Source organism: Coregonus lavaretus (genome assembly GCF_964263955.1).
Source record: "Coregonus lavaretus genome assembly, chromosome: 11".
NCBI lineage: Eukaryota > Metazoa > Chordata > Actinopteri > Salmoniformes > Salmonidae > Coregonus > Coregonus lavaretus.
This window is the reverse complement of record NC_139998.1, coordinates 28,370,284-28,507,385: the sequence shown is the minus strand read 5'-3', so window position 1 is coordinate 28,507,385 and position 137,102 is coordinate 28,370,284. Positions and strand designations below refer to the sequence as shown.

At 44.2% G+C, this 137,102-nt stretch overlaps 1 pseudogene across 1 annotated transcript; it reads left to right on the top strand.

The window, feature by feature from the left end:
- Positions 1 to 29,861: 29,861 nt before the first annotated feature.
- LOC311136763 (semaphorin-3E-like) lies at positions 29,862 to 98,922 on the top strand (annotated as a pseudogene). The gene is made up of 17 exons: positions 29,862 to 29,964; positions 74,110 to 74,266; positions 82,687 to 82,746; positions 83,377 to 83,496; positions 84,343 to 84,436; positions 84,709 to 84,825; positions 93,957 to 94,099; positions 94,258 to 94,372; positions 94,495 to 94,564; positions 94,676 to 94,820; positions 95,380 to 95,605; positions 95,829 to 95,920; positions 96,046 to 96,087; positions 96,331 to 96,497; positions 96,764 to 96,834; positions 97,108 to 97,241; positions 98,332 to 98,922. The product of its transcript is annotated as a semaphorin-3E-like (transcript).
- The last annotated feature ends 38,180 nt before the right edge of the window (positions 98,923 to 137,102 follow it).

The window sequence follows — 137,102 nt, the reverse complement described above, 5'->3', positions numbered from 1 at the left end:
CACTGGCTTCATTAATAAGTGCATCGACGATGTCATCCCAACAGTGACCATACGTACATATCCCAACCAGAAGCCACAGATTACGGGCAACATCTGCACTGAGCTAAAGGCTAGAGCTGCCGCTTTCAAGGAGCGGGACAATAATCCGGACGCTTATAAGAAATCCTGCTACGACCTCCGACGAGCCATCAAACAATCAAAACGTCAATTCAGGACTAAGATCGAATCCTAATACGCTGGTTCTGATTCTCAGGACTTTCAAACTTTAATGGATTACAAAGGGAAACCCAGCCACAAGCTGCCCAGTAACACAAGCCTACCAGACGAGCTAAATCACTTCTATGCTCGCTTCGAGACAAGCAACACTGAACCATGCATGACAGCACCAGCTGTTTAGGACGACTGTGTGATCTCACTCTCCGTAGCTAATGTGAGTAAGACCTTTAAACAGGTTAACAATTCACAAGGCCTTGTGGCCAGACAGATTACTAGGATGCATACACAGAGCATGCGCTGACCAGCTGGCAAGTGTCTTCACTGACATTTTCAACCTCTCCCTGACCCAGTCTGTAATACCTACATGTTTCAAGTCCACCATAGTCCCTGTGCCCAAGAATGCCAAGGTAACTTGTCTAAATGACTATCTCCCCGTAGCACTCACATCTTTAGCCATGAAATTCGTTGAAAGGCTGGTCATTGCACACATCAACACCATTGTCCAGACACCCTGGACCCACTCCAATTTGCATACCACCCCAAAAGATCCACAGATGACGCAATCTCTATTGCATTCCACACTGCCCTCTCCTACCTGGACAAGAGGAACACCTTCGTGAGAATGCTGTTCATTGACTATATCTCAGCGTTCAACACCATAGTGCCCTCCCAGCTCATAACTAAGCTCAGGACCCTCTGAAACTGGATCCTGTACTTCCTGACGGCCTCTACCAGGTGGTGAGGGTAGGCAACAACACATCCGCCATGCTGACACTCAACACGGGAGCCAATCAGGGGTGTGTGCTTAGTCTCCTCCTTTACTCCCTGTTCACCCACGACTGCGTGGCCGCGCACGATAGTGGTTGGCCTGATCACCGACTACCTATTGACCCAGAGGTCTTCATCTATATTCCTAAACCCTTTGGTGGGCCATTACACATGCAGATGCCAGCTGCAGTTGACTTCAGATTCCATGCATAGTCCATATGCATAGTCATAAGGGTTTCTTACAACCAAAGGTTAGAAAAGTTAGAAGGATGTCATGCCTACTTTCTCACACACCCTCCCCTGAACCTCAACATGTCTGCCATTTATCCACCTGGGGAATGACCCCTCAGCACATTCATCACATTACTAAAACTACGCTTTGTCGTTATTTCACATAGATCTTACATGTGGATCTTACTTTCTTTCTTTCTTTCTTTCTTTCTTTCTTTCTTTCTTTCTTTCTTTCTTTCTTTCTTTCTTTCTTTCTTTCTTTCTTTCTTTCTTTCTTTCTGATCTGTCACTCATCAAATACTTTTAGGGTTATGCATCTGCCCTGACTGTTCTCATTTAGTCAATACTGGCAGAATTGATGTGATTTTCTGGAAAATCAAATTCTGCAGACCAGTGTATTGACTTGATCATGAGTAATGCCTCGGACTGGAGCAATCCTAATGCTCTCCAAATGGGCAGGCTGTGTACTCTGTTATTTTGAACCCCCTGAGTTGGCAGTGTGCTCAGAGTGTCAGCACATCACAAGTCTGGGTATTAGTATTAGCACTAACAGTGATGTTGTGTTTTAGCCTTGGCAGTAGCAGTGACACTGTATAAATGTGCTCTAACATTGGGAGAAAACCACTAGGGCTGGACAGAGTGACAGAATGACAGAGGAGGTATAATTGTTGGAGTCGTTTTCTGCGTCGGTCTGTCCACAAATTATTGATCAGCGCCCTAGTCACCAGACAAACACAGAGAAAAACAATGCCTGGAGTTTTACAGACTTAAAGAAAACACAAGGGAAAAAAACTAGCGAACAGTCCCATAGTCAAAGCTATGCTAGACCCTACTGTAAACTGGTCAGACACTGGTGTCTTTCTTAAACCTAGTTGAACACTTTATTTGAAACAACAACAATCCTAATGAAGAGGTGTGGGTATAAAGGACCCAATTATGTTAGAGGTCTCATTGATGCTGGCACCCTTTAGTCCATACAGGAGTAATTATCTGTAGACTACATTAACTGCAGCAGCTCCAACAGTTCAAGACATTGGGACTATAATGTCTATCTGACATTTTGGTCAAAAATGAGTTATTCACATAGAGTTGCTTAATATACAATGAAAATAATAATAATGGAAAGTTCTATCTGCGCAAACACTTTCAACATGGTGCTATAAGGTTATATCTGCAATCAAATCACATAATGCTGGGTTGTCAAGAAAACATAATGGTATGTAAGGTGATGTATTTATTGAGTCATGAAAGAGGAAGACATCACAAAACAGTTCTGAGATATGAACTTGAACAATTCGAAGTATCTCAAAACGATACATTTTGCAGGTAGAACCTCATAGTCCCAAGTCCTTGATTATTCATATAATAGGTTCTGGTCCTCTTTCACAATTACTTAGATTTTTTTTACACTTTATCAGAAGAATGGCCATAATTTAAGTTCTTTATGGTAAAAACAAATAAATATAGGTGCCTTAGATCATGTTTAAGGCCCATTGGAGAGGCATTGCTATTGTTGTCTTGTTCTATATCAATTCGAAAACCTCCATGGAAGGGTATTTCACTAAATTACAAACTTTTCACATTTGATTGATAATTAGCAAGTAGTTTACTGACTTTGGGTGTCAGAGACCAGATAAATATATATGTTTACTCATCGAGAGCTAAGCAATGTTACTAGCTCTCCATAGGATATAGTATATTTTTTATTTTAGTTAACTATTGTCAACAAATGTGTGATGAACATGAATTAATATTTTTGATGATGTGATACAAAAGAGGCTAGGTATTCTCTTTATTGAATCATTAAATGTCTTTACTTTTCTATTGAATTTATGCCAGATAGAACCTTATTACTAAACTCAGATTGACATTTCAGAACTATTAGGTTCCATTTGCGATTGCACCCCCTACAAAAGTCTTAGGATTATGATACTCTGTACTTTAGGTACTTTAAGGAGAGGATCTTAATGGGTTATGAAAGAAGAATTTACTACAAAACAGTTCTGAGATGTGGGATGTGAAAAAGTTGATTCCCAATAACTCACAAGTATGCTTTGCACAGATATAACCTTATACTGTAGTCCCAAGGTCACGAGTTGTAAAGGTTATCAATGTGTGATTAATCTCTGTCCAGTGTCCTGTGGTGTCTGTGGTTCTGTTTAGAGGTGACTCAGGTCAGTCATGCTGCAGTTAGTCAAAAGGTCAAGGGTTATCAAATAGAGTTAAAGGAAATGTAAACTGAACAAAGGCGTTTAGCAAGGTAATGAGAAGGTAATCGAACACACATACACACACACACAGCACCAAAATCCAGTCTACAGGGTGATGTTAAACAGTCTTACAGGGTGTCACATATTATCTCTAAAGGTAGGTGGCAACATTTCCAGACCATATCACATACTAACAGACACTCAACGTCTGGGAGCGATTCAGACATCAGAATGGCTTATACTGAGGTGATGCTTCCCACCTCTCTGACACACCCTCTCACTTTCCTCTCCTATACTTTCAACACCTCATACAGGATTGTTAAGCTCAGGTCCTGGTGGACCACAGTTTTAGCTGAGCCTGAGGATTCTCTGGAGCTGATGACTAAACTGAGTTAAACAGGACCCTAACCCAACTCCTGCTCCTCCACACAGGAACCAGTTGACATTATCAAAAGATGTTGATGGGGAGCATGTCTGAGATTTGTAGCAGAGACACATCCAGGAGCAGCCTGGATACAATTACTCACAAATCACTGCTGAAGGGGATACTGTGTGTGTGTGTGTTTATGTTTTCAAATGGTTTTTCAATCCCACTCCTCCTTTCTGTTCTCATCCACACCAACTTTACACCCATAAATACACGTCACCAGGCCTAGCATAATGGATGACAATACACAGGATGCTGGATGGGCACTTCAACATGTCTCACACATACACACAAACACATGCACACACCTACAGATTAATATATGTCAGAGTTGTCAGTATGATGAATGACAATACACAGCAGATTTGACAGTCCCTTACACAGATCACTCCAACCCAGCCTTCCACTGAACCATCTGTGACTGGGCCTGGGTTTCCCATTAGGGAAACTGTCTGTCCAGGGAGCCCGAGCACACGGACAGGCTCTGAGCCAACATGGTGGCTACATAGCTTCCATAGCTTCATCTAATGTCTGACCAGGTTAGCTGCTCAGAAGTTATCTCTGTTGTCTGAAAATGTGGTGGGGGAAGAGAGGAGAAGGGATGAAAGGGGTAAGAAAGAGGGGAAAGGGGGGTTTAATTTTTACTTGTTACAGCATGTGTGTATGTGGAGTGTGTTCAATGACTCAGATTTTTCACATAAAATGTATGCCAAACAAAAAACGTTTGACTTCAAAGTTTAACAAACCATACAACTCTAAGCACAAGGACTACTTTACAAAAACACATTTACTGGATGAACTGTGCAGATGCAAAGTTTGGTAAACGAATTTAGGTAAAATCTCCCACAGTTTTTTGTGTCCACGTTTTGTGACTGCGCCTAAAAACCAACTAATCCCTTTGAAAATGGCCAATGTGGCATTGATATGAGACAGAAACATTATTTGTATTGTCAAAATTGACTGCAAAGTTTAAATAGGATCATTTTTGTGATAAAGTCAGTCTTGTCTAAAACAGAGTTTGGAACCTCAGTGCGTCACAACGAGTAAATTAATGTTGGGTTTGGATTACAAGTCTGTCAACAAATTATGCCCACATTGCCAAACATTGCCAAACTCCACGTGCAAATCGCCCCTCCGCCTACTTCGCTTCCCTTCAATGGGGCTTCATTGTTTCATCGCCACCAACCAATGCATTTAAAGGATCACAGCCTTTTGAGACTGAAAAGCCCTATACGGATTGACCATACAATGCATGTTCCAGCAGGATGCACAGCCAACCACTATGGTTTGCATGCCCTTCCGAAGGACCCTATCGCATGTAATAGGTGGTTGGAGTTCGTTGGTCCCCAGTGGTGGTGAGTATACTACAGTGGCAGTCAGTGACATTTAAGATGAGGGAGGACGATTTTTTTGCATGAGCATGGCCTTATTTCTATTACAGCATATTGGATGACTGTCATTCAAATTCCATTCATCCAGTTCAATGTAACAGCGATAGGTTTAGGCTACATGATACTCAAATGTTCCCTATACCCGTCATAAGGTTGCTACAACCTAGTCTATGAATGAAAGTTTACAACGTAGGTGCACACAGGTCGAGAGACAAATTTGAGGTGACAGTTCACTTTCATAGCAGTCCCGTGTAGCTCAGTTGGTAGAGCATGGCGTTTGCAATGCTAGATTAATTATCTGATCCTTTGATTGGGTGGACAACATGTTCGTTCATGCTGCAAGAGCTCTGATAGGTTGGAGGACATCCTTCGGAAGTTGTCATAATGACTGTGTAAGTCTATGGAAAGGGGTGAGAACCATGAGCCTCCTAGGTTTTGTATTGAAGTCAATGTACCCAGAGGAGGACGGAAGCTAGCTGTCCTCTGGCTACACCCTGATGCTACCCTACAGAGTGCTGTCGAAGCTACTGTAGACCTTCTTTGAAAAATAGTGTGTTTTAATCAATTATTTTGTGAAATTATTTAGTATAGTTTATCAAAAAAGGATAACATCTAAAATAAATATATATCTATATATTTTTTTATTTTTTTATGAAATTCACTGAGGAGGATGGTCCTCCCCTTCCTCCTCTGAGGAGCCTCCACTGGTATACTGGTAGCTAGACCATAGACTGCTGGTTATGTATTTGGTTAGGTATATTTTGATAATCATTATTACTATCATCGCTAGAATAGCTGACGTTAGCTAGCCAGCTACCAAATAGCTAGCTAGCTAAAATAAATCTAATAGTTAGTTGGAAAACATTTTGTTATGATTATGATGTCACCAGATTTACTTTAGATGCAGTATAACTTTATCCAGCTAACTAAGATTGAGGGGACCACCGTATTTTAGCTAGCTAACATTAGCATTGCTAGCTATTTTTGACAAACTTTGCCAGTAACAGTAATGGCAACATTGCCTTCTCTCTAATGTAAATTTCACGACATCATAATATGGCAAAGTTGTTTCCTACTAACTATTTGCCTACTTTAGCAATGTCATCATATTCCCATGCCACTCTAAGTTACTGTAATTTAGATGAAACAGTCACATTAGCCTGCAAGGTGCAACACATGTCTCTCACAAATAAATATTGGATGCAGCTATGGTGGTAATAGCTAACTCATGTCTGACTACAACAGTGCACTAACTAGCAGCAACAAACTCAAACCAACCCAGGGCCATAGCAAAACATATCACAGTTGGTTGCATAGTGTAACGACGTCACCGGCCTGAATCTAATCCAATCTGGAGCCAGTCAGTCTACATCTGTAAAGCATAGGATTAGTTTCCAAACGAGAATACGTTATTTCTCAAGCTATGTTTATAATTGAGGGATAATGACAATCGTTGACCCTGTTTTTCTGTTAGACAAAGTGCACAGTTGGGTGCCAGACTGATCCCCTGGTCATGATTGGATGCCCGGGACCTACAGAAGGGGCAAAGTTGGGTATCATAACATGTCCAGCAATGTGATTGTAATGGTTTAGCAACCTCTAAAAATAATTTCATTCACTGTTCACTTGCTCTTTTCACAGTTTGTCAGGCAAGACCGCCGAATAAAAGTGTGTCATGTGACACAAGTATCGTTGTGACACCTCCTCCATTGTTGCCAGAGTCTCCCTCGACTCCTATGAAAAAGACACACCATCATGAGGCCTCTGATAGTGACCTGAGTCACTATCAGGCTTCATCAACAACGAAATGTGAAAAGTTGTATTGAAAAATACCCGGCTTGATAAAATAGTACATAAATTCCCCAGCCAAGCAGATACAACTAGTAAAGTCATTTTGGTTGTGAAGTGCATTAGCAAAAAGCTTTGTCCTTTCTTTAGAACATAATGTATTTTTACCACTTGGCTGTCTATTTTATCACCCTGTCACATGCCTTCCCAGTCAACCACCTCATAAGATTGCCTGCTACAGTTGGAGAGATGTCCAGTTTGCAGCCAAACATGCAGCATAGAAAAGACCAGCAAAGGGGCCCTCATCAGCACCTCGCTGTGAGCATTCCTATGAATGGCAAGTATCCGGCCAGCAACCTTTACCTGTCAGCGGCAACAGCTTTCACAGGCTAATTATGTGTACAAATACAAAGGTAACCCACATCCTTACTTTGATACACTTGATAAACCCATCATGAAAGATAATCTATATATACTGACATTATTCACTCAACACATCAACTCAACACATCCACAATGAGGTGATTACTAATAATACAGTACAGCACAAATGTCCAGTAATAGCAACACCCGTTCCATTCCTTGTGTCACTGATGAACTCTGCTTCAACTATTTCTACAGGTGGATTGGAGATGCTTTTGCCAGACAGCAGCCTCAGGTAGGGTTCATCTGACCTGGACAAACTTCAACATAGTACTTGTTTGTTTGTAAGATATTATCCTAACTTCCATTGGTAATAGAACAGTGACTATGTGTGTATGTGTTCACAGAAACATGTATGGAGCCAGCACACATGGAGACTTGCAAGATGACGTGATGAAGTCCAGACTGACAGACGGGCATGATAGTGATGTCCTTGAATGGAGAGAGACCTGGCACTCGCCGTAAATTTTGTTACTAGATACAACTTGTATTGTCTTTTTTTATTATTGAATTGAATGGTATCAGTCAATATGGGGAGGTAGAAACCCTGTGTATTCTACACCAGGATCAGGGAACTCCTGTTGAATACGGGACACCACACAGGAAGGTATGACCTCTCTAACATGTTTGCCAAGGTAGCCCCATTACCACCAGACAAAATGTGACTTGTTTCAGGAAACTAGGCATATGTCACACATCACTACATCACAGTCATTTGAACGTAAACATTTATTTTTTATAAAAATGCGTTTTTTGGTAGAAATGGCTTTTGGAACATGAACTTTCATGTGCCATAATAATTGTAGTTCATCCGTAAATGTAAATAAAATTGTTAAATTACGAGCCTAGTTGGTTCAGCCACGAAAAAAGACAGGAACCTTCCCGCTAGACATGATTGGCTGAGATAATAGATGGGCTGGACATGCCGGGAGACTTGTTTTGATTGGTCTGCAATGTAGATCAGTTGGAAAAAGTGATGGGCTACTTTCTGCACATGCCACAGTCAGTGTGAACCGGAGTGACTTGACACAACGCTGGCCAAACAAGATGTAGCTACAAACAAAACAGAGTTAAATAGTTCCAGTCTGCCGCGAAGCATTCATCCATGTATACGGGCAAGAGTCTAGCTACATTTAAGCAATAATGCATGAGGAGGTGTGGTATATGGCCAATATACCACGGCTAAGGGCTGTTCTTAGGCATGACGCAAACTTCAATATTATTTGATATAGTGTGTGTTTACCATATGGCCTCACATGCAAATCCTTAAAGAGATGGGTGGGGCTAAGGATTAAGAGGGTGTGAACGATGCTGAATGGGTGTGGACAAAGAAGAGCTCTCCAGTAGGTGTACCAGAACATTCAAGGGTCATTTTCTCAAAAGTGGGGTTACAAGTTTATCAATTTCAAAGCAGAATTACTTTCCCATTGTTCCTTAACTGCAGTGTATGATATACCATTTTCTAGCTCTGAGTCTCTACTTTTATCCAATGTAAAAAAAAATATATGCCAATAGCCACAGTACCTGTATGACAATGAAATGACAATGAAAGAGGAAAGGTGCACATTGTTATGTTAGCAGAACATTGCTTCTATGGTATTATGTTATGGGTTGTTTATTCTACCTGTAAATTTGAAAGTTAGAAAAACACTTACTATCTACATAAATTCAGCAGTTGCATTCTTCTCATATTACTCTGCAGGCTATTGACCTATTCAAAGCTTCCTCCGGCCTCTCAACATACATCTGCCTGTAGTTATTGAACTCAACCTTTGTTTGTTGTGAATGAGTGGTAGGAAACAGCTGCAGGCAAGGTTCTGACAGATGGGTGTTTCTTGGTGGTGGCAAGGACACACCCAAGAAACACCCACATCAAACCACACCCCCAAGCCAACTCGCGTTTGGCTTCTTCAGCATTTCTTGATGAGCAAGCCAAAAAAAGAGGCCAAATCAGCGGGTGCGGTTCCCCTTTAAGATTCAATGATGTCTGCAGAAATAATGGGGTGTCAGCTATGACATGACACATTGACTTTGAAAAAATTTGTTTTGGTTATTGAACTATAGTAAGTGAAGTGTATTTACACCTGGTAAAGGATTTGTGGTAATTCAATTTCATCATGGGTCCTGGTTCTGTCCTACACATAAATGCATAATGATGGATATGAATGTCATTCTCTTCATGGTGATGTATCCTAAAAACTTACACAAAGGTATAAATATGCAGTATCCTCCTTTGCATATTTGGGTATTATTCCCATTGTAGCCAATTCAATTGCAGAAATTCTGTTACCAATGTTTGGGACATTTCGTTAGCGATTTGGTAACAGAATTTCGATAATTTATATCGGTAAAAACACTATAACTAATTGATAGGTCTACCTTTACTTGTTACTTCTTTTGAATTTCATTTTCTTCCCTCCGCATGAGGGAGAGAAATCAGAAAATATCTTAAAGATATGTGGGTTTTTGGTAATGGAATTTCAAGGCAAAAGGCAATGTTCTTAAACTTACAGAATGCATATTTTTTTTTCCTAAACTAAATATAAGTGTTGATATTACTGTATTTGGCAGGGGTTTTTACTTTAACATTATTGTGTTTTGATGTATTTCTAATACTTTTGAATATTTTTCTGGTATATGTTTTCTAAGACCCCTTTTCCATCTTTTTGACCAGAAATCAAAGCTTTTGCTAATTCCACATTTCTAAGATGGAAAATGGTTGAAGAATGTACATATGCCATAAAATATAGGCTCTTAGCTTTCATTTGACATGCTCCTATGAACTTCACATGTTGGTGTCACGGGTCCTTTTACATGGCAATGGATTCTCAGTCAGAATGCCATAGCTCTCTCTCTCTCTCTCTCTCTCTCTCTCTCTCTCTCTCTCTCTCTCTCTCTCTCTCTCTCTCTCTCTCTCTCTCTCTCTCTCTCTCTCTCTCTCTCTCTCTCTCTCTCTCTCCTTCTCTCCCTCTCCCAGAGCTACTGAACTGATGGTTTCAGAGTTCCAGAACAGGCCAAATACTGAATGGGAGCACGGACGGACACAAACACAATTCTAAGAAATCACACGGTGCATGTGTGCCCAGCCGTTTTATTTATCCCTTATTTTACCAGGTAAGTTGACTGAGAACACATTCTCATTTACAGCAACAACCTGGGGAATAGTTAAAGGGGGATGAATGAGCCAATTGGAAGCTGGGATGATTAGGTGGCCATGATGGTATGAGGGACAGATTGGGAACTTAGCCAAGACACAGGTGTTAACACACCTACTCTTACAATAAGTGCCATGGGATCTTCAGTGACCACAGAGAGTCAGGACACCCATTTAACATCCCATCCGAAAAATAGCACCTTACACAGGGCAATGTCCCCAGGGATATTTTTTTGGACCAGAGGAAAGAGTGCTTCTTACTGGCCCTCCAACATCACTTCCAGCAGCATCTGGCCTCCCATCCAGGGACCGACCAGGATCAACCTTGCTTAGCTTTAGATGCAAACCATCAGCGGGATGCAGGGTGGTATGCTGCTGGCATATGACATGCACCTGTGTAAACAGGCCTGGTATCTGGTGGCTCTGTAGAACAGTTGGTCCTCTCTGCTTCTGAACACTGCTAGAGGAGAGTAGTGGTCATCCCCGATCCCTGCCTGACCTCTGAGCATGGAGTCTGGTCCATACACACTACACACTCTCTGCTCCTGCTGTGCACTGTGATGTGTGTGCGTGTGTGTGTGTACATCCGTGCGTGCCTGTGGGCATGTGTGCGTGTCTGTGTGCGTTTCAACATTTGCATGTGTGTGTGCAGGAAAAGTCGCTGAACAGAGGCGGATATTGACACAGCATTAACATGAGTGAAAATAAATGGACTGTGTGGAGACCTTGGGAGGAACTCCTGGACATGGCATAGTAAAACAAACCTCCGACATCAACACTCAATCACACTATCGCTGACCCTCCCAGACATTTTGCTAAGGGTTAGGTGTTTGTCTAAGAAGAAGCATAGTGGGGCTTCTTTGTTACAGGCCATGTGGGTAACAGTGAAATGTTTGGTCATGAATGTGAAACAGTCAGATATGTCAAGATCAGATGTTTTAAATATTTCCATCGAAATATGTCCAACAGTATAATCACATTGACTCCTCACTCCCCCTAGTTCTCCTCGTGAGAAAGAGAAACGGAAAGAGAGAGGGGTGGAATGGGGTGAGATAATGAAGATAAAAAAAGATCATTCATGAGCGATCGAGGGCAGACAGCTGGTAGAGAAAGAGGGAGGAAGAAAAGGGGTGTATACTATGAATGCCAATGTTAGATATCTGAATGGCAGATATCTGAATGATCACTAAATAATAATAAGCCATTTAGCAGACGCTTTTATCCAAAGCGACTTACAGTCATGCGTGCATACATTTTTGTGTGTGGGTGGTCCCGGGGATCGAACCCACTACCTTGGCGTTACAAGCGCCGTGCTCTACCAGCTGAGCTACAGAGGACCACACACAAAACCACTACTATTACACTGAGGAGTGTAATAAGAAGGAGATTCACAGCAAAGTGATTTCAAATGTGGACAATAATCTGGTAGCCATTCCACTCAACTCCACAACAGATGATGATTTATAACATTTGTACATTTACATTTTAGTAATTTAGCAGGCACTCTTATCCAGAGCAATTTACAGGAGCAAGTAGGGTTAACTGTCTTGCTCAAGGGCACATCAGCGGATTTTTCACTTAGTCGGCTCTGGGATTCATGTGTGGGTGTGTGTTTGTGTGTGTGTTCATGTTTGAGTGTGTGCGTGTGTGTGTGTGTGTGTGTGTGTGTGTGTGTAATGAGAGCTCTATTGTGTTCTGCCAGTTAACAGGTGCAGCGTTGGAGTTAGAGTCAACAGACCTCTGCGAGGACAAATGCCTCTATCGATCAAATCAAATCAAATCACATTTTATTTGCCACATGTAGACATTACAGTGAAATGCTTACTAACAAGCCCTTAACCAACAATGCAAAGTAAAACAAATAAAAAAAGTGTTAAGCAAAAAAAAATTAAAGCAAATAACTAAAGAGCAGCAGTAAAATAAAATAACAGTAGGGAGGCAATATACAGGGGGAAACCGGTGCAGAGTCAATGTGCGGGGGCACCGGCTAGTCGAGGTAATTGAGGTAATATGTACATGTGGGTAGAGTTAAAGTAACTATGCGTAAATAATAAACAGAGTAGCAGCAGAGTAAAAAAGGGGGACGGGGTGGGGGTGGGGTAGGCAGTGCAAATTGTCCGGGTAGCCATGATTAGCTATTCAGGAGTCTTATGGCTTGGGGGTAGAAGCTGTTGAGAAGCCTTTTGGACTAGACTTGGCACTCTGCTTTCCGTGCGGTAGCAGAGAGAACAGTCTATGACTAGGGTGGCTGGAGTCTTTGACAATTTTGAGGGCCTTCCTCTGACACCGCCTGGTATAGAGGTCCTGGATGGCAGGAAGCTTGGCCCCAGTGATGTACTGGGGGTGCCTTACCCTCTGTAGTGCCTTGCGGTCGGAGGCCGAGCAGTTGCCATACCAGGCAGTGATGCAACCAATCAGGATGCTCTCGATGGTGCAGCTGTAGAACTTTTTGAGGATCTGAGGACCCATGCCAAATCGTTTCAGTCTCCTGAGGGGGAATAGGCTTTGTCGTGCCCTCTTCACGACTGTCTTGGTGTGTTTGGACCATGATAGTTCATTGGTGATGTGGACACCAAGGAACTTGAAGCTCTCAACCTGTTCCACCACAGCCCGTCGATGAGAATGGGGGCGTGCTCAGTCCTCTTTTTTTCCCTGTAGTCCACAATCATCTCCTTTGTCTTGATCACGTTGAGGGAGAGGTTGTTATCCTGGCACGACACGGACAGGTCTCTGACCTCCTCCCTATAGGCTGTCTCATTGTTGTTGGTGATCAGGCCTACCACTGTTGTGTCGTCGGCAAACTTAATGATGGTGTTGGAGTCGTGCCTGGTCATGCAGTCATGGGTGAACAGGGAGTACATGAGGGGACTGAGCACGCACCCCTGAGGGGCCCCCATGTTGAGGATCAGTGTGGCAGATGTGTTTTTACCTACCCTTACCACCTGGGGGCTTCCCGTCAGGAAATCCAGGATCCAGTTGCAGAGGGAGGTGTTTAATCCCAGGGTCCTTAGCTTATTGATGAGCTTTAAGGGCACTATGGTGTTGAACGCTGAACTGTAGTCAATGAATAGCATTCTCACGTAGATGTTCCTCTTGTCCAGGTGGGAAAGGGCAGTGTGGAGTGCAATAGAGATTGCATCATCTGTGGATCTGTTGGGGCGGTATGCAAATTGGAGTGGGTCTAGGGTTTCTGGGATAATGGTGTTGATGTAAGCCATGACCAGCCTTTCAAAGCACTTCATGGCTACAGACATGAGTGCTACGGGTCGGTAGTCATTTAGGCAGGTTATCTTAGTGTCCTTGGGCACAGGGGCTATGGTGGTCTGCTTGAAACATGTTGCTATTACAGACTCAGTCAGGGACATGTTGAAAATGTCAGTGAAGACACTTGCCAGTTGGTTGACCTGGTGTCACTGGGCAGCTCGCAGCTGTGCTTCCCTTTGTAGTCTGTAATAGTTTTCGATGAGCGATGAGCGTCAGAGTAGTACGATTCAATCTTAGTCCTGTATTGACTCTTTGCCTGTTTGATGGTTCGTCGGAGGGCAGAGCGGGATTTCTTATAAGCGTCCGGGTTAGAGTCCCCCTCCTTGAAAGCGGCAGCTCTAGCCTTTAGCTCAGTGCGGATGTTGCCTGTAATCCATTGCTTCTGGTTGCGGTATGTACGTACGGTCACTGTGGGGACGACGTCATCGATGCACTTATTGATGAAGCCAGTGACTGATGTGGCGTACTCCTCAATGCTATCTGAAGAATCCCGGAACATATTCCAGTCTGTTCTAGCAAAACAGTCCTGTAGCTTAGCATCTGCGTCATCTGACCACTTTTTTATTAACGGAGTCACTGGTGCTTCCTGCTTTAGTTTTTGCTTATAAGCAGGAATCAGGAGGATAGAGTTATGGTCAGATTTGCCAAATGGAGTGCGAGGGAGAGCTTTGAATGTGTCTCTGTGTGTCACACCCTGGCTATGGGACTCTTGTTGTTGAGCCAGGGTGTGTTTTGTTCTATGTGGTGTATTTCTATGTTGGGGGTTCTAGTTCGTCTATTTCTATGTTTTGCCTGAGTGACTCCCAATCAGAGGCAACGAGTGTCAGCTGTTGGCTGGTTGTCTCTGATTGGGAGCCATATTTAAACTGTCTGTGTTTCACTTTGTGTTTGTGGGTTTTTGTTCCGTGTTCGGTCATTGTCACCGTGGACTTCACGAGTCGTTTATTGTTTTTGTTCGTGCTTTAATATAATAAAGTAACATGTTCATTCATCACGCTGCGCATTGGTCTACTTCTCTCCCTGACGATCGTGACAGAAAAACCCACCATACCAGGACCAAGCAGCGTGTCCAGGAGCAGGCAGCCTGGACATGGGAGGAGATATTGGACGGGAAAGGGTCCTGGACCTGGGAGGAGATCCTGGCCGGGATGGATCGCCGGCCATGGAGTGAGACAGTTGAGAGGCGACGGAGAGAGGAGCAACGGCGTAAGCAGTGTCAGTGTCGGACGGTCGAGAGGCAACCCCAAAAATTTTTTAGGGGGGGGCACACGGCAGGGGCGACTGGGCAGCAGGAGGCTGCCACAGGGCGATTAGGTGAGGAGGCCACCAGGTTAAGGGGGCTACTGGCCCAGAGGGAGCAGGAGTTAGTGTTGCAGAGGATGGAGCTATTGGAGGTGTCGTGTCGCGTCGGCTGCTGGTGGCTATTGCTGTCAAACAAAGAAGTCCGCTTAAGCTGTACCTTGATTAGAAGTCTTTATTCATTATCACAAGCTTACAGCATAAGTTTACAGACTCGCGAGGTCTGGAGAGCAGTGTCCTCCAATTCTAATGGCTGCTCTGCCCTTTCATCGTTTAACCCCTACTTATAAACAATGCAAAAAGATGGGCTCCCTCTTCTGGCCAATCACCAGTCTCCCCTGTCCACAACACACTTCCTGTCTGTTGTATGTGGCGTTACACTAAAACATTCCCTCTTGATACTAAAATTAACGTCCTCTCTGGTTCCACTTAAAAACATTTAACACCATCATAATCTCAATACACTACATTCCCCCCTTCGAGACGAACTAAAAGTCTCGAAAACAAACAGAATAGGATTATGACAAGTAACAATTTATCCTATTGAGTATCTTTAACATTAAACCAAAAACATTCTCCTCTAGAGTGTAAATACCTTTCTATGAAATATGAATAACTGTTTATGAAGTGTGAATACATTACTATCTTTATGAAGTGTGAATACATTACTATCTTTATGAAGTGTGAATACATTACTATGAAATATGAACAAATCTCTATGGAGTGTAAGAGCGAAAAACTGTTTGGCAACCTTCCATCCATCAATCAAGACAGTAAAATTCTCTCACGGTCCCTCTGCCCCAGGCAACCACCTCGGTACTCCAGATAACCTCATAAACAATGTAAATGCATTTGAAACTATGATGCACTTAAAAAACACATGTAAGCCCCTGCAAACAAAATCCTATCCAAAAACATCCACTCTAAGGCTGGTCAACCCATTGGACCCTAAAGTGGAACTCTCCCTGCCTAAATTCCCTGTCCCTAAACATCACCGAAATAAACAAAAACATCTAAGATCCTCACATGTATTCAATAACATCAAATATCATTCTACAAAAATTAATACCTAAGAATATGACACAATTATGTATTACATATTTCATTGCAGACACTGGAATGTAGTCCACTACACTTCATCTCCCCGTAGTCTCCTCTTCCAATGGACTGTTGATGATGGAATCGGCCACACCCTCCTTGTTTCATCTCCTCCAGTCATATTGTCCCTTCATATTGTCCCTGTTTGAGTATTTCAATCTCCACATGTCCCCCAAATGCTTCTGGAAGAAAATAAAAAACCAAACAGTATCTTTTGCAAAACAACACTTTCAAATTAAACATCAATATCAACTAAGAATATAAAAATGATATATAAATGATGTATGAATCACATTAACCCATTCCCCCCTTTGATTCATAAAATCATACCAAAATCACCCTAATATTGAAAAAAAAAATAATGAAAAATGATCAAAACATTTAAAATGATATTTATCCATTCAGTTCCACTTGTCCATCTTCATCCAGATCAGGAACAGTCAACACCGGCATCTGAGTGTTGTCTCCAGGCATCACTCTCCAACCTATCTCAATATCATAGCTTTCTCAAAGGTCAGTAACAAATTACAAACATCACACAGTGCTATCAAAGCTGCCATTAAATGTAACCCATCACTGCCCCTACTGGCCTACCTGATCTTGCAACCAAGTCTTCTCAGATCTCCCAAACGCATCCCTTATATTCTTCAATGCATATATAACTATCTGAACTATCTGGACTCAAAGTATAACTATTATCATCAATAGGATCTTCCCAAATGTTACACCATACCATGGAAAAAATCCCCCCTTCTCCCTTAGATTCATCCTTCAATGATAGGCTTGAAGACTATAACATGTAGCCATGTCTCTTTTCATCCAATTTCAAACCTAGCTTCAGATTTCTGTGTCCGGTGCTACCCCTCTTATAATGGTAGAAACCTCATATGGAAGCTTCAACGTTGACATGTAACAACATCCTGTCCATCCATAGGGTAAGAATATATACTTTATCACCACAAACCCTCCAAATATCTCTAAAATTCTCCATAGTCACATTGTCAGGCAAAAGCTAATCTTTTAACCATCATAGTCCTGCTGTTCTTACTACCTGGTACATAAAAAGTAACATATTTCTCATTACTACCCTTAAGGTCATGCATACCCAAAGTTATCATATAACATCACAATCTGATATTCCCATAAACATACCCCTTACCTCATGTTTTAGTAGAACAAAAACAACTTTTAGCCCTCAATGGTTACACCTCAAATGCTTCAGGGTTCGCTGTTACCTGATTTTACTTCCCATCTAACAAATGCACCCAAGTTAATTCACTTAACCCAATAACACCTAACCCTAGGCTTAAACAAATGTTTTGACAATGACATTATTTTATCTGTTACTGATTGTTGTTGCTGATACCACAGTCATGACAAAGCATAAAATTGACACATACTTGATAGAGGTCGAACGACCGTCTCTAAAATGTTTGGTGCTGGAATTCTCACCAGACATGGACCCTCAAGATTCCTCACTGATCTTACAGAATGAGCTAACCGCTGGAACCAAAGATTCCTACCTGCCCATTTATCTTTAACTTTCACAACAGAAGAATCAAACCACTCCATTTAGTTTCTCTCTTCCCTAACGAGCGGTACTGATCAGATACCTCTCCTTGTCTGTCATTAAAATCAAAGACCTCATCCTGTACTTCCATGATGAATCTATATTCTCTCTACTACTATCTGTTCTCCTATTTTAATCCTATTCGTACTATCATTGATAGCACTCTCCATCCATAACATAAACCCATGAGTCCTTCTTGCTACCCCTTTAATTTCAGAAAAGTTGTTGTCGGTGTCATACTTCCTACATTTGCTATTGCCATCGTATCATTAATCCCTTCCAAAGTTACCATTAAAGTAGTTGATGTAGTTGATGTATTAACCTTAATTACTTCTAGTGCGAAAGTTCCCGTTATCCTCTGTGTATTATTTACTGTTGGAGTGACTACTGTAATCTACTCCTCCTGAACTCCCTTAATGACTGTGGAGGCTACAACAGACCTCAACTCTTCCATTATAAGCGTTACTTTATGAATTACATAGCCTTTTAACCAATAATTCTTAACCGGAACAAATTTTAATGCTTGCACTAGATAAGTACACATATACTCTCCCTGACCTTTCTCTGTAACATTACGCCAAATAAGTGAACAGTCACTCCTAACCTCTTCCACTTCATATCGTTGTACAAACTATCCCTCCTTTGACTAGGGGACACCGCTTCTACATCTGGTCCTGATAACAATACTTATTCTCCATAATTATCTCTCCATATGGGAGGAACGTCCCCATCCTAACCCTAATAAGTATTTTTCCCCCTAAAATTGGTGTGCTGGAGCTATTGGTTCCCTTATAATCAAATGCGATATATTTATGGCTTTAATAACTATCAATGTTGAAAGAGTTAAATTGCTTCTCACTGTTGTTTTAATAGACTGAAGTGTTAATGTCATTATTGTTAATTCATCCATTTTCCCCAAAGAAAAGTTGTCTTTGCTTGTACTTCCATCTATCACCACTAGTGTCACTTTTTCCCAACTCTCAGTCCTATCTCTAATCCCTAACTTTCAAACTTTTGATTATAAAAAATACACCTATAATTACCTTGATCTCCCTGCTGGGAACTGTAACTATAGATACTCAATCACCCTCAATCTTCTCTTATCATTCAGCAACACATACTTTCTCAATGCATCTGCTCCTAACAGATCTAAACTCCTACCATATCTTCCCACTAAACTTTAACATGTCCTTCACTACTGTTCTCTCTCTCTTACTACTAACTTTGAAACTTAGCTTACTGTCTTAGAGTTCCTTCAACCTAGTTCTCCTAACTTATTTTAATCTAATCTTTTCTCTCATAACCTTTAAAACTTTTTCCCACTGATTTATTCACAAAATCCCTTTACCACCAAATTTTTAGAATATGTGATTGGGAAAGTCCCCACCTGCTACTGACTTTACACACACAGACTTGGCAAACGACTAAACACCTTTTAGCCTAGCCTGAAATCTCTTGGTGTAAGAATGTAACCCAGAATAACAGTCACCCCTTTTAACTTTATTCAGACAGATTGTCTAATAGGCAGTCTAATAGATTATCATCCTTCCTATGATATTATCTTTTTAAGCAAATATGATTCCCAAAAACCCTACTTTTTAAAATCCTCTACCAGACAGCCGTTTAGTGTACATCTTATTGTACAATTCAATTTACACCATGCATCTCTTCCCAACACTGCCATAACAGTATCTTCTAATATTAGTATGTCTATTTTAATTTATCCTTGATTTTTTATAGCATAGCTCAATTGGTTCCCTAAGAGTAATTAACTGTTTTACTACCTCCAATCCCTATCCTAATTAGTTAATTTTACATAGTGATATGTTTAACCTCTTTAGGCTGAACACAGATAAGTTTTTCCACTATTCACCATCACTTCTAATGGTCGGTTGTTTTTACTTCAATTGTTGGATATCTTGTCTTCTTCTCTAATCGGTGCTATCAGCTGGCACCCCCCTTTGTATCTTCTAGGCACTAACAGGTGATCTTCACTTACTCCTTTATCTTCCTCTGTTGTTTTCTCCTGGCGCATTTCCATCACAGGTAAAGTGACCAACCTGTCCATAATTATAACAGTCTTCTGAAAGTTGCTGGAAGTGTAGCTGAAATCTTCCTCCTCCTTCTAAGCCTTCTCGTCCTCTTCCTCTCCAATTCTGTGTCTGTCCAGAAACTGGCTGTGGATATGGAACATTTGGTACCCCCCTTGGCTGGTACAATTGCATTTGATATTGTTCAGTTGAAGCTGTAACAGTGATTGTTGATTTGGTTCACTCTGATTCTTCATAACCAAAGCTTCTCTTCTCCACCAGTTGTATGATTGAGTTTTCTCAGAGTTTCTTCGTCCTGTTCTTTGTTGTTGACATATCAGGATTCTTCAACAGCTTATATTCTAAGTTCTGTCCTCGAAATATCATCTTCCATCATCTTCTTACTTTTCTACTTTTCTTCTGTGCCAGTCCTTGTAGGACAAACTCCTTTTGAATACACAGCACCTTCAGTCTCCTCTTTATCGCTATCTTCATCTGAACTCGAACCTCATTCTTCTCTTAGTTTCCAGACATCTCGGTTTTTCTTCCTTCTGGAGTTTTGGATTCATCTTCATTGTCGTTTCTGCTTGTCCTCTATCTATTATTCATCTTCATCTCTGATGCAACAATCACCCTCCTGGATGATCACCGGAAGCTGAGGATAAACATCCCTAAGCTCTACTCCCTTCTCGTAAGGTGGGTGTCATTTTGCTGAATCCGTGCGTGAGAAAGGTGTACTAACTTCTGCCATTAGTTTTCCTAACACTACTTTAGTTAAAGGATCACTATTTTTCCCCTATATCAACCGGTGTACTGACTTTTTATAGCCTTGATGTCGTTTTTCCCCATTGTAACAACCCTTTTATATTCCTTTATCGTGAATTATTTTATTTTAGACTATATAGCCTATGGCTTCCCCCCTCTAATTATTAATATAACCCAAACAACCCAAAAAAAAAAAAAAAAAATTTTTTTTATTTTTTTTATTTTTATAAATCAATTAAAAATCATGAATAATTAAAACCAATTTTTATTCCTATATCCTATGTCACCAATTTATCAATTAGTGGTGGCTATCTTACCACAACCCATCAAATGCAAATGTAAATGTAAGTTAGTCAACTTCAAAGCAATCCCAAAAACAAAGCCTATAACCCCTTGCTCTATAACCCCTAATTATCTTAAATTTACAGAATAATGTCAGTCCTTGATTCCCAACACAATTCCAATCAAACCCCAGTGATGCACAGAGCCTCCAAAATGCAATTTTTAATGAAATAGTATTTGCCAAGCCTATGTGAAATGGTCATAACATCAAATATTTTGTAAGGGATGATTTTGTGAACTAGCCTGATATCTGATCCTCTGCCTCTGCCGCGTCACGTGATGTCACGTCATCACTTCCTGTATCTCCTCTCTCCCCTCGCTTATCGTTCCTCTCATATGACAGAAGAACAGAGACACAGAATAACATTTTAGTAGTTAATGCAATCACTGAGTTATTTCAAGCATATTCAATATTCCTTCGTTCATATTTGCTTCAAGACTTAATTTAATTCATTACGTATTTTATTTCAATCCGTCATTTAACTCAGGACTAAATAGATCGCTCAAAACATTTTATTTAATTTTAATCGTCTCTTAATTATTTAATTCAATTTATTATAATCCGTTACCATATATCTAATTTATAAATTCAATAGGTCACAAAACAAGTTTCATCTTTAACCATCCGCCGATGTAACAACTAGAAGATTCGTGTTAAAATCTCTCCTCTGTCTGTCTATTTCTCCCCCTGCAGGGTAACCCCAGATGGGACCTATGACACGTTACCCACAATGCCGTTTTGTAGTTTTACTATACCCTCGTGTTGTAGTTTAGTGCCGTAAAACAAAACGTGTCCTAATCTCGTGCCATAAACTCCCCCTTTCTGTAGTGTAGTGTCGCAAAATTAAACGCATGCGCATACATTTCTAAAATACTTTTTCACCGTGGAAGGGAGATTCTTAGACCTCTCCCCCCAAACAGACAGTTAACAGTCCGGCTGTACCTCCCGTTTCCCCCTCATAGTCAAACAACATTTAACAGCGCTCACAAAACATATAACCTGACTTACACACACAGAGACAAGTTTAAGAGACTTTAATCCATCGCAATGGGGTCTCTAAGGATATCCGTTAGCATGTAGCACGCAACACAATTAGCATTTAGCCTTAGCATTTAGCATTAGCCGCTATGTACCATGTAGCATGACTCACACTCCAGCATTTAGCATTAGCCTTAGCCGCTATGTACCATGTGGCCTGAAACACAATCAAGCATTTAGAATTAGCCTTTAGCTAACTGCGGCCTACCACGCAAATAAATATCCTGCATTGTGCCCAAATCATTATCCATATATCTCCGTCTAACTTTATGCTGCCTTGAGCCATGAATATCATATCGAGCGGTTACCCCCAACATATCTCCCGTCGGCTATAAGAGGAGTATAACATAGAATATAATCATTCACGTCATAGTTCCCAGAACCAACCTGACAAAGTCTAATACGTCGCCCAGGATTTGTAGCCCACTCCTGCGAGTCGCCTCGTTTCGAGGTCTTTAACAGATTCACAATGCTCTAAATATGTATACGTATTCCAGCTTTTATTCACTACCAATCCATTGTTCTAGACTTCCTATTATTTACCGTTTACCCATCAACCAAATTTAGAATATTTATTTCAGCCTCCTAGTCAACAGCAATCACACCACACCAGCCCAAAATTCACACTGTACATACTATCCCATTCCCCCTATGAGCAATCGACACAACTAATGCCCAAATTGGGAGAAATCTCACCTTAGCCGGCTTGAGCAGTAGTCAACTCGACACTCAGAAAAGGAACAAAGAACGATGCAATCAGTACCCGTACTGGCCAACATTTGTCGTGTCGCGTCGGCTGCTGGTGGCTATTGCTGTCAAACAAAGAAGTCCGCTTAAGCTGTACCTTGATTAGAAGTCTTTATTCATTATCACAAGCTTACAGCATAAGTTTACAGACTCGCGAGGTCTGGAGAGCAGTGTCCTCCAATTCTAATGGCTGCTCTGCCCTTTCATCGTTTAACCCCTACTTATAAACAATGCAAAAAGATGGGCTCCCTCTTCTGGCCAATCACCAGTCTCCCCTGTCCACAACACACTTCCTGTCTGTTGTATGTGGCGTTACACTAAAACATTCCCTCTTGATACTAAAATTAACGTCCTCTCTGGTTCCACTTAAAAACATTTAACACCATCATAATCTCAATACACTACAGAGGCGATAAGGGAAAGGGTGAGAAATGAGGCACGGCGAGAGGAACTCGGTAGGCAGCTGAGGGAGCGGAGGGTTATGATGAAACCCAGTCCCGCTCCTCACACCAAGCAAGTGGTGTGCGTCACCAGTCCGGTCCGGCCCGTTCCTGCTTCCCGCACTAAGTGTACGGTGCACGTCGCCAGCCCAGCCCGGCCTGTTCCTGCCCCTCGCACCAAGCCTACGGTGTGCGTCGCCAGCCCAGCTCGGCCTGTCCCTGCTCCACGCACCAAGCCTACGGTGTACGTCGCCAGCCCAGTCCGGCCTGTCCCTGCTCCACGCACCAAGCCTACGGTGTGCGTCGCCAACCCAGCCCGGCCTGTCCCTGCTCCACGCACTAAGCCTACGGGGTGCGTCGCCAGCCCAGCCCGGCCTGTCCCTGCTCCACGCACCAAGCCTACGGTGTGCGTCGCCAGCCCAGTCCGGCCTGTCCCTGCTCCATGCACCAAGCCTACGGTGTGCGTCGCCAGCCCAGCCCGGCCTGTCCCTGCTCCACGCACTAAGCCTACGGGGTGCGTCGCCAGCCCAGCCCGGCCTGTCCCTGCTCCACGCACCAAGCCTACGGTGTGCGTCGCCAGCCCAGCCCGGCCTGTCCCTGCTCCACGCACCAAGCCTACGGTGTGCGTCGCCAGCCCAGCCCGGCCGGTCCCTGCTCCACGCACCAAGCCTACGGTGTGCGTCGCCAGCCCGGCCCGGCCTGTTCCTGCCACTCGCACCAAGTCTACGGTGCGCGTCGCCAGCCCGGCCGGCCTGTTCCTGCCACTCGCACCAAGTATACGGTGCGCGTCGCCAGCCCGGCCCGGCCTGTTCCTGCCACTCGCACCAAGCCAGGGGTGCGAGTCGTCAGCCTGGTCCAGCCTGTTCCTGCCACTCGCACCAAGCCAGTGGTGCGGGTCGTCAGCCTGGTCCAGCCCGTTCCTGCCACTCGCACCAAGCCAGAGGTGCGAGTCGTCAGCCTGGCAAGGCCCGTCGCTGCTCCACGCACCAAGCCAGGGGTGCGAGTCATCAGTCCGGTGAGGCCCGTTCCGGCTCCACGCACCAAGCCAGGGGTGCGCATCGTCAGCCCGGTCCGGCCCGTTGCTGCTCCACGCACCAAGCCAGGGGTGCGAGTCGTCAGTTCGGGGAGGCCCGTTCCGGCTCCACGCACCAAGCCAGGGGTGCGTATCGTCTGCCCGGTCCGGCCCGTCGCTGCTCCACGCACCAAGCCAGGGGTGCGCATCGTCAGCCCGGTCCGGCCCGTTGCTGCTCCACGCACCAAGCCAGGGGTGCGAGTCATCAGTCCGGTGAGGCCCGTTCCGGCTCCACGCACCAAGCCAGGGGTGCGTATCGTCAGCCCGGTCCGGCCCGTTGCTGCTCCACGCACCAAGCCAGGGGTGCGCATCGACAGCCAGGTCCGGTCCTTTCCTGCCTCACGCACCAAGCCTGGGGTGCGCGTCGTCAGTCCGGCACAACCCGTGCCTTGGTCATCGGTGCCAAATCAGGTACCGCTTTATTGCTCCCCAACGGAGCTGAAGCTAGCCGCTCCTGCTACGTCCAAGTCAGCTCCAGCCAGCGGGGCCAGACCGGACCAGGGGCGCTATGGGGGGTTTATTGGAGGGTGGTGGGCAAGCCCGGAGCCAGAACCGCCGCCGAGGAGGTATGCCCACCCTGCCCTCCCCTGTTTTGCTCTTTTTGAGGCGCGGTCGCAGTCCGCGCCTTTAGGGGGGGGTACTGTCACACCCTGGCTATGGGACTCTTGTTGTTGAGCCAGGGTGTGTTTTGTTCTATGTGGTGTATTTCTATGTTGGGGGTTCTAGTTCGTCTATTTCTATGTTTTGCCTGAGTGACTCCCAATCAGAGGCAACGAGTGTCAGCTGTTGGCTGGTTGTCTCTGATTGGGAGCCATATTTAAACTGTCTGTGTTTCACTTTGTGTTTGTGGGTTTTTGTTCCGTGTTCGGTCATTGTCACCGTGGACTTCACGAGTCGTTTATTGTTTTTGTTCGTGCTTTAATATAATAAAGTAACATGTTCATTCATCACGCTGCGCATTGGTCTACTTCTCTCCCTGACGATCGTGACACTGTGTGTGGAGTAAAGGTGGTCTAGAGTTATTTTTCCCTCTGGTTGCACATTTAACATGCTGGTAGAAATGAGGTAGAACGGATTTAAGTTTCCCTACATTAAAATCCCCGGCCACTAGGAGCGCTGCCTCTGGATGAGCATTTTCCTGTTCACTAATGGCCTTATACAGCTCATTGAGTGCAGTCTTAGTGCCAGCATTGGTTTGTGGTGGTATATAGACGGCTACGAAAAATATAGAAGAAAACTCTCTTGGTAAATAGTGTGGTCGACAGCTTATCATGAGATACTCTACCTAAGGCGAGCAAAACCTTGAGACTTCCTTAGTATTAGATTTTTTGCACCAGCTGTTGTTTACAAATATAAACAGACCAGCACCCCTTGAATTACCGGAGTCAGCCGTTCTATCCTGACGATGTAGCGTATATCCCGCCAGCTGTATGTTATCAATGTCGTCGTTCAGCCACGACTCGGTGAAACATAAGATATTACAGTTTTTAATGTCCCGTTGGTAGGATAACCGTAATCTTAGGTCGTCTACCTTATTTTCAAATTATTGAACATTGGCTAATAGGATTGATGGAAGAGGCAGTTTACTCGCTCGCCGTGAGATTCTTACAAGGCACCCCGACCTACGTCCACGATATCTCTGTCTCTTTCTCATGCAAATGACGGGGATTTGGGCCTTGTTGGGTGTCTGTAGGATATCCTTCGCGTCCGACTCATTTAAGAAAAAATCTTCGTCCATTACGAGGTGAGTAATCGCTGTCCTGATATCCAGAAGCTCTTTTTGGTCATAACAGACGGTGGCAGAAACATTATGTACAGACAAAATTACAAATAACGCCAAAAAACACACATAATAGTAGAATTGGTTAGACGGCTGTAAAACGGCAGCCATCCTCTCCAGCGCCATTTCATGATCCTCTCTGTCTGATGGATACTCAATATCTGTCAACCGCTTTCTCTCCTTCAATCTTTCTTTCTCTATCTATCTGTCTCCCTCTCTCTCTCCCTCTCTCTCTCTCTTTCACTCTCTCTCTATCTATCTATCTATCTATCTATCTATCTATCTATCTATCTATCTATCTATCTATCTATCTATCTATCTATCTATCTATCTATCTATCTATCTATCTATCTATCTATCTATCTATCTATCTATCTATCTATCTATCGGTCTCTCTCGCGCTTGTTCTCTCTCTCTTGTTCTATCTATCTATCTATCTATCTATCTATCTATCTATCTATCTATCTATCTATCTATCTATCTATCTATCTATCTATCTATCTATCTATCTATCTATCTATCTATCTATCTATCTATCTATCTATCTATCTATCTATCTATCTATCTATCTATCTATCTATCTATCTATCTATCTATCTATCTATCTGTCTCTCTCTCTTTCACTCTCTCTCTCTATATATCTATCTGTCTCTCTCGCTCTTGTTCTCTCTCTCTTGTTCTCTCTCTCTCGTTCTCTCTCTCTCTTGTTCTCTCTCTCTTTCTCTATCGCCCTCTTTCTCTATGAACTTATGAAGCAAGTGATTGGTCTCTTTTGAGATGCGGTCCTATTTCCTGCCTTTTACGCTTATCCTGCACATAATGTGTAATAAAATCAACATTCCTATATGCGAAGGGCTGAAATTAGAGGACTATGACATCAATGACATCAAACATATTTCAAAAATCAGAGAAACATCATATTACAACTTTATACTCTGCTAAGCCTGAGCAGTATCAGATGTCTTCTAAATTGCATACCAATCACACAGCTAGAGAATAATAATAATGTTGTCAAGGTGACATTTTCATCACATACACACACACACACCCCACCCATACACACACTGCAGCTAGAGACTGGAACAATCTACAAAAAACACTTAAACTGGAAGGTTTTTCTCTGTCTCAGCTTTTAAGGACTCATGGACAAGTTCACTGACAGTTGTAGCTGTTATTTTGTAGCTGTTATGCGAACCAATAACGTAGGCTTCTGACTGTGGTGTCTGTTTGCTATTATTGTTGCCTCGTTGTTTATTTGTCTATTCAGTAGAGCTATGATTTTTTTATTGTGGTCTGCCATGTTTTGCATTGTTGCCGTGGGTCTCCCATTATGTAGCGTTGTGATATACCTTCTTGTCATGATGTGCTTTGTTTCTGCCTACTTTGTCCCTTGTGCTGTTGTCTGCCCTCATTAATGCTTGTGCCTTGTTGTGTTGTTGTCATAGGTCTCCCTTCATGTAGTGTGGTGGTGTCTCTCTTGTCTTGTTGTGCTTTGTTTCCAATGTCTGTCTGCTGAACAGCTTCTACCCCCAAGCCATAAGACTGCTAAATAGTTAGTTAAATAGTTAACCAAATAGATACCTGGACTATCTGTACTGACCCTTTTTGCACTCACTTTTTTGACTCATCACATACGCTGCTGCTACTGTTTATTATCTATCCTGTTGCCTAGTCACTTTATCCCTACATACTGTCTATTTACAATTAGCCGAGTTATTGTTACTCATTGTGTATTTATTATTACTTTTATTATTGTGTGTTATTACTTTTCTATTATTTCTCTTTCTTTCTCGTCTGTAGCATTTTGCCTCTTGCCGTCATTGTAAATAAGAATGTGTTCTTAACACACACACACACACAACACGTTCATCACATGCACAAAATGCAGTGAGTAAAATAACCGGAACGTTTCAAATAGATAGGAATTCTATCCCGTCCATGTGACTGGAGATAATCAGAATCAGAGAAATGAATGTCTCTTTGAAGAAAATGGAAAAAGAGAAAAAAACTGAAGGAAAGGGGACTCCAAAGAGCTATAGCTTTGTTCACTGTTATAATTTTATAAACATACTAAGGAGTGTTGACAATATCTGTTACGGGCTACAGAAACACACACACACACACACAAACACACACACACACACACACAATGGAGAAAGAACAGACCGTAACAGCAGGATCTTCTGGAGAAGAGTACACACTAATAACAAGGCCTCAGACAGATGAGAGAGAAGAGGGGGAGAAGGGAGAGAGAGCGATAGAGGGAGGGAATGAGAGAGGAAGGGAAAATACAAGAGATACAAGGGAGATAATAGGAGAGAAGGAAAGTGGCAAGTGAGAGTACCATTTTTTATAAAAAGCAAATGAAGAGTGAGAAATAGGGGACATAGAGGGAAAAAGAAAGAGAGAGAGGGAGAGAAAATAAAAGGGAGAAAGTAAAGAGGCTGGATAAACTTTGTCTCTGGTACATGTTAATGCTGCAGGAGAAGGGTGGTAGAGGATTGAGTAAGGAGTGGAGGAGGACAGGGAGAGAGGAAGGAGAGGAAGAGAGAGGTGACCGGCTGTGATGTGTGGTGCACTGCAGCGCGGTGAAGGGCAGTATTTCTTGGAGTGAGCGGGGGAGAGGCTGAGCCTTAGAGACACACAGCAGACTGCACTTCAGCTGTCAGAGAGAGAGAGAGAGAGAGAGAGAGAGAGAGAGAGAGAGAGAGAGAGAGAGGGAGGGGGGGTAGCTAATGGTAGAGAGATATTTATTCTCATTAGCCGGGATCAAAAGCCAGCCATGAGCAGGCGAAGGAATTAATGACACACACACACATTCTGGTATGTATCCTCTGTTCTGAGCAGTGGAAGCAGTTCACACTAGTAAGCACAGTTGTTTAGATCATCCCTGCCTGTTCAGCGAGGAGAGAGAGATTGCGAAAGAGAGAACACAAGAGAGAGAGAGAGAGAGAACGTGAGAGACAATCTCCTCCCTCTCAGAGCAGAGATCACACGCCCGGCACGAGTCTCCCTTTCCTCTCTGCCTCTCCTGCTTCTCATGGGCTAGCAGCCAGAAAGACACTGCCTCTGTTGGATCCTGAAAGAAGACAAGCAGACGATACCGCAGTGCTGCCTTAGACAGAAGGACAGAACATACAGCAACACTTTGGAAAGACTAGCAACAGTATAATTTTTCCTTCATTTGCTCAGGCAGAAAGAAGATACAACATCCCTACCACAAGAAGGACAGACATACTGTAGAGACAAATAGAGTCGGACAGACGGATGGAGAGCAGCAGTGGTCATGCAGCCATCACTGTAACAGCTGGAGTGCTCTCTCTCTCACCTGAAACAGTTGGTTTTAAGAGCTGCATTCCTCACACCCTCTCATTCAGAAAATAGTAGTCGTATAGGATCTCCCCTCATAAAGAGTGACACAAGACTGCAGATGTCCCTACAGACTGACACAGAACAGTAGAAGCTTTAGGAGTGCAGTTGAAGGACACAGTGGATTGTGAGTTACTTGTGGTCAGAGACTGGATTACTGCCTTTTCCTACAGAGGGTAGTTGGATGATGATACTGCATATCTGATTCAATATAACAGACCCTGGTCATAGAACCTGGACTCTCCCTGTTGGATATTTCCTACTCTTCCCTTGGACTTAAGTGGTGATTCACTCTGGATTGGCTTACTCCCTGCTTAGTGACCGTGTGTAGTGTGTGTGTGTGTGTGTGTGTGTGTGTGTGTGTGTGTGTGTGTGTGTGTGTGTGTGTGTGTGTGTGTGTGTGTGTGTGTGTGTGAGTGAGTGTGAGTGTGTGTCAGGATGGAGTGTGTGAGGAGTGTGTTTCTGATGATGTGTGTTTTCCTGTGGAGCTCAGCACACTCAGCCCAGAGTGTCTACCCCAGGATACGACTTTCCCATAAAGGTAGGCATCAGGCACTGGAGTGTGTGCACACATTGGCTAAGCATCAGCATTAATTACATATTCATGCAATGTACACTAAAGTCCTATCTAGTCAAAGCATGCTTTATGGAAACTACCATTCTTGTTCCAGCTATGTCACAGTACATTGAGAATCAGACAGGTGTGTCAGTGAAAATATGACATGTATACACTTCTACACAACCCCTGAACTTTCCATGACATCCATTTGCCGTGCGGACAAGCTGATCAATAGTGTATGTTGATAGGAACAAATTAGATATGGTGGGAAAACATGATGCAACCTGCTGAAATAAGTTATTGCTCTCCTCAATTGCTTGTGTTTGCCCCTATACGTTCAGTATTGTTATCCATTGTTATCTAAGACCCACACAGTCTATGCTGTGAGAAACTGTCAATGAGTATAAAGATGACTCAATGTGAGAGGGTTTAACCTCAGATATGACATAGTGAAGTGTGTGTAGTGAAGTGTGTGTTTTCTCACTGACTGTCCTGGGTTCATGTTAAAGAGTGTTTTCTTTTTCTTGTTGTTATCTAAAGGATTGCTTTCTTCCTCAGGCCACAGTGGTTGACATTCCACAATCTGGCTTTCTCTACTGTTATACTGGTGGGTTGAGAGAGGGGAACACTGCTGAGGGCATAGTGGTGTGTATGCACTGGTGTGTGTGTCTGCATGCGTGCGTCCATTGTGTGTGAGTGTGTGTGTGTTATCTCGTCTGCTTATTTAAAGAGTATATTTTAGGGATTATGAGGCTCTGACTTTGTAGATAACAATCTGTAGTAAACACAACATCTCTTCTCTCTCCACTGTTACTTTAAGCTCTATAGCAACAGTAGCGCAGATAATTCCACATAAAAAAAGTGTCGGCCATGGTTGAGAGTACGTGTGGAATTTTCATGGTCAATAAATTGTATATGTGTAAGGGGCAGAGGCATGAGTTAGTACTGGGAGTGGAACAGCATGGTATATCCACATGGCACCCCGCTATGAGGGCTCACTGTGCCTGGCTGTGGCTTGTCTTTAACAGCAATATTTTCCCTCTTATCACCATGCTGGTTTAGATAACATCTCACAGTGAATTACCTTATTATATAGATGGAGGCAGGAGAAGGAAAGAGAAGAGAGAGAGGAGGAAATGAGAGGTAGAAAGATGAGGAATAATTGAAAAAGTGAGGAAAAAATAATTAGAGGAAGGGAGGCAGGGAAGGAAAGAGAGAAGAGCGAGAGAAGAAATTGAGAGAAAAGGAGAGAAAGGAGAGCAACAGAGAGGGAGAGAGTAAGGTTTGTTTGGTTAGTGGAGCGTGATAGGCTGGTATATTGACAGAGACCCTTGCTGAGTGTTGAGCTTTGCTGATGTGTTCAATCATAAACGCCACAGCAATAATAGTAATAACCCACTGGGTTCTGGTAATATTTGGTTGAGATGTTGATCAATGAGATTTCAACCTTTATTCACCCACTCAAAAAGACAGCCAACAGTTATTTTATTTCAGTACTATAGTTGATTATTATACTTGGCTAATAATCAACTACATTTAAATATTGGCGTGAGGTTAAGAACACATTATGATCTGATTTGCCAAAAACACACCATGAATTCAACGGGGATTAACACCAATACATGAAGTGTGTTGATTCGATGTTTAGAAGTACTTGGCTTCTTTACATTAAACAAGGATAAGAGCCTGAGCTAAGAATAGGAAAACAAACGGTATCAACCAGGACCTTTCTGATGTTGAACGTTCTTGAAAAGCACCCACGATACATTTCTACTCATGCTGCAAAATGTATCTTCCAGACTTAGGGTCTATACTACTGTTGGCTATTGTCATTCTGTGTAACACAATTAGAGCAGTAACTTGGAAAAGCATTGGGTAAACCTTTGTCCATGTAAAAACTGTAATGCATTTTTTTTGGGTCGAAGTCAATAATGCTTGAAAAAATATATATATTGCACCACAAAATAGATTTACAAGCTAAAAACATAAATAAATAAGCCCAAAAATGCATTTCCGGCACAGGCTTCTGGAAACACAAATTACATATTTTTTTTAAGGCACTGTCGGAACAGGCTTTCATGCTTTTAACTTAAGAACTGTCATCCCTTTACTCATTGGCCCATCCAGTACTACATGGCAATATGTCATTCAAGTCATACCAATGAAACATTTAATTTCTCACCATATATTTTCAAAAATCATTCTCCATTAGTTGCTCTTCCATCTTTAGTAAATCTTCCTCCGTCTCGTTCAGGTTGAAGTCGAATTCCTCAACCGGACTCACAAAGGAGACATAGGACTCTTGAAATTCTGAAAGTAGTTTTACATTTGTTCACTTCCAAATATAAACAGCCTAATTTCAATATCACAAAAAATTGTTTAAAAATTAAAATGTGTCATACTTGCTTCCGGCTTAGGAAAAGGGTCTGATCCTTTGCAGCGCTTTGGTGAGGGGGATCTCTCATCTGATGAGGCAGAAGGAGACAGTCTCCCACATGACCTATCCCTGGAGCATGAAAATATTGGACAACGTAATTGCAATTCTTGGTAAAATTAGAATACCTTTCCTAAATACATCAATCAAGAATGAGAATAAGGGGTTGGCTTACGTTGTGAAGGGTCCTCTCACTATAATTGCTTGGTGGCTTGCACAGCGTTTTAGTTTCCCATTTCCCCTTACCACCAATATTTGGTGGCTTGAGTGGAGTTTTAGTTTCCCATTTCCCCTTACCACCAATATTTGGTGGCTTGCAGGACGTTTTAGCCTTTTGCTTCTTAGTGTCACTGGCTTTCTGGTGCTTCGGAGCAGATTTTAGTCGGGGGTTGGGTACAAAAATAACACATTCAAGTGTAAAATAACGGCGAATAGGGAGTCAACAACAAGGAATATATAGAAGAATATCAAAAATGGACGATTCAAATATCACATTTAATCTATTGCTTCTGATATTGTTAAGTAGCCCAGACTGTTGTCTCTTTGCTATTATATGTGACATTTGAATTGTCAATTTTTTATACTCTTCTGTGTATTCATTACTATTATTCGTTAATATCAACTGTTTGCTTGCACCTGTTGCACCAGTTACGCACAGCAGGTGTGTCTTAAGTACGTGTCTTCTTAATTTGTTTGTACGGCACTGATGCCGAAACGTATACTCGTTCCTTTTTTATTTTTATGTAGCATCTTGCACTTTCACTTTTTGTATTCTTTTAAACATAGATTAAATTCATTATATTATTTTTGCGTCTCGGCCTCCTTGGGTTATTCCTTTTCATTGTTTTGAGTGCGAGTACTTTTTGAACTCTACAGATATTTTTTCTCCCACACATCGGCCCCCTTTCATTCAAGCCTGAGCGCAAACACTCATACTGGCTTTTTACAATATTATTAAGCCATAATTGCAAACCAAACCATTCCAATAGATCTGATCTTACTTGGCAAAACTGTGCAAAAGAGGCATAACTTTGTATTTCCTATGATAGGGCAGACACAGCCTTGCTGATGAGTTCATCGAGAGAAATGATTTCTCTTTTGCATTTGCGGATATTTGAGATACTTGGTCTTTGGAGTCACATGTAAGAATGAAGAAGTTGTCAGTTTGAGTATGGTGAATGACATCACAGACAATGTTTCCATTGTCTCTTATGTCTTTGAAAAATGCATACTTGTCCTGGAGGAGGAAGCAACCATCTCACGTTATTCTTGATGTATGGTTGGATGTTCTTTGAAGTATATTTCTCTTGGCTTGATTCAGACAGTCGCCTCGTCACTTGTACCAATGGATTATGATGGACTTTTGATGTCACGTTTAAGCCCCTGCAAATGGTTCTCAAACTCAACACAATTAATGTCATTGAGTGAGCAGATGTGAAATGCAACATCTGCCAAGTGAGTGAGATCATGTATCACCATAGACATACTTGCTCATCTCAACAAAGTGCATCAGCAGCAGTTTGGCATAATCAAGGTGATGCCTCCTCCTGTCAACAACTGAATCCAGCAAAATTGACATGGCTACACTGAGGGACATAAAGTGGTGATAGACCTTTTTGGAAACATATGTTTAATACCATGGGACCCATGTAGAGCAAAAACTGCCTGTACTCAGTGGGCTCGCATCAGTCAAGTTCTGTCAGTTACCGAGGTTGTAGGGCAAATTATTTTGCCAATAAGCCTTGAAAGCCTCTGACAACTTTGTTCTGAGAGGAAGACCGTCTGCATGTTCTAGGGCCATGTTTAAGGCAAATCAACATCCTCCTCATGACACCCAAGCACACCATATGCATATAATCTAATGGAAACCCTGAAATACAAGAAACTCCAGCATCTATCAATGGAGATGTAGCTACCTGATGGCAGCCATGTAGGCCAAGTTATTGAATTCCCAATTTCTCTCTGGATATGTCCCCTCAGAGTGCAACACTACCCTTCCGTTCCAAGAGCCTTTAATCTGACATCTTTCTCATGCAAAATATCCCCTATGGGATTTGAAGCATTTTAGCATGGCTCGCAGTGGTGCATCACAAAGAAAAGCTTTGATTGTGACATGGTTATGTCAATTTCTCAGCTTGATACTTTCAATCAGGAGCACCTTCATTTCAGATAGGATATCACTCAGGTAATCATCCACAGGCCCTGGTTTAGCCTCTCCAGCGAATAAGGCAACAACAAATGGATGGAATCATTAAAGCTGCATAAATAGTCCAAAGTTAGCAGCTAGATAGTATACCTAACTACACATTGAAATGATGGTGTCCTTTTGGCAAATCAGATGTCAATGTGCAGTGAGGGAAAAAAGTATTTGATCCCCTGCTGATTTTGTACGTTTGCCCACTGACAAAGTCATGATCAGTCTATAATTTTAATGGTAGGTTTATTTGAACAGTGAGAGACAGAATAACAACAACAAAATCCAGAAAAACGCATGTCAAAAATGTTATAAATTGATTGCATTTTAATGAGGGAAATAAGTATTTGACCCCTCTGCAAAACATGACTTAGTACTTGGTGGCAAAACCCTTGTTGGCAATCACAGAGGTCAGACGTTTCTTGTAGTTGGCCACCAGGTTTGCACACATCTCAGGAGGGATTTTGTTCCACTCCTCTTTGCAGATCTTCTCCAAGTCATTAAGGTTTCGAGGCTGACATTTGGCAACTCGAACCTTCAGCTCCCTTTCTATGGGATTAAGGTCTGGAGACTGGCTAGGCCACTCCAGGACCTTAATGTGCTTCTTCTTGAGCCACTCCTTTGTTGCCTTGGCCGTGTGATTTGGGTCATTGTCATGCTGGAATACCCATCCACGACCCATTTTCAATACCCTGGCTGAGGGAAGGATGTTCTCACCCAAGATTGGACGGTACATGGCCCCGTCCATCGTCCCTTTGATGCGGTGTAGTTGTCCTGTCCCCTTAGCAGAAAAACACCCCCAAAGCATAATGTTTCCACCTCCATGTTTGACGGTGGGGATGGTGTTCTTGGGGTCATAGGCAGCATTCCTCCTCCAAACACGGCGAGTTGAGTTGATGCCAAAGAGCTCGGCTTTGGTCTCATCTGACCACAACACTTTCACCCAGTTCTCCTCTGAATCATTCAGATGTTCATTGGCAAACTTCAGACGGCCCTGTATATGTACTTTCTTGAGCAGGGGGACATTGCGGGCGCTGCAGGATTTCAGTCCTTCACGGCGTAGTGTGTTACCAATTGTTTTCTTGGTGACTATGGTCCCAGCTGCCTTGAGATCATTGACAAGATCCTCCCGTGTAGTTCTGGGCTGATTCCTCACCGTTCTCATGATCATTGCAACTCCACGAGGTGAGATCTTGCATGGAGCCCCAGGCCGAGGGAGATTGACAGTTATTTTGTGTTTCTTCCATTTGCGAATAATCGCACCAATTGTTGTCACCTTCTCACCAAGCTGCTTGGCGATGGTCTTGTAGCCCATTCCAGCCTTGTGTAGGTCTACAATCTTGTCCCTGACATCCTTGGAGAGCTCTTTGATCTTGGCCATGGTGGAGAGTTTGGAATCTGATTGATTGATTGCTTCTGTGGACAGGTGTCTTTTATACAGGTAACAAACTGAGATTAGGAGCACTCCCTTTAAGAGTGTGCTCCTAATCTCAGCTCGTTACCTGTATAAAAGACACCTGGGAGCCAGAAATCTTTCTGATTGAGATGGGGTCAAATACTTATTTCCCTCATTGAAATGCAAATCAATTTATAACAGCAGGGGATCAAATACTTTTTTCCCTCACTGTACATAAACCCAACCTCACTCCAAATGTACTTTCACATAGCAAGTGTAAAACAAGTTAGAGTTATTTTCAACTATTCAATGTTATTAAGGTAGAGCATAGCTATGCAAATTAGTATGGAATCTGATCAGTATCCGTATGTGTTGATATGGTAGCTCAGCAGAAACGAACACAGCTTGTTTACAAAGCTAAGCAGTGTACATCGAGAAAGGCATCACGATGGTAGACTCGTTCTCACTGAAGTACGTTATCCCTCACATACCAGTAGGTGTCACTGTTCAGGCTGGCATCGTTGGACTCTGGCTTAAGATTTTATTTCAATACTGGTATCTCTTTATTTAGGTTGATGGCATGACGTTGAAACAATGACGTCAATTCAAACATACCATTGTATTATCAACATTGAAACAAGGTCAAATAAAATATGTCTAATCAAATATGTAATTCAACATAATTTCAACCACCCAATATATATAGTGAACAAATATATAAACGCAACATGCAACAATGTCAACGATTGTATAAGTATCACATTTCAGGAGAAGACCCAGATGCAGACAGTGTCGAAGTAACAAAAGTTTATTACAAAAACAGGGGGCAGGCAAACGACAGGTCAAGGGCAGGCAGGGGTCAGTAATCCAGATCAGAGTCCAAAAGGTACAGAACGGCAGGCAGTCTCAGGGTCAGGGCAGGCAGAGGTCAATAATCCAGGGTGGTGTGACAAGGTACAGAGCAGCAGGCAGGCTCAGGGTCAGGGCAGGCAGAATGGTCAAAACCGGGAAAACTAAAAAAAACAGGAACTTGAAAAAGACAGGAGCAAGGGGAAAACCGCTGGTAGGCTTGACGAAATAAAACAAACTGGCAACAGACAAACAGAGAACACAGGTATAAATACACTGGGGATAATGGGGAAGATGGGCGACATCTGGAGGGCGGTGGAGACAATCACATAGACAGGTGAAACAGATCAGGGTGTGAAAATAAGGAAATCAGTCAATTTAAATCAATTCATTAGGCCCTAATCTATGGATTTCACATGACTGGGGAGCCAGGCCCAGCCAATCAGAATTAATTTTTCCCCACAAAAGGGCTTTATTACAGACATAAATACTCCTCAGTTTCATCAACTGTCTGGATGGCTGGTCTCAGGCGATCCCGCAGGTGAAGAAGCCGGATGTGGAAGTCCTGGGCTGGCATGGTTACATTTACATTTTACATTTACGTCATTTAGCAGACGCTCTTATACAGAGCGACTTACAAATTGGTTCATTCACCTTATAGCCAGTGGGATAACCACTTTACAATGTGTTTTTTAATTTTAATTTAATTTTAATTTTTTTTAATTTTTTTATTTTTTATTTTGGGGGGGGGGTTGGGGTAAGGGGGGATAGAAGGATTACTTTATCCTATCCCAGGTATTCCTTAAAGAGGTGGGGTTTCAAATGTCTCCGGAAGGTGTTGAGTGACTCCGCTGTCCTGGCGTCGTGAGGGAGCTTGTTCCACCATTGGGGTGCCAGAGCAGCGAACAGTTTTGACTGGGCTGAGTGGGAACTATGCTTCCGCAGAGGAAGGGGAGCCAGCAGGCCAGAGGTGGATGAATGCAATGCCCTCGTTTGGGTGTAGGGACTGATCAGAGCCTGAAGGTACGGAGGTGCCGTTCCCCTCACAGCTCCATAGGCAAGCACCATGGTCTTGTAACAGATGCGAGCTTCAACTGGAAGCCAGTGGAGTGGGCGGAGGAGCGGGGTGACGTGAGAGAACTTGGGAAGGTTGAACACCAGACGGGCTGCGGCATTCTGGATGAGTTGTAGGGGTTTAATGGCACAGGCAGGGAGCCCAGCCAACAGCGAGTTGCAGTAATCCAGACGGGAGATGACAAGTGCCTGGATTAGGACCTGTGCCGCTTCCTGTGTAAGGCAGGGTCGTACTCTCCGAATGTTGTAGAGCATGAACCTACAGGATCGGGTCACCGCCTTGATGTTAGCGGAGAACGACAGGGTGTTGTCCAGGGTCACGCCAAGGCTCTTCGCACTCTGGGAGGAGGACACAACGGAGTTGTCAACCGTGATGGCGAGATCATGGAACAGGCAGTCCTTCCCCGGGAGGAAGAGCAGCTCCGTCTTGCCAAGGTTCAGCTTGAGGTGGTGATCCGTCATCCATACTGATATGTCTGCCAGACATGCAGAGATGCGATTCGCCACCTGGTTATCAGAAGTGGTCTGCTGTTGGGAGGCCGTTTGGACATACTGCCAAATTCTCTAAAAAAATATTATGGTAGAGAAATGAACATTCAATTCTCTGGTAACAGCTCTGGTGGACATTCCTACAGTCAGCATGTCAATTGCACACTCCCTCAAAACTTGAAACATCTGTGGCATTGTGTTGTGTGACAAAACTGCACACTTAAGTGGCCTTTTATTGTCCCCAGCACAAGGTGCACCTGTGTAATGATAATGCTGTTTAATCAGCTTCTTGATATGCCACACCTGTCTGGTAGATGGATTATCTTGGCAAAGAAGAAACAGGGATGCTCACTAACAGGGATGTAAACAAATTTGTGCACAACATTTTAGAGAAATAAGCTTTTTGTGCATATTACATTTTTTGGGGATCTTTTATTTCAGCTCATGAAACATGGGACCAACACTTGACATGTTGCGTATATATTTTTGTTCAGTATATTTAATATAGGTGTGTGTGTGTGTGTGTGTGTGTGTGTGTGTGTGTGTGTGTGTGTGTGTGTGTGTGTGTGTGTGTGTGTGTGTGTGTAGTACTGTATGTGTGAGTGTGTAGTCCAGTGAGTGTACGTCGAGCATGTGCAAGAGAGTCAGTGCAGAAAAATAAGAATAAAGAAGGCCGTACGCACTACCCTCTGTAGCGCCTTGCGGTCAGATGCCGAGCAGTTGCCATACCAAACGGTGATGCAACCAGTCAGCTCTCGATGGTGCAGCTGTATAACTTTTTGAGGATCCATGACAAATCTTTTTAGCCTCCTGAGGCGGAATTAGCGTTGTCATGCCCTCTTGACAACTGTCTTGGTGTGTTGACCATGATACATTTACATTTTAGTCATTTAGCAGACACTCTTATCCAGAGTGACTTACAGTTAGTGAGTGCATACATTTTCATACTGGCCCCCCATGTGAAACAAACCCACAACTCTGGCATTGCAAGCGCCATGCTCTACCAACTGAGCTACAGGGTCCACGATCAGCTCCTTTGTCTTGCTCACGTTAAGGGAGAGGTTGTTTCCTGGCACCACAATGCCAGGTCTCTGACCTCCTCCCTATAGGCTGTCTCATCATCTGATCAGGCCTACCACCGTTGTGTCGTCGGCAAACTTAATGATGGTGTTGGAGCTGTCCGTGGCCACGCAGTCGTGTGTGAACAAGGGGTACAGGAGGGGACTAAGCACACACCCCTGAGGGGCCACGGTGTTGAGGGTCAGCATGGCAGATGTGTTGTTAACTACCCTCACCACCTGGGTGCGGCCTTTCAGGAAGTCCAGGATCCAGTTGCAGAGGGATGTGATCAGTCCCAGGGTTCTTATCTTAGTGATGATCTTGGAGGGCACTATGGTGTTGAACGCTGAGCTGTAGTCAATGAAAAGCATTCTCATGTAGGTGTTCCTTTTGTCCAGGTGGGAAAGGGCAGTGTAGAGTTTTCAACATATACATTGTTTTGATGATTACGTTGAAATTAGATTGATGTAACAACCTGTTAGTCAGGTTAAGTCATTGTATTTAAGTTGAAGTTTTACCCTAATTTACATCTTTGCAACGCTGGTTGAAATGATATAAAAACTCTACTGGTTGATGACTTTTTGCAAATCCAAAAGTGTTTCAAACTTATACTCAGCAAAAAAAGAAATGTCTCTTTTTCAGGACCCTGTCTTTCAAAGATAATTTGTAAAAATCCAAATAATTTCACAGATCTTCATTGTAAAGGGTTTAAACACTGTTTCCCATGCTTGTTCAATTAACCATAAACAATTAATGAACATGCACCTGTGGAATGGTTGTTAAGACATTAACAGCTTACAGACGGTAGGCAATTAAGGTCACAGTTATGAAAACTTAGGACACTAAAGAGGCCTTTCTACTGACTCTGAAAAACACAAAAATAAATATGCCCAGGGTCCTTGCTCATCTGCGTGAATGTGCCTTAGGCATGCTGCAAGGAGGCATGAGGACTGCAGATGTGGCCAGGGCAATAATTTGCAATGTCCGTACTGTGAGACGCCTAAGACAGCGCTAAAGGGAGACAGGACGGACAGCTGATTGTCCTCACAGTGGCAGACCACGTGTCCATGACAGACCACGTCTGTCATGGACTGGGGCGGTGTGTCACAGCATCATTGGACTGAGCTTGTGGTCATTGCAGGCAATCTCAACGCTGTGCGTTACAGGGAAGACATCCTCCTCCCTCAAGTGGTACCCTTCCTGCAGGCTCATCCTGACATGACCCTCCAGCATGACAATGCCACCAGCCATACAGCTCATTCTGTGCGTGATTTCCTGCAAGACAGGAATGTCAGTGTTCTGCCATGGCCAGCGAAGAGCCCGGATCTCATCTGGGACCTGTTGGATCAGAGGGTGAGGGCTAGGGCCATTCCCCCCAGAAATGTCCGGGAACTTGCAGGTGCCTTGGTGGAAGAGTGGGGTAATATCTCACAGCTAGAACTGGCAAATCTGGTGCAGTCCATGAGGGGGAGATGCACTGCAGTACTTAATGCAGACTGTTACTTTTGATTTTGCCCCCCCCCCCCCCTTTGTTCAGTGACACATTATTCTTTTTTTTTTTTACACGTTACGTTTGCTGAAAATAAATGCAGTTGACAGTGAGAGGACATTTCTTTTTTTGTTGACATATTACGTTGAAACAAAGTTGATTCAACCAGTTTGTGCCCAGTGGGAACATTCATATTTCACCCGAGTCATTACTAGCCTGGGGGAGAGGAGCTGCTCTGACTGTCACTCAGAGAGAGAGAGAGAGAGAGAGAGAGAGAGAGAGAGAGAGAGAGAGAGAGAGAGAGAGAGAGAGAGAGAGAGAGAGAGAGAGAGAGAGAGAGAGAGAGAGAGAGAGAGAGAGAGAGAGAGAGAGAGAGAGAGAGAGAGAGAGAGAGAGAGAGACAAACAGATGGAGGAAGACATTCTCCGAAGGGAAATGTGTCTCTGTGACTGACATTCACTTCACCACAGGAGAGGAGAGAGAGGAGAGAAGAGTAGAGAGTAGATGGTGGGCATTGGAACAGGCCTGAGGCTACTATTACAGTCAACCATGAACTTCTTCCACCCCTCCTCTCTCTCTCTCTGCTGTAGCGTGTTCTGGCTGGTAGAGCATGCTGTGGAAGGCTAGTGGCGTATCCTATCATTATGGAATGAAAAACATCTATGCTTAAATATGTGTCTCATGGTCTCTGCCTGCATTTACACCCACCCACCTACCACCGATTTACACACACACAGTGAATAGCGTGAATGCTTTTTGCGTGTGCAGGCCTTGAAGGCAGATCAGGGAGAGAGAGGGATGTGGTTAACATCTTAGGTATTAGCCCTGAGGAACTGAAGTATCACAATATTATCATAATATCTGCTAGCCAGGAGAACAGGGTAGAGGAGAGCACTAATTCAATCTATCTGGTTGGATTTCTCTGGATGTGGAGGAGTTTGGTTGAAGCCCTCAGAGATGTCCTGTAGCTCAGTTGGTAGATCATGGCGCTTGCAATGCCAGCATTGTGGGTTCAATTCCCACGGGGGGCCAGTATGAAAAAAGTATGCAAAAAGTATGATAAATGTAAGCACCTCACTAACTGTAAGTCGCTCTGGATAAGAGTGTCTGCTAAATGACTAAAATGTTAATGTTTGACCCAGTTTATGTCTGGCTCACAGGTGCTATACTGTAGAGATCAATAGAATCTGCCCTTTAGATCTGTGGAAATATGCTCTCAGATGGACGCCCTCCAGGACTGCGTTTACAAGTATGAATTATTTTTGGAATGTTATCAAAGCTTCCAAGGTCATCCATATGGATCCTTCAGAGCTCTGACATTGAGATTCCATCTTGGTTTCTGTAATGGTTCATATTATCACTATCTCTCTCCCCTCTTCCATTCCATTCCATTCCACTCATCTCATCCTCTCTCCTCTCCTGCAACTCCTCTCTGAACATTTCACCACACGTTTGTAGGCTCAACTCTTTTCCAAAACGGGTGATATTTTCCGTCGAATTCAATTGATTTTCATAACTATCAGCTTAGAAAATCTCCTTTTGTATCGCGTTACAATCACAGACTGTTTCCATTCTCCAGAGCAGAACAGACCTTAAGCCCTGCAAGCATCTCCTCCAAAGACCTTACATGCACTCTATGAGAGCCTAATACACTCTCATTGGGCATGGCCGCCAATCAAAACCCTTAATCCTAGCGCTCCATCGCCACATCTGTATGATTGTCTAAAGATGGCAGCCAGAGGGACGATCTAACCATAGAATTATAATGACTAGAACGGACATCCTCATAAAAAATTAACAAACACTAACAGAGCCTTAGAATACATTATATGTCTTGAAATGATATGCGGTCTTGCATTATCTGCATATTGTGTCCCTGTAGTGAACTCTTCCCGGTAAAACAAGCGTTCCATTATGCTGTATGTCTAATGATAGGTTGTTACTGCTGGCATGTGTCAGAGTCATGGTGGGGTGGAGGCAGCAGGCCAAATGAAGAGGCGGGGTGGAGGGAGATACGGAGCCAAAACATGATTTATCTCTCTTCTACCATCTCCATCTATCTCTGTCCTCACGCTTGGCTGGAAGCTGGAGCTTCACTAGAATTCCAACACGGACAGTTTATAGCCTCAATCCGGTTATTAGCTAAATAAATACCAGAGACTGCCAGTTATTGGACTAATTTAGAGTATTGGTGGATGCTAACATTGTTATTAATTGTGAATAACATTAATTGTCTTTGCTATAACTAGGAAACAGGACCAGACCTGTCAAGTCAATGTGAATCCAACACATCCTCCTTCCAGCAGCAGTTAGCTCTCAATATTGGCATGGTCTCTAGGCATTGCATATCGAATCCTCTGATTAATACATTCCGACCTGAGTTCCACTCCTAACTGTCACCACACCCACATAATGGCTACCTGTACAGAGGCTCTCCCCATGGAATGTGTTTAAAGAAACCATTATGGGTTTAAGAATCACATAAAACTCTGAGCAAAAGTTGTTACAGGGACTGAAAGTGATAGGTACTCCTCTGCATCTTCTGTTCACAGGGGAAAATATTATTCTACCCCACAGTAATGTCCAATCCATCAGAGAATTATGAAAATCGTCTGCTCCAGTTCCTCAGAAATGACCTCAGACACCAAGTGTAATACAGAGAGACAGACGGGCGAGACCGCTAAAATATATTTTCTTGAAATGTGTCTGATTTGAATAGCCTAAACATCTTTCTGCTGAAGACCACAGCACTGACTTAACATTTTATGAAAATTGGCATACATTAAACAGTATCTCTGCCAAATGAATATTTATTTAGAAAGAATAATACTTTTTTAACATTGGTAAATATTTTTTCTTAAACCTCTGATTTTCCGCGCGTGGGGAATTAAGTGTTCAGGTGATGATGTCAGATTGCTTAGACAGAGCTAATGTCAGACATGTTCACTTAAAAAAACTCCTGTCTCTGCCCTGTTGTAGTGGAACATTTTCCTGTCAGACCACTCAAACAGTGAGCTGCTAAAAGCTCTCATGGGCCATACTTAACCACTACACTATTTAAACCTTACATAGTTATTACATACTTCCACGCAGTAAAAGCACACAGTATATACACTACATTAACAAAAGTATGTGCACAGCTGCTTGACAAACATTTCATTCCAAAATCATGGGCATTAATATGGCGTTTGTCCCACCTTTGCTGCTATAACAGCCTCCACTCTTCTGGGAAGGCATTCCACGCCTCCCGAGTGGCGCAGTGATCTAAGGCACTGCTTCTCAGTCCTTGAGGCGTCACTACAGACCCCCTGGTTCGATTCCAGGCTGTATCACAACCGGCCATGATTGGGAGTCCCATAGGGCGGCGCACAATTGGCCCAGCGTCCCTTCACTGTAACTAAGGTGCCTAGCCCGAACCTTGAAAAACAGCCCCAGACCATTATTCCTCCTCCACCAAACTTTACAGAGCCACGTGTAGCTCAGTTGGTAGAGCATGGCGCTTGTAACGCCAGGGTTGTGGGTTCATTTCCCACGGGGGGCCAGTATGAAAAACAAAAAGTATGCACTCAATATCTGTAAAGTCGCTCTGGATAAGAGCGTCTGCTAAATGACTAAAATGTAAATGTAGTAACCAAAAAAGTGCCTTTCAACAGTCTTGAAGGAGTTCCCACATATGCTAAGCACTTGTTGGCTGCTTTCCCAAACCATCTCAATTGGGTTGAGATCGGGTGATTGTGGAGGCTAGGTCATCTGATGCAGCACTCCATCACTCTCCTTCTTGGTCAAATAGCCCTTACACAGCCTGGAGGTGTGTTTTGGGTCATTGTCCTGTTGAAAAACAAATGATAGTCCCACTAAGCGCAAACCAGATGTACTGTATGTGCACTGTATGTGTGTTCAGCAAATTTTAAATCACTTCAGAGTGCCTTCTACAATAGGGAGAGAGGACATCAGCTGTCTTTACTATATGGTTTTACTGCGTGGAAGTATGTAAGAAGTATGTAAGGTATATGTGGTTTAAGTAGTGTAGTGGTGAAGTATGGCCGATGAAAGCTTTTAGCAGCTCACTGTTTGAGTGGTCTGAGAATAACATTTTTCACTACAAAAGGTTAGCGACAGCAGTTTATCTGTCTGATTTTAGCTCTGTCTAAACAATCTGATATCATCACCTGAACACTTAATTCACCATGCACGGAAAATCAAAGGTTTAAGAAAATAATATGTATATACTCTGCTTCAACTTTGACATAGCTATTCCATCCCTGAGCCATTTAGAGATGGGCCATTTAAAAGTTGGGCCATTTTAGAGAGATAGCACATTTTAGACCTGTACACTGTTTGCGTTCTGATCATTCCTGATCTTCCATAGCTCTGTTCCACCCTTACGTCTGGCCCTTATTCCTCTGTTCAGTCATTGATATCCTAATGTGCAATGTGCAGGTAGTAATTACCAGTAGGGAGCCCCCCTCTTAGCGGTAATATAAAACCTTCCCTCCCAGACTAGAACAGAAGAGAGCTGCTGTATATGTTTAACTGTCTTAAATGGTTTAAGCTGGAGGTGGGTTTGTGATGATGAACAAGTTGAGGAATACCAGTGTTGCATGAAGCCCTTTATTTGTTAGGTGATGTGCTGTATCTTTTAAATGAGGGTGATTTTTCTCATTAAATAAAATGTATGAAGTGAGGAGATGTATTAACTCTGTTCCGCCTACTCTATAATTACTACTATTCCCCCCACTGACTGGTTCAGCTCTGGTGATAAAACATAAATAATACAGCTTTATAAAGACTTAATATAGTACTTAAACTACCTGGAGAGGATGTGAGACGGAAATGTGCTGAATCAGCTCGGGGACGGTATCTTTAGGATCGTATAGGAACCTCTCTCTCAGCCTCTATTTCTCTCTCTCTCTCTCTCTCTCTCTCTCTCTCTCTCTCTCTCTCTCTGGTGGAGTTTGCAATGGTTATGGTTGTAACTTTTTAGGTCCGTTACAATGAAGTATTAATAATTATGTAAATATTGGGCAAATAAAGGTATTTTTAAATTAAAATCTCTCTCTCCCTCTCTCTCTCCTTGCGTTGTGTGTGCTCTGTAGCCCATTAATGTCGTATCCAGAGGGAGAAACAACTTGTGATAGTGATTTCTGCTCTGACCTTTTCACAGTACAAACACCAGGGTGAGAGAGAGGATGGTTGAGAGAGAGAGAGAGAGAGAGAGAGAGAGAGAGAGAGAGAGAGAATGAGGGGATGCAGAAGGTGAAATGGTCATGGGGTGTGGGATCTAGGGTTAGGGTATTGAGGGTGAGAGTAAGGGGGTTAGGGATGAGGCAGCGGTGATCTGAGGTAATGCCTATTTGATCAGGCAGCACATTGCACATATATTTGCCTACAGCTAGTAGGCCCACCACTTCCTCCCTTTGAATGAACCTCAGCCTTTACTATCCCCACAGACAGACACCATGGAGCAGATGGGGTTAAGGGTTCTAGAGAGGACTTTTGCTGGGGGGTCTACTCTACTAGCTGGGCTTTAATCTAGCTCCATCATTATAGACTTTCTGTAGACTCTAAGAGACTTATGTCTCTGTGTGTCTGACATGACCAGGGCTCAGAGATATTAGCGCTCTGAGGTCTGTCTCTCCTATGGGCTACAATAGTGATTTACACCCCACAAAACACCGCAAAATCTATTCACATCAAAGTTAAAACAGAGTTGTGGTGAACCACATGAAAGTGTGTTTGTTCTGTTGTTGTTCTCTGCAGGCAATCTGGTTCTCCTGCTTTCCAGATGTACACACTCCTTCAAAGATCAGAGGTCGCTTCTCCAACCTTCTCCTCTCCTACTTCTGTTGTCATCCCTTCTCTTCATCTCTGCTTTCCAAACTCTCTGTTTTACCCCACCACCACTTCTTCATCTACCCCTCTTCCCCTATGTTACCCACACTGCCATTCTTGTGACCTCTTCTCTCTTATGCCCTAGCTCCACTCCTATATTCTCTTCTCTCCTCTTCTTTCCTATTCCCCCCTGTTTTTTTCTGTCCTGTCCTACTCAATGTGGCTCTTATTTTACTCTGTGACATCATTCCTCCATGCATGGTGATCCGGGAACTAATCCCCCCCACAGCAAAGATAAGAAAGACTCATTATTTTATTATTTTCCTTTTTCACGCTACCCTTTTTCCATCTCTCTTTGTTTATAGTATACTGTCTCACTCTGTGGACAAATGGGAATGTATGTCATTAGTACACTTTACCAATGAATTTGGGGTGGGTCCTACTATCACCCCTAACAACCAAAAGTACACAAAAGTACCACCCAAAGAAAACGGGTACACAAAAGAACCCAAAAGTACCCGAAACAGGTACCCCACAAAAAACAAAAGTACCCAAAAGAACCAGAATTTTGTCCCACGTCACGGTTTACAGGAAACGTCACTGATGACGCTTGAGGGAACCGGATTATCTCTGAGAGTAATGTATAATCAAATGACTCCCTCTAGCGTGTAGAGGACAACCAGTCCAAAAGAGCAAGCCATTACTGACATGTCCGAAACGTGAACCTGAACTGATCATTTGGGTACTTGTTTGGGGTTGTTTGGGGTTCTTTTGGGTACTTTGGAGTTCTTGTTGGTACCTGTTTGGGGTTGTTTAGGGTTCTTTTGGGCAGTGGTGGGAAAAGTACCCAATTGTCATACTTGAGTAAAAGTAAAGATACCCGTCTGGTGTTCAACCTTCCCAAGTTCTCTCACGTCACCCCCCTCCTCTGCACACTCCACTGGCTTCCAGTTGAAGCTCGCATCCGTTACAAGACCATGGTGCTTGCCTATGGAGCAGTGAGGGGAACGGCACCTCCGTACCTTCAGGCTCTGATCAGTCCCTACACCCAGGCGAGGGCATTGCGTTCATCCACCTCTGGCCTGCTGGCTCCCCTTCCTCTGCGGAAGCATAGTTCCCGCTCAGCCCAGTCAAAGCTGTTCGCTGCTCTGGCACCCCAATGGTGGAACAAGCTCCCTCACGACGCCAGGACAGCGGAGTCACTCACCACCTTCCGGAGACATTTGAAACCCCACCTCTTTAAGGAACACCTGGGATAGGATAAAGTAATCCTTCTACCCCCCCCCCCCCCAAAAAAAAAAAAAAAAAAGTCTAATTGTAAAGTGGTTATCCCACTGGCTATAGGGTGAATGCACCAATTTGTAGTCGCTCTGGATAAGAGCGTCTGCTAAATGACGTAAATGTGCCCTTGAGCAAGGCACTTAACCCTAATTGCTCCTGTAAGTCGCTCTGGATAAGAGCGTCTGCTAAATGACTAAAATGTAAATGTAAATGTAAAAGTGAAAGTCACCCAGTAAAATACTACTTGAGTAAAAGTCTAAAAGTATTTGGTTTTAAATATATTTAAGTATCAAAGTGTGTGTAATTGCAAAAATATAATTAAGTATCAAAAGTAAAGTTGGCAAACTATAAATAGTAAAGTACTTGAGTAGTACTTTAAAGTATTTTTACTGAAGTACTTTACACCACTGCTTTTGGGTACCTGTTTGAGGTACCTTTGGGTACTTTTGAGTTCTTTTAGGTACCTGTTTGGGGTTGTTTGGGGTTGTTTTGGGTACTTTTGGGTTAGTTTGGATACCTGTTTGGGGTTCTTTTGGGTACTTTAGGATACTCTTGTTTTTTTTGGGGTTGTTTGGGATGATTAGTAGGACCCCCTGTGGTTAGTACTGGCAAGACATCAACCTTTTCCAACAAATTGAATTATAGACGGGTGGGTTGTTTAGCAACAAAACCAATGTGTGCGTAACTTTTGGGCAAAACAGACTGGGTTGTCATAGAATCAAAGGATTGTTTACAACATGTAAACTATATTTCCTCTCCAAATGTTTATTGAAAACATAAATAGATTTCCACAATGAGCACTTGTTGTCTCGGAAATACATTGTTACAGTTGTTGGTTAGCTAACTAGAGAATTTTTGACATATTAGCATAGATGTCACATGAGTCAAAATACCTGAATAAAAGACATGGTATCAATAACAAGATACAACGAGCTGAAACAAGCCACCTACGATTCCCCACATGGCAGCTTCTTGTCATTGTTACTAGCTATCTGGCCGTCCAGATTCATAACAACACACAGCCTTCTGCCTCTGTGATGCGTGCGCATCGTTGTGACGTTGTTAGGCAACCTGTCTATTGTCTTTAACTTTCAGAGGTTTATGTTTTATAGACCTCTCTGTGCATGAATCTGTATTTCTCTCGAACTAACTGTTTCCCTCGCTTCACAACTGTTGAGTAAAAAAAGGAAGCCTTGTTTCCTCCCAGTCTGATACACCCTGCTCTCTGCTCCAGTAGGAAAACAATTACAACGTTTCCATGGAGGGATTTAAATAGTTTTTAATTATTTAATCTCTCTAAATCTCCCATGCCATCTCTCAGCACTTCACATGCGGGCGATGAAAGGATTAGTCATGAGGGAGTCTCTCTCTTTTTTCTCTCCCTCTGTTTTCCATTAGAAGTGGGAGCACAGTCTCACTCTCATTTGTTTTAGCAAAACACACACTCCCTCGTTCACTACTTAGCTGGAGAGAGTGACAGTGAGGACAAACACAGTCACACAGTAACACACACACACCAACCAGCTGCAGAAGATGACAGGGAGGAGAGGAATATAAATCTCCTCACTGAGTCTATAGAGACGGAACAGAAGTAATTGTTTTAGATGATTATACACTGTTTGACTTTTATTAACTATGCATATCTCAGCATGATCAAATATCATCCTATTTACTTCACTCACATCCTGTAATGTCATCATCATCATCATCATCATCACCACCACCATCATTATATTTGTTGTTATCAGCATTTTCAGTATCCTCTTCGTTGTCACCTTCATCCTTATCCTTATTATCACAACTATAATTATCATCATCACCCTCAATATTAAGGACTTTTGATTTGGTCTAGTGATGTGTTAACTTGATCATATCTCTAGAGTGCCCATTTGTATTTATTTATTAAATTTTATTTTTTTAGGGTAGCTCAATTGAGACCAGGGTCTCATTCCCAATGGTGCCCTGAGTACAATAATTTTTTCTCACAAACAGGAAGATTTCTCTTTACATTACAAATTAAACAAGAAGACAGTTTCAACAAATAAACCACCACAATTAATCAAAACAACTGCAATCCTCAATGAATTCATTCAACACCAGAGTCCTAAACTGCCCTAGCGGCACCAGAGAACCAAGATGCAAGGAATAGTGTAGGTTATTCCAACAATTGGGAGCATTAAAACTAAAGGAGGATTTAACTACATTGGTAGAGACCAGAGGGACCTCAAGAGTTTACCAATCATGCGAGCGGGTTTGGTAGCTCGTTCTGTTATACGTTAGCAAGGAAGTTAGGTAAGTTGGAAGCTTGTGCAGTACAGCTTTGTAAACAAAAAGGGAATAATGAAGTGATCTACGGGACTTTAATGAGGACCAGCCAACCTCTTGATACAGGATGCAGTGGTGAGTATTAAAACTGTCACCTGTGATAAAGTGAAGAGCGCTATGGTAGATGGCATCCAAAGGTTTAAGAGTAGTGGCTGCTGCAATCTGGTAAGTAGTGTCACCATAGTCAAGAACTGGCAGGAAAGTTGACTGTACAATCTGCTTCCTGCTATTTAGGGAGAGGCAAAATCAAAAAAAATAAAAATAAGCCCACTTTAAATCTTAGCTTTTTAACTAGCTCATCCATATGTTTTCAAACATTAAGTCTTTGTCAATCCAAATGCCCAGATATTTATAGGCGGGTATCCGAGTGATGGGAAAAGCATTCAATAAATAAATATGTAGTTCATCTGAAACATTTTTGCGAGAATTAGAGAACAACATATATTTAGTCTTTCCCAGTGCATGTCACACTCTGTCCTGCTTCACTTCACCTGTCTGCCCTTGTCAGCATCAGCTGAAGCATTACTCATTCCATATGTGTTGCATCTGGAGGTGCGTGTGTGTGTGAGCCCCACATATGTGTGTTTTCGCGTCATGTGTGTCTGCGCGCGTTAGCATGCGTGCATGTGTGTGTTTGTACACGTGCATGCATTTAAGAGCTGTAACTGCCTGGATTAGATAATTACAGGAAGTGTGTACTGGCGCTGGCATAACACCACTGCCACATCCCCTCTGTCTTTACCATAGAGATCTAATACCATTTAAAAACACACACACTGCTTGAGATCAATGATGCTACCAAAACAATCAGACTAATCTCAATCCTAATAGCACCGACCTTTTAAAACAAACCTTTCTACCACACATATCTCTATTGCTAGCACAACTAAGAGACTGGATCTAAAATCTGAAAAATAAACTGAAACTATCTGTCTCTACCAAGATATCTAATACTATAGAGACACTCTCTGTCTCTAGATGTAATGCTACTAAAAACACACAGACGCTGAAATAACAAATGACAGAATCCCCATCCTGAAACACTGGAGTTTAGAAAGCCCTGTAGGTGTTTGCAGTAACTTAAACCTTGACATATAACTCCAGAGAAGTTGTGTCTGAGGAGACAGGTAGAGGGAGGTGATGGTGAGGGTAGCCAGGAGTATTCCGTGTAGGGTCCCGTGTTGCTCAGTTGGTAGAGCATGGTGCTTGCAATGCCAGGGTTGTGGGTTCGTTTCCCACGGTGGGCCAGTATGAAAAAATATATGCACTCACTAACTGTAAGTCGCTCTGGATAAGAGTGTCTGCTAAATGACTAAAATGTAAATGTAAATGTATTCTCCTCAGTGCAAGAGAAAATGGCAGCTCCAATTTGGGAAAGGGAAGAATACAAATAGAGAGTCTCCTTTGATCATATAAACCACCTGTGTGCTAGACTGTTCTGCCTGACACTATAAACCTTAGGGGTTTTCATAACACACTCCAGACCCTGTCTCATCTTATTCTGTGCTTCATAGCCCAGGGCATGCAGACCACCACAGCCCACAGGAAGTGGCCCTCTCTGGGGCTGTAGCTCCTGATTCTGGTCCTTTACCTCCACACCTAGGCTCCAGAGCTGTAGACATGATAGAAGGAAAACCTGACAGGTTTGATTAGAGGGAAAATACACTATACAAAATATTACAGTTTTTTTCAATTGCTAACATGCATTGGTCAAAACTGAAGTCACATTGTCAAAACTCTTCAAACAGTCAGCGAAACAGAAGTGTATGTGGACCAAACTGTGAATCATTTTTCATTACTTTCACACAAAATGCATTCAATGACCACATTCTCCAAAATCCATGAACTCTTTTCTCATTCATACTCCACCACCTGCAAAACTGTATATTTGCAGCACATGTTTTCAAATGCTAACACACTGTTTCCAAAACTGTTAAAAACACATTCAAAACAGAATGATGGCAAATGTTGTGCATTTCTGCAGTAACCAGATTGAAACATATAGAACATCTCTTTCATCATTCCAAACACAGCTGATTGCAATTTCAGCTGAAAGCCTACCCAAGTGTCCTGTTTTTAGTCTCGTTACCAAACAAACAAAAGAGGACGGCTTCTGAATGATTTAGTTTGGAAACATGGATCAAGGAAGACAGGTTGGTGGGGAAGAAGAGTGGCAGGGAGAGGGAGAATGCGTGGAGGACAAAGGAGAGGAAGACCAAGAGCGGTGGTCTCTGATGAGATAAGGGCCACAATTATTGACCATGTTGTAAACCATGGCCTCTCTTTGAGAGAGGCCGGTTTAAGGGTGCAACCAAATCTGCAGCTTTCAACAGTTGCACCAATAGTACGAATTTTCCGGCAAAACAACAGGTGAGATGTGCATCCTTCAATGATAATTGAACTACATATTACAGTACAATACAGTATGTTCACATTTTTACATGTACTGACATTTTGTAATATATTTGTTTTGTGTTTTTCAGTAGGATCCAAAGGTTGCCTCCCACAGGAGGGAGAGACAGAATATTATCAGATGCGCAGGAAATTGCCATTGTTGATATGGTAATTGGCAACAATGTAATAAAACTACAGGAAATTCGTGACAGAGTGCTGGCAGACAATATCACTTTTGGGAATGTGAATACGGTCAGCACAACGACAATTGCCAGAGTCCTAGAGAAACATAAAATAAGGATGAAGCAGTTGTACACCTAACCTTTTGAGAGAAACGGTGAACGTATGAAAGAACTCCGGTATCAATATGTCCAGGTAAGATGTCTGTTCAATAACCAAACAGGGTACAAACACAGCTATGCATAATGTAAAGTACTGTAAAACTGTGGATTTACTGTATTTTAGAGAGTAATGGAGATGGAAGCCAGGCAAACTGCACATACGTTCATCTATGTGGATGAAGCTGGATTCAACCTGGCAAATACACGCCGCAGGGGAAGAAATGTGATTGGACAGAGAGCAACCGTGGATGTCCCAGGCCAGAGAGGAGCTAACATCACAATGTGTGCAGCACTGTCCAATGATGGTTTACTGTTACACAAACCACTCATTGGCCCCTACAATACATGGAGGCTCATTTCTTTTCTGGATGAGCTGCATAATCTATTTTTGCCAGTGGAGGAGAGAGGGGCAAGAAACTCCCCTACCTTCGTTGTTGTGTGGGATAATGTGGCATTCCACCACTCTGCTGCAGTCACAGACTGGTTTGCTGCACATCCCAGGATGTCAGTACTATTCCTGCCTCCATACTCCCCCTTCCTAAAGCCCATAGAGGACTTTTTCTCTGCCTGGAGGTGGAAGGTTTATGACCACCATCCACATGACCAGATGTCCTTACTGAATGCCATGAATGCAGGTTGTGGAGACACTTCTCCTGAAGACTGCCAGGGTTGGATTAGACATTCCATTAGATACTTTCCAAGATGCATCGCCAGAGAAGATATAAGATGTGATGTTGATGAGAACTTGTGGCCAAATGCAGGAGAGAGGGAGAACTAGAACCCTCACAGTACTGTACAGTATGAGTGATTATACTATACATGTTGTTGATGGGTTGTTTTGTAATTATTATTGCAGCCCTGGAATTTCAGGAATTAGTTTTTTGTTTCAACCTTTTATTTTCCACAAGTAAATTACTATATGCAAAGATATAGAAAAAATAAAGGCTAATGAAGCAAATTGCTGCATTTCTGAATCATTCTTGTTACATATACTTTAGTACAGTCAATAAAGTGAAAAGGTGTTATTCTTATTCTATAATGAAATACTGATTTATGTGAAAAATCATTCAAACTTCAAAGAGGAAAGTTAATCATTTATGTAATGCTCCCTGTTGTTAGTGTTTTTTAGGTCAGTGTGTTATGAGTGACAATGTATGCTTTCTGAGTGAGAATTGTTGCCAGTGTTATGGTCGAACAATCTTATTTTGAGACATGTATGAAGTGTTTTGGTGGTTTTAGTGTGTTTTGGAGGTGAGATTAACTGTTTGGCCAAGATGCATGTTGGTAATGCAGACTGTGTGAAGAGCTTTAAAAAAGTGGCTTCAGTATTCACCGATGCTTGTTAACAATTGAAAAAAACTGTAACACCTGCTTTTTCTATGACATAGACTGACCAGATGAATCCAGGTGAAAGCTATGATCCCTTATTGATGTACATTTTTTAAATCCATTTCAGTCAGTGTAGATGAAGGGGAGGAGACAGGTTAAAGAGGACGCCTTGAGACAATTGAGACCTGGATTGTGTATGTGTGCCATTCAGAGGGTGAATGATTTAAGTGCCTTTGAACGGGGTATGGTAGTAGGTGTCAGGCGCACCAGTTTGTGTCAAGAACTGCAACACTGCTGGGTTATTCACACTCACCAGTTTCCCATGTGTACCAAGAATGGTGCACCACCCAAATGACATCCAGCCAACATGACACAACTGTGGGAAGCATTGGAGTCAACATGGGCCAGCATCCCTGTGGATCGCTTTCGACACGCAATATTAGGAAGGTGTATCTAATGTTTGGTATACTTAGTGTATGTGAATGTGTGTGTGTGTGTGTGCATTTGTGTGTGTGTTAACCATGTGTTCAGTCGCTAATAAACTTCACCATCCAAATCAACCTCATGGTCTAGTTACACACTGCCTCCTCTTTAAGATAAATAAATAACTAAAACTGAGAGATAAAGGCAGAAGGATAAAGTTCCCCCCTAGATACAGATCTACTGCCAGTTTTACATTATGCCCCAAATGGTTAAGGTTATAATTTGTGGACTGTATGCTGATACTAGATCTGTGCCCAAGGACAGCCACTACCCAGGGTCAGATAAAGACAACACTTCCGTTTCCTGTCTGATGAAAGGAATTCCTCCCCTCATGACAGCTGATAGGCTGGGCTGTGAGGATCAAATAACCCAATAAGCAATCACAACATCTTTCCCAGACATCCGAGTTTTTACCAATGCTCTTCTGGGAGAAGCTTTGGGATGTGACTAGTGTTCTTCCTGATATATCTTTATCTAGAACAGAAACTTTGTAATGCAAAATGTATCTTCAAGTTCAAATAACATATGATACAACAAAACATGAGCCAAGTACTAGATATATTAGCATTATTACCTTAGGTTCTGTCTCTGATACATCTGGCTTGTATTACTCTGCCTAACTGTAAATACTGTTGAAAGATGAGCTCATTACTTTAGTAACTTTCTGACCACATCAAAAGGCATAACTGCAGGGGGCTATTAACCTACATTAGTTATTAGCCTTCATTGGAGCGGGTCGAGAGCTTCAAGTTCCTCGGTGTGCACATCACTAAGGAATTAACTTGGTCCACACACACCCACACAGTTATGAAGAGGGCACGACAGCGCCTCTTCCCCCTCAGGAGGCTGAAAAGATTAGGCATGGGCCCCTCAGATCCTCAAAAAGCTGCACCATTTAGAGCATCTTGACTGACTGCATCACCGCTTGGTACAACAACTGCAAGGCACCCGACTGCAAGGTGGTACAGAGGGTGGTGAGTACGGCCCAGTACATCACTGGGCCTAGCTCCCTGTCATCCATGACCTCTATGCCAGCCGGTGTCAGAGGAAGGCCCAAAATATTGTCAAATACTCCAGCCACCAAATTCATAAATTGTTCTCTCTGCTACCGCATGGCAAGCGGTACCAGTATTTGTATTTGTATTTTATTCTGGATGCCCATTAGCTGCTGTCAAGGCAGCAGCTACTCTTCCTGGGGTTCAATCACAATTACAGACATTAAAACAATACATAACAAAACACATTATTACACACTACTCTACCAAAACATATCTACAATACAATATCAATAATACAGCAAAATAACAATATTAAAATGTGTGTGTGTAGAGTGTGTGTGTTAGCACGTGTTTACAAATGCTGTGTGTGTGCCAGTGTGTGTGTGTCTCTTTACAGTCCACGCTGTTCCATAAGGTGTAGTTTTATCCGTTTTTTTATCTGATTCTACTGCTTGACTGATTTACATGGTGTGGAATAGAGTTCAATGTAGTCATGGCTCTATGTAGTACTGTGCGCCTCCCATAGTCTGTTCTTGACTTGGGGACTGTAAAGAGACCTCTGGTGGCATGTCTTGTGGGGTATGCATGGGTGTCCGAGCTGTGTGCCAGTATTTCAAACAGACAGCACGGTTCATTCAACATGTCAATACCTCTCACAAATACAGGTAGTGATGAAGTCAATCTCTCCTCCACTTTGAGCCAGGAGAGATTGATATGCATATTATTAATGTTAGCTCTCTGTGTACATCCAAGGGCCAGCTGTACTGCCCTGTTCTGAGCCAATTGAAATTTTCCTAAGTCACTCTTTGTGGCACCTGACCACACGACTGAACAGTAGTCCAGGTGCGACAATACTAGGGATTGTAGGACCTGCCTTGTTGATAGTGCTGTTAAGAATGCAGAGCAGCGCTTTATTATAGACAGACTTCTCCCTATCCTAGCTACTGTTGTATCAATATGTTTTGACCATGACCGTTCACAATCCAGGGTTACTCCAAGCAATTTGGTCTCCTCAACTTGCTCAATTATCACATTATTCATTACAAGATTTAGCTGAGGTTTAGGGTGTAGTCAATTATTTGTTCCAAATACAATGCTTTTAGTTTTTGAAATATTTAGAACTAACTTATTCCTTGCCACAAATTCAAACTAATTGCAGCTCTTTGTTAAGTGTTGCTGTCATTTCAGTCGCTGTGGTAGCTGACTTGTATTGTGTTGAGTCATCCGCATACATAGACACACTGGCTTTACTCAAAGCCAGTGGCATGTCGTTAGTAAAGATTGAAAAAAATAAGGGGCCTAGACAGCTGCCTGGGGAATTCCTGATTCTACCTGGATTTTGTTGGAGAGGCTTCCATTAAAGAACACCCTCTGTGTTATTTTAGACAGGTAACTTTTTATCCACAATATAGCAGGGGGTGTAAAGCCATAACACAAACGTTTTTCCAGCAACAGACTATGATCGATAATGTCAAAAGCCGTACTGAAGTCTAACAAAAAAGCCCCACCAATCTTACTATTATCAATTTCTCTCAGCCAATCATCAATAATTTGTGTAAATGCCATACATGTTGAATTCCCTTCCATATACTGTAAGCATGTTGTAAGTCTGCTTTAAATTTACTGTAAAATAGCATTGTATCTGGTCAAACACACATTTTTCCAAAATGTTACTAAGAGTTGGTAATAGGCTGATTGGTTGGCTGTTTGAGCCAGTAAAGGGTGCTTTTCTATTCTTGGGTAGCAATAATTTTTCTACATTTTGTTGTGTTACAATGTGGGATTAAAATGGTTTGAATTTTCATTTTTTGTCAACTATCTACACAAAATACTCTGTAATGTCAAAGTGGAAGAAAAATTATAACATTTGCAAAACAAATCATGTAAAATATAAAACTAATATATTTTGATTAGGTAAGTATTCACACCCCTGAGTCGATACATCTTAAAATATACTTTGGCAGCGATTACAGCTGTGAGTGTTTCTGGGTAATTCTCTAAGAACTTTATACACCTGGATTGTGAAACATTTGCCCATTATTCTTTTCAAAAGTCTTCAAGCTCTGTCAAATTTGATGTTGATCATTGCTAGACAACCATTTTCAGGTCTTGCCATAGATTTTCAAGCAGATTTAAGTCTGCTTGAAACTCGGCCACTCAAGAACATTCACTGTCTCCAGTATAGATTTGGCCTTGTGTTTTAGGATATTGTCCTGCTGAAAGGTGAATTAATCTGCCAGTGTCTAGTGGAAAGCAGACTGAACCAGGTTTTCCTCTAGGATTTTGCCTCTCCTTAGCTCCATTCCATGTATTGTTTTATCCTGAAAAACTCCCAAGGCCTTAACTCCCCACTCCTGATGCAGCCACCACTATGGAGAGTGGTACTCAGTAATGTGTTGTATTGGATTTTCCCCAAACATAACACTTTGTATTCAGGACAAAAAGTCAATTGCTTTTCCAAATGTTTTGCAGTATTACTTTAGTGTCTTGCAAACAGGATGCATGTTTTGGAATTTTTGTATTATATTAGGTTAGTATTGTGGAGTAGCCACAATGTTGTTGATCCATCCTCAGTTTTCTCCTATCACAGCCATTAAACTCTGTAACTGTTTTATTAAAATCACCAATGGCCTCATGGTGAACTCTCTGAGTGGTTTCCTTCCTTTCTGGCAACTGAGTTTGTATTGATGCACAATCCTAAGTGTAATTAATACTTTCACCGTGCTCAAATGGATATTCAATGTCTGCTTCTTTTTTACACATCTACCAATAGGTACCCTTCTTTGCGTGGCATTGGAAAACCTCCCTGGTCTTTGTGGTTGAATCTGTGCTTGAAATGTACAACTCGACTGAGGGACCTTACACATAATTGTATGTGTGGGGTACAGAGATGAAGTAGTCATTCAAAAATCATGTTAAACACTATTGTTGCACACAGAGTCCATGCAATTTATTATGTGACTTGTTAAGCAAATGTTTACTCCTGAACATATTTAGGCTTGCCATAATTCCACTTTAACATTATGGAGTATTGTGTGCAGGACAGTGACAAAAAATATTGTAATTTAATCCATGTTAAATTCCGGCTGTAACACAACAGCATGTGGAAGAAGTCAAGGGGTGTGAATACTTTCTGAAACACTGTATGTTACTAATTGCAATACTTATGATATGTTACGAATTGCAATTCATACAATATGTAAAAAAAAAAAATAATCGAATTTGCTAAACGTATGATACTGTATGTTACTAATTCCAATTTGTTGTGGCTAACGTGAGCTAGGTGGCTAATGCTAACGTTAGCTAGGTGGCTAACTTTAGCTAGGCTAGGGGTTAGGGTTAGGGGTTAGGGATTAAGGTTAGGTTTAAGGTTAGGGTTATGAGTTAGGTTAAAGGGTTAAGGTTTAGATTTAGGGTAATATTTAGCTAACATGCTGAGTAGTTGCAAAGTAGCTAAAAAGTAGTAAGTAGTTGCAAATTTGCTAATTAGCTAAAATTGTCCATGATAAGATTCAAACATGCAATCTTTGGATTGCTAGACTTTCACATAATACACCTTCCCATCCACCCCAGCCAACCAACCACCCTACCTCAGATGTTTTGCCTAAATTAACCTTTTGTCTCATGTAACCATACCAAATGTAACATATCATACTAATTGGAGTGTCCGGATTTCCTTTTACTATGCTACATAATATGCCATTTAGCAGACGCTTTTATCCAAAGCGACTTACAGTCATGTGCGCATACATATGTACATATGGATGGTCCCGGGGATCGAACCCACTAGCCTGGCGTTACAAGCGCCATGCTCTACCAATTGAGCTACAGAGGACCACACTACATCTAGTCTATGAGACCAGGCTGAACACACACATCAGTGGAGGCTGCTGAGGGGAGGACAGATTATAATAATGACTGGAACGGAGCAAATGGAATGGAATCAACCACATAGAAAGCATGTGTTTGATGTTGTTGATAGCTTGCCACTGATTCCACTCCAGCCATTATCACGTGCCCAACCACCTGTGACACACATACACACCCCAACACACACATACACTTTTTTGCACTAACTCTCCTTCACTGACTCTATGAACACACACTGGACTCTACCAACACACTCACACATACTTACACTGACACCCCCAACACACACACACACTAGTTAAAATGGCGTCGACAGAGAGGGCTGCCTTGCTTCCAGCTCTTAGGAAACTTTGCAGTATTTTGTTTATTTTACGTATTATTGCTTACGTTATTAGCCCAGAAAATTGTTTGTGTTATTACATACAGCCGGGAAGAACTATTGGATATCAAAGCACCAGCACTACCAGCATTACGACCAGCAATCCGACTTTCCCGAAACTGATCCTTTGTTCGCACCCTCCAGGGCAATTGAACTGATTCCAGAGGCCGACCCAAAACAACGCCGGAGGAGAGGAACTTGGAGCGGCCTTCTAGTCCGACTTAAGAGGCATGCACACCACCCACCGCTTCCGAGTATATTACTCGCTAATGTTCAGTCTCTGGATAATAAAGTTGACGAGCTCAGGGCAAGGGTTTCTTTCCAGAGAGACATCAGGGATTGTAACATACTCTGTTTCATGGAAACATGGCTCTCACGGGATATACTGTCCGAGTCGGTCCAGCCAGTTGGGTTCTCATTTCATCACGCAGACAGGAATAAATATCTCTCCGGGAAGAACTTCACTGGACTCTATGCAAACTGGAAACCATATATCCTGAGGCTGCATTTATTGTACCTGGGGATTTTAACAAAGCAAATTTGAGGAAAAGGTTGCCGAAGTTCTATCAACACATTGACTGTAGTACTCGTGCTGCTAAAACACTCAACCACTGCTACTCCAACTTCCCGGATGCATAGAAGGCCCTCCCCCGCCCTCCTTTCGGCAAATCTGACCACGACTCCATTTTGCTCTTCCCTTCCTATAGGCAGAAACTCAAACAGGAAGTACCCATGATAAAGACTATTCAAAGCTGGTCTGACCACGTTTCAAGACAGTTTTTTAACCATGGCAAGGTGACTGGGAATATGGCAGAAAACAAACAGTGTAGTTATTCCCTCCGCAAGGCAATCAAACAGGCAAAACGGTCAGTATAGGGACAAAGTCGAGTCACAATTCAACGGCTCAGACACTGTATGTGGCAAGGTCTACAGACAATCACGAACTACAAAAGGAAAATCAGTAACGTCGCGGAAACCGATGTCTTGCTTCCGGACAAGCAAAACACCTTCTTTGCCCCCTTTGAGGATAATACAGTGCCACCAACGTGGCCCGCTACCAAGGACTATGGGCTCTCCTTCTCCGTGGCCGACGTGATTAAGACAATTAAGCGTGTTAACCCTCGCAAGGCTGCCGGCCCAGATGGCATCCCTAGCTGCGTCCTCAGAGCATGTGCAGACCAGCTGGCTGGTGTGTTTACGGACATATTCAATCTCTCCCTATCCCAGTCTGCTGTCCACACATGCTTCAAGATGGCCACCATTGTCCCTGTAACCAAAAAAGCAAAGGTAACTGAACTAAATGACTATCGCCCCGTAGCACTCACTTCTGTCATCATGAAGTGCTTGGAGAGACTAGTCAAGGATCATATCACCTCTACCTTACCTGCCACCCTAGACCCACTTCAATTTGCATACCACCCCAATAGATCCATAGACGATGCAATCGCCGTCACACTGCACACTGCCCTATCCCATCTGGACAAGAGGAATACCTATGTAAAAATTCTGTTCATTGACTATAGCTCAGCATTCAACACCATTGTACCCTCCAAGCTCATCATTAAGCTCGAGGCCCTGGTCTGAACCCCGCCCTGTGCAACTGGGTCCTGGACTTCCTGACGGGCCACTCCCAGGTGGTGAAGGTAGGAAACAACACCTCCACTTCGCTGATCCTCAACACTGGGGCCCCACAAGGGTGCGTGCTCAGCCCCTCCTGTACTCCCTGTTCACCCATGACTGCGTGACCAAGCATGCCTCCAACTCAATCATCAAGTTTGCAGATGACACAACAGTAGTAGGCTTGATTACCAACAATGACGAGACAGCCTACAGGGAGGAGGTGAGGGCTCTGGGAGTGTGGTGCCAGGAAAATAACCTCTCACTCAACATCAACAAAACAAAGGAGATGATCGTGGACTTCAGGAAACAGCAGAGGGAACACCCCTCTATCCACATTGCCGGGACCGCAGTGGAGAAGGTGGAAAGCTTCAAGTTCCTCGGCGTACACATCACTGACTAACTGAAATGGTCAACCCACACAGACAGTGTGGTTAAGAAGGCGCAACAGCGCGTCTTCAACCTCAGGAGGCTGAAGAAATTTGGCTTGGCACCTAAAACCCTCACAAACTTTTACAGATATACAATTGAGAGCATCCTGTCAGGCTCTATCACCGCCTTGTAAGGCAACTGCACCGCCCGAAACCACAGGGCTCTCCAAAGGGTGGTGCGGTCTGCCCAATGCATCACCGGGGGAAAACTACCAGCCCTCCAGGACACCTACAGCACCCGATGTCACAGGAAGGCCAAAAAGATAATCAAGGACAACAACCACCCTAGCCACTGCCTGTTCACCCCGCTATCATCCAGAAGGCGAGGTCAGTACAGGTGCATCAAAGCTGGGACCGAGAGACTGAAAAAAAGCTTCTATCTCAAGGTTCATCAGACTGTTAAATAGCCTTCGCTAGCACATTAGAGGCTGCAACCTATATACAGTTGAAGTCGGAAGTTTACATACACCTTATCCAAATACAATTAAACTCAGTTTTTCACAATTCCTGACATTTAATCGTGGTAAAAATTCCCCGTCTTAGGTCAGTTAGGATCACCACTTTATTTTAAGAATGTGAAATGTCAGAATAATACTAGAGATAATGATTTATTTCAGATTTTATTTCTTTCATCACATTCCCAGTTAGTCATAAGTTTACATGCACTCAATTAGTATTTAGTAGAATTGCAATTAAATTGTTGGGTCAAACATTGCGGGTAGCCTTCCACAAGCTTCCCACAATAAGTTTGGTGAATTTTGGCCCATTCCTCCTGACAGAGCTGGTGTAACTGAGTCAGGTTTGTAGGCCTCCTTGCACACACACGCGTTTTCAGTTCTGCCCACAAATGTTCTATAGGATTGAGGTCAGGGCTTTGTGATGGCCACTCCAGTACGTTGACTTTGTTGTCCTTAAGCCATTTTGCCACAACTTTGGAAGTATGCTTGGGGTCATTGTCCATTTGGAAGACCCATTTGCGACCAACCTTTAACTTCCTGACTGATGTCAAATCAAATCAAAATGTATTGGTCACATGCGCCAAATACAACAGGTGCAGACATTACAGTGAAATGCTTACTTACAGCCCTTAACCAACAGTGCATTTATTTTTAACAAAAAAAGTAAAAATAAAACAACAACAAAAAAAGTGTTGAGAAAAAAAAGAGCAGAAGTAAAATAAAATAACAGTAGGGAGGCTATATATACAGGGGGGTACCGGTGCAGAGTCAATGTGCGGGGGCACCGGCTAGTTGAGGTAGTTGAAGTAATAAGTACATGTGGGAAGAGTTAAAGTGACTATGCATAAATAATTAACAGAGTAGCAGCAGCGTAAAAAGGATGGGGTGGGGGGCCAGTGCAAATAGTCCGGGTAGCCATGATTAGCTGTTCAGGAGTCTTATGGCTTGGGGGTAGAAGCTGTTGAGAAGTATTTTGGACCTAGACTTGGCACTCCGGTACCGCTTGCCGTGCGGTAGCAGAGAGAACAGTCTATGACTAGGGTGGCTGGAGTCTTTGACAATTTTGAGGGCCTTCCTCTGACACCGCTTGGTATAGAGGTCCTGGATGGCAGGAAGCTTGGCCCCAGTGATGTACTGGGCCGTACGCACTACTCTCTGTAGTGCCTTGCGGTCGGAGGCCAAGCAGTTGCCATACCAGGCGGTGATGCAACCAGTCAGGATGCTCTCGATGGTGCAGCTGTAGAATTTTTTGAGGATCTGAGGACCCATGCCAAATCTTTTCAGTCTCCTGAGGGGAAATAGGCTTTGTCGTGCCCTCTTCACGACTGACTTGTGTTTGGACCATGATAGTTCGTTGGTGATGTGGACACCAAGGAACTTGAAGCTCTCAACCAGGCCCGTCGATGAGAATGGGGGCGTGCTCAGTCCTCTTTTTTTTCCTGTAGTCCACAATCATCTCCTTTGTCTTGGTCACGTTGAGGGAGAGGTTGTTGTCCTGGCACCACACGGCCAGGTCTCTGACCTCCTCCCTATAGGCTGTCTCATCATTGTCGGTGATCAGGCCTACCACTGTTGTGTCGTCGGCAAACTTAATGATGGTGTTGGAGTCGTGCCTGGCCATGCAGTCATGGGTGAACAGAGAGTACAGGAGGGGACTGAGCACGCACCCCTGAGGGGCCCCCGTGTTGAGGATCAGTGTGGCAGATGTGTTGTTACCTACCCTTACCACCTGGGGGCGGCCCGTCAGGAAGTCCAGGATCCAGTTGCAGAGGGAGGTGTTTAGTCCCAGGATCCTTAGCTTAGTGATGAGCTTAGAGGGCACTATGGTGTTGAATGCTGAGCTGTAGTCAATGAATAGCATTCTCACGTAGGTGTTCCTCTTGTCCAGGTGGGAAAGGGCAGTGTGGAGTGCAATAGAGATTGCATCATCTGTGGATCTGTTGGGGCGGTATGCAAATTGGAGTGGGTCTAGGGTTTCTGGGATAATGCTGTTGATGTGAGCCATGACCATCCTTTCAAAGCACTTCATGGCTACAGACGTCAGTGCTACGGGTCGGTAGTCATTTAGGCAGGTTATCTTAGAGTCCTTACATTTACATTTACGTCATTTAGCAGACGCTCTTATCCAGAGCGACTTACAGGAGCAATTAGGGTTAAGTGCCTTGCTCAAGGGCACATCGACAGTTCACCTAGTCGGCTCGGGGATTAGAACCAGCGACCTTTCGGTTACTGGCACAACGCTCTTACCCACTAAGCTACCTGCCGCCCTTGGGCACGGGGACTATGGTGGTCTGCTTGAAACATGTTGGTATTACAGACTCAGTCAGGGACATGTTGAAAATGTCAGTGAAGACACTTGCCAGTTGGTCAGCACATGCTCGGAGTACACGTCCTGGTAATCCGTCTGGCCCTGCGGCCTTGTGAATGTTGACCTGCTTAAAAGTCTTACTCACATCGGCTACGGAGAGCGTGATCACATAGTCATCCGGAACAGCTGGTGCTCTCATGCATGCTTCAGTGTTGCTTGCCTCGAAGCGAGCATAGAAGTGGTTTAGCTCGTCTGGTAGGCTTGTGTCACTGGGCAGCTCGCGGCTGTGCTTCCCTTTGTAGTCTGTAATAGTTTTCAAGCCCTGCCACATCCGTCTTGAGATGTTTCTTCAATATATCCACATAATTGTCATTCCTCATGATGCCATCTATTTTGTGAAGTGTACCAGTCCCTCCTGCAGCAAAGCACCCCCACAGCATGATGCTGCCACCCCCTTGCTTCACGGTTGGGATGGTGTTCTTCTTGCAAGCGGCCCCCTTTTCCCTCCAAACAGTTATATTTTTGTTTCATCAGACCAGATTACATTGTGCAGTTGCAAACTGTAGTCTGGCTTTTTATGGCGGTTTTGGAGCAGTGGCTTCTTCCTTGCTGAGCGGCCTTTCAGGTTATGTCGATATAGGACTCGTTTTACTGTGGATATAGATACTTTTGTACCTGTTTCCTCCAGCACCTTCACAAAGTCCTTTGCTGTTGTTCTGGGATTGATTTGCACTTTTAGCACCAAAGTACGTTCATCTCTAGGAGACAGAACGCGTCTCCCTCCTGAGCGGTATGACGGCTGCGTGGTCCCATGGTGTTTATACTTGCGTACTATTGTTTGTACAGATGAACGTGGTACCTTCAGGCATTTGGAAGTTGCTCCTAAGGATGAACCAGACTTGTGGAGGTCTACAACTTTTTTTTCTGGCTGATTTCTTTTGATTTTCCCATGATGACAAGCAAAGAGGCACTGAGTTTGAAGGTAGGCCTTGAAATACATCCACAGGTACACCTCCAATTGACTCAAATGATGTCAAATAGTCTATCAGAAGCTTCTAAAGCCATGACATCATTTTCTGGAATTTTCCAAGCTGTTTAAATGCACAGTCAACTTAGTGTATGTAAACTTCTGACCCACTGGAATTGTGATACAGTGAATTATAAGTGAAATAATCTGTCTGTTAACAATTGTTGGAAAAATTACTTGTGTCATGCACAAAGTAGATGTCCTAACCGACTTGCCAAAACTATAGTTTCTTAACAAGACATTTGTGGAGTGGTTGAAAAAGTTTTAATGACTCCAACCTAAGTGTATGTAAACTTCTGACTTCAACTGTACATAGATTAGAAATTACTGGCCACTTTAATAATGTTTACACTTAAATAATGTTTACATACAGTGCCTATCAAAAGTATTCATCCCCCTTGGCGTGTGTCCTATTTTGTTGCATTACAACCTGTAATTTAAAAAAATTAAGATTTCATGAAATGGACATACACAAAATAGTCCAAATTGTTGAAGTGAAATTAAAAAAAATAACTTGTTTAAAACATTTCTAAAAAATTAATAACGGAAAAGTGGTGCGTGCATATTTATTCAACCCCTTTGCTATGAAGCCCCTAAATAAGATCTGGTGCAACCAATTACCTTCAGATGTCACATAATTAGTTAAATAAAGTCCACCTGTGTGCAGTCTAAGTGTCATCTGATCTGTCACATGATCTCAGTATATATACACCTGTTCTGAAAGGCCCCAGTGTCTGCAACACCACTAGGCAAGGGGCACCACCAAGCAAGCGGCACCATGAAGACCAAGGAGCTCTCCAAACAGGTCAGGGAGAAAGTTGTGGAGAAGTACAGATCAGGGTTGGGTTATAAAAAAAGATCAGAGACTTTGAACATCCCACGGAGCACCATTAAATCCATTACTAAAAAATTGAAATAATATGGCACCACAACAAACCTGACGAGGGGGCCGCCCACCAAAACTCACGGACCAGCCAAGGAGGGCATTAATCAGAGAGGCAACAAAGAGACCAAAGATAACCCTGAAGGAGCTGCAAAGCTCCATAGCAGATATTGGAGAATATGTCCATAGGACCACTTTAAGCCGTACACTCCACAGATCTGGGCTTTAAGGAACAGTGGCAAGAAAAAAGCCATTGCTTAAAGAAAAAAATAGGCATGAGGGAGACTCCCCAAACATATGGAAGAAGGTACTCTGGTCAGATGAGACTAAAATTGAGCTTTTTGGCATTCAAGGAAAACGTTATGTCTGGCACAAACCCAACACCTCTCATCACCTCGAGTATACCATCCCCAAAGTGAAGCATGGTGGTGGAAGCATCATGCTGTGGGGATGTTTTTCATCGGCAGGGACTGGGAAACTGGTCAGAATTGAAGGAACTATGGATGGCACTAAATACAGGGAAATTCTTGAGGGAAACCTGTTTCAGTCTTCCAGAGATTTGAGACTGGGACGGAGGTTCACCTTCCAGCAGGACAATGACCCTAAGCATACTGCTAAAGCAACACTCGAGTGGTTTAAGGGGAAACATTTAAATGTCTTGGAATGGCCTAGTCAAAGCCCAGACCTCAATCCAATTGAGAATCTGTGGTATGACGTGAAGATTGCTGTACACAAGCGGAACCCATCCAACTTGAACGAGCTGGAGCATTTTTGCCTTGAAGAATGGGCAAACATCCCAGTGGCTAGATGTGCCAAGCTTATAGAGACATACCCCAAGAGACTTGCAGCTGTAATTGCTGCAAAAGGTGGCTCTACAGAGTATTGACTTTGCAAGTTTTCTGTTTTTTTTTGTCTTATTTCTTGTTTGTTTCACAATAAAACATATTTTGCATCTTCAAAGTGGTAGGCATGTTGTGTAAATGAAATGATACAAACCCCCAAAAAATCCCTTTTAATTCCAGGTTGTAAGGCAACAAAATAGGAAAAATGCCAAGGGGGGTGTATACTTTCACAAGCCACTGTATCTTGCATTACTCATCTCAAATGTATATACAGGAATCATGTAGTAACCAAAAATTTGTTAAACAAATCACAATATATTTTAGATTCTTCAAATAGCCACCCTTTACATTTACGCCATTTAGCAGACGCTCTTATCCAGAGCATCTTACAGCAGCAATTAGGGTTAAGTGCCTTGCTCAAGGGCACATCGACAGATATATTTTTTTTTCACCTAGTCGGCTCGGGGATTAGAACCAGCGACCTTTCGGTTACTGGCACAATGCTCTTAACCACTAAGCTACCTGCCACCCTTTGCCTTGATGATAGCTTTGCACACTCTTGGCATTCTCTCAACCAGTTGATAAGGCATTCACCCAAACTGGATATAATAACTGCCGACATGCCATTGATAGCAACAAGGGACTGGGGAGGCACGCATCAAGCAAAGAACATTTGAAATACTGTAATTTTTAATACTGTACTTTGGACAGAAAAACAAGCAAGGAATGCACAGGGAGCCGAGATTTCAACACTTCTGAATTCTGCACAGCTTGCATGAAGTCATATGTATTTGTCATCGATTGTGGACATTGTTGAATTTCTTGCTGTCAACGAGCTTCCTCTCAGGGGAACTTTGGATGCGATGGATGCAAGAGGGGAGGGGGGTGGTGGACTATTTCTGGCGATGTTAGATTATACACTCAGGAAAGACAAGGAACTTGCTAGTGCCTTAAGCACAATTCCCATCAATGCCACATACACATCTCATGACATCCAGAACAAAATAATTGGGCTCATGAGTGAGGTAGTCACAGAGGAAATTTTGAAGGAACTAGGTGAATCATGGTACACATTTAAAGTGGATGGGACTAAAGACCCAACCGGGTGCGAGAACATTTCAATTGTACTCTGTTACATGGGCAAAAACAACCGTGTTTGTGAGCGGCTACTGTCAATGGCAACGAGTAAAGAACGTGATGCTTTATCGCTGACTAACTTGGTCCTGTCAGAGCTAACAAATGTTGGCCTTAGCACCGAGAAGATTCTTAGTCAATGTTATGATGGGGACAGTTTGATGTCTGGTAAACATGAGGGCATGCAACTGATCTGTACACTGGCATCTGAGTCAGCCGCAGTGCCCACAATTGCGTGGAAAATTGCGATGTGACAGTGAGTTTGATGAGTTATGGGAGAACATACAAGCACACGGACACCCCCGCTCCAAACAAACGGCAAAGAGTACTGGGAGAAATGTCAGCAAAATTTTACAGCCAACTTCTTGAGGCCCTGTGTGCCTTGCACCCAGAGAATGAAACATTTATGGATGTGGAAAAGGTGAAACCACTGCTGGACTTAATCTCAGGAGACTTTGTGGAAGCTGAGTTTACTGTCACACGCCAGTTTGTACAGACTGAAATCTCCTGATCTGGAGATGAAAAATGGACTACGCGGAGCATTTTGGATAGATACTCCAGGCCTCTAACAGCAATGCCTACTGTGATGATGGCATTGAAGCTGGGATTAACATTTGGAGCATCCACAGCAATTTGTGAGAACTCTTTTCAACATTGAAAAACATATTCAGTGACCACAGACGGAGCATGTTGCACAGGAGGAAAGCGCAGCTGATTCAACTGGCATTTGAGAGGGATATTACAAGCAAATTCCGTGGGGAGTGGAACGAGAGACTGCTGAGGAGGTTCCACACAGTATCAAGGCTGCTGCAAGTCTTTTGAATCTGGGTAAGAACAGGCAGCCTGGCTGGGCTTGTATTATTTTGTTATTTGCTAGCTTTTGGAAATGCGTGGCAAATGTCAGAAATAGGCGGAGACGTGATTTTACTGCTTGATTTATGTGATGTGATTGGATTGGAAATGTTTGGTTTATAATATAATTGGATTGTTTTTAATGTTGTTTTATATGGTAGAAGAGGTGCTTTGCATTACATTGATAAGGGTGGGCAGATCTTGACCAATGGTTGGTTGAGTAACGATGTAGCTATAGTGTTGCCATAAACAACTTGTTGCTATGGAATACTAATTTCTCTGTTATCATACACAGCGTAGTACAGCACTCTTGTGGGAAGACAGCTTGGTAGCTGCGTCCAAGCTGCATTGTACAGATAAGTCGTGGTAGTGCATTGTACATTATTGTTTTGCTTTCCGCGATTGGAAATGCATTGTATTGGCATGGGGAAGTGTTATTACGGTAATTAGCAACTGTTTTGCATTGCATTGATGGTATTGAGCATGTAGCTGAGTAGCGTTGTCATAACTTGCAATTTCTCGAGCCGGTTATGAATTGTCCATGTTTGTAAAGCGGTGCAGTAGCCTGTATTCTTGCACCAAGACAACCATGCGTGGCTGTAAATACATTGTGTGTAATTGTACACTGCTCAAAAAAATTAAGGGAACACTAAAACAACACAATGTAACTCCAAGACAATCACACTTCTGTGAAATCAAACTGTCCACTTAGGAAGCAACACTGATTGACAATAAATGTCACATGCTGTTGTGCAAATGGAATAGACAAGAGGTGGAAATTATAGGCAATTAGCAAGACACCCCCAATAAAGGACTGGTTTTGCAGGTGGTGATCACAGACCACTTCTCAGTTCCTATGCTTCCTGGCTGATGTTTTGGTCACTTTTGAATACTGGCAGTGCTTTCACTCTAGTGGTAGCATGAGATGGAGTCTACAACCCACACAAGTGGCTCAGGTAGTGCAGCTCATCCAGGATGACACATCAATGCGAGCTGTGGCAAGAAGGTTTGCTGTGTCTGTCAGCGTAGTGTCCAGAGCATGGAGGCGCTACCAGGAGACAGGCCAGTACATCAGGAGATGTGGAGGAGGCCGTAGGAGGGCAACAACCCAGCAGCAGGACTGCTACCTCCGCCTTTGTGCAAGGAGGAGCAGGAGGAGCACTGCCAGAGCCCTGCAAAATGACCTCCAGCAGGCCACAAATGTGCATGTGTCTACTCAAACGGTCAGAAACAGACTCCATGAGGGTGGTATGAGGGCCCGACGTCCACAGGTGGGGGTTGTGCTTACAGCCCAACACCGTGCAGGACGTTTGGCATTTGCCAGAGAACACCAAGATTGGCAAATTTGCCACTGGCGCCCTGTGCTCTTCACAGATGAAAGCAGGTTCACACTGAGCACGTGACAGACGTGACAGAGTCTGGAGATGCTGTGGAGAACGTTCTGCTGCCTGCAACATCCTCCAGCATGACCGGTTTGGCGGTGGGTCAGTCATGGTGTGGGATGGTATTTCTTTGGGGGGCCGCACAGCCCTCCATGTGCTCGCCAGAGGTAGCCTGACTGCCATTAGGTACCGAGATGAGATCCTCAGACCCCTTGTGAGACCATATGCTGGTGCGGTTGGCCCTGTGTTCCTCCTAATGCAAGACCATGCTAGACCTCATGTGGCTGGAGTGTGTCAGCAGTTCCTGCAAGAGGAAGGCATTGATGCTATGGACTGGCCCGCCCGTTCCCCAGACCTGAATCCAATTGAGCACATCTGGGACATCATGTCTCGCTCCATCCACCAACGCCACGTTGCACCACAGACTGTCCAGGAGTTGGCGGATGCTTTAGTCCAGGTCTGGGAGGAGATCCCTCAGGAGACCATCCGCCACCTCATCAGAAGCATGCCCAGGCGTTGTAGGGAGGTCATACAGGCACGTGGAGGCCACACACATTACTGAGCCTCATTTTGACTTGTTTTAAGGACATTACATCAAAGTTGGATTACATTTTTAAATTTTACTCATTTAGCAGACGCTCTTATCCAGAGCGACTTACAGTTAGTGAATTACATATATATATATTTTTTTTTATACTGGCCCCCCGTGGGAATCGAACCCACATCCCTGGCATTGCAAACGCCATGCTCTATCAACTGAGCTACATCCCTGCCGGCCATTCCCTCCCCTACCCTGGACGAATTGTGCGACGCCCATGAATCTCCCGGACGCGGCCGGCTGCGACAGAGCCTGGATTCGAACCAGGATCTCTAGTGGCACAGTTAGCACTGCGATGCAGTGCCTTAGACCACTGCGCCACTCAGCCTGTAGTGTGGTTTTCCACTTTAATTTTGAGGGTGACTCCAAATCCAGACCTCCATGGGTTGATAAATTTGATTTCCATTGATAATTTTGATGTGATTTTGTTGTCAGCACATTCAACTATGTAAAGAAAAAAGTATTTAATAAGATTATTTCATTCATTCAGATCTAGGATGTGTTATTTTAGTGTTCCCTTTATTTTTTTGAGCAGTGTACTATCGATTATCCATCCTGTGTTATCAGCAAGCGAAAATAGTAGTGCCCCCTTAGTCATTTCTGATGCCCCCTTGCCGAGTTAATCCTGCCGCCGGGCCTGCGGGTACCTGTCGGCGCGCAGACCACGGCAAAACCAGAAATTCTTGAAATGATCGTCTTTCACAAGATGTCATCCTAAGTTCTGACATTTCTTACTTTGAAATCTGCTGGCTCTCCAATTTGATTCCACTAACTTTTTAACTGAGTAGTCCATTTGTTATACCACTCTGTATAGTCCTTTTTTTGTTGGTCTTGACTCTTGACTAGGAGGGCTGGTCATTTGTTTCACAGCAGAAATACCTTTCGTAAAGCTTGCTCGCTAATGTTTCAGTTTGGTTGGCTTTAATATTCAACTTCAAGCTTCACCTGACAAACATGTGACTTCAAATGTTACTTCAAAGACAATCCTGGAACATGCATGAACCCCATAACCTTTCCCCAGGTGAAGCATCCCATAGTGTGATTACGCCCTCTCCTGGCGAGGAGACATTTTATAGTATCACCTTCTACATTAAACAAGGACAGTTTTTCTCTCTCTAGTTCAACAGCAGGTAGCCTGATCATGCAGACTCAGAGGTACATATCCTCAGGCTCTGTATCACCCAGGGTCTTTATCTTGGTTTTACATCCTTGGTTTTATAGAGGGTTTCATTTGTGGGTTCCTCTTGAAGACTCTCTGAGGTTACAGGGGTTAGAGCTCAGAGTGGACTATCGACTATTGGTAATTTGGGGCAACTTTTAGGAATCCATTTGACAGGGTATTGATTCAGCACACACACGCAAGCGCACACACACAGACACAGATGGGCAGAGCACTTTAGGGTGTGCAATTTGTTATGCTGAGGCAAAACAGCCAGTAAAAACATGAGCATTCATCGAAGGCGCTCTCCTTTTACGGAATGTTTGGTTAAAGTGCTTGAATGTATGCTATTGCTCTGAGTGCAGATTTCACATTTCCTTGACATAGGCTGACCAGGTGAATCCAGGTGAAAGATACAGTATGATCCCTTATAGATGTCACTGTTAAATCTACTTCAATCAGTGTAGATGAAGGGGAGGAAACAGGTTAAAGAAGGATTTTTAAGCCTTGAGACAATTGAGACATGGATTGTGTATGTGTGCCATTCAGACGGTGAATGGGCAAGACAAAATATTTAAGTGACTTTGAATGGTAGTTGGTGCCAGGCTCACCGGTTTGTGTCAAGAATAAATAGGCAGATAAATATATGTTATGTTTACATTGGTGTTTCTGACCCACTGGTTGACCTTTTTTTGTGGCAGCAGGTCACAAATGTTACTCCGGTATTTCACCTTACAGATACAGGAGTTTGTCAAAATTTGATTTGTGTTCAAATTTGTTGTGGGTTTGTGCTTACGAGGGAAATATGTGTCCTACATTTGGCAGGAGGTCAGAAAGTGCATATCGGTTTCCACCTCATTTTGTCTTTGTCTCTCTTTGTCTCTTTGTCTCTCTCTCTCTCTCTCTCTCTCTCTCTCTCCTCTCTCTCTCTCTCTCTCTCTCTCTCTCTCTCTCTCTCTCTCTCTCTCTCTCTCTCTCTCTCTCTCTCTCTCTCTCTCTCTCTCTCTCTCTCTCTCTCTCTCTCTCTCTCTCTCTCTCTCTCTCTCTCTCTCTCTCTCTCTCTCTCTCTCTCTCTCTCCTCTCTCTCTCTCTTCTCTCTCTCTCTCTCTCTCTCTCTCTCTCTCTCTCTCTCTCTCTCTCTCTCTCTCTCTCTCTCTCTCTCTCTCTCTCTTCTCTCTCTCTCTCTCTCTCTCTCTCTCTCTCTCACACACTCTGTACAGAGCTATGGGAGTTGAACAGGACATGGGTGTTCCAGGGACCAGGTCCTCCTGCAACCCCAGACCATGCTGTTGGACGAGGCCCATGACAGGCTGTATGTAGGGGCTAAAAACACCCTGTACTCCTCAGCTTGGAGAGAGTTAACCACCAACACAGGAGGTAGGCCTGTCTGTCTGTGCATGCGTGGAGGGATTTGAACTCTTGCCCCACCAGGTCAGTAGGTTACCCAAACAGAGTGTATGTGTTTGTGTGGCTTTATTATATTACCAAGGAGTCCTTCCATAAAGAGCACAGCTGGACACAGAGAGGAGAGAGATACTGCCATATGCCGAGTCTCAAATCCCAACTCCCCCTTAACATCTCATAGGCTACTGTACGTGAAATTGTCTCCATACTGTATTACTAATATTTCTCCAGCACTTTACACACGTGTAATAATAATTATTGGCCAATAGAGTCAGTTGGACTGGATGTCAGATCAGACTGTTCCCTGAGGTGGATGAAGTAGTAAATCATTGTGTTATAATGAGGTGTTATGAACTTTAGTTCTGTTTAATTACGTTAGACGATGACATACAGGGGAGGATAAGTTATAACTGACTACGGAACATATCTGTAATGTAGATGTCTAAGTGTAAAATAATGTGATTATTATTATCCATTTCCTACTGAGTCATTATTATATGAGGTCATGGGGATGATTATTATTATGTTTTAATCTGTTCTCTTCAAATTCCATAGTATCACTGATGTAATAATATATTTAATGATGATAGAGAGTGATTTGGGGCTGATGTTTTCCATACAAACATGTTGCTGTGTCCTAACTTGAACCTTTAGAATTACAAAGACTCACTATGTTTACTACACTCTTAGAATCAGTGGTGGAGATCCTCGATGAACCCCTGGAGTTCTTCAAGGAACCATTTCTAGTCAATGGTTCATATTTGCACCTTTGGTTAGTTGAGGGATCTTGGAGGAACCTATAATGCCTTCAAACTCAAACTCTGGACCTTGAAGCCAGTTCCACTGCTTTTTTTAATTATTCCCCTCTAATCAGGGACTGATTTAGACCTGTGACACCAGGTGTGTGCAATTAATTATCAGGTAGAAAAGGAAACCAGTGTCACACCCTGGCGCTGGGACTCGATATGTTGAGCCAGGGTGTGTTCATTCTATGTGTTATATTTCTATGTTGGGGGGTCTAGTTGTTCTGTTTCTATGTTGGCCTGAGTGACTCCCAATCAGAGGCAACGAGTGTCAGCTGTGGCTGGTTGTCTCTGATTGGGAGCCATATTTAAACTGTCTGTTTTTCCCTTTGTGTTTGTGGGTTCTTGTTCCGTGTTGGTCTATGTTACCTAGGACGTTACGAGTCGTTTGTTGTTTTTGTTTACTGTCCGTGTTTATCACTAATGATAAATAAACATGTTCGTTCATCACGCTGCGCCTTGGTCCTCCTCTCTTAACGACGATCGTGACAACCAGCAGGCTAAGGACCTCATAGGATAATGTCACGATCGTCTAAATCAGGAGACCAATGCGCAGCGTTGCGAGTGAACATGATGACTTTAATTAGAGTAAAGCACGTAAATACAAAACAAAAGACGAAAGTGAAGTCCAACAGAAACAATGCCTGAACTTGGAACAAAAACCCACAACCCACATGCGAACACAGACAGTTTAAATATGGCTCCCAATCAGAGATAACGAGCCGACAGCTGACACTCGTTACCTCCGATTGGGAGTCACACACTACAACAATCAACAACCTAGAAATAGACACACAGAACTCCCAACCTAGAAATAAACGTGACAGACATGCAAACATAAAAAATCACCCAAAACCCAACAAAACAACATACACCCTGGCTCAAATACACAAGTCCTGGAGCCAGAGTGTGACAGTACCCCCCCCTAAAGGTGCGAACTCCGGGCGCACCAGCATACAGTCTAGGGGAGGGTCTGAGTGGGCGTCTGTCCACGGTGGCGGTTCTGCCCCTGGTCGTGGTCCCCATCCCACCTTAGTCACCACCCGCTTCCCTAGCCTCCTCCAAATTACCACCCCCCAACTACACCCCACTGGGTTAAGGGGCGGCACCGGACTAAGGGGCAGCACCGGACTACGGGGCAGTACCGGACTAAGGGGCAGTACCGGACTAAGGGGCAGTACCAGGCTGAATGGCGGATACTGGCTGGACGGCTCTGGTGGCTCCTGGCTGGTCGGCTCTGGCGGATCCTGGCTGGACGGCTCTGGCGGATCCCGGCTGGACGGCTCTGGCGGATCCCGGCTGGACGGCTCTGGCGGATCCCGGCTGGACGGCTCTGGCGGATCCCGGCTGGACGGCTCTGGCGGATCCCGGCTGGACGGCTCTGGCGGATCCCGGTTGGACGGCTCTGGCGGATCCCGGTTGGACGGCTCTGGCGGATCCTGGCTGGACGGCTCTGGCGGATCCCGGCTGGACGGCTCTGGCGGATCCTGGCTGGACGGCTCTGGCGGATCCTGGCTGGACGGCTCTGGCGGATCCTGGCCGGACGGCTCTGGCGGATCCTGGCTGGACGGCTCATGGCTGGCTGACGGATCTGGCTGCTCATGGCTGGCTGACGGATCTGGCTGCTCATGGCTGGCTGACGGATCTGGCTGCTCATGGCTGGCTGACGGATCTGGCCACTCATGGCTGGCGGAAGGCTCTGGCTGATCCTGTCTGGCGGAAGGCTCTGGCTGATCCTGTCTGGCGGAAGGCTCTGGCTGCTCCTGTCTGGCGGAAGGCTCTAGCGGCTCCGGTCTGGCGGACGGCTCTGAAGGCTCATGGCAGACGGGCGGCTTTGCAGGCTCAGTACAGACGGGCAGTTCCTGCGGCGCTTGGCAGACGGACAGTTCAGACGGCGTTGGGCAGACGGACAGTTCAGGCCCCGTTGGGCAGACGGCAGACTCTGGCCGTCTGAGGCGCATCGTAGGCCTGGTGCGTGGTGCCGGAACAGGAGGTACCGGGCTGAGGACACGCATCTCAGGACTAGTGCGGGAAGCAACAACAGGACGCACAGGACTCTGGGGACACACAGGAGGCTTGGTGCGTGGTGTATGCACTGGTGGTAAAGGGCTGGAGACACGCACCATCGAGCCAGCGCGTGGAGGAGACACAGGGCTCTGAAGACGCACAGGAAACCTGGTGCGTGGTGTAGGTACTGGTGGTACTGGGCTGGAGCGAGGAGGTGGCGCCGGAAATACCGGACCGTGCAGGCGTACTGGCTCCCTTGAGCACTGAGCCTGCCCAACCTTACCTGGGTTGATGCTCCCCGTCGCCCGACCAGTACGGGGAGGTGGAATAACCCGCACCGGCCTATGTGGGCGAACCGGGAACACCATGCGTAAGGCTGGTGCCATGTACGCCGGCCCGAGGAGACGCACTGGTGACCTGCTGCGTGGGACCGGCTTCATGACATCCGGCTCAACACTCAATCTGGCCCGGCCGATACGTGGAGCTGGACTGTACCGAACCGGGCTATGCCTGCGTACAGGAGACACCATGCGCTCAACTGCGTAACACGGTGTCTGCCCGTACTCTCGCTCTCCACGGTCAGTCCAGGGAGTAGGCGCAGGTCTCCTACCTGACTTTGCCATACTCCCTTTTAGCCCCCCCCCAAGAAATTTTTGGGTAGCACCCACGGGCTTCCAGCCACGACTCCGTGCTGCCTCCTCATACCACCTCCTCTCGGCTTGAGCTGCCTCCAGCTCCTCACGAGGGCGGTGATATTCCTCCGGTTGTGCCCAAGGACCCTTTCCAGCCCGTATCTCCTCCCATGTCCATGAATCCTTTGGAGGCGTCCATAAATCCTGTGTAGGTAGGTCCTGTTGCCGCTTGTTACGCTGCTTGGTCCTCTTGTGGTGGGTTTTTCTGTCACGATCGTCTAAATCAGGAGACCAATGCGCAGCGTTGCGAGTGAACATGATGACTTTAATTAGAGTAAAGCACGTAAATACAAAACAAAAGACGAAAGTGAAGTCCAACAGAAACAATGCCTGAACTTGGAACAAAAACCCACAACCCACATGCGAACACAGACAGTTTAAATATGGCTCCCAATCAGAGATAACGAGCCGACAGCTGACACTCGTTACCTCCGATTGGGAGTCACACACTACAACAATCAACAACCTAGAAATAGACACACAGAACTCCCAACCTAGAAATAAACGTGACAGACATGCAAACATAAAAAATCACCCAAAACCCAACAAAACAACATACACCCTGGCTCAAATACACAAGTCCTGGAGCCAGAGTGTGACAGATAAGACTGGAATACCCCTGCTATAATGTATTTGTTTCACTAGCCCATTGTTGACATAGTCCCAGAATGTTTTGCGTGTCAGCAATCAAGTTTTCAAGATATGTCACTTTCAAAAAACAGATATCATACAATGATGATGCAATTTGCCTAATATGATGCAAAATGCAGCATCATATGATGCAAAATGCATCATACAGGGATGATTTCTGTATTTTGAAAGTTATTTATCTTACTAATAATAATATGTCATTTAGCAGACGCTTTTATCCAAAGCGACTTACAGTTATGTGTGCATACATTTTTACGTATGGGTGGTCCCGGGGATCGAACCCACTACCCTGGCGTTACAAGCGCCATGCTCTACCAATTGAGCTGACAAGCAAAACATTTTGGGACTATATCTATCTCTGATAAGCTACCAAGGAAAGGGCTGAAAATATCACACATTAATATATGTAGCCTTAGAAATAAGGTTCATAAAATCAATAACTTGCTAACATCAGATAACATGAATATATTAGCCATTTCTGAGACTCTATTCGATAATTAATTTGATAATACAGCAGTAGCAATACAAGAATATAACATCTATAGAATAGACAGGAATGCTTATGCGGGAGGTGTTGCTGTATATATTCAGAGCCATATCTCTGTAATGCTTAGAGAAGTGTTATTTAAGTGTTGTGGTTGCAGGTTCACCTGGCACATCTAAAACCTTTTCTTTTAGGGTGTTGTTATAGGTCACCAAGTGCTAACATTCAGTATCTAAATAATATGTGTGAAATGCTTCATAGTGTATGTGATGTACAGTTCAAGTCAGAAGTTTACATACACCTTAGCCAAATACATTTAAACTCAGTTTTTCACAATTCCTGACATTTACTCCTAGTAAAAATTCCCTGTCTTAGGTCATTTAGGATCACCACTTTGTTTTAAGAATGTGAAATGTCAGAATAATAGTAGAGAGAATGATTTATTTCAGCTTTATTTCTTTCATCACATTCCCAGTGGGTCAGAAGTTTACATACACTCAAATAGTATTTGGTAGCAGTGCCTTTAAATTGTTTAACTTGGGTCAATTGTTTCGGGTAGCCTTCCACAAGCTACCCACAATAAATTGGGTGAATTTTGGCCCATTCCTCCTGACAGAGCTGGTGTAATTGAATCAGGTTTGTAGGCCTCCTTGCTTGCACGCGCTTTTTCAGTTCTGCCCACAAATGTTCTATAGGATTGCGGTCAGGGCTTTGTGATGGCCACTCCAATACCTTGACTTTGTTGTCCTTAAGCCGTTTTGCCACAACTTTGGAAGTATGCTTGGGGTCATTGTCCATTTGGAAGACCCATTTGCGACCAAGCTTTACCTTCCTGACTGATGTCTTGAGATGTTACTTCAATATATCCACATAATTTTCCTTGCTCATGATGCCATCTATTTTGTGAAGCGCACCAGACCCTCCTGCAGCAAAGCAGCCTGATGCTGCCACCCCTGTGCTTCACGGTTGGGATGGTGTTCTTCGGCTTGCAAGCCACCCTCTTTTCCTCCAAACATAACGATGGTCATTACAGTTCTATTTTTGTTTCATCAGACCAGAGGACATTTCTCCAAAATGTACGATCTTTGTCCCATGTGCAGTTGTAAACCGTAGTCTGGCTTTTTTTATGGCGGTTTTGGAGCAGTGGCTTCTTCCTTGCTGAGCGGCCTCTCAGGTTATGTTGATATAGGAATCGTTTTACTGTGGATATAGATACTTTTGTACCTGTTTCCTCCAGCATCTTCACAAGGTCCTTTGTTGTTGTTCTGGGATTGATTTGCACTTTTCGCACCAAAGTACGTTAATCTCTAGGAGACAGAACACGTCTCCTTCCTGAGCGGTATGATGGCTGCATGGTCCCATGGTGTTTATACTTGCGTACTATTGTTTGTACAGATGAACGTGGTACCTTAAGACATTTGGAAATTGCTCTCAAGGATGAACCTGACTTGTGGAGGTCTACAATTTTTTTTGAGGTCTTGGCTGATTTATTTTTATTTTCCCATGATGTCAAGCAAAGAGGCACTTTGCAGTTTGAAGGTAGGCCTTGAAATACATCCACAGGTACACCTCCAATTGACTCAAATGATGTCAATTAGCCTATCAGAAGCTTCTAAAGCCATGACATCATTTTCTGGAATTTTCCAAGCTGTTTAAAGGCATAGTGAACTTAGTGTATATAAACCCACTGGAATTGTGATACAGTGAATTATAAGTGAAATAATCTGTTTGTAAACAATTGTTGGAAAAATTACTTGTGTCATGCACAAAGTAGATGTCCTAACTGACTTGCCAAAACTATAGTTTGTTAACAAGAAATGTGTGGATTGTTTGAAAAACAAGTTTTAATGACTCCAACCTAAGTGTATGTAAATTTCCAACTGTAAACAGAGAGGTCTACTTTCTTGTGGAGCTGAATATTGACTGATTTTTATCAAGCTGTCCACTCAAGAAGAAGGTTCTCACTGTAACCATTGCCGGTAATCTGGTTCAGGTTATTAATCAACCTACAAACAGTACAGAAACAACATCATCCATATGTATTGATCACATTTTTACTAATACTGTAGAACTTTGTTCTAAAGCTGTATCCGTACCCATTGGATGCAATGATCAAAATATAGTGACTACATACAGGAAAGCCAAAGTTCCAAATGCTCTTATGCGGATGATGTAAAAAAAAATATATGTTAGTCTGATGTGATTAATAAGGAGCATCCAGATGCTGCACTTGATGAATTTATGAAATTGCTTCTTCCAATTATTGATAAACATGTACCTGTTAATAAACTGACTGTTAGAACTGTTAAGGCTCCATGGATTGAGGAGGAAATCAAAAACTGTATTGTTGAAAGAGATGGGGCAAAAGGAGTGGCTAACAAGTCTGGCTGCACATCTGACTGGCTGGCGTACTGCAAATTGAGAAATTATGTGACTAAACTCAACAAAAAGAAGAAGAAACTGTATTATGAAGCCAAGATTAATGATATAATGAATGATGGAGAAAAAAAACTTTGGAGTACTTTAAGTAAAATGATGGGCAGAAAGACAAATTCAACTCCATCTTTCATTGAGTCAGATGGCTTATTCATCACAAAACCATTTGATGTTGTCAATTATTTTAATGATGACTTTATTGTCAAAGTGGGAAAACTTTGGCAGGAAATGCCAACAATGAACCATCGTACTCATGCATAAAAAAACTAATAATGAAAGAAAAGCATTGTATGTGTGAATTTTGTAAAGTTAAAGTGGGAGAGGTGAACAAATTATTTTATCAATCAATAATGACAATGGTAGCTGACTCTATAGCCACTTCTATCTGTCATACAGTATCTTTAATCTGAGCCTAGAGGAAAGTCTTTGTCCTCAGGCCTGGAGGGAAGCCAAAGTCATTCCTCTACCCAAGAGTGGTAAAGTGGCATTTGCTTATTCTAACAGCAGACCTATCAGCTTGCTGCCAGCTCTTAGCAAACTGTTGGGAAACATGGTGTTTGACCAAATAGAATGCCATTTCTCTGTAAGCAAATTAACAACAGACTTTGAGCATACTTATAGAGAAGGGCACTCAACATGTACTGCACTGACACACATGACTGATGATTGGCTGAAATAAATGGCTAATAAGAAGATTGTGAAGCTGTACTGTTAGATTTCAGTGCAGCCTTTGATATTATTGACCATAACCTGTTGTTGAGAAAACATACAGTCCCAGTCAAAAGTTTGGACACACCTACTCATTCCAGGGTTTTTCTTTATTTGTACTATTTTCTACATTGTAGAATAATAGTGAACACATCAAAACTATGAAATAACACATATGGAATCATGTAGTAACCAAAAAAGTGTTGAACAAATCAAAATATATTTTATATTTGAGATTCTTCAAATAGCCGCCTTGATGACAGCTTTGCACAGTCTTGGCATTTACTCTAACACAGGAGTTCCTCGAAGACCCTTTACAGAGGGGTTCATCAAGGACCTTTTTGAGCTGGAAAGGTTCTGCCGGTGTGGCAATTTCTAGAACCCTAAAAGGTTCTTCCAGTCACCTTTAATTCTAAGAGTGTAGGGCAGACACTTCAGGATGGTTATGATGGTTACGGAGACCTTTTGTGGTTCAGTCCACCCATAAACAGACATTCATTACAGGATGTTATACTGCACACCAGTCAAACAGACATAAAGTGTGGATGTGTGAGTGTGTGTGCATGTGCGTATGCATGTGTTGGTGTCTTATTTATTGTCATCTCTCACCAGATCGACTGGGCCAGCTCTGAGTCGCAGGTAGAAGATTGTATGATGAAGGGTAGAGAGAAGGTAACAGAATCTGCTCATTCTACATATACATCTGGCATAGTTTACCCTACATATAGGCCGTGTCCGATATCTGTCTGGCTTACTACTTACTAATACTACATACTGTGTGCTATTCATACTACATACTATTTAGAATGTACTGTTTAGTAAAAATCTATGCAGTAACAACAAATATCAAAATACTAGGCTCCCTCATACTGAGAATACACCATCTACTGAGCAATTTAGTTGTTTGCCGCCATTTGCACATTTTGGTACAGCACAGCCTCATATGATTATTAGCTGATTATCTGCTGTTTTAAACACGTGGTTCTGAAAAGACGATTCTCTTCCTCAATAGCATGAAAGGAATTTGTACTAGTTAAAAGGCAGAAATGAGTTTACATCCTTGCATTTAAAGCATATTCATTAAAAAAATATATATATATATAATGACATACTGAACTATAAAATGTTCTATTTTCGCATCCCTAATCAGCCTACAATTTTAAATGCAAGCAAGGATATTTAGACACGGCCATACACTTCTGGTTAACTACCTACCTAACCTCCCCTCTATCTCTCCCTCTCTCCCCCCTAACTCCTCCCTTTCTCCCCCCCCCCCCCCCCCCCCCACCCCGCCCCCTACAGCCAGAGTGTGCTAACTACATCAAGGTGTTGCAGCAGTTTAACACAACCCACCTGTTGGCCTGTGGAACAGGAGCATTTAACCCTCTCTGTGTCACCATCAGGGTGGGACACACAGGACAGGTGAGCAGGATTGGGATTTTTGCCTTGGATTTATTGCAAATAAGGCTGAAATGCAAACATATAGAAGGACATACTGCTGGTTTGGCTCAGTCTCATCATCTGTTCTTTAGACACAGGCAGCCTCAACACATCCAATGGTCAATTTGTGTTTCCTCAGAGAGACAGGGAGTTTGTTTATTCATCTGAAGGAGATACACACAGATACACAAGGAGTGACATTATTGACGTTTGTGTGTCCTTTGAGAGAGAAAGGGAGAAGAAGAGAAAGAGGAAGTTGGTACTGATAGTTTGTTTGTGTCCTCTTAGAGAGAGGGAGTGTGTTTGTCTGGACTGTGAGTTAGTTTAATTTATATCATCCACTGTCTGTCTGAGAGGACCTGTGACAACAGCACCAGCAGGGAAAACAAACCAGTCTCCCACAAGACTTCAGTCAGAATAAAGAACAGAACATGCTATGGCTAAGGTCAAGCTCAGGGATGTCTGTGTGTCACTACACCAAATACCCCTGTTTCATACCTCTAATTATCCGTACACATCTGACGACTCCACTAAAGACTTGTATCTGTGATGACTCAAAAGCAGATTTATCTTGTGACTGTTTGATAATGGTAACACAGGGGTGGCAATAGTCAATAGGGACTAGCAATCCGGACTGCCACTGTGTCCAGCCTGAGACCCCCCCCCCCCCGCTTGCTGAGAGGTGCTACTACTAACGGTAGCTAGATGATGGAACATATCGTGAAACTCATACCTCACCATTGTCAAAGCCCCCCACCCCCCACCCTCCTGTGCGCAAGTGCGAGCGAGCGTGTGTGTGTATTCTCAATGATACCTGTTGGTCCCCAGGCCAGGCATTTTGAGCTGGAGGAGCAGAGTGTAGAAAGTGGCAGAGGGAGATGTCCCTACGACCAAAACAGCCCCGTTACCTCCACCCTGGACAGTAAGAACACAACACACTACAAGACATTATCACTTCTGTTCTGTTGTTTCATAATATGTTATTTTCTCAATATCTCTCTGTCTCAGGCACACTTAACCCTAACCCTTTTAGATTACTGATACTCTAGTAGAATTGCTGTTACTGAGTATATTATATCATCCACTGTCTGTCTGAAAAACTTTGCTCTGATGAAATATCTGGTTTATTATGCTTCTCTGTATGTGTGTGTGTGTGTGTGTGTGTGTATGTGTGTCTGTGTGTGTGTGTGTTAGGAGGAGAGCTGTATATTGGCCTGTATACAGACTACTGGGAAAATGATGCAGCTCTGTGTCGACTGAACAACCAGAGCTACACACGCACTGAGAGAGACAACAGACAACAGCTCAACGGTCAGTGACCAGGAATTTATGGTTCTCTCATTATTACCTTCTGTTTGATCTCTGCACCTCACCCACACTTAGTGCCTTCAGAAAGTATTCGTACATCTTGACTTCTTTCACATTTTGTTGTGTTACAGCCTGAATTCACAATAGTTCAATATGTTTATTTCTCACCCATCTACACACAATACCCCATAATGACAAAGTGAAAACATGTTTTTAGACATTTGGTTGCTCTAATAATTCAACCTTGAGTATCTGAAGTCGCAGTGTCTATGGATAATCATTCTTTACTCCGGCCTCACATCTGGTGACAGCGGTGGTTCTTTCAAGACTGGAAGCTAACGAACTCCGCCGGCTTTTGGACTATCCTAACTGCATGTGGAGCTGATTCGGAGCTACTGACTATCTAGCTTGTTTCCCGACCTGGTTGGTGGTTCTGTGCTAAAGAGGTTTATCGTGAGTGCCATCAGCAATGCTTATGACTGCAGGACTTCAACATTGGTAACTGTGACTACTTCAAGCAACGTGGGACCCTTGTGGCTGTATTTTGTCTGGCAATGATCATATTGAAAAGGATTATTCCTCTTATGTTGGACATTGTTTCCCCATTGTCCACGTGCTATCTTTGCTAGATAATGTTAGGTAACCCTCTTTGTGTGTTAGCTAGCTAGCTGGCTAGATAGTAGCTAGCTTTACCTCACCTGTTCTGGACAGGTGTACTGAGTATACGAAGACGCAGGATGCAGATGCAGGAATTAACAAGGTCAAGGTTTATTTAACAATGACAAAGAGAAATAACAAAGAGTAAACGACACGAAGCTAAACAATCACACACAACATCATACAGAACAGTCCAGGGCTAAATAGGGGTGGTGATGAGATGAGGTGCTGGTGCTGGTGCGCTGGAGGTGATTAGGCTGTGTTGGGTTTCCATTCCGGTGTTGCCGAGGTGGTGCGCTCAGACCGGTGGCTCAGTAGACCGGCGAATCAGAGCGCCGGAGGGGAGCAACGGGAGGAGATGTGACAGCCGCTGGACATCGCCGGCCAGGAGGACGAGGAGCGGGCCGGTCAGGGCGGCGACGGTGGAAGTCCTGAATTAGGTTGTGGTCCAGCACGTCCCCAGCCGGAACCCAGCTCCTCTCCTCAGGACCATACCTCTCCCAGTCAGAGGACCAGGATCCACCGGCCTGAGGAGAGACATGAAAAGTGGGTGAGACACGGTAGTGAGGGGGAAGGAGCAGCCGGTACGATACCTTATTTATCTGCGGAGGACCTTAAACGGCCCCACAAACTGGGGGCTCCGTTTTTTGCAGGGCAGGCGGAGGGGGAGGTTTTTTGTGGACAGCCAGACACGATCCCCAGGCTGGAATACAGGGGCCTCACTGCGGTGGCGGTCGGCTTGCCGACGAATGGCCCTCTGGAGATGGACATGGGCGGCGTCCCAGATCGGTCCGGCCCTGTGGAACCACTCGTTGACAGCGGGCACATTGGTCTGGCTGGGTGTCCAAGGGGCCAGGGCCGGCTGGTACCCCAGGACGCACTGGAAGGGAGTGAGCCCCGTGGAGGAGTGAACGAGAGAGTTCTGGGCATATTCTGCCAAGGGAAGAAACCTCGCCCACTCATCCTGCCGGTCCTGACAGTGGCAACAAAGAAACCTCCCCAGCTCCTGGTTCATGCACTCCACCTGCCCATTCGACTGAGGCCTATACCCGGAAGTGAGGCTGGCTGTGGCACCGATCTTCTCCAGGAAAGCCTTCCACACTCGGGAGGTGAATTGGGGGCCACGGTCCGAGACGATGTCCTGCGGAAGTCCATAATGCCGGAAGACCTGTTGGAACAGGACCTCAGTGACCTGTAGAGCAGAATGAAGACCAGTTAGTGGCAAAAACGGCATGATTTGGAGAACCTACAGTGGGGAGAACAAGTATTTGATACACTGCCGATTTTGCAGGTTTTCCTACTTACCAAGCATGTAGAGGTCTGTAATTCTTATCATAGGTACACTTCAACTGTGAGAGACGCAATCTAAAACAAAAATCCAGAAAATCACATTGTATGATTTTTAAGTAATTAATTTGCATTTTATTGCATGACATAAGTATTTGATACATCAGAAAAGCAGAACTTAATATTTGGTACAGAAACCTTTGTTTGCAATTACAGAGATCATACGTTTCCTGTAGGTCTTGACCAGGTTTGCACACACTGCAGCAGGGATTTTGGCCCACTCCTCCATACAGACCTTCTCCAGATCCTTCAGGTTTCGGGGCTGTCGCTGGGCAATACGGACTTTCAGCTCCCTCCAAAGATTTTCTATAGGGTTCAGGTCTGGAGACTGGCTAGGCCACTCCAGGACATTGAGATGCTTCTTACGGAGCCACTCCTTAGTTGCCTTGGCTGTGTGTTTCGGGTCGTTGTCATGCTGGAAGACCCAGCCACGACCCATCTTCAATGCTCTTACTGAGGGAAGGAGGTTGTTGGCCAAGATCTCGCGATACATGGCCCCATCCATCCTCCCCTCAATACGGTGCAGTCGTCCTGTCCCCTTTGCAGAAAAGCATCCCCAAAGAATGATGTTTCCACCTCCATGCTTCATAGTTGGGATGGTGTTCTTGGGGTTGTACTCATCCTTCTTCTTCCTCCAAACACGGCGTGTGGAGTTTAGACCAAAAAGCTCTATTTTTGTCTCATCAGACCACATGACCTTCTCCCATTCCTCCTCTGGATCATCCAGATGGTCATTGGCAAACTTCAGACGGGCCTGGACATGCGCTGGCTTGAGCAGGGGGAACTTGCGTGCGCTGCAGGATTTTAATCCATGATGGCGTAGTGTGTTACTAATGGTTTTCTTTGAGACTGTGGTCCCAGCTCTCTTCAGGTCATTGACCAGGTCCTGTCGTGTAGTTCTGGGCTGATCCCTCACCTTCCTCATGATCATTGATGCCCTACGAGGTGAGAACTTGCATGGAGCCCCAGACCGAGGGTGATTGACCGTCACCTTGAACTTCTTCAATTTTCTAATAATTGTGCCAACAGTTGTTGCCTTCTCACCAAGCTGCTTGCCTATTGTCCTGTAGCCCATCCCAGCCTTGTGCAGGTCAACAATTTTATCCCTGATGTCCTTACACAGCTCTCTGGTCTTGGCCATTGTGGAGAGGTTGGAGTCTGTTTGATTGAGTGTGTGGAAAGGTGTCTTTTATACAGGTAACGAGTTCAAACAGGTGCAGTTAATACAGGTAATGAGTGGAGAACAGGAGGGCTTCTTAAAGAAAAACTAACAGGTCTGTGAGAGCCGGAATTCTTACTGGTTGGTAGGTGATCAAATACTTATGTCATGCAATAAAATGCAAATTAATTACTTAAAAATCATACAATATGATTTTCTGCATTTTTGTTTTAGATTCCGTCTCTCACAGTTGAAGTGTACCTATGATAAAAATAACAGACCTCTACATGCTTTGTAAGTAGGAAAACCTGCAAAATCGGCAGTGTATCAAATACTTGTTCTCCCCACTGTATCTACGACCACCATGACTGTGGTGAAGCCGTCAGAACATGGAAGGTCGGTGACAAAGTCTATGGACAGGTGTGACCAAGGTCGATGAGGCACTGGGAGAGGAACTAGTTTGCCTGCCAGGGCATTCCGAGGTGTCTTCGTTTGGGCACATACGGAACAGGAGTTGACATGGCAGGAGACATCAGAAGCCAAGGTGGGCCACCAGTATTTTTGGGCTAGAGAATGCAGGGTGCACGTAATACCAGAGTTCCATGCCGTAAGGGTAGTTTGCGCCCAGATCAGAAGGCGGTCACGGACACTGGTGGGTACATACACGTGCCCGGAGGGGCTTTGGTAGGCGCTGGGTCCTCCTGAGCCACCAGGCGGATGTCTTCATCCACATCCCAAACGACAGGTGCAACAATGAGAGACGAGGGCAGGATAAGACCCCCCAGATCCTTCCTTTCTCCGGTATGGTGCATCCTGGAGAGTGTGTCGGCCTTCACATTCTGGAATCCTGGGCGGTAGGAAAGAATGAATTTGAAGCGAGTGAGAAATTGGTCCCACCTGGCTTGACGAGATTTCATCCGTTTCGCTGCCCATATGTGCTCCAAATTCCGGTGGTCAGTAAGAATCCAGAATGGATGGACTGCACCCTCCAGCCAATGTCTCCATTCCTCCAGAGCAAGGACCACCACCAACAGCTCCCTGTCTCCAACTCCATAGTTCCTCTCTGCAGGGGTAAGCTTTTTAGAGAAGGCACAGGGATACATTTTCTCTGGCTTACCGTGCCGCTGGGAGAGGACCGCACCCACGCCCTCCTCCGATGCATCCACCTCCAGGATGAAAGGATGAGATAGATCTGGGTGTTTTAGGATGGGCGCTGTGGTGAGCCTCTCCTTCAGCCTCTTGAAGGCAGCGTCAGCCTCAGGGTTCCAGGCCAGCTTCTGAGGCCCACCCTTAAGGAGAGAGGTGAGTGGGGCAGCTATGGAGCTGAAGGGCCTGATGAAATGCTGGTAGAAATTAACAAAGCCCAGGAAGCTCTGTAGGCGCTTGATGGTGGTGAGAACTGGCCATGACCTGACGGCGTCCGTCTTCACTCCTTCCATGAACACCCCCTGAGGACTGATCCAGTATCCCAGGAAGGAGATGGCCTGTTGGTGGAATTCGCATTTCTCCCCCTTTACCAACAGGCGGAGTAGGACAGCTTGGACGTCCCTGACGTGCTCCTCGAACGTAGCCGAGTAGATCAGGATATCGTCGATATACACCACCACCTGTCTACTCAGCATGTCCTGGAACACGTCATTGATGAAGGACTGGAACACAGAAGGTGCGTTGGCGAGGCCGTAGGGTTTGACGCAGTATTCATATGGCCTGAGGTAGTGCCTAATGCTGTCTTCCACTCATCTCCTTCCCGTATTCGGATCAGGTTGTAGGCACTCCTCAGGTCCAACTTGGTAAATTACCGGGCCCCACGTAGCTGCTCGATGGCCGACGAAACCAGAGGGAGGGGGTACCGGTACTTGGTGGTGACTGCGTTCAGCCCCCTGTAGTCAATGCATGGTCTCAGTACTCCGTCTTCTTTGGCCACGAAGAAGAAGCTGGCGGAGGCAGGAGAGGTAGAGCGTTTGATGAACCCCTGTTTCAGGGTGTCCGCCACATACTTCTCCATGGCCTCAGTCTCCGCCATGGAAAGGGGGTAAATGCGACTCTTCGGGGAGTGTTGTCCCTCCGGCAGGTCAATGGCGCAGTCCCAGGGCCTGTGAGGAGGGAGACACGTAGCCTTTAATGAAGAGAAGACATCGGAGAGATCTGCGTACTCATGTGTAATGTTGGGCTGGAGGGCGGACTCGGGACTCTCCACTAATGTGAAACAACAAACCACTGGCAGGCAGGTCTTCTGGCATGAGGTGGCCAGACTGTGATCCTCTTGGTGCTCCAATTGATGGTGGGGTTGTGTAGTCTGAGCCAGGGCAATCCCAAGACCACCCGGTGAAGGGGTGATGTGACGATGTGGAATGACAGCTCCTCGTGGTGCTCCGGTAGTGTGGGAATGGTGATGGTGATGGGGAGAGTGATGTGCGTAATGGTGCCTGACCAAAGGGGTTGATTGTCCAGTGACGTGACGTGTAGCGGAGATGGCAGTTGCACGGTGGGAAACCCCCATTCAGAGACCAGCTCCCTATCTATAAGGTTCCCCGCTGATCCGGAATCTATCATAGCAGTAGAAATGGAAGAGAAGGAATAACCAGTCACCGTTATGGGAACTAAAAACAATGGTTTTGTGATAGGAGCTGACGTAACACTCACGGAGCGGCGACGGGAGTCATACCGCCTAGATAGGGAGCCGCCAGGAGATCTGTGGTCCGTGGTGGTGTAGGGGGTGCTACCCACCTTCATGGGTGAGGACTCGGAAGCAGGGCGGCTTCCATAGCTCAGATGGCGTGAGCGTCAAGGCTCCGGGAGGTGTTGGGAACGTCGTCTCTCTCTCAACATGTCGTCAAGACATGAAAAAATAAAAATAAAAATAAATGTCAAAACAGATGGACGTAGTGATGAGGGTATCAAGGTCCATCTCATCATCCCGACATGCGAGTTCCATCTTGTAAGCCTCTCCTGAAGGCCGTGCGCAGAGCATGCTCATTCCAGCCAGAAGACACCGCCACCGTGCGAAAGCTCAGAGCATACTCGGACGCGGGCCCCTCTCTCTGTTGTAGATGGAGGAGACGCTCACCCCCGTCCTTTCCCTCCATGGGATGATCAAACACTGCCCTGAACCGAGCAAGGAAGATGGGGTAGGGTAGCGCCACTGCCTCCTCTCCTTCCCAGACTGCCGTGGCCCAATCCAGCACCTTTCCTTTAAGTAGCGAAATCACCAGCCATATCCTGGCTTGGTCAGATGGATATGCCCCAAGCTGACCCAGGAAGCTGCTACATTTAGTAGTTTTACCGTCATAGCGCTCCGGTAGGGCGAGGGTTCCCGCAGAAGTGGGTGATAGCACGGGAACAGGTGGATTGGGGGCACTCGCTGCTCCTGAGGTGGAACCGGAGCGCTGAGCAGATTATGCAGAGTTTGGAGCACTTCCTGCATGGCGGCGTTCAACTGGGCAAGCTGCTGCTGGTGCTGGTCGAGGCACTGGGAAGCTCCTGCTGCATCCATTTTCGTTTTGTGTGTAATTCTGTGACGAGTACAGATTATACGAAGAGGCAGGACGCAGACGCAGGAATTAACAAGGTCAAGGTTTACTTAACAATGACAAAGAGAAATAACAAAGATAAAGTAAACGACATAACGCTAAACAATCACACACAACATCATCCAGAACAGTCCAGGGCTAAATAGAAGTGGTGATGAGATGATGAGGTGCAGGTGCGCTGGAGGTGATTAGGGTGCGTTGGGTTTCCATTCCGGTGTTGCCAAGGTGGTGCGCTCAGACCGGTGGCTCAGTAGAACGGCGAATCAGAGCGCCGGAGGGGAGCAACAGGAGGAGACGTGACAACAGGAGGAGCTCGTACGTGCGGAGTGCATTTTTTTCTCTCTCTCTCTGTCATCTCTGCACTTGTACATGTACTGTACATACTTTCCCCCCCATTGTGTGCTGCTGAGGCTGTGGGTGACTCAGGCACATTGTGGGACTAGCTATCTGTGGATGGTGTCGTTTGGGGAAAGGAAGAGATCGAAGAGGAGACATTCGGCGGCGCAGGCTTGGCCAGTGATCAGGGATGAATGGCTTCAAAAAGAAAAGGAAAGCCGCAAACTCTAGGAGCTCAGATGCAATAATTTAATATCTTAATAACCAACGTTTCGACAGACAAGCTGTCTTCATCAGGGTATAATGACAAACACTGCGGGTCACTGGTTTATATAGTGTGAAAGGACACACGCAGGTGTCTGTAATCATGGCCGGGTGTGGCCTAATAGCATTGGCCAATTCACAGATAAAAACAACATACAAAAAACATGGATAGCATATGATCATAGATACTTAGCTACATAGGCCCACAACATTTGCAATGAATAGCAAAATCACAAGAATGGCTTCAAATCAAAGTCTACGTTGAGACCGAAGGGAGCAAGGGTCTTTAAATGAAAGATCCAGGCAGCCTCTCGTTTTAACAATAAGTTGTCGAGGTCAACCCCTCTCCTAGGGAGGGTGACATGTTCGATGCCGATATAACGTAGGGAAGAAATCGAGTGGTTCGATTCCAAAAAGTGGGCAGCGACTGGGTATGTCGAGTTTTGGCACCTAATGGTGCTACGATGCTCTGAGATTCGTACTTTTAATTCGCGCTTTGTTTTACCCACATAATTTTTACCACAAGGACAAGTTATAAGATAAATAACTGCCTTAGTGGAGCACGTAATAACACCTTTGATTGGGATCTGTTTCCCTGTTTGGGGGTGTTGGCAACACGGGATGAATGGCAACACGTCACAACATGGGCCTACCAACAACATCCAGTCCACCTGAACTACTAGTCATCATTCAGTCATTGAGTGGGCATGGACCTGAAGGAACACACACACTAGCTTAAAAAAAAGAAAGAAAGAAGAGAATTTCGGACTGTTGTGTTACTTTCTGTGAATATTCTAGTCAGGCCTATATGTAATCTAAATGTTGGAGCTATATTGTTGCATGTTGCATGTTGCATTTAGATAGACTCTACATCTTGTAATTTTAAAATGTGGACGTTTCTTTTGCAAAGGGGGGAGTACTGTGAGACCGTAATTGGAGGACTTTCATTTTTATAACCGATGCTGGGGCTCTGGGGTATAAAGAGCAGGGGTTGCTGGGATAGCTATAGTTTAGAGTTTGGTGCCAAGCCAGGTGCCAGCTCTCAGCTCATATTTTTTATCCTTTATGTAATTTGTCCCCTGAAGTTGTGTGGTTGCTCTAATAATTAAACCTTGAGTCATATCTGAAGTCGCAATGTCCATGGATAATCATGCTTTACCCTGGCCTTACACTAGTTAGCATTGGCTCACAAAACGACCTTTAACTTCCATCATACTGCACACAGAGACATAAAAATGCTATCCATACGAGTTCATCTGATTCTGGGTAAGTAGAAAAATGGCTTAGTTGCCAGAATCTTGCAGCATCCCTATAAAGGGATACATTAGTATTTTTGCAATGAAGCCCTTTATCTACTTCCCCAGAGTCAGATTAACTTGTGGATACCAGTTTTATGTCTCTGCATACAGTTTGAAGGAAGCTGCTATCTATCGTTAGCGTAATTGCTAACTAGCGTTACCGCAATGACTGGAAGTCTATTGTAACAGATAGCATGCCAGTAGATACCATAGACTACCAGTCATTGCACTAACGCTAGTTAGCATTGCCTTGCGAAACTACCTCTAGCTTCCTTATATGGGATGCAGATACATAAACATTGTATCCATGAGTTCATCTGACTTTGGGGAAGTAGATAAAGGGCTTCATTGCCAAAATCCCCAAATATCCCTTTAAAGTAACACAAGTATTTGCAAGAATATTAATAACAGTGCCTTTTTACATGTTATACTGTATATGATCTCTACATAAATGTAGAAGTATGTGATATTTTCCTGGCAGCACAGTGAACTTTGTAATCCTGCAGTCACATTCTCTTTCTGAAACTGTCATGTTTCCTCCAGAGCCTAAGTTCATTGGGTCGGTGGTGATTCCTGATAACGATGACAGGGATGATGACAAGGTCTACTTCTTCTTCACGGAGAGAGGGATGGACCCAGAGGGAGTTGACAAGGCTGTTTACACCCGGGTGGGACGGGTCTGTGCGGTGAGAACGGCACAAATGCTCTGTTCTATCATGAATGCCAGCATATCCATACACTGTATCATGCCTTCCCTTCCTTTGCCTCCTTCTAACTCAATTCTATGTTATTCTCTCTCCCCCTCTCCTCTCCTCTACCCCCACCCTCTATCCCCTCCCTTCAGAATGACCAAGGAGGTCAGAGGATGTTGGTGAATCGTTGGAGCTCCTTCCTAAAGACCCGTCTCATCTGCTCTGTGGCTGGACCCAACGGCATCGACACACACTTCGACGAGCTGGGTACGGCTGTGTGTGTTCCTGTGTGTGTGTGTCCGAGAGAAGGGGATACACCTATAGTACTTTCACTTGATGGAACCCTAAATCTCTCTCTCTTTCTCTCTCCCATGTGTGTTTCATTTCAGAGGATGTATTTGTGTTGAAGAACAAGAATGAGAAGAATCCAGAGATATTTGGCCTCTTCAGTACTACAAGGTCTGCCGAGAGAGTCACACTTAAACAGTTTAATTTTTTCAAAAGATTAACTGGTATATTGTATTGAATATCTTCTCTCTCTCTCTCTCTCTACACCCCTCCCATCCACAGTGCTGTGTTCCAGGGCTATGCAGTATGTGTGTACCACATGGATGTTGTGCGAGCAGCGTTCAACGGCCAATTTGCACACCGTGAAAGACCAGAGCACCACTGGACCCCCTACGAAGGCCGGGTCCCCTACCCACGCCCCGGATCTGTGAGTCACAAGCTACAGCTACATCATCTACTGACTTATCAATAGGCCCTAAACTACCTGATTGGCTCTCCATACCCAATAAGTAAGTATCCATTCACTGCATAGATGGTGCAACACAAGAAAATGGTAGTTTAGGAATTTGCTTAAGAGTTGCACCTACATTACAGCAAACTCCATACTGTATATCCAAACAATACACTTTCAACAATGTCTTTCAAAAATGTGATATTCCAGCAGCAGCAGCATTGTACATTTACAGCACTCCCCTTATGTATGTGTCTGTGGCAGCTGCCCTTTGCAGAGAAAGAGTGTTACAGGTCGTTGCAGAACATTTCCTGTGAATGTCAGAGCTACTGTAGCTGTCTCCGCAGGTCACATCAGAGAAGAGGACAATCAGTGCTATCATTATACTGCAACATACAGCTTCAATAGTAATCTTTCGAGTCTTTGACCGTGTAATGCTATTTTCTTATTCCTATGTTTCTTCTCCCCCCTCACTCTTCCGCTCTCTCTCTCTTTCTCCCTCTCATTCTCTTTTCCTTCCTCTCTCTCTCTCCAGTGTGCTAGTAAGGTGAACGGTGGTGGGTTCTCTGGTTCTAAGGAGTTCCCTGATGAGGTTCTGCGTTTCGTCCGTTCCTACCCCGTCATGTTCAGCCCGGTCCTCCCCCTCCACAAAAAACCTGTCCTACTGCAGACGGAGCCAGGAGGGAGGAGGCTAACCCAGATTGCTGTGGACCGTGTCCAGGCCCAGGACGGACACTACCACGTTCTGTACATAGGCACAGGTACGCTCACTGACACTACACTATGATCATCTGGTAGTGTTTATCACCAGGGTTATAGCTCCCTCAACTGGTCACATACAGCATTACAATCACAATCTACAGGAACATAAGACCGGCACTGACATCCCAAAACAAAGCCTTTGACTCTCTTCTATTTGGATGTCCTGGGTGGTTGTATTGGTGAAGGTGTGATATTTACATCAGTTAATACTCTCTCCCGTAGATGACTCTGTTGTGTTGAAAGTTATCACCATCTACAACAAAGATACAGACACCATAGAGGAAGTGCGACTGGAGGAACTGCAGGTGTTCAAGGTACTGTTGTTACTTTGCGCCACCATATGGCAAAAGATGGCGATTGCACAATTACACATTCTTGGCATTCGACAATTTGATTTGTTTGTGGAAGTTCAAAATGTTTTCATATTACTTATTTCTAGGTGCCTGTGCCAATAACTGAGATCATCATATCCGCAAAACGAGTATGAAAACTATTAACATGTTAAAATCTTAAGTTAATAACATCGTTACTAACATTATTTTGAAGCATGGTTGTTTAAAACTGCAGTATCTTCATCTAGCCACAAGATGACAGTGTATTGTATTGTATTGATTATCTGAATGTCAGGAAACGTAATGACAGTATGCAAAGCATTTTATGATCTTGATATTTACTAAAATGTGTACCTCCGTTAATTTTGGTACCTGTGTTGTTGTTTTCATAGCAACAGCTGTATGTGGGTTCTGAGGTGGGTGTGGCTCAGGTGAGGCTCCATCAATGTGACCTGTACGGGTCAGAGTGTGCCGACTGTTGCCTAGCCAGGGACCCTTACTGTGCCTGGGACGGACTCACCTGCTCACAATACTACCCTGCTGAGGTCTACACCAAGAAGTGAGACACAAACACACACCTCATACACAAAGACACAGGCATGTACAGTCACACACAGACACATGCACATGTGTACACACACACAGAGGTGCAGAGGCATCACATAGCATTCATTAGCACCTCATCCAGCACCTCTATCCTCCCTAATCCCCTTCTTCTTTCTCACTCTCCCTTCACTCTCTTCCCTTTGACGCCACTCTGTCCTTATCTCACTTTCCCAAATGGCCATCTAACACTCTCCTCCACTCCCCCTCTCTCTCTCTCAGCAGACGATTCAGACGACAGGATGTTCTCCATGGCAACGCTGTACAGCTGTGCAATGGGCTGCAGATTGATGGTCAGTCTGTGTGTGTGTGTTTGTGTGTGTGTGTGTGGGGGGGGGGGGGGTATTGTTTCAGACAGCTTATAATTTTGAAGCTCAAGTCCATAAAAGCATTGACCTGTGGATGATAGAAAGTGATTACTCCTTCGCCAATGGCCTTTGGCCTGGCTGGGGTAACAGAAAGGTCACTGCTGAATTGTGTGTGTGTGTGTGTGTGTGTGTGTGTGTGTGTGTGTGTGTGTGTGTGTGTGTGTGTGTGTGTGTGTGTGTGTGTGTGTGTGTGTGTAGGGGAGAAGTACCAGGGTGCGGAGGAGAGGCAGGTGTATGGGGTAGAGAATAACAGTACTCTACTGGAGTGTACCCCTCCTTCTCTACAGGCCAGAGTTCTGTGGTACATACAGAGAGGTCCAGACAGAGAGGAGGTGAGACAGACATACATACATTCAGTGAGGGAAAAAAGTATTTGATCCCCTGCTGATTTTGTAAGTTTGCCCACTGACAAAGAAATTATCAGTCTATAATTTTAATGGTAGGTTTATTTGAACAGTGAGAGACAGAATAATAACAAAAAAAATCAGAAATGTCAAAAATGTTGATTTGCATTTTAATGAGGGAATAGGTATTTGACCCCCTCTCAATCAGAAAGATTTCTGGCTCCCAGGTGTCTTTTATACAGGTAACGAGCTGAGATTAGGAGCACACTCTTAAAGGGAGTGCCTGTCCACAGAAGCAATCAATCAGATTCCAAACTCTCCACTATGGCCAAGACCAAAGAGCTCTCCAAGGATGTCAGGGACAAGATTGTAGACCTACACAAGGCTGGAATGGGCTACAAGACCATCGACAAGCAGCTTGATGAGAAGGTGACAACAGTTGGTGCGATTAATCGCAAATGGAAGAAACACAAAATAACTGTCAATCTCCCTCGGCCTGGGGCTCCATGCAAAATATCACCTCATGGAGTTGCAATGATCATGAGAATGGTGAGGAATCAGCCCAGAACTACACGGGAGAATCTTGTCAATGATCTCAAGGCAGCTGGGACCATAGTCACCAAGAAAACAATTGGTAACACACTACACCGTGAAAGACTGAAATCCTGCAGCGCCCGCAAGGTGAGATGTGTGTAAACCTTGTGGCCAACTACAAGAAACGTCTGACCTCTGTGATTGCCAACAAGGGTTTTGCCACCAAGTACTAAATCATATTTTGCAGAAGGGTCAAATACTTATTTCCCTCATTAAAATGCAAATAAATGTATAACATTTTTGACATGCGTTTTTCTGGATTTTTGTTTTGTTATTCTGTCTCTCACTGTTCAAATAAACCTACCATTAAAATTATAGACTGATCATGTCTTTGTCAGTGGGCAAACGTACAAAATCAGCAGGGGATCAAATACTTTTTTCCCTCACTGTACATACTGTACATACATGCACACCACTTTCCTCCTTTCTTCCTTCCATTCCCATCTCTTCTTACCTCCCCTCCCTCTTCTCTCCCTCCCCCCAGGTCAGAGGTGATGATAGTGTAGTCATGACGACCCACGGGCTGTTGTTCCTGATTGTGCGGAGCGGGGACGCTGGCATGTACGTGTGTCAGACGGTAGAACATGGCTATGTCCACACCGTACTGAGGGTCACGCTACATGTGCTGGGAGGGGAGAGGGTCAGTGCCCTGATACAGAGGACAGGGGAGGACGGAGAGGGAGAAGGGGAGACCACAGCAACCTCCTGTCACCTTCCCATAAATACCCATCCAGGCCTCCACCCTGGTTCCAACTCTGAACCCACTTCCATACTACCAGGAGCCCTACCAGGGTCCTCCCTAGCCCCTGCTCCAGCTCCAGCTCCAGGATCTACCTCCAGGCTGCCTGCCCTAGCCCCAGGCCCTACCTCCCGGCTTTGGTACAAGGAGTTCCTCCAGCTGATAGGATATTGGGATACCCAGCGGCTGGAGGAGTACTGTGAGAGGGTCTGGTGCTCAGAGAAGAGACGCAGGAAGACCAAACGTAGATACACCCAGCCACCGGGAAGAGGAGAGAGGAGGGCAAGGGGGAGGGGAGAGCCACACAGAACCCCCAGACACACCTTGGACACCTGAGAGGAGGGAGAGAGAGCGCAGAACAACCACACACACAATGGGCCAGTTTTCTTTTTTAGAGAATACTACTTCCAACGAAGCTAAAACATGACACTTTCTTTTTTAAGACTTTACCGTAATGTCTTCTTCCTTCTAGTAACCATATTACATATTATGTTATATTGTGTTTTTTCCTTTTCTTCTTTCTGGTGGAAACTTTGCCAATGGTGCAAATGTTGAGTGTCCATCAGAGCGAAGGCACGTAGAACAGTTGAACTGTTTGGAACGACGTGGCTTCTGACCTTAAGACCACAGTACGGACATAGTACAGAAGATTCACAGCCATGCCAGCTGAACCCACAGATAACGGACATTCAAACAGATTCCTCCGAAAATAAAACGTTTCTAGAGATACACTTGACCTGCTCGCGTTCAAAACCACTGGTTAGAAAATACACAACGTTACGGTAAATACATTATTTTTCTGGGTTCCTACTTTGAGTTTAGTAGTGGTTTAGAATTGATTAATTAAACTGGAAATGGTACTGTATTATTGTTTTACTGTATAGTTAGTAAAGTTGATGATGTACGCAAGTATTTTCTACTATACTTTGTCAGTTAGTTTGGTTTGACATGTCTGAGATTGAGAAGATCTAGATAAGTTGACATCATTGAATGATTACAGTAACGCAAAACTGTGTTTGCAGATCCGAGAATACCGCCCATAATAAATACCACTGAACTTAAAATTTGAAAACAATAATAATAGTTTTCAGAATGTACTATTGATGATGGAACAGGGATTATATAAAATTGAATAGATGTAACCCCTCAATAAAAGTTATAGATACTTGATCTGAGTCATTAGACATCTAATTACACTACCAGTCAAAAGTTTGGACACACCTACTCATTCAAGGGTTTTTATTTATTTTTACGTTTTTTTACATTGTAGAATAATAGTGAAGTGATCAAAACTATGAAATAACACATATGGAATCATGTAGTAACCAAAGAAGTGATAAACAAATCAATATATATTTTATATTTGAGATTCTTCAAATAGCCACCCTTTGCCTTGATGACATCTTTGCACACTCTTGGCATTCTCTCAACCACATTCATGAGGTAGTCACCTGGAATGCATTTCAATTAACAGGCGTGCCTTCTTAAAAGTTAATTTGTGGAATTTCTTTCCTTCTTAATGCGTTTGAGCCAATCAGTTGTGTTGTGACAAGGTAGGGGTGGTATACTGAAGATAACCCTATTTGGTAAAAGTCCAAGTCCATATTATGGCAAGAACAGCTCAAAAAAGCAAAGAGAAACAACAGTCCCCCCCCCCCCCCCCCCCAAAAAAAAACCCCCATCAATCGCTATGATGAAACTGGCTCTCATGAGGACCGTCACAGGAATGGAAGACCTAGAGTTACCTCTGCTGCAGAGGATAAGTTCATTAGAGTTACCAGCCTCAGAAATTGCAGCCCGAATAAATACTTCACAGAGTTCAAGTAACCGACACATCTCAACATCAACTGTTCAGAGGAGACTGAGTGAATCATGCCTTCATGGTCGAATTTCTGCAAATAAACAACTACTAAAGGACACCAATAATAAGAAGAGACTTGCTTGGGCCAAGAAACACGAGCAATGGACATTAGACCGGTGGAAATTTGTCCTTTGGTCTGGAGTCCAAATTTGAGAATTTTGGTTTCAACCGCCGTGGCTTTGTGAGACGCGGTGTGGGTGACTGTCTGTGATTTATTTAGAATTCAAGGCACACTTAACCAGCATGGCTACCACAGCATTCTGCAGCAATACGCCGTGCCATCTGGTTTGTGCTTAGTGGGACTATCATTTGTTTTTCAACAGGACAATGACCCAACACACATCCAGGCTGTGTAAGGGCTATTTTACCAAGAAAGAGAGTGATGGAGTGCTGCATCAGATGACCTGGCCTCCACAATCCCCCGACCTCAACCCAATTGAGATGGTTTGGGATGAGTCGGACCACAGAGTGAAGGAAAAGCAGCCAACAAGTGATCAGCATATGTGGGATCTCCTTCAAGACTGTTTGAAAAGCATTCCAGGTAAAGCTGGTTGAGAGAATGCCAAGAGTGTGCAAAGCTGTCATCAAGGCAAATGGTGGCTTTTTGAAGAATCTCAAATATAAAATATTGTTGGATTTGTTTAACACTTTTTTGGTTACTACATGATTCCATATGTGATATTTCATAGTTTTGATGTCTTCACTTTTATTCTACAATGTAGAAAATAGTAAAATTAAAGAAAAACCCTGGAATGAGTAGCTGTGTCCAAACCTTTGACTGGTACTGTGTATCCACAGTGTATCTCAACAGATGCACTTTCTCTTCAATAAATGGCCAACTTAAATGTGAAGTGCAATCAACTGGCAGTTATAGAGTTGATTGATTAGTATTCATGTCAGCTGGCTATTTCTCTCTCTCTCTCTCTCTCTCTCTCTCTCTCTCTCTCTCTCTCTCTCTCTCTCTCTCTCTCTCTCTCTCTCTCTCTCTCTCTCTCTCTCTCTCTCTCTCTCTCTCTCTCTCTCTCTCTATCTCTCTCTTTCTCTCTCTCTGTATCTGCTGTCAGTAATGATGCTACAGATGGGGGTTCATAATAACCATAGCAGAAGACAATCTACCTCGCCGTATTTTCCCTCCCAAATAAGGAAGAACGCCACAGTGACCATCCAAGCATGTTATTGGCTAGACAGAGGAGCCTGTCTCATGAATATTCAAACCTATTTGAGGAAAGAAACCGTTTTATATTCTGACAGCATAACATTCATCAGGTTTCCATTACAAATCCTCTTTTATATGGAGTCTTTTTTGAAGTCTTTAAATTACATTATTCCTGCACTCATCATCCTAAATGTTCTCTGACTAAGAGTTTTAGCACTGAACAAAAATGTAATGAGCTGAAATATAAGATTCCAGACATTTTCCATACGCACAATTGCATTTTATCGATGGCAATTTGAATGCACAGAGATACCGTGACTAAATCCTGAGGCCCATTGACGTGCCATTCCTCCACCGCCATCACCTCATGTTTCAGCATGATAATGCACGGCCCCATGTTGCAATGATCTGCACACAATTCCTGGAAGCTGAAAATGACCCAGTTCTTCCATGGCCTGCATACTTACCAGACGATTACCCATTGAGCATGTTTGAGATGCTCTGGATCGACGTGTATGACAGTGTGTTCCAGTTGCCGCCAATATCCAGCAACTTTGCACAGCCATTGAAGAGGAATGGGACAACATTTCATAAGCCACAATCAACAGCCTGATCAACTTTATGCGAATTAGATGTGTAGCGCTGCATGAGGTAAATGGTGTTCACACCAGATACTTACTGGTTTTCTGATCCACACCCCAACTTTTTTTTAAACCGCCCTAGAGTTGATGTCCGCACCCATGCGGAAATCTAATTAGCATAATAAAAAAATCCCCATAAAAATCTGTCCTCCGATGTCTTACTTCCGCATCTGGTGAAAGGTGAGACATCCCGGAAATCTGTCTTCTCACAAAATCGTCTGTAGCGTCCAAATGGTTTGGCCTAAAAAATATTATGATGAGACTCTCATGAACCCAATGGTGTTCTCTGTTTTACACTACGGCCCCAACAAGGGTCTTGGGACTCGTCTAAAGTCGGTACAGCCGATCTGCCAACTTCTGTCTGTACCGTCTGAACAGTTTGGGCTACACACTAATATGACCCCTCATTTGCTGATTATTTCACTTATAATTCACTGTATCACAATTCCAGTGGGTCAGAAGTTTACATACACTAAGTTGACTGTGCCTTTAAACAGCTTAGAAAATTCCAGAAAACGATGTCATGGCTTTAGAAGCTTCTGATAGGCTAATTGACATAATTTGAGTCAATTGGAGGTGTACCTGTGGATGTATTTCAAGGCCTACCTTCATACTCAGTGCCTCTTTGCTTGACATCATGGGGAAATAAAAAGAAATCAGCCCAAAAATGGAAGACCTCCACAAGTCTGGTTCCTCCTTGGGAGCAATTTCCAAACGCCTGAAGGTACCATGTTCATCTGTACAAACAATAGTACGCAAGTATAAACACCATAGGACCACGCAGCCGTCATACCGCTCAGGAAGGAGATGCGTTCTGTCTCCAAGAGATGAACGTACTTTGGTGCGAAAAGTGCAAATAAATCCCAGAACAACAGCAAAGGACCTTGTGAAGATGCTGGAGGAAATAGGTACAAAAGTATCTATATCCACAGTAAAACAAGTCCTATATCGACATAACCTGAAAGGCCGCTCAGCTAGGAAGAAGCCACTGCTCCAAAACCACCATAAAAAAGACAGACTACGGTTTGCAACTGCACATGGGGACAAAAATCTTACTTTTTGGAGAAATGTCCTCCGGTCTGATGAAACAAAAATAGAACTGTTTGGCCATAATGACCATCGTTATGTTTGGAGGAAAAAGGGGGCCGCTTGCAAGCCGAAGAACACCATCCCAACCGTGAAGCACAGGGGTGGCAGCATCATGCTGTGGGGTTGCTTTGCTGCAGGAAGGACTGGTGCGCTTCACAAAATAGATGGCATCATGAGGAAGGAAAATAATGTGGATATATTGAAGCAACATCTCAAGACATCAGTCAGGAAGTTAAAGTTTGGTCGCAAATGGGTCTTCCAAATGGACAATGACCCCAAGCATTCTTCCAAAGTTGTGGCAAAATGGCATAAGGACAACAAAGTCAAGGTATTGGAGTGGCCATCACAAAGCCCTGACCTCAATCCTATAGAAAATGTGTGGGCAGAACTCAAAAAGCATGTGTGAGCAAGGAGGCCTACAAACCTGACTTAGTTACACCAGCTCTGTCAGGAGGAATGGGCCAAAATTCACCCAACTTATTGTGGGAAGCTTGTGGAAGGCTACCCGAAACGTTTGACCCAAGTTAAACAATTTAAAGGCAATGCTACCAAATACTAATTGAGTGTACTTCTGACCCACTGGGAATGTGATGAAAGAAATAAAAGCTGAAATAAATCATTCTCTCTACTATTATTCTGACATTTCACATTCTTAAAATAAAGTGGTGATCCTAACTGACCTAAGACAGGGAATTGTGAAAAACTGAGTTTAAATGTATTTGGCTAAGATGTAAACTTCCCACTTCAACTGTGTATATATGGAGACTGTTCAGTGCCAAAAATAAGGGGTTAAATACAAGTTTAAAAAAATAACAAATGTTTCCTGATCTTTATTATATCGCTCAGATATAGGACAGACACTTCAGAAATGTACTTTTTTGTGACCATCGTTCCATGTAGTGAATCTGTAATTAATTGCGTTTGTACGGGCTAATTGCAGTAAGGCCCAAAAAATGTTTCATCTAATCATTTATTTTTATTTTTATGTTCATACCATGTAGCTTAGTAGAATTCTCACATCCCTCACACACACACACACACACACACACACACACACACACACACACACACACACACACACACACACAAATACATATACACACACAGAGCTGTCTGTGGATGAGTTCACACAGCTGATCTGTTCCACTGGCTACCATAGCAATGGGATATAAACCCCCTAACCCCCCTCCCTCTCGCCACCTCCCTACACCAACACAGCTACCCTTCTCTGTGTCTTAGCACAGTAGCACTGTCACTCAGGTAGTGGCTGTTGCACTACAACAGTTTCAGCTGAAATGGCCTTCATCAGACCAGAAATGGTGCAGAATTAAAGCACTCAGAGGCAGCATTTACCGTGAGAAGGTTGATACCCTTAGCACCCAGCCCAGCATATAGACCCTCTGCAGCACCCAGTGTCACAGGAAGGCCAAGAAGATCATCAAGGACCTCAGCTACCCGAGCCACGGCCCGTTCACCGCGCTACCATCTGGAAGGTGGAGACAGTACAGTTGCATCAAAGCCGTGAAAAAGAGACTGAAAAACAGCTTTTATCGCCAGAACATCAGACCGTTAAATAGTCACCACTAGCCAGCCTCCGCCCAATACCCTGCTTAGGTCACTGTTACTAGCTGGCTACCACCCGGTACTCTACCCTGCACCTTAGAGACTGCTGCCCTATGTACACAGTCATTGAACACTGGTCACTTTAATTATGTTTACATACTGTTTTACCCACTTCAGTATATTCTCATGTTGAGAATGGCGCTGGCATCTGCAGTTTGACAGGCTCCTGACTAATTATGCTATTTATTTTTTGCGTTGATCTTAATTTGTTTTGTACACAATGTTTCTGCCATTGTTTCCATTGACCGGAAATTGCTTCTGGACATCAGAACAGTGATCACTAACTTCGATTTGGATGAAGACTTTTACATCAACGAGTCAGCGGCACAGGACATACTGCTCACCTCGGACCAGGCCCAACACTCGGAAGAGAAAGAGACAGTGATATAGAGGCCAACATGCGGGTACCCTGATGAAACTACGGCGGTGAGTAAATAAACCCCCTCTGTTCTGTTGGCGAGTGTTCAATCACTGGAGAACAAACTGGACGAGCTCTGTTCGAGACTATCCAATCAATGGGACCTGAAGAACTGTAATATCCTATTTCTCTGAAAATTGGCTGAACAAGGACATGCATAATATTCTATATGTTTTTTCTATGCATCGGCAGGACAGAACGGAAGTGTCGGGTAAGCTCAAAGGGGATGGTGTGTGTCTCTTTGTTAACGACAGCTGGTGCTCGATCTCTAATATTAAGATAGTCTCGAGGTTCTGCTCCCCTGAATAAGAATACCTCATGATAAGCTGTAGACGTTACTATTTACAGTGAGGGAAAAAAGTATTTGATCCCCTGCTGATTTTGTACGTTTGCCCACTGACAAAGAAATGATCAGTCTATCATTTTAATGGTAGGTTTATTGGAACAGTGAGAGACAGAATAACAACAACAAAATCCAGAAAAATGCATGTCAAAAATGTTATGAATTGATTTGCATTTTAATGAGGGAAATAAGTATTTGACCCCTCTGCTAAACATGACTTAGTACTTGGTGGCAAAACCCTTGTTGGCAATCACAGAGGTCAGACGTTTCTTGTAGTTGGCCACCAGGTTTGCACACATCTCAGGAGGGATTTTGTCCCACTCCTCTTTGCAGATCTTCTCCAAGTCATTAAGGTTTCGAGGCTGACGTTTGGCAACTCGAACCTTCAGCTCCCTCCACAGATTTTCTATGGGATTAAGGTCTGGAGACTGGCTAGGCCACTCCAGGACCGTAATGTGCTTCTTCTTGAGCCACTCCTTTGTTGACTTGGCCGTGTGTTTTGGGTCATTGTCATGCTGGAATACCGATCCACAACCCATTTTCAATGCCCTGGCTGAGGGAAGGAGGTTCTCACCCAATATTTGATGGTACATGGCCCCGTCCATCGTCCCTTTGATGCGGTGAAGTTGTCCTGTCCCCTTAGCAGAAAAACACCCCCAAAGCATAATGTTTCCACCTCCATGTTTGATGGTGGGGATGGTGTTCTTGGGGTCATAGGCAGCATTCCTCCTCCTCCAAACACGGCGAGTTGAGTTGATGCCAAAGAGCTCCATTTTGGTCTCATCTGACCACAACACTTTCACCCAGTTCTCCTCTGAATCATTCAGATCTTCATTGGCAAACTTCAGACGGGCATGTATATGTGCTTTCTTGAGCAGGGGGACCTTGCAGGAGCTGCAGGATTTCTGTCCTTCACGGCGTAGTGTGTTACCAATTGTTTTCTTGGTGACTATGGTCCCAGCTGCCTTGAGATCATTGACAAGATCCTCCCGTGTAGTTCTGGGCTGATTTCTCACCGTTCTCATGATCATTGCAACTCTACGAAGTGAGATCTTGCATGGAGCCCCAGGCCGAGGGAGATTGACAGTTATTTTGTGTTTCTTCCATTTGCGAATAATCGCACCAACTGTTGTCACCTTCTCACCAAGCTGCTTGGCGATGGTCTTGTAGCCCATTCCAGCCTTGTGTAGGTCTACAATCTTGTCCCTGACATCCTTGGAGAGCTCTTTGGTCTTGGCCATGGTGGAGAGTTTGGAATCTGATTGATTGATTGCTTCTGTGGACAGGTGACTTTTATACAGGTAACAAACTGAGATTAGGAGCACTCCCTTTAAGAGTGTGCTCCTAATCTCAGCTCGTTACCTGTATAAAAGACACCTGGGAGACAGAAATCTTTCTGATTGAGAGGGGGTCAAATACTTATTTCCCTCATTAAAATGCAAATCAATTTATAACATTTTTGACATGCGTTTTTCTGGATTTTGTTGTTGTTATTCTGTCTCTCACTGTTCAAATATACCTACCATTAAAATTATAGACTGATCATTTCTTTGTCAGTGGGCAAACGTACAAAATCAGCAGGGGATCAAATACTTTTTTCCCTCACTGTACCAACAGAATTTCCATGTACATTTTTCATAGCTGTCTATTTACCACCACAAACTGCTGGCACCTAGACCACACTCAAAGAGCTGTATAGCGCCATAAGCAAACAAGAAAATGCTCATGTAGAGGTTGCGCTCCTAGTAGCCGGTGATTTTAATGCAGGAAAACTGAAATCTGTTTTACCTAATTTCTACCAGCATGTCACCTGTGCAACTACAGGCGAAAAAAAACTGTAGATCACCTTTACTCCACACACAGAAATGCATACAAAGCTCTCCCTCGCCCCCATTTGGCAAATCTGACCATAACTCTATCCTCCTGATTCCTGCTTACAAGCAAAAACTCAAACAGGAAGTACCAGTGACGCGCTCAATACGGAAGTGGTCCGATGAAGCGGATGCCAAGCTACGGGACTGTTTCGCTAGCACAGACTGGAATATTTTCTGGGACTCATCAGATGGGATTGAGGAGTTTACCACATCAGTCACCTGCTTCATTAATAAGTCCATCGATGACATCATCCCCACAGGGACCGTACGTACATACAGTATCTCAACCAGAAGACATGGATTACTGGCAAAATCCGCACTGAGCTAAAGGCCATAGTTGACGTTTTCAAGGAGCGGGACACTAACCCGGACGCTTGCAAGAAATCTTGCTACGCCCTTCGACAAACCATCATACAGGACTAAGATCGAATCCTACTACACCGGCTCTAACACGCGTTGGATGTGGCAGGGTTGGATGTGGCTGCGAGATGCCCAGTAACGCGAGCCTAACAGACGAGTTAAATGCCTTCTATGCTCGCTTCGAGGCAAGCAAAACTGAGGCAAGCAAAACTGAACCAACTGAACCAGCTGTTCCCGATGACTGTGTAATCACGCTCTCTGTAGACGATGTGAGTAAGATCTTTAAACAGGTTATCATTCACAAGGCCGCAAGGCCAGACGGATTACCAGGACGCGTACTCAGAGCATGCTCTGACCAGCTGGCAAGTGTCTTCACTGATATTTTCAACCTCTCCCTGGCCTAGTCTGTAATACCTACATGTTTCAAGCAGACCACCATAGCCCCTGTGCACAAGAACACGAAGGTAACCTGTCTAAATGACTATCGCGCCATAGAACTCACATATGTAGCTATGAAATCCTTTGAAAGGCTGGTCATGGCTCACATCTTCACCATCATCCCAGACACCCTGGACCCACTCCAGTTCGCATACCGCCCCAACAGATCTACAGATGATGCAATCTCTATTGCACTCCATATTGCCCTTTCCCACTTGGACAAAAGGAACACCTACATGAGAATGCTGTTCATTGACCAAAGCTCCATACTGTCCTTCAAGCTCATCACTAAGCTAAAGACCCTGGGACTGAACACCTCCCTCCGCAACGGAATCCTGGACTTCCTGACGGGACGCCCCCAGGTGATGAGGGTGGGCAACAACACATATGCCACACTGACACTCAACACTGCGGCTTATCAGGGGTACGTGCTTAGTCCCCTCCTGTACTCCCTGCTCACCCATGACTGCGTGGCCGTGCATGACTCCAACACCATCATCAAGTTTGCCAAAGTAATGACAGTGGAAGGCCTGATCACTGACGACAATAAGACAGCCTATAGGGAGGAGGTCAGAGATCAGGTCAGAGACCTGGCAGTGTGGTGACTGGACAACAACCTCTCCCTCAACGTCAGCAAGACAAAGGAGCTGATTGTGGACTAAAGGAAACGGAGGGCAGAGCACACACCCATTCACATCGACAGGGCTGTAGTGGAGCGGATCAAGAGCTTCAAGTTCATCGATGTCCACATCACTAATGATCTATCATGGTCCAAACACACAAACACAGTCGTGAAGAGGTCACAACAATGCTTCTTCCCACTTAGGGCCCTTAGATCCTTAAAATGTTCTACAGCTGCACCATTGAAACCATCTTGACTGGCTGCATCACCACTTGGTATGGCAACTGCTTGACATCCGACCACAAGGCGCTACTTAGGGTAGTGCGAGCAGCCCATATATCACTGGGGCTGAGCTCCCTGCCATCCAGGACCTCTATATCAGGCGGTGTCAGAGGAAAGTCCTAAAAATGTCAACGATTCCCAAGACTGTTCCCTCTGCTACCGCATGGCAAGCGGTACCGGTGACCAAGTCTGGAACCAACAGGACCCTGTACTGCTTCTACCCCAAGTCATAAGACTGGTAAATAGTTAGTTAAATAGTTAATCAAATAGCTACCCAGACTACCTGTATTGACCCTTTTTGCACTAACCTTTTCTACTCATGACATACGCTGCTGCTACAGTATATGTATAGATCTACCTCAATTACTTCTTACCCCTGCACATCGACTTGGTACTGGTACCCCTTGTATATAGCCAAATATCGTTTCTCAATGTGTATATATTATTACTTTTATTATTAAGTGTTTTACTTTTCTATTGTTTCTATTATTTGTCTATTTTCTTTCTCTCTTTATTTGACCAATAGCATTTGATTTAATTTGATTTAGCTTCTCATACAGCCCAGTGAAATAATTCTAAATATATCTCAGTCCCCTTCCTCTATTTTCTATGCCCTCTTGATATTCTCCCATCTCTCTTTAGTTCTCTCTCTCTCCTCACTCTGTCTCCCCATCAGTAGCATGGTGCTGTTTCTATCAGTGCCCAATGCGCACCAGAAAACTTTATTATGTATAAAATGGTGTGTTTGTTTGTTTGTTTGTGTGTGTGTGTGTGTGTGTGTGTGTGTGTGTGTGTGTGTGTGTGTGTGTGTGTGTGTGTGTGTGTGTGTGTGTGTGTGTGTGTGTACATGTGTGTGTGTGTAGGGTTTGTGTGTTTGTCTTATGAGGTGTTGGGAACTGGCCCTGCTGAACAAATGGAACTCTGAGGTGCAAATGATCCACAACATAACAGTAAAACTGCCAACACACACCAGCCATAGATATCCACAAAATATAAGCAAAGAGAAACGACAGTCCACCATTACTTTAAGATATGAAGGTCAGTCAATATGGAAAATGTCAAGAACTTTGAAAGTTTCTTCAAGTGCAGTCGCAAAAACCATCAAGCGCTATGATGAAATTGGCTCTCATGAGGACCACCACACGAAAGGAAGACCCAGAGTTACCTCTGCTTTAGAGGATAAGTTCATTAGAGTTATCAGCCTCAGAAATTGCAGCCCAAATAAATGCTTCACAGAGTTCAAGTAACAGACACATCTCAACATCAACTGTTCAGAGGAGACTACGTGAATCAGGCTGTCACCACTTCCTCCGAAGCTGCCTCCTCTCCTTGTTCGGGCAGACTTCGGCGGTCGTCATCACCGGTCTTCTAGCCACTGCCACTCCTCATCTCATCATTCCACTGGTTTTGTCTTGTTTATTACACACACCTGGTTCATATCCCCTCATCAGTACCTGTATAAGTGTTCCCTCTGCCCCCTTGTCTTTGTGTGTGAGTGTTTATTGTGGAGGATAGTTAAGCTCGGTGGAGCTCCGTGTATTTTGTATCGCCGGGATATTTCCCCGTCTGCCTTGTATTTTCCAGTGCGCCTGATTTGCGCACTGGAGTGTTTTTTGATGCATTACTGCGTAACTCTGTATTTGTGGAATAAAGCCTGTTATTCTGTGATTCACCCTCCTGCGCCTGACTCCTTCAACATCCACTCATCACACAGGCCCTCATGGTCGAATTGCTGCAATGAAACCACCACTAAAGGACACAAATTAGAAGAAGAGACTTGCTTGGGCCAAGAAACACGAGTAATGGACATTAGACCAGTGGAAATCTGTCCTTTGGTCTGATGCGTCCAAATTTGAGATTTTTGGTTCCAACCGCCGTGTCTTTGTGAAACGCAGAGTAGGTGAACGGATGATCTCCGCATGTGTGGTTCCCACCGTGAAGCATGGAGGAGGAATTGTGATGGTGTGGGGGTGCTTTTCTGGTGACACTGTCTGTGATTTATTTAGAATTCAAGGCACACTTAACGAGCATGGCTACCACAGCATTCTGCAACGTTACGCCATCCCATCTGGTTTGTGCTTAGTGGGACTATCATTTGTTTTTCAACAGGACAATTACCCAAAACACACCTGTAGGCTGCGTAAGGGCTATTTGACGAAGAAGGAGAGTGATGGTGCTGTATCAGTTGACCTGGCCTCCACAATCACCCGACCTCAACCCAATTGAAATGGTTTGGGATGAGTTGGACCGCAGAGTGAAGGAAAAGCAGCCAACAAGTGCTTAGCATATGTGGGAATTCCTTCAAGACTGTTGGAAAAGCATTCCTCATGAAGCTGGTTGAGAGAATGCCAAGAGTGTGCAAAGCTGTCATCAAGGCATCACATGGGACTCATAATAAGACTAAGCAGTTAGCCTATTAAAATGTTTATCTGACTCCATAAACATAATTAAAATATACAAGCAAGCATTAGGCAATGAGTTGACGTTGACTAGCAGTAATTGGTCTGAGAACTGTCTATATCAAAGGCAGATATTTAATTAACATTGTGCAATGAATGGATTCACCTACAAGGCATAACGCTTAAGTTACAATGCATTAACAATCACAACAAGGCATTTTTCCAAGCATTTAGATCATAAGGTTAACTTATAGGACAAAGCATGAACAAATAGATTAAATGAAAATTGATCATACAACCTGTTTCCATGGACTGGATACAGGATAAGAGAGAGAACAAAGCCATTTAATTCCATTCATAACATCTGAAGGTATAACCTTTCAACCCAAAACCAACCACCTTTGACCAATCAAACAATACCAAGTTTACAGTGTAACCTGACCACCAAGGCCCAATCTCCACAGGGTGTCACAGCCTCTAAGAGCTTGTGTGGGGGATGAGACCAATGTAAATGAGACAGAATTCCTGAGAGGACAATAGAACCTCTTTGAGAGTAATTTAGAGTTCACCCTGTACAGATACAAGTTTCCACTGAGACAATACATCCATATAGACAGCATCAGAGTTATCCTCAGTGAACGAGTTTCAGATAGATACCAAACATGGTACTATATCATTATTATATCCCTCATTCAATAGTCAGTACTCTGGATACTATAACAGAGAGATACATTTTGGCCCCTCAGAGGGGAAAGGGCTGATTAGTCCTTGGGCATTGTCCTTTCCTTGTGTTCCTGGGCCATTTGCCATGCAGCTCCAGGTGACAGAGAACACATAAATTGGATCCGGGCACGTGTGTGTGTGTGTGTGTGTGTGTGTGTGTGTGTGTGTGTGTGTGTGTGTGTGTGTGTGTGTGTGTGTGTGTGTGTGTGTGTGTGTGTGTGTGTGTGTGTGTGTGTGTGTGTGTGTGTGTGTGCGTGCGTGCATGCGTGCATGTGTGACACGACTAGATGAAAGCTTAGAGCATGCGGGTAAATAGTGCTCTTATCTATCTTATGCCAGATTCACCACACACACACACACACACACAAACACACAAATGTAAGAGAACAGGCCCCCTTGGTACCACGTTTGATGATTTCATTCATTTCACTATATCATACACACTCTTCATCTGAAATGTCAAATCCAGATTAAAGCTTTTAAAGCAATAAATGGTTGTTGTTTATGATTTTATTATTGTATTAATCTCTCCATTCTGCATTATTCATATCTGGAACTCTGGAATGTATTGTTGGCTTTAGCCAATGATATGTACAGTATAAACCCTTGATTGCTGATGCTATGTATTGGCCAATGAGAGGCTTTGAAGCCATATTGGTACTACTCAGAAGGAGCTGTCCCATATTGGAATGCATAGAATTCTACAGTATTTCAATTAAATGTTTCAAGGACAAAATTGCATGTATTTAAGTATTGATTTGTTTTAGTTTGGACCGTAACATTAGTACCCTCTAAAATATTACTTTGCAGAATATGTTTTTAGATTTTTATTTCTATATTTTTTATGTTCAGTTCACATAATATAATTTAAGTAAAAAAAATGAAGTAGACATTACTAAATGTATTTTTATAGCTTCCAAAATATTTTTTTGCAAAAGAGGAGGAGCACTAAAATGGCTGTGTGGTGGCTACAAAACAGTGCCCCCTGTCAGTCATCTAGGGTTAATACATATAATTGGCAGTAATTATTTTTTCATTTACATTTTAGTCATTTAGCAGACGCTCTTATCCAGAGCGACTTACAGTTAGTGAGTGCATACATTTTCATACTGGCCCCCCGTGGGAAACGAACCCACAACCCTGGCGTTGCAAGCGCCAAGCTCTACCAACTGAGCTATTATATGCAATGCTAGTTTTGAATATTTCACAGGTATGTACGTCAGGGCTTGGGGTTGAGGGGGAAAAGGCGTTGGTACTGTTGTGGATTTGATATAGCAGGTATTTCTATAAGAGGTACCAGTACTCAAACAGTAGAAAAGTAGAGTTTATCAGCAGCAGTCAGCACCTGTCCACATCAAGGGCTGTTTATTTACTATTATAATTATTAAAGAGATAGTTTGGGATTTTGGCAATAGATTCTACTATTAATTTTGTACTAATTATCTACCAGAGTCAGATGAACTGGTGGATACCATTTTCATGTCTCTGCATTCAGTATGAAGGAAGTTAGTGGTAGCTTCGCGAGCCAATTGTCACGATCGTCTAGTAGCGAAGTAGACCAAGGCGCAGCGTGTGAAAGAAACATGACTTTATTATATTAAAGTACTGAACAAAACAAAACACGATCGTGAAGTCCACAGTAACACTGACTGAACACAGAACAAAAACCCACAACACCCAAAGGAAAACATACAGATTAAATATGGCTCCCAATCAGAGACAACCAGCCCACAGCTGACACTCGTTGCCCCTGATTGGGAGTCATTATCTCAAACATAGAAATGAACCCAACAGAAATACCAACATAGAAATACACCCAATGAATGAACACACCCTGGCTCAATATACAGAGTCCCGGAGCCAGAGCGTGACAGTACCCCCCCCTAAAGGCGCGGACTGCGACCGCGCCTCAATAAGGGCTAAACAAGGGAGGGCTGGGTGGGCATACCTCCTCGGCGGTGGTTCTGGCTCCGGCCTTGATCCCCACTTCCTCTCCAACCCCCCAAAGTACCCCTGGTCCTGTCTAGCCCCGCTGGCCGGAGCCGGACTGACGACACGCGCCCCTGGCTTGGTGCGTGGAACAGGAACGGACCGGAATGGGCTGGCGACGCGCACCACAGACTTGGTGCGGAGAGCAGGAACGAGCCGGACAGGGCTGACGACGCACCCCGTAGGCTTGGTGCGTGGAGCAGGGACAGGCCGGGCAGGGCTGTCGACGCACACCGCAGACTTGGTGCGTGGAGCAGGAACAGGCCGGGCTGGGCTGGCGACGCACACCGTAGGCTTTGTGCGTGGAGCAGGGACAGGCCGGGCTGGGCTGGCGACGCACACCGTAGGCTTTGTGCGTGGAGCAGGGACAGGCCGGGCTGGGCTGGCGACGCACCCCGTAGGCTTGGTGCGTGGAGCAGGGACAGGCCGGGCTGGGCTGGCGACGCACACCGTAGGTTTGGTGCGTGGAGCAGGGACAGGCCGGGCAGGGCTGTCGACGCACACCGTAGACCTGGTGCGTGGAGCAGGAACAGGCCGGGCAGGGCTGTCGACGCACACCGTAGGCTTTGTGCGTGGAGCAGGAACAGGCCGGGCTGGGCTGGCGACGCACACCGTAGGCTTTGTGCGTGGAGCAGGGACAGGCCGGGCTGGGCTGGCGACGCACACCGTAGGCTTTGTGCGTGGAGCAGGAACAGGCCGGGCTGGGCTGGCGACGCACACCGTAGACTTGGTGCGTGGAGCAGGAACAGGCCGGGCAGGGCTGGCGACGCACACCGTAGGTTTGATGCGTGGAGCAGGGACAGGCCGGGCTGGGCTGGCGACGCACACCGTAGGTTTGGTGCGTGGAGCAGGGACAGGCCGGACCGTACTGGGAACACACACCACTGGCTTTAAACGGGGATCAGGAACGGGCCGGACCGGACTGGCAATCCACCTCAGTCCCTCTCGCCGTGCCTCTACGACTTCCTTCCCTCCTCTCGCCAATGGCTCCCGTAACCCGGTGGCCTTCTCTCCTCTTCTCCTATTTCGCCCTGTGGCAGCCTCCTGCTGCCCAGTCGCCCATGCCGTGTGCCCCCCCCTAAAAAATTATTGGGGGTGCCTCTCGTCCGTCCGACGATGGCACTGCTGACGCCGCTGCTCCTCTCTCGCCAGGGCCTTGATCCTACCCCAAGGTCCCTTGCCCCCGAGCATGTCCTCCCAGGACCACACTTTGCCCACCTGGGCCATCGCCAGCCTCTCTATCTCCTTTCCTGGCGCTTCCTCCCATGACCAGGCTGCCTGCTCCTGGACACGCTGCTTGGTCGTTGTATGGTGGGTTTTTCTGTCACGATCGTCTAGTAGCGAAGTAGACCAAGGCGCAGCGTGTGAAAGAAACATGACTTTATTATATTAAAGTACTGAACAAAACAAAACACGATCGTGAAGTCCACAGTAACACTGACTGAACACGGAACAAAAACCCACAACACCCAAAGGAAAACATACAGATTAAATATGGCTCCCAATCAGAGACAACCAGCCCACAGCTGACACTCGTTGCCCCTGATTGGGAGTCATTATCTCAAACATAGAAATGAACCCAACAGAAATACCAACATAGAAATACACCCAATGAATGAACACACCCTGGCTCAATATACAGAGTCCCGGAGCCAGAGCGTGACACCAATGCTAACTGGCGTTAGCGCAATGACTGAAAGTCTACAGAATGCTAGCTGTTCCCATAGACTTCCAATAGTTGTGATAACGCTAGTTAGCAATTGCGCTAACGCTAGTTGGCAACTTCCTTCAAACTGAACGCAAAAATGTTATCCATGAGTTCATCTGACTCTAGGGAAGTAGATAAAGGGCTTCAATGCCAAAATACCAAACCATTCCTTTAAGATTATCCTGTGTGATTCTGAAGTTTCTGTCCTGACAGCAGAAAGAGGGAGAGAGAGAGAGAGAGAGAGAGAGAGAGAGAGAGAGAGAGAGAGAGAGAGAGAGAGAGAGAGAGAGAGAGAGAGAAGACAGAGAGAGAAAGACAGAGAGAGAAAGACAGAGAAAGACAGAGAGAGAGAAAGACAGATAGAGTGGCAAGTCATTCCCACCTGCCTGTCACTCGATGTTATCACTACATGAGTGATGAATGAAGGTTAAATCCCAAATCCAGCTCTATCAAAGTTCATCAGCAAGCAACAGAGACAGGAGAGAAGATTATCAGCCGTCAGACAGACACTAGTCTCTCTCATATCAGGTCACACCAAGGACTCTGAATAATGGGGAGACCTGTACAAACACACAGCTGTAAAACAATACATGCAGTGCAAACACCTACACCGTACAAAGACACACAGTATGAAAACACACACAGTATAAAGACACAAACTGCACACACACCAGCAAACACGCTAAACAAACACACACACACACACAGATGGTACAGACACACACACAGTAAACTGTAAAAACACACAAGATAAATACACAATGTAAACCCACCTACCCACACACACAGACCCACTGGGAGACACATGTCTGGAGTTCTGTCTGTAGAGACAGCTGTCAGTGTACAGCTCTGGCCCTTAGCAGTCAAAACATCTCCCCAATATGACCCTACTGTGCCATACAGTTCGCAATGACCCCAGTCTCTGTGGTTCAGTGTGGAACATGTCGATGTCACACTGAAACCTCTTTTTCATAATAAGTCACTTAGTCATTTGTGTGTGTGTGTGTGTGTGTGTGTGTGTGAGGGATGTGAGAAAAACCCACGATCCATCAGCTGCGCTGAGGTCCTCCCCACTTACACTCCTCATGACTCAGAGGTGAGGGAGAGAGCGATAGAGACAAAGAGAACGAAAAACCGGAGGGTGAAGATCTTGTGACTCATTCCTAGATGACAATCCTTTCAAAGAGAGAGCAGATGGGATGAAGGCAATTCACAGAGCAAGGGAAAATAAGAGAATGACTAAATTGGTAGGAGAGACACACTACAACAAAGAGAGGAGAGCACTTGGAGAGAAATAGCGAGGGGAAGAGGCTGGTAGAAAACAACAGGTAGCAAGTGATTCAGAGGTAGAGAGTGACAACAGGAGAGCGAAAGAGTGAGAGAGCGAGAGAGAGAGAGAGAGAGAGAGAGAGAGAGAGAGAGAGAGAGAGAGAGTTGGGGTGTAAGGAGAAAACAGAGGCAATGAGGCAGTGCTGAATTATTCTGTGTTTGAGAGCTATTCCGTCACACTGTGATATTTATATTCAGCAGGAGCTGCATGATCCTCTCTCTCTCTCTCTCTCTCTCTCTCTCTCTCTCTCTCTCTCTCTCTCTCTCTGCACTGCCATGCCCTTAGACCACAAGAGGTGCAGCAGTCTCTCTTAGAATGCACTGGCCTATGGCTTTATACATAGTTTGGGCTTTGTCGAGTAAAGCTTAAACTATGTATTTAGATTGTAGTTAGGTATTGTAGGCAGTTAGGTATTGTAGGTAGTTATCATGGGTTGTTGTATGTAATTATTGTAGGTTAGTATTATATTCGGCTGAGCCCGGTGAAGCACGAAGCTAGCTAGCTAACCCACTACCTGGACTAGCTGGCGGGTGGCTACTGGCAACTATTAGCAACGGTATAGTTGTTTCACGCCTGAGAGTGCCTGTAATTACGCCAGCTGGCTGCCTACAATAATTACATACAATAATGCCTACCATTCAGCTGTTTTCTAACCTCATTGTCTGAACCGTTAACGTTAGGTAGTAAGTGGCTACTGTGCTTGAAATTTAGCTAGCTTGTTGCTACCTGGATAGCTATTAGTAAACAATAGCTGGAACGACCTAGCGAACAGACGCGAACTGGCTGAGTCAATTCAGTGGCTAGCTTTGCACTTGGCTAGCTAACAGTAGCTGCTAGGGGTAAGTCATAACCTACATTTGTTTTGTTTTTACATATTGGTAGCCAGAGTCGTTCAAGGAATTCGGGACATGGGTGACTAGTTAACGTTAGCTTGGCTCTCTCTGTGTGTTCGTGCCGTGAAAGGAGGGGTTTCTTCTTTGTCTGAAAGCAATGGCTAGCTAGTATGCTAACTATTCTAGCTAACTAACTGGCTGAATAAGTTGACGACGGACTCGCTCAAGCTGTCGGGACTAACCCACAACGTTAGACACGGACACGAACGATCTGCTTGGCATGTTGACACACTGGTGGTTTGTTGTGGCCGAGTATTGGTGCTAAACCGTGTTGTTGGAGTCCGGCATGCTAGCTGGCTGTGGCGTCTTATGACTAGGTGCCCTGGATGATTTTCACTGAAGAATACTGTACTAAGTTAGCTAGCTGAATAAACTAAGTTAGTCTATTCCTAGAAAACATTGAACCGCTGTAGTTTACAACAATTATAGTTTCTGAGGTGGAAGTTGGGAGAGTTATATTTGGGTGTTGTGGTGAGGGAGGCCCGCTCTCTCCTTTCCCAGATGTTTAGTTCATTTCATTCCGATCTCCTTTGCATTATTGTAGCCATTTTCTGTAGCCTGTCAACTATGCCTCTGTCTATCCCTGTTCTCTCCTCTCCGCACAGGCTATACAAACGCCTCACACCGCGTGGCTGCTGCCTCTCTAACCTGGTGGTCCCTGCACGCACCACCCACGTGGAGTTCCAGGTCTCAGGCAGCCTCTGGAACTGCCGTTCTGCTGCCAACAAGGCAGAGTTCATCTCAGCCTATGCTACCCTCCAGTCCCTCGACTTCTTGGCGCTGACGGAAACATGGATTACCACTGAAAACACTGCTACTCCTACTGCTCTCTCCTCGTCTGACCATGTGTTCTCGCATACCCCGAGAGCATCTGGTCAGCGGGGTGGTGGCACAGGAATCCTCATCTCTCCCAAGTGGACATTCTCTATTTTCCCCCTGACCCATCTGTCTATCTCCTCATTTGAATTCCATGCTGTCACAGTCACTAGCCCATTTAAGCTTAACATCCTTGTCATTTATCGCCCTCCAGGTTCCCTTGGAGAGTTCATCAATGAGCTTGATGCCTTGATAAGTTCCTTTCCTGAGGAGGGCTCACCCCTCACAGTTCTGGGGGACTTCAACCTCCCTACGTCTACCTTTGACTAATTTCTCTCTGCCTCCATCTTTCCACTCCTCTCCTCTTTTGACCTCTCCCTCTCACCGTCCCCCCCTACTCACAAGGCAGGCAATACGCTTGACCTCATCTTTACTAGATGCTGTTCTTCTACTAATCTCACTGCAACTCTCCTCCATGTCTACGACCACTACTTTGTATCCTTTTCTCTCTCGCTCTCCTCCAACACTACTCACTCTGCCCCTACTCAGATGGTAATGCGCCGTCGCAACCTTTGCTCTCTCTCTCCCGCTACTCTCTCCTCTTCCATCCTATCATCTCTTCCCTCTGCTCAACCCTTCTCCCTCCAATCTCCTGATTCTGCCTCCTCAACCCTCCTCTCCTCCCTTTCTCCATCCTTTGACTCTCTATGTCCCCTATCCTCCCGGCCGGCTCGGTCCTCCCCTCCTGCTCCGTGGCTTGATGACTCATTGCGAGCTCACAGAACAGGGCTCCGGGCAGCCGAGCGGAAATGGAGGAAAACTAGACTCCCTGCAGACCTGGCATCTTTTCACTCCCTCCTCTCTACATCTGTTTCTGCTGCTAAGACCACTTTCTACCACTCTAAATTCCAAGCATCTGCCTCTAACCCTAGGAAGCTCTTTGCCACCTTCTCCTCCCTGCTGAATCCCCCCCCCCCCCTCCTCCCTCTCTGTGGATGACTTTGTCAACCATTTTGAAATGAAGGTTGACGACATCCGATCCTCATTTGTTAAGTCAAATGACACTGCAGGTCCTGCTCACACTGCCCTACCCTATGCTTTGACTTCTTTCTCCCCTCTCTCTCCAGATAAAATCTTGCGACTTGTGATGGCCGGCCACCCAACAACCTGCCCCCTTGACCCTATCCCCCCTCTCTTCTCCAGACCATCTCCGGTGACCTTCTCCCTTACCTCACCTCGCTGATCAACTCATCCTTGACCGCTGGCTATGTTCCTTCTGTCTTCAAGAGAGCGAGAGTTGCACCCCTTCTCAAAAAACCAACACTCGATCCCTCTGATGTCAACAACTACAGACCAGTATCCCTTCTTTCTTTTCTCTCCAAAACTATTGAGCGTGCCGTCTTTAGCCAACTCTCTTGCTATCTCTCTCAGAATGACCTTCTTGATCCAAACCAGTCAGGTTTCAAGACTGGTCATTCAACTGAGACTGCTCTTCTCTGTGTCACGGAGGCTCTCCGCACTGCTAAAGCTAACTCTCTCTCCTCTGCTCTTGACCTTCTAAACCTGTCTGCTGCCTTTGATACTGTGAACCATCAGATCCTCCTCTCCACCCTCTCCGAGCTGGGCATCTCCGGCACGGCTCACTCTTGGATTGCGTCCTACCTGACCGGTCGCTTCTACCAAGTGGCGTGGCGAGAAGCTGTCTCCGCACCACGTGCTCTCACCACTGGTGTCCCCCAGGGCTCAGTTCTAGGCCCTCTCCTATTCTCGCTATACACCAAGTCACTTGGCTCTGTCATATCCTCACATGGCCTCTCCTATCATTGCTACGCAGACGACACTTAACTAATCTTCTCCTTTCCCCCTTCTGATAACCAGGTGGCGAATCGCATCTCTGCATGTCTGGCAGACATATCAGTATGGATGACGGATCACCACCTCAAGCTGAACCTTGGCAAGACGGAGCTGCTCTTCCTCCCGGGGAAGGACTGCCCGTTCCATGATCTCGCCATCACGGTTGACAACTCCGTTGTGTCCTCCTCCCAGAGTGCGAAGAGCCTTGGCGTGACCCTGGACAACACCCTGTCGTTCTCCGCCAACATCAAGGCAGTGACCCGATCCTGTAGGTTCATGCTCTACAACATTCGGAGAGTACGACCCTGCCTTACACAGGAAGCGGCACAGGTCCTAATCCAGGCACTTGTCATCTCCCGTCTGGATATCTGCAACTCGCTGTTGGCTGGGCTCCCTGCCTGTGCCATTAAACCCATACAACTCATCCAGAATGCCGCAGCCCGTCTGGTATTCAACCTTCCCAAGTTCTCTCACGTCACCCCGCTCCTCCGCACACACCTGGGATAGGATTACTTTATCCTATCCCAGGTATTCCTTAAAGAGGTGGGGTTTCAAGTGTCTCCGGAAGGTGGTGAGTGACTCCACTGTCCTGGCGTCGTGAGGGAGCTTGTTCCACCATTGGGGTGCCAGAGCAGCGAACAGTTTTGACTGGGCTGAGCGGGAACTGTGCTTCCGCTGAGGTAGGGGGGCCAGCAGGCCAGAGGTGGATGAACGCAATGCCCTCGTTTGGGTGTAGGGACTGATCAGAGCCTGAAGGTACGGAGGTGCCGTTCCCCTCACAGCTCCGTAGGCAAACACCATGGTCTTGTAGCAGATGCGAGCTTCAACTGGAAGCCAGTGGAGTGTGCGGAGGAGCGGGGTGACGTGAGAGAACTTGGGAAGGTTGAACACCAGACGGGCTGCGGCATTCTGGATGAGTTGTAGGGGTTTAATGGCACAGGCAGGGAGCCCAGCCAACAGCGAGTTGCAGTAATCCAGACGGGAGATGACAAGTGCCTGGATTAGGACCTGTGCCGCTTCCTGTGTAAGGCAGGGTCGTACTCTCCGAATGTTGTAGAGCATGAACCTACAGGATCGGGTCACCGCCTTGATGTTAGCGGAGAACGACAGGGTGTTGTCCAGGGTCACGCCAAGGCACTTCGCACTCTGGGAGGAGGACACAACGGAGTTGTCAACCGTGATGGCGAGATCATGGAACGGGCAGTCCTTCCCCGGGAGGAAGAGCAGCTCCGTCTTGCCAAGGTTCAGCTTGAGGTGGTGATCCGTCATCCACACTGATATGTCTGCCAGACATGCAGAGATGCGATTCGCCACCTGGTTATCAGAAGGAGGAAAGGAGAAGATTAGTTGTGTGTCGTCTGCCTAGCAATGATAGGAGAGGCCATGTGAGGATATGACAGAGCCAAGTGACTTGGTGTATAGCGAGAATAGGAGAGGGCCTAGAACTGAGCCCTGGGGGACACCAGTGGTGAGAGCACGTGGTGCGGAGACAGCTTCTCGCCATGCCACTTGGTAGGAGCGACCGGTCAGGTAGGACGCAATCCAAGAGTGAGCCGCGCCGGAGATGCCCAGCTCGGAGAGGGTGGAGAGGTGGATCTGATGGTTCACAGTATCAAAGGCAGCAGACAGGTCAAGAAGGACAAGAGCAGAGGAGAGAGAGTTGAATGACCAGTCTTGAAACCTGACTGGTTTGGATCAAGAAGGTCATTCTGAGAGAGATAGCAAGAGAGTTGGCTAAAGACTAGGGGTTAGGGTTATGGGCAAAGTTGCTAATTAGCTCAAATGCTAAAGTTGTCCATGTTGAGTTTCAAACATGGCCCACCCCGACCGACCAACCGACCAAGCCCACCCACCCATCCACATGTGTGTGTGTGTGTATGTGTGGATTGAGCCGTTGGAACTGTGGTTAATCAGTGTGTAATCATGGTGTATCCATCTCTGTGAGACCTCTTCTCCCCTCTAATCTCTCTCTCTTTCTCTCCTGATCTATCCATCTTCGTCATTACAGTACATCACTACGACCACTGCACTGTAGATTCACAACAGCTGGTTAAGGCCATAAAACACACACACAAGAACACACACACAGTGTTTACTGCTAGCCGGAACACAGTAAGACAGAAATCAATGGTCTGTATGCTGAAGGATAAGACTAGCAGCATGTTTATACTGTTTCTAGTCTGCCACTGCTCGGTTTACATCCCAAACCTTGAATATAAGGACTGTGTAATATGAAATATGCATGTTTCTCTGACTGCCCAGAGTCTGGCGTACACTGTTTCAAACAGTTAATCACAAGTTCAGCAACACTTTCCCTCTGTAGGAATTCCATTAGGAGATAACAGAAATAGATGAGAATTAATACAGCCAACAGCATGGAAAGTGTTCAATATCATGAATGTTATAGAATCATATGCAGAGCAACTTTAACTGGGTTGTACAACAGGGGTCTTTCACTGAATATAGCTCCCAGTACAATAGACTGTATGTTGAGGTGTGACTGTTTGCCTGTTCTGAATGAGGCTGTTGGGTTACTGAAGGAGAAGGATATTAGATGGACGCAGCATTTCTGTTTTGTATCTTCATCACTCAATAGATGTGCTTAGTGATTGTAAAGTTAAAAGGCTTTGTGTGTGCGTGTGTGTGTTTATTACAGCAGCAGCTGGGAGGCTGAGGTTGCTGGTAAATATTTGATGAGAGAATGGATTCTCTCTGCTCTGTGAGCAGGTCAAGTACAGTAGCACACACACACACACAAACATAGACACAGAAACATACACTCAGAAATAAGGGTTTTGTTCCTAAAAGGGTACAATGTGTTGTCACTGGGGTGGTACCCTGTAAGGTCCTCCTTTGCACTTTTAGTTACAAGTACGTAATTGTACCCCAGTTCATACCTCAGATAGTACTTTTCTCTACAGGCACAAAAGTATGCTTTTTGCCTTTATATAGTACCACCACAGTGACAAAGCATTTTGTTCCTTGTAGGTGGCAAAAATGTGTCTCTACCAGAGACCGCTTAAACTGGTACAACACTTCCACTCCCAGGTGTACAAAAATAACTACCTGAAAGCCACGCCCCCACTAATCCATGCCTCCAATATAATTTCCCAGTGTGACTTGCCTTTTTGAGTGAATTGTAGAGTTACCACCCATGACTGTATTTGAAAATAAAAGAGACATGATGGTTGAATTTGTCAATTTTTTGTCTTGTGGCCTTCACCAAGTGAGTTCCTAGGTGTATAATAATCTTTGAAATGAAGGTATTTTGACAGTGCATTACATACTGTATCTGTTGAGGCCTAGTTTTAGCCTAATACAGTGCCCTGAAACTAAGGGTTTATAGGCCACACAAGGCCTGCAACCTTCGGTAACTTTCCCAAAAATCTGAGATTAAAGAAAGAAAAATGGTTGAAGGATTTCCTGCTTATTCCTTCCCATCCTGCAGTTGGAATTTGTATTCACCCGCAACCAGTGCCTTCAGAAAGTATTCATACCCCTTGACTTATTCCACATTTTGTTGTGTTACAGCTTTAATTCAAAATCGATTAAATATATTTCTTTCTCACCCATCTACACACAATACCCCATAATGACAAAGTGAAAACATGTTTTTAGAAATCTTTGTAAATTTATTGAACATGTATTTCAGAAATAACTCATTTACATAAGTATTCACACCCCTGAGTCAATACATTGTATAAGCAAATTTGGCAGTGATTACAGCAGTGAGTCTTTCTTGGATTGTGCAACATTTAGCTATTATTCTTTTCAAAATTCTTCAAGCTGTCAAATTGGTTGTTGATCATTGCTAGACCACCATTTTCAGGTCTTGCCATAGATTTACAAGTAAATTTAAGTAAAAACTGTAACTCGGCCACTCACCGTATTATTGGTAAGCAACTCCAGTGTAGATTTCAGTGGAGGCTCCTCAAAGGAGGAAGAGGAGGCCCATCCTCCTCAAAGAATTTCATGAAAAAAAAAATTCATTAAAACATTTTAAAATATCATTTTTTGATAAAACTATATATAGAGTAGCACCAAGGTGTAGCCGGAGGACAGCTAGCTTCCGTCCTCCTCTGGGTACATTGACTTCAATACAAAACCTAGGAGGCTCATGGTTCTCACCCACTTCCATAGACTTACACAGTAATTATGACAACTTTCAGAAGACGTCCTCCAACCTATCAGAGCTCTTGCAGCATGAATTGACATGTTGTCCACCCAATCAAAGGATCAGAGAATAAATGTAGCACTGAAAGCATAAGCTAAAGCTAGCTAGCACTGCAGTGCATAAAATGTGGTGAGTAGTTGACTCAAAGAGAGAGAAAGACAATAGTTGAACAGTTTTGAACAAATTCATTTCTTTCAAAATGAAGGAGAAGCAAGAAAGAGAGCTAGAGAGAGAATTCGTCATTTGCAGCTAGCTAGTTTAGCCTACTCGAACACCCAGCTCAAACAGAGGGATGCTATGTTAGCTAGCTGGCTATGACTATCCAACACAACACTGTAACACTTCCAAGTCAAGGTAAGCTTTTGGTTTTACTCATTTATTGCCACCGCGGCCCACTGGTGTAAGTGCTGTACACTGTAACGTTACTGCATGATTGTAGCGGGTTTACTAACGCGTTAGTGCTATTAGCTATGTTGACTATGACATTACTTTAGCTAATATGGTGACAACAATGTAGGCTGTGTGTGGCGGCTATGATATGGTTTGGCTTGGAAAGGTTTTTCGCCTGGTCACATACAGCTGATGTGTTGTGCATTGAAGTCCACAAGCGAAGGGAAAAGGTGAGAGGAGGAGAGCGCATAGATACGAGAAGGAATACAACGTGGCTGCTATGAAAGTAAACTGTGTTTACGAGTGATCAGGGGTGTATTCATTCCGCCGATTCTGTTGAAAGACGTTTCTTAAATGGAAGCAAGCGGAACAAAATGGGGATAAATATAGCTGAATTTGTCCAATAGAAACTCTCATTTGCAAATGTTGGAGTAATGATTACACCCTATATCAGCTACAGTGCCTTGCAAAAGTATTCATCCCCTTGGCATTTTTCCTATTTTGTTGCATTACAACCTGTAATTTAAATGGATTTTTATTTGGATATCATGTAATGGACATACACAAAATAGTCCAAATTGGTGAAGTTAAATGAAAAAAATAACTTCTAAATTCTACAAAATAAATAACGGAAAAGTGGTGCGTGCATATGTATTCACCCCCTTTACTATTAAGTCCCTAAATAAAATCTGGTGCAACCAATTACCTTCAGAAGTCACATAATTAGTTAAATAAAGTCCACTTGTGTGCAATCTAAGTGTCACATGATCTGTCACATGATCTCAGTATATATGCACCTGTTCTGAAAGACCCCAGAGTCTGCAACCCCACTAAGCAAGGGGCACCACCAAGCAAGCAGCACCATGAAGACCAATGAGCTCTCCAAACAGGTCAGGGACAAAGTTGTGGAGAAGTACAGATCAGGGTTGGGTTATAAAAAAATATCAGAAACTTTGAGCATCCTACGGAGCACCATTAAATCCATTATTAAAAAAATTGAAAGAATATGGCACCACCACAAACCTGCCAAGAGAGGGCCGCCCACCAAAACTCACGGACCAGGCAAGGAGGGCATTAATCAGAGGCAACAAAGAGACCAAAGATAACCCTGAAGGAGCTGTCAAAGCTCACGTTGACATTGCAGAGACTGTTGGCAAAAATTACAATTAAATACATTTTAACCCCACTTTGTAACACAGCAAAATGTGGAAAAAGTCAAGGGGTGTGAATACTTTCTGAAGGCACTGTACGTAAACAATCAACAATCTCACAAGGTGCACTGTAAACCCCAATGTGCTGTCATTACTCAAAACCTTTGACGAAACCTGTTGCATTTAATATATCAGAGTACAGTTACTTAAAATTATTTTGTACTCATTACACAAACCGATAGAGTCACTGTGACTCTGTAGGGCAAGGGTGTCAAACTCATTCCACAGAGGGTTTTTGGTTTTTCCTTTAAATTAAGAACTAGACAACCAGGTGAGGGGAGTTCCTTAATAATTAGTGACCTTAATTTACATTAATTGAGTTTTTCCACATTTTGTTACATTACAGCCTTATTCTAAAATTGATTAAATGTTTTTTTCCCTACACACAATACCCCATAATGACAAAGTAAAAACAGGTTTTTAGACATTCCTGCAAATAATTTGTTTCTTTTACATAAGTATTCAGACCCTTTACTCAGAACTTTGTTGAAGCACCTTTGGCAGCGATTACAGCCTTGAGACTTCTTGGATATGACGCTACAAGCTTGGCACACCTGTATTTGGGGAGTTTCTCCTATTGTTCTCTGCAGATCCTCTCAAGCTCTGTCAGGTTGGATGGGGAGTGTCGCTGCATAGCTATTTTCTGGTCTCTCCAGAGATGTTCTATCGGGTTCCAGTACGGGCTCTGGCTGGGCCACTCAAGGACATTCAGAGACTTGTCTTGAACCCGCTCCTGCGTTGTCTTGGCTGTGTGCTTAGGGTCGTTGTCCTGTTGGAAGGTAAACCTTCGCCCCAGTCTGAGGTCCTGAGCGCCCTGGAGCAGGTTTTCATCAAGGATCTCTCTGTTCTTTGCTCCGTTAATCTTTCCCTCGATCCTGACATCCCAACAGCATGATGCTGCCACCACCATGCTTCACTGTAGGGATGGTGCCAGGTTTCCTCCAGACGTGATGCTTGGCATTCAGGCCAAAGAGTTCAATCTTGGTTTCATCAGACCAGAGAATCTTGTGTCATAAAGGCACGCCAACCTTTATGACAATACATATCTCATAAGGACTTATTTTGAGGCCTAGCTTTACCCTAATACAGTGGCCTGAAACTCATGGTTTACAGGCCACATCAGGCCTGCAAGTAGTTTTGCAAAATTCCAGTAACATTCCGGTAAAAAAATCCTGGTTGGAGGATATCCAGGAATCTTCCAACCGGGATTTCTGGAAAACTTACAAATATAGTTAGGATTTTGTACATTTAGTTTCACCAGACCAGTAGCATAGCAGGTAGAGTAGGGATCTGATCTATTCCTCTCATGCTGCCATTTATTGCTGACCAGCAGATGTCAATAATGTGCATTGTGAACTGATAATGAAGCTACAAGTAATCAACATTTTTTCGGCACAATTTGGTAAAAGCTCCGAAGCCTTCAAAACGCCTTGGTTTCCCATCAATAGTAATTCCTATTGGAATCCAGACAGAGTTAGGCTATCCAACAGTTGGAATTTGTATTCACCCGCAACCTGCATTCATGACTACTAGGGTTAGGAACAGTGTGACGAGACTACCCAAGCCATTTAAACTGGAAACACAATTTCAGTAACGGGTGCAAAAAAAGGAACTAGTTTAGAAAAATGTTATTTATCTTTGTGTAGCATAGGATTAATCAATCAATCACTCAATGTACATGCAAAAACACAGATATTAAAAACTATTCCCAAAAATCTACCAGCAGTAGAGTATGCTGGGTAAAAAGTTAAATAATTGAGTTGATGTAAATGTCATTGTATGCTGTAGCGTTAAGATTTCCCTTCACTGGAACTAAGGGGCCTAGCCTGAACCATGAAAAACAGCCCCAGACCATTATTCCTCCTCCACCAAACTTTACAGTTGGCACTTTGCATTCGGATGGTGTTTTTTGGGTCTGTGGGACTTTGTAGTTAGGTCGGGCCGTGGTAAAGCCACTGTTACCCTTCCGTCTTCCCCAGTCCTTCCAGCGATTCCAGCCTTGTCCGCTGGACCAGAGAGACAATGCCAGCTGCGGTCAACCCACTGTTACCGTTGCTGCCTCCTGGTCGTCCAAAGAAAAGGATAGTGAGAGAGTGGGTAGGGAGAGGGACACAACCCCAGAAAATCTCCACTACGCAAGGTTGTGTGTAATAAAGAGAAACCATACTCATAAAGAGTTTAATTATAATTATAATAGTCGCATAAGAACTCACTTGGTGAAGGCCACAGGACTGAAAATGAACAAATTCAAAACCATGTCTTTGTCACTAACATACAGTGCATTCTGAAATTATTCAGACCCCTTGACCTTTACGTTACAGCCTTATTCTAAAATGGATGAAATAAAACATCTTTAGCAATCTACACACAATACCTCATAATAAAGTGAATATATTGCACATTTATAAAGAAAATCCTTATTTACTGTACATAAGTATTCAGACCCTTTCCTGTGAGAATCGAAATTGAGCTCAGGTGCATCCTGTTTCCATTGATCCTTGAGATGTTTCTACAACTTGATTGGAGTCCACCTGTGGTAAATTCAATTGATGGACATGATTTCGAAAGGGACACGCCTGTCAATGTAAGGTCCCACAGTTGACAGTGCATGTCAGAGCAAAAACCAAGCCATGAGGTCGAAGGAATTGTCCGTAGCGCTCTGAGACAGGATTGTGTCGAGGCACAGATCTGGGGATAGGTACAAAACAAATTCTGCAGCATTGAAGGTCCCCAAGAACACAGTGGCCTCCATCATTCTTAAATGGAAGAAGTTTGGAACCACCAAGACTCTTCCTAGAGCTGGCCGCCCGGCCAAACTGAGCAATCGGGGGAGAAGAGTGGCTCAGCGGTCTAAGGCACTGCATCTCAGTGCTTGAGGCATCACTACAGACCCCCTGGTTCGATTCCAGGCTGTATCACAACCGGCCGTGATTGGGAGTCCCATAGGGCAGCGCACAATTGGCCCAGCATCATCCGGGTTTGGCCGGTGTAGGTCGTCATTGTAAATAAGAATTTGTTCTTAACTGACTTGCCTAGTTAAATATAGGTAAAATTAAAATAAAATAAAAAAGGGCCTTGGTCAGGGAGGTGAACAAGAACCCGATGGTCACTCTGACAGAACTCTAGAGTTCCTCTGTGGAGATGGGAGGGCCTTCCAGAAGGACAACCATCTCTGCAGCACTCCACCAATCAGGCCTTTATGGTAGAGTGACCAGACGGAAGCCACTCCTCAGTAAAAGGCACATGACAGCCCGCTTGGAGTTTGCCAAAAAACACCTAAAGACTCTCAGACCATGAGAAACAAGATTCTCTGGTCTTATGAAACCAAGATTGAACTCTTTGGCCTGAATGCCAAGCATCATGTCTGGAGGAAACCTGGCACCATCCCTACAGTGAAGCATGGTGGTGTCAGCATCATGCGGTAGGGATGTTTTTCAGCGGCTGGGACTCAGAGACTAGTCAGGATCAAGGCAAAGATGAACAGAGCAAAGTACAGAGAGATACTTGATGAAAACTTGCTCCAGAGCGCTCAGGACCTCAGACTGGGGCAAAGGTTTACCTTCCAACAGGACAACGACCCTAAGCACACAGCCAAGACAAAGCAGGAGTGGCTTCGGGACAAGTCTCTGAATGTCCTTGAGTGGCCCAGCCAGAGCCCGGACTTGAACCTGATCAAACATCTCTGGCGAGACCTGAAAAGAGCTGTGCAGCAACGCTCCCGATCCAACCTGACAGCGCTTGAGAGGATCTGCAGAGAAGAATGGAAGAAACTCCCCAAATACAGGTGTGCCAAGCTTGTAGCGTCATACCCAAGAAGATGCGATGCTGTAATCACTGCCAAAGGTGCTTCAATAAAGTACTGAGTAAAGGTTCTGAATACCTATGTAAATGTGATATTTCCGTATATATATTTTGTAATTATTAGCAGAAATTTCAAAAAAACTATTTTTGCTTTGCCATTACGGGGTATTGTGAGCAGATTGATCAGGTAAAAATTTAATCAATTTTAGAATAAGGCTGTAACATAACAAAATGTGGAAAAAGTCAAGGGGTCTGAATACCTTCCGAAGACACTGTATGTACTCTAACTGTAGCCGAAGGTCTTACAGAATGACATGTACAGCTGCGGTCTCTGACCGCAAGGCACTACAGAGGGTAGTGCGTACGGCCCAGTACATCACTGGGACCAAGATTCCTGCCATCCAGGACCTCTATACCAGGCGGTGTCAGAGGAAGGCCCTCAAAATTGTCAAAGACTCCAGCCACCCTAGTTATAGACTGTTCTCTCTGCTACCGCACGGCAAGCGGTACCGGCGCGCCAAGTCTAGGTCCAAAAGGCTTCTCAACAGCTTCTACCCCCAAGCCATACGACTCCTGAACAGCTAATCATGGCTACCCGGACTACTTGCACTGCCCCCCCACCCCCACCCCATCTTTTTACGCTGCTGCTACTCTGTTAATTATTTATGCATAGTCCCTTTAACTCTACCCACATGTACATATTACCTCAACTACCTCAACTAGCCGGTGCCCCCGCACATTGACTCTGCACCGGTACCCCCCTGTATATAGCCTCCCTACTGTTATTTTATTTTACTTCTGCTCTTTATTTCTCAACACTTTTTTGTTGTTGTTGTTTTATTTTACTTTTTTATAAAAAAATAAATGCATTGTTGGTTAAGGGCTGTAAGTAAGCATTTCACGGTAATCTCTACACCTGTTGTATTCGGTGCATGTGGCAAAAACAATTTCATTTGATTTGATTTGAATTATATTGCGTGGTGCCAGTAGCAGTAAGCATAATTAGTGGTAGTAATACTTAATCGTGCTCCTCCTTCTAAGCAGCTGGAGCAGAAGCAGCATTACACTGTACAAGCATCATCAGGCCTCTTATGCTCCATGCATTATCTCTATCCCTCTCCTCTCCTCTCCTCTCCTTCCAGAGATCACTACTGATTTCCTGCTGGCTCCTGATTCGTTCATGTGGTCCGGAGGAGATTAGGGGTCCTTCTCCACATTATCACCAGGATTCTCCCAGGACAGTAGGGGAAGAGGGGGAGCAGAAGAGATAGGGATGAGAGGGAAGGAGGGAGAGATGGTTGAGAGAGGGAAAATGGAGGAGGAGATAGTGAGGAGGGCTAGTAGGTTGCTGGCCCTTTAAGAGTATTTTTAATATGGCAATAAGAATTGGACATTGGTCAGGGGTGGCATGAGACTAGTAGAAAACAGGCATTAGGGGCAGCATGAGGCTGGCAGTAGATAACAGACAGGGGTGGCATGAGACTGATAGCAGTCAGTGAAGTAGAGGGAAGGGGGGGGGGAGACATTCCACTGGGACAGTAGCTTAACTTGGTACCTTTAACCAAAGCCTACACTCTTAGAGTTAGTGGTGACTCGAAGAACCCTGGAGTTTGCAAGTCAATGGTTCATATTTTCACCTTTGGTTAGTTGAGGGGATCTTGGAGGAACCTTTAATGGCCCAGTGCAGCCCAAAAATGGGATTTTCCTGTGTTATATATATACACTGAGTATACAAAACATTAAGAACACCTGTTCTTTCCATGACATAGACTGACCAGGATAATCCAGGTGAAAGCTATTATCCCTTATTGCTGTCACTTGTTAAATCCTCTTCAATCAGTGTAGATGAAGGAGAGGAGACAGGTTAAATAATGATTTTTAAGCCTTGAGGCAATTGAGACATGGATTGTGTATGTGTGCCATTCTGAGGGTGAATTGGCAAGACAAAATATTTAAGTGCCTTTGAAAGGGGTATGGTGGTAAGTGCCAGGCTCACCGGTTTGTGTCAAGAACTGCAACTCTGCTGGGTTTTTCACGCTCAACAGTTTCCCGTGTGTATCAACAATGGTCCATCAACCAACTTGACACAACTGTGGGAAGCATTGGGGTCAACATGGGCCATCATCTCTGTGGAACGCTTTCGACACCATGCCCCAATGAATTGAGGCTGTTCTGAGGGGAAAGGTGGGGGGGTGAAACTCAATATTAGGAAGGTGTTTTGCCTGTTTTGGTGGGATGGAGTTTTGGCCTGCCTGGAGACATAATAGACCAATAAGAAAGGGCTTAGACTCCAAAGGCTTAGACTTTTAGAGGTTAAGGTTGAAGATTGACAGTTTTGTAGCTTCAGTGAGGCATAAGAGTATCTCAAGAGCCAATGCAAATCCCCAAGTTGGAATAGTTACCACTTTATTTCTATATTTAATTGGTAATGTAAATATTATTAATATTACATTAGAATGTGTAATATGTTTTTACATATTCAAGGATAATTGAGATTTGCACTCTACAAACTGAACATGATGAATGACATTTACTCTAACAGGTGCCAAAAATAACTATCTGAAAGCCACACCTCCAGTAAGCCACACATCCAATCTTCTGCTAGGCGGCTTCTGTTAGGGCTGTGGCGGTCATGAAATTTTGTCGGCCGGTGACTATCAAGCAAATACCTGCCAGACTCATGGTAATTGACCGTTAATTAACATAAACACATTTAGCATCTCCTGGCTTCCATGCATAGGCTACAAGCCAGTGATGCAGATCTTTGGAACATCTACATTTTAAAAAGTCTAATAAATCCATGTAATATAGCCTACACCATCACAATAAATCCATTGTTTATTTTAGACAGGTCTAAAGAAACATGATATGAAGAAAATATAGTATATTTCAGAAGAACAGAATAGCATACTCGCAGTTGTCCTAATGTTAGGCCCTGATCTGGCTATGCCATATAGCTGTGGGCTACACTAGTTCATTTAGCAGACAATATTTGCTTAGAATTCCGTGGCATTATTTTGTATTAATTTATAGTATGAAGAATAAAATAGAAAATATATTTTCTCCAAACTATTTGAGGGAGTGCATACATTCGGCTATTCTGTGTTGAGTGGTTAAGAAATAAACTGGTCCTCCTATATGCTTAATTTAGAGTTATTTATGTAACTTTAGTTGTGATACAAATGTTGGGCTATATGTTTTGATTATTAATACATTCTAAGGCTGCATGATGCGACTCTAATAATAATTTGAAAAGGTTGCATGAAAGGCATGAGCTCTGCTTTTGCTCAGGCTGTACACACTTTATCAGTCTCTCATTCACAATTTGACAAACACTTGATAATGCCTCGAATTTCCCGGCTGCATCCCCTTTGTGTGGCCATAATCCCCCTAAAAAATATCCATGCCTTTTGTGGCCATTGGCCATTGTGCCCTTGGGCTGAATATAATAATTATAATTCCCTTCTCCCCGCTGCGTGCTGAAGCACCTCTCACTCACATGACTCTCAGTCACGTGATCTGGTCTTTTTCACAGGCTACAAGTGAAGACAGACATATCCGGGACGCAACTGCGCGCGTCCTTATCCAATTCCGAGGCGCATATAGAAGATATTGGAAGTCCACATTTACTTTTCATTAGCCAACAAGATGAATAGCCTAACGAACAGCAAAAGCACTAGCCTATGTCAATCTACTATCCCCCATAGTACAAAAGTTGACCTATTCTATGCGAGAAATAAATATTCCACACATAGTCCGGGACAGTTGTGGGATGCGATAGTTCCCAAATTAATACAACCACTAGCATCAAAAAACCTGTTTTAAGCAATGAGCCTGACGCAACAGATGAGAACGCTTAGCTTAAAATGTTGATATACTATTAGGCTATTTCTTCCCATTATAAGCGCAGCAATGTGCACACAGCAGTAGGCTATAAGCGCGAATGTTCCATTAGCAGAAAAAAATCTCAAAAGTGACCACAAATGTGATTATGCATGTAATGCTTTTATTATAAAGGTGCATTTTTATGGTGAAAATGATCTTCCCCAAACTTGAAACTCACGCGCTGCATATGTATCCCAGTTAGGCTCTATACCCGTTGTAAAGCGGATTAATGTGCTTCATTTTAAGAAGTTATTTGGCCACTTTAGTTGTTATACAAACCTTATGAAAACATATAGGCCTATGGGCTAGGCTATATGAGGTGTACAGCTATGATGTGAAAAAGTCGCAAAAAAAAGCATGCACTGTTTGCCTTAAGCTGGGCATCATTCACAAGTGATAATATATCATTCACAAGTGATAGGCTAATATTGTCACCCATCACACTATTCTTGATTTAATCTTGTCTTTACATATACCAAATAGTATATGTGTGAAATTTGTTTTGATTTAGAATGGACCATTATCATGCACCTGTCTCGAAACAGGGGCAGCGGGAAAAAACACGTCATCCATGCACTTAAATAGCGAATGGAGGACGCTTTTCCGGTGGTTCATTTTCATGCCAGCCAGGTAGGCTATACTTATGTTTGTGCTTAATATTAGGAAGGTTGAGAAATAAATATAGTATGCCTAGCCTATAGAAAGCTGATGGGGACCTCCTCTTTTTAATAGACTGTTTTCTCACGCTATTGCACAGCCTATAGAAATGTTGCGCAACATGAGCTCATGGGCTCTCATTAAGTGTTTGATTCAATTTTTGATTACATTTGCATTGATGTCAGAGTGATTAGAGGGACAATAGAGTATGGAGTACCAGGCAGTTAGCAAGTTTGGTAGGCTACTAATGACCATCAGCAGCATCGGAGCTTGGAGAAGCCTAATTACCATGACTAAACGGTCACATGGAATTTGACTGCCATCATGACTTGTGACCGCTGGTGTGGTGGTAATACGGTTACCATAACAGCCCTACTTCTGATATTATTAAAAAGGTTCAAAATTGAACCCCTCCTAACACAAAAAGGGGTAACCTTTACACAGGGGTTCCTCGAAGACCCTTTTCAGATGCGTTCCTCAAGGAACCTTTTTGAACTGGAAAGGTTATCCCTGTGTGGTCATTTTTAGAACCCCAAAAGGTTCTTCCAGGCTCCTTTACTTCTAAGAGTGTAGGATGGCTACATCCATCACATTTCATTAGCATGGTGGTACTGTAAAACATGAACAAGCAAAGAAACACTATACTATCACCTTTTAGGTTTCAATCATTTGTTCACTGTGAACATGGTATTGGTCAAGAATGAAATATTATACCACAAAAGAGGCATGCATAATTCACCTTTACTTGAACAGGTACATTTTTGCTTGATAATGCATTCCCTTCTGAAACAACGACCGGAGGAAGAGGAACTGAGGTGAGGGGTCCCATACTGTCCAATACAGTGTTCAACCTGTTCAATAATACATTCCTAGAAGTTCTAGGAATACATTTTATTCATCTTCCTGACATATTCATGGCATCAGTGAAACAGGTCAGTGGCCCACCTGGTCTCAGTGTCATGGTCTTGTTACTCATCTACAGAGTACTGTTCCGGGTCCATATTTTCCCCTCTTCAGGGCAGATTTAAATTTAATGATGCTGGCAAAGTGTGTGTGATCAGGTTACTGTATTGATTACACAGTGACCCTGCTCCGCTCTGTCAGAGACTCAGAGAGACCGGCCAGGAGCAGCACTAGTAGCAGATAGCAGCTCCATGCAGGTTACAGCACATTTCCATTTTAGTCATTTAGCAGACACTCTTATCCAAAGCAACTTACAGTTAGTGAGTGCATTTTTTATTTTTTCATACTGGCCCCCCATGGGAATTGAACCCACAACCCTGGCGTTGCAAACGCCATGCTCTACCAACTGAGCTACACGGGACCCACCACACTGCTCTGTTCCAGGGAAAGACATGCCGGGCAAAAACTGCTTTGCCTTTCTGAAAGGCAAACATCAGAGGTAAGATACGTTACCATAAGTCTTATTGTTGTCGACAGAATTGTGGTTAGCAACAACCACAAATGCATTACACGACACAGAACCTGTACACGGCAGGTGACTATTCAACTATTGTTAGTGAATGGGTTATTCAGAACTGAATCACCAAGAATAAAGTGTATGTTTTAAACAACTTGATCTCACAAGCTCACATAGCTACACTGCTGTCAAATAATTGTTTTGCTTGTTTGAAGTTGCAGTCTGACTTTCTGTTGATATGCTGTTGAGTCAATGATGATAGCCAGCTTAATCTGCAGACAGGCTATAATTAAAATGGGAGAGTGAAAAATACTTCTGAGGATACAGCTGTGTGTGTGAGAGAGAGAGCGGGGAAGAGAGATAAAGGCAGTGAGTGAGTGAGAGAGAGAGATAAAGGCAGTGAGTGAGTGAGAGAGAGAGAGAGAGAGAGAGAGAGAGAGAGAGAGAAACGTCTCTGTGCTTCATGCTTGAGTGAGCAGTGAGACATTGTTAGTATAGGCTGGGCTGTGGATCACAGAGGCTGTTTGTCAGAGATGTGCCCCCATGTCCATAACATACT